The 140,835-nt window shown below is 52.7% G+C and overlaps 3 protein-coding genes and 1 long non-coding RNA gene across 42 annotated transcripts; 2 read left to right on the top strand and 2 right to left on the bottom strand.

The window, feature by feature from the left end:
• Positions 1-40,792: 40,792 nt before the first annotated feature.
• On the bottom strand, positions 40,793-54,439 carry LOC145505713 (uncharacterized). Its single transcript, XR_014053228.1, has 3 exons — positions 54,249-54,439; positions 51,337-51,577; positions 40,793-42,752 (listed from the first exon to the last, which is right to left on the bottom strand). It is a non-coding gene; the product is annotated as an uncharacterized LOC145505713 (long non-coding RNA).
• A 59-nt stretch (positions 54,440-54,498) lies between these two features.
• Positions 54,499-76,941, top strand: TTC34 (tetratricopeptide repeat domain 34). Its single transcript, XM_081488461.1, has 9 exons — positions 54,499-54,607; positions 55,507-56,327; positions 63,248-64,082; positions 65,476-65,701; positions 66,809-67,013; positions 67,674-67,840; positions 72,405-72,675; positions 73,474-73,688; positions 75,703-76,941. The coding sequence occupies exons 2-9, from the start codon at positions 55,547-55,549 to the stop codon at positions 76,228-76,230; spliced, it is 3,228 nt and encodes a 1,075-aa protein (XP_081344587.1). The 5' UTR covers positions 54,499-54,607; positions 55,507-55,546; the 3' UTR covers positions 76,231-76,941.
• A 5,610-nt stretch (positions 76,942-82,551) lies between these two features.
• On the top strand, positions 82,552-134,250 carry MMEL1 (membrane metalloendopeptidase like 1). Of its 39 annotated transcripts, XM_081488421.1 has the most exons (35): positions 82,552-82,625; positions 84,910-85,072; positions 101,493-101,570; positions 102,277-102,336; positions 103,599-103,760; positions 103,934-104,014; positions 105,808-105,903; positions 106,284-106,402; positions 106,898-106,963; positions 108,251-108,385; positions 108,466-108,555; positions 114,030-114,166; positions 114,521-114,614; positions 115,897-116,025; positions 116,466-116,564; positions 117,005-117,088; positions 117,498-117,601; positions 117,886-117,944; positions 118,171-118,290; positions 118,730-118,863; positions 118,963-119,028; positions 119,615-119,710; positions 120,178-120,258; positions 120,326-120,597; positions 121,546-122,881; positions 124,024-124,080; positions 124,344-124,525; positions 125,567-125,642; positions 126,197-126,335; positions 127,520-127,656; positions 129,032-129,118; positions 129,591-129,799; positions 130,964-131,122; positions 132,245-132,359; positions 132,625-134,250. In XM_081488421.1, the coding sequence occupies exons 2-25, from the start codon at positions 84,919-84,921 to the stop codon at positions 121,685-121,687; spliced, it is 2,658 nt and encodes an 885-aa protein (XP_081344547.1). In that variant the 5' UTR covers positions 82,552-82,625; positions 84,910-84,918; the 3' UTR covers positions 121,688-122,881; positions 124,024-124,080; positions 124,344-124,525; positions 125,567-125,642; positions 126,197-126,335; positions 127,520-127,656; positions 129,032-129,118; positions 129,591-129,799; positions 130,964-131,122; positions 132,245-132,359; positions 132,625-134,250. The 39 variants fall into 39 exon arrangements, with proteins under 39 accessions (XP_081344547.1, XP_081344561.1, XP_081344565.1 ...); XM_081488435.1 differs by lacking the exons at positions 121,546-122,881; positions 124,024-124,080; positions 124,344-124,525; ... (6 more) ...; positions 132,245-132,359; positions 132,625-134,250 and adding an exon at positions 82,856-83,002 and having other exon boundaries at positions 120,178-120,254; positions 120,326-120,764; XM_081488439.1 differs by lacking the exons at positions 121,546-122,881; positions 124,024-124,080; positions 124,344-124,525; ... (6 more) ...; positions 132,245-132,359; positions 132,625-134,250 and adding an exon at positions 82,815-83,002 and having other exon boundaries at positions 108,251-108,355; positions 120,178-120,254; positions 120,326-120,764.
• Positions 121,749-124,842, bottom strand: PRXL2B (peroxiredoxin like 2B). The gene is made up of 7 exons (XM_081488460.1): positions 124,702-124,842; positions 124,307-124,511; positions 123,558-123,609; positions 122,939-123,002; positions 122,784-122,859; positions 122,372-122,490; positions 121,749-121,895 (listed from the first exon to the last, which is right to left on the bottom strand). Exons 1-7 carry the CDS (start codon positions 124,762-124,764, stop codon positions 121,869-121,871), a joined length of 606 nt encoding a protein of 201 aa, XP_081344586.1. The 5' UTR covers positions 124,765-124,842; the 3' UTR covers positions 121,749-121,868.
• Positions 134,251-140,835: the final 6,585 nt, after the last annotated feature.

Raw genomic sequence — 140,835 nt, 5'->3', positions numbered from 1 at the left:
ACTGAAATAATCATTACTTAATGAAGGCAAGTCCCCAAACCCAGAGTCTAGGAAAGAGAAATGATGAAATGGGCCTCACTGTTGGGGACCAGGTGGGGAGGGGGCAGGCAGGAGAGACAGGCCCCCCTTGTTATAGACCAGCCGGGGCCCCAGCTAAGCCACAGACACCAGAGCTCCAAGCAGAGGCCCAAGCTTCTGCCTGCCACATTGCAGGGTCGTGAGTGAGGGTCTGCTGCCTTTGACCTTGCTTTGTGGCCGGCTTCTAGCTTGGTCATAAAGCAAAAGGTATATGTATCTCTCGCCCACCTTCACACACACACATACACACACACATGCTGGCCAGCACCCACAGCTTTCCTAGAATAGTCCATGGAGCAGGAAGCATCTCCCTGCAGGAAAATCCCAACCAAGATGCCTCTAGGTGGGACCCGCCCCCTACAACATGCTCCCCTGGAAAGCTCTGTGCTCCTCTGTCCTTCAGGATAGGATGCAGTGCCTCAAATCACAGGCTACTCTGAGCCAGTTCCTCAAAGCCCCAACTGCCTTGGCCTAATGAGAATGCCACCCAGGTGAGCCCTGAGGGACTCGCTGCCTGGCCTCACTCTGTCTCCAGCATCCACCATGTCATCCTATTAGGTCCTGGACCCAGACCTGGAAAGCTGGCTCCTCCTCGTGCATTTCTATTCCCCTCCCCACAGCTGCCCCTTCACAGAAGCCTGCAGACTAATGCAGGTATCTGCTCCAAGCCTGGCTCTCTCACCTGTCCCTGCAGCTCTACCTCCCAGTGCAGGAAAGGTGAGGAATGGCTCAGAGAATGTCCAACATGGCACTGCCTTGCCCTGGACCTGAGCAGAATACACCTGGTCCCCTACCAAAGTCATTCCCCTCCTCCTATTCTCTATTGGAGCCTTTTGTGGCCTTTGGGCTCAGAGCCTTACCTGCCTCCTCCAGGCAGGAGATAGTACAGACCAGGCATCCCAGGACTCATCTCCTGAAAGCAAGTCTCAGCTCCCAGTAGGGGTGAGCCCCCAACAGGAGGACCAGACCCCTCCTTGAGCTGTGCCTTAGCATCCCAGCCCTAGCACTGAGCTGATGTCACCTCCACGAGGAGACCAAAGAGAAGGATAAGAAAACTCAGATCCTGCTCAAAAGCAGAAGAGAAAAATAATGATCATAAAAATAAAATAAAATGTCAGAACAGCAAAAATCGAAGAGACTGAGCATGCCAAGTGCTGACAAGGATGTAGAGCAACTGGAACTCAGCTGATGTGGTGTAGCTTTTCTGGAACAATCTGACAGTTTCCTTTCAAGTTAAGCCTAAATTTCCATGAAATTGAAAGGGTCGTCACTCAGGCATGTCTGATTCTCTGTGACACCATGGACTATAACCTGCCAAGCTCCTCCGTCAATGGGATTCTCCAGGCAAACATACTGCAGTGGGTTGCCATTGCCTTCTCCAGGGGATCTTCCTGACCCAAGAATTGATGCTGGGTTTCCTGTATTGCAGGCAGATTCTTTACCATCCCAGCCACCAGGGAAGCACCATCAGTTCAGTCGCTCAGTCGTGTCCGACTCTTTGCGACTCCATGCGCTTCAGCACGCCAGGCTTCCCTGTCCATCACCAACTCCCGGAGCTTACTCAAGCTCATCTCCATCGAGTCAGTGATCCCATCCAACCATCTCATCCTCTGTCATCCCCTTCTCCTCCTGCCTTCAATCTTTCCCAGCATCAGGGTCTTTTTCAATGATTCAGTTCTTTGCATGAGGTGGCCAAAGTATTGGAGTTTCAGCTCCAACATCAGTCTTTCCAATGAATATTCAGGACTGATTTCTTTCAGGATTGACTGGTTTGATCTCCTTGCAGTCCAAGGGACTCTCAAGAGTCTTCTCCAACACGCACAATTCACAAGCATCAATTCTTTGGCACTTGGTTTTCTTTATAGTCCAACTCTCACATCCATACATGACTATTGGAAAAACCATAGTTTTAACTAGATGTACCTTTGTTGGCAAAGTAATGTTTCTGCTTTTTAATATGCTGTCTCGGTTGGTCATAGCTTTTCTTCCAAGGAGAAAGCATCTTTTAATTTCATGGCTGCAGTCACCAACTGCAGTGATTTTGCAGCCCAAGAAAATAAAGTCTGTCACAGTTTCCATTGTTTGCCCATCTATTTGCCATGAAGTGATGGGACTGGATGCCATGATCTTAGTTTTCTGAATGTTGAGTTTTAAGCCAACTTTTTCACTCTCCTCTTTCACTTTCATCAAGAGGCTCTTTAGTTCTTCTTCACTTTCTGCCATAAGAGTGGTGTCATCTGTGTATCTGAGGTTATTGATATTTCTTCCAGCAGTCTTGATTCTAGCTTGTGCTTTATCCAGCCTGGCATTTCGCATGATGTACTTTGCATATAAGTTAAATAAGCAAGATGACAATATACAGCCTTTACATACTCCTTTCCCGATTTGGAACCAGTCTGTTTTTCCATGTCTGGTGTGACTTCTTGACCTGCAAACAGATTTCTCAGGAGGCAGGTAAGATAGTATGATATTCCCATCACTTAAAGAATTTTCCACAGTCTGTTGTGATCCACAGAGTCAAAGGCTTTGGTGTAGTCAATAAAGCAGAAGTAGATGTTTTTCTGGAACTCTCTTGCTTTTCCAATGATCCAATGGATGTTGGCAATTTGATTTCTGCCATTGATGTTGGCAATGTGCTTCCCTGGTGGCTCAGATGGTAAAGAATCTGCCTGCAATACAGGAGACCCGGCATCAATCCCTGAGTTGGGAAGATCCCCTGGAGAAGGCAATGGCAACCCATTGCAGTATGCTTGCCTGGAGAATCCCATTGACGGAGGAGCCTGGCAGGTTACAGTCCATGATGTCACAGAGAATCAGACATGACTGAGTGACCACTGCCTTTTCTAAATCCAGCTTGAACATCTGGAACTTCATGGTTCACGTACTGTTGAAGCCCAGCTTAGAGAATTTTGGGCATTTACTTTGCTAGCGTGTGAGATGAGTGCAATTTGCAACAGTTTGAACATTCTTTGGCATTGTCTTTCTTTGGGATTTGAATGAAAACTGACCTTTTCCAGTCCTGTGGCCATTGTTGAGTTGTGCAAATTTGCTGGCATATTGAGTGCAGCACTTTCACAACATCATCTTTAAGGATTTGAAATAGCTCAACTGGAATTTCATCAGTTCCACTAGCTTTGTTCATAGTGATGCTTCCTAAGGCCCACTTGATTTTGCATTTCAGAATGTCTGGCTCTAGATGACTGATCACACCATCGTGGTTATCTGGGTCATGAAGATCTTCTTTGTATAGTTCATCTGTGTATTCTTACCACCTCTTCTTAATACCTTCTGCTTCTGTTAGGTCCATACCATTTTTGTCCTTTATTGTGCCCATCTTTGCATGAAATGTTCCCTTGGTATCTCTAATTTTCTTGAAGAGAACTCTAGTCTTTCCCATTCTATTGTTTTCCTCTATTTCTTTGCAACATAGGACCCAGCTATTCCACGCCTAGGTATTTACCCAAGAAATGAAAACATGTGTCTTCCCAGGGATGTGTAAGTGAACATTCAAGCTAACTATATGCATAGTAGCCCCACAATGGAAATTACCCAGAAGTCCATCAAAAAGGGAATGAGAGACAGCCTGAGTTCCATCCATATAATGGATACATGCAATGGACATGAGTATATGAGTATATGGTGAGTGATTTAGTCGCTAAGTTGTGTCCAACTCTTGAAACCCCATGGACTGTAGCCTGCCAGACTCCTCTGCCATGGGATTCTCCAGGCAAGAATACTGGAGTGGGTTGCCATTTCCTTCTCCAGGGGATCTTCCCAACCCAGGGATCAAACCCAGGTCTCCTGCATTGCAGGCAGATTCTTTACCAGGTCTCCTGCATTGCAGGCAGATTTTTTACCAACTGAGCTACGAAGGAAGCCTTGAGTATATGGTAGATGCATGCAATAGATGCAATGAGTGGGCTACCCAATAGATAACATACAATGCAAACAATGCAAACAATGCATCGGTATAGACAATGGGTATATACAATAGATAGGATGGATGGTTACATAAAATGAATACAATGTATCTATATATAATAGAAGGGCTTCCCAGGTGGTTCAGCAGTAAAGAATCTGCCTGCAATGCAGGAGACACAGGAGATGCAAGTTTGATCCCTGGGTGAGGAAGATCCATTGGAGGCGGGCATGGCAATGCACTCCAGTATTCTTGCCTGGAGGATCCCATGGACAGAGGGGCCTGCCAGGCTATAGTTCATGGGGTCACAAAGAGTCAGACATGACTGACATGACTAAACGACACAGTGGATAGATATGTACAACAGATACTTACAGTGAACACGTGGGTGTGTGCTAAGTTGCTTCAGTCACGTCCGACTCTGTGACCCTGGAGACTGCACCCTGCCAGTCCCTCTGTCCATGGGATTCTCCAGGCAAGAATACTGGAGCAAGTTGCTGTGCCCTCCTCCAGGGGATCTCCCTGACCCGGGGATGGGACCGACATCCCTTATGTCTCCTGCATTGTTAGGCAGATTCTTTACCACTAGCAGGTTCGGTGCCACCTAGGAAGCCCCCACAGTGAACACAGTGTATCTATATATAACTAATGGTTGTATGGTGGACACATACAATGGATACATTGGGGGGATACATGGATCTGGTAGAACTATGTATGGACACATACAACTACCATTCAGCACTGGAAAGGGTGATGAACTACCCACATAGCAACATACATGAACAACAAAATAATTACACTGAGAGAAGGAAGTCAGACTAAAAACACACACAGAATTATTCTCCACTTAGGGCTTCCCAGGTGACAATGGTAGTAAAAAACTTGCCTGCCAGTAGAGGAGATGTAGGAGACACAGGTTCCAAACCTGGGTTGGGAAGGTCCCCTGGGGAAGGAAATGGCAACCCACTCTAGTATTCTTGCCTGGAGAATCCCATGGACAGAGAAGACTGACGGGCTATGGCCCATAGGGTCACAGAGAGTTGGACATGACTGAAGCAACTTAGCACGCAAGCATATGTAAAACTCTAGAAGAATCAAAATGAATCTATAGTGATAGGAATCAGACCCAGGGTGGCCTAAGGTGGAGGGTGAGGGAGGATTGTCTGCAAAAGGTGGAGAGAAGTTTCTGGGGAGATGGGAATGACTACAGCTTAATTGGGGGGCAGGGCTTGTTCTGAGATACCACGACTTGCCCAAGGTGGATCAGGGTTCATGCCGCCACCCCTCAAGTACTGGCCAGATGCCTCAGAGCACCAGCCCCGTGCTTCGTGCTGGTGACAAGGATGGAAAAACAGACCCGTGATGCCCACAGTCACGGAACAGGACTGAAGCTGAGGAAATAGTGAGAACAGGTGTATTTTGCATGTGTTGTGGTGAGTCCAAGAGGAAAGGGGGCAGTTTGGTGAGAGAATCACAGGATAATATCTTCAGGGAGCAGAAAGCCATTCTGAGGAGGTGACATCAAAATGGACCCAAAGGATGGGAAGCAGTCAGGAGGGCAAGCGTTCTTTCCCTCTGCAGAGCCCAGGACAGGTCTGGGCCCTCCAGTGCCTGGGGCAGCTCTAGGCTCCAGAACATGTCCAGAGACAAGAGGACAGGAGGGGCAGGGGCCCAGACCACAGTCTGTGTGGTGATGAACCAGAGAAGCTGACTCGGGGGAAACAGCAACCCAATTCATCCAGGACCGAGGGGTCTCCAGCAGGCAGGACTTTGTTTTAAAACTGAGACAGTTCTGGTAACCCTCGGTGGGGTACATGCTGGTTTCTTCAATTCTCAAAGGACCACTGGGTACAAGAGAAAAAACTAGATTCTCTGCAGCTGGGGTGGGGGCAGCAGAGTAGGAACCAGGCTCCAGGGAGGCCATGCCTGTATCCTATGGAGGGTCAGCCCCTCCTGCTGAGTTGGCCCCAAGCCTCTGCCCTGAACACTTATCTCCATGGGCAGAGATTCTGCTGGTCCCAGTCAGCCTGCCACATGGCTAGATAATGGGATCATTCAGATATACAGATGATACCATGCTAATGGCAGAAAACAAAGAAGATCTAAACAGCCTCTTGATGAGGGTGAAAGAAGAGAGTGAAAAAGCTGGCTTAAAACTTAACTTTTAAAAAACTAAGATCATGGCATCCTGTCCCATCACTTCATGGCAAATAGATGGGGGAAACATGGAAACAGTGACATATTTTATTTTATTTTCCTGGGCTCCAAGATCACCGTCGACAGTGACTGCAGCCATGAAATTAAGGGATGCTTGCTCCTTGGAAGAAAACTATAACAAACATAGACAGTGTATTAAAATCAGAGACATCACTTTGCTGACAAAGGTCTGCACAGTCAGAACTATAGTTTTTCCAGTAGCCACACATGGATATGAGAGTTGGACCACAGAGAAAGCTGAGAGCCAAAGAATTGATGCTTTTGAATTGTGGTGCCCAAGAAGACTCTTGAGAGTCCCTTGGACTGCAAGGAGATCAAATCAGTCAATCCTAAAGGAAATCAAGCCTCAAATATTCTTTGGGAGGACTGATGCTGAAGCTGAAGCTCCAATTCTTTGGCCACCTGATGGGAAGAGCTGACTCACTGGAAAAGACCCTGATGCTGGGAAAGACTGAGGGCAGGAGAAGGGGGTGACAGAGGATGAGATGGTTGGATGGCATCACTGACTCATTGGACATGAGTTTGAGTAAACTCCGGGAGATCAGGAAGGACAAGGAATCCTGGCATGCTGCAGTCCATGGGGTCACAGAGTCAGACATGACTGAGCAACTGAACAAACAAACAGGGATGGGGTGGAGTTAGATAAGCTTGGAGTCCAGAACACTGTGGCTCTTTCATTCAGGGAGCAAATATTATAGGGACCTGACTCAGAACAGGCCCCATCCTAAGCACCAAGACAGAGCTGAGCTGGGCGCTGGGCTGGCTGGATGCCAAGGCTGGGTCCGGCTCGGCTCAGGACACTGCATGGCCAGGAGAGCTGAGGCACAATGGCAAAGTCTGGGTGATGATTCTTTCCCTGATCGACATGAAGATGCCCATGAGTACCTGTTTCCTGTTCTTAAGAATAACAACCAGTCACAAGGTAAGAGGAACCAGATCTGGAGAGCACCCATTTTTGCACCAGCTAAGAGCATTCTCTCCAGGAGATGGTGCCATGGAGGCATCACAGCCGTGGGCTCATGGTTCTTCTTTTTAAAAATATCTTTCCTGATGAACAACGGCTTTTTTCAGCAGATATGAACAGGATGTACATTTCACAATTGATGTAGTTGACATCTGCTCAGGCTTCCATAAGAAAAGTACAACAGATAAGGTGGCTTAAACAACAGAAATTCATTCTCTCGTTAATTCCTGAGTCCAGTATCAATGTGTCAGCACACTGGTTTCTCCTGAGTCCTCTCTCCCTGATGTGTAGACGGCTGTCTTCTCCCTGTGTCCTCATATGGTTTTCCCTCCATGTGGGTCTGTGTCCTGACCTCTTCTTCCCATTAGGACACCAGTCACATTAGATCAGTGTTCACCCTAATGACCTCATTTAACTTAATCACCTCTGTAAAGACCCCAGCTCCAAATATGGTCATGTCGTGAGACACTACTTCCCTTGTAGCTCAGCTGGTAAAGAATCCACCTGCAATGTGGGATACCTGGGTTCGATCCCTGGGTTGGGAAGATTCCCTGGGGAAGGCAAAGGCTACCCACTCCAGTTAGTTAAACTTATGGGCTTTCCTAGTAACTCAGATGGTAAAGCATCTGCCTCAATGCAGGAGACCTGGTTTCGATCCCTGGGTCAGGAAGATCCCCTGGAGAAGGAAATGGCAACTCACTCCAGTGTCCTTGCCTGGAGAATTCCATGGACAGAGGAGCCTGGTGGACTACAGTCCATTGGGTCACAATGAGTCGGACACAACTGAGCGACTAACGCACACCTGAGATATAGAGAGTTCAGGGCTTCAACATAAGAATCTGGCGGGGGAAGGGAGGACACAGTTCAGCCCATTTCTTTTTTTTTAAAATAAGCGTGTGTTTTTATGGATGCACTGGGTCTTTGTTGCTGTAGGGGTTTTCTCCAGTTGCAGTGAGCAGGGGCTCTCCCCAGTTGCAGTGCTTGGGTTTCTCATAGTGGTGGCTTCTCTTGTTGCTGGGCATGGCCTCTAGAGCACAGGCTTTGTTGCTCCATAGCATGTGGAATCTTCCCAGACTGGGGCTCAAACCCATGTCCCCTGCATTGGCAGGTGGATTCTTAACCACTGGACCCCAGGGAAGCCAAGCCCATTTCTTGCTTGTGTTGATCTTTCTCCTCCTTCTTTGGGAATCTGGAAACATGCCAGCTCCTCTCCTTGAGCCACAAGCTTATGTCACCATAGCTGGCAGAGCACACTTTCTGGTTAAAAAACACAAAGCAAAGAGTGGCAGGAACTACTGTTTATCACTGAGCCCCAGCCCAGACTGGTCATGTAACAGGGTCCAGCCAATAGCAATCCAGGTAAGAGCAGGGATGGGGGGAGGTGCAGGAAGGGAGGGCAGCCAGCAGAGCCCTGACTCCTCTGGTCTCTACCCTGATACACAGGGCAGAAGCAAGGGTCCACAAGACGTGCTGTAGGAGGAAGCAGCCTGGGTCCCTGAGACCACCTGGGACTCCTACCAAGGAGACCCTCCTAGATCTCATGGGATTGTGATATGAGGAAGAAACAAACCCAGGCTGTGTTGTCAGGGGAATTTACAGCTTACTTTTAAAGCCTCCAATAGCCCAGTGATCCTGGGTGATACACAGACTTAAACTTCACATTTCCAGTGATTACCCCCACCATCCCTGAGATGAGAGCCTGGGTGCCTCCTGGTCTTACCCTAGTCCTGGGCGCCTCTGAGGCAAGCATCCTGTTGGAGGATCTGGGCTCAGGTGGAAAAGAAAGAAGTTCGCTCAAGTGAACTGAAAACCAAGCCCCCCACCTGGGACGCTCTGGGGTCCTGTTTCAACTTTGTGCTCCACAACACAGATTCCTGATGGACCTTGATTAAGTCCCTGTCTACACCGTAAAGATTTCATGTGGTCGAAACCACCACTAAGATAGACCGATGAGGGAGGGGTGAAACTATTAGCAGTGGAGGCAGAGACCCAAGAAGGCCTGGTGGCTTGGATTGCAGCCAGGTGTGTCAGGGGAGCGGCGGGTGTTTTCCTGAGACAGCAACCTGGGCTGGAGGCAGCAGGCAGGCGCTTACATGCTTTTTGTCTTTTCTAACTCTTTCTTTCCATTAAATTAGAGGTTTGTTTTCACTATAGGTCCCCAAGAATGGTAGATGGGTTTGGCAGTTCTGAAGGGAGACTTTTTCCTTTTCATACTGTTCGTGGGGTTCTCAAGGCAAGAATACTGAAGTGGTTTGCCATTGCCTTTTCCAGTATGGATAGCATCACCAACTCAATAGACATGAGTCTGAGCAAGCTCCGGGAGTTGTTGATGGACAGGGAAGCCTGGCGTGCCGCAGTCCATGAGGTCGCAAAGAGTCGGACACGACTGAGCAAGTGAACTGAACCGAAGGAAGATTTTGTATATTCATATAAAAAGAAGACCTAGAATTATGCAGAAACAACTTTCTAACTTTTGCTGAGCATTTACCCTATGTTGAGCCTGTTCTCCTAATGCTCTGCCCACATTTAATCCCTACAACAAGCCCATCAGCAGCTTGGTTAGCATTCCCCCAGTTTCGAGTTGAGGAAACCAAGGCACAGGTGAGTTATGGGTAGAGGGGTGGGAATGACTCGGAGACAGGCAGCCAGACCCTGGAACCCCTGCTAAGAGCACCATGTTGCGTATCTCACCACGTTGGATGTGATATTGGAAAGAGCAGGTAAAATGGACACAGAGGTCAAGGCCAAAGAATTCCCAGCCCCTCTTCAACACAGTTCTCCACAATCCATTGCAGAGTTGAGATGTCCTTCTAAAATATGCTCCATATTTCCTATCAACTTATTTCTCAATTAAAGAAAAAGGAAAAAAACCTACCTTTGGTAGTTGAATCACGTGCAACACAGTTCAGTTTTATAAAGAAATAACTGTTTCCTGTTCAGGATTAAAATAATTTTAATTTTATAATATATTTATTATATAGTATCATACATTTTGGTGGCCGAGTTGGTAAAAAATCTGCCTAAAATGCAGGAGACATGGGTTCGATCCCTGGGTCAGGAAGATTCCCTAGAGAAAGGCATGGCAACCCACTTCAGTATTCTTGCCTGGAGAATCCCATGGACAGAGGAGCCTGGTGGGCTACAGTCCATGGGGTCGCAAAGAGTTGGACATGACTGAAGCAGCTAAGCATGTATGTCAGTATCATACATTTTCCGTTTCACTATAACTTACCAGTGGCCAATTCTCCTCCCAACATAGCTTTAAACCCTGGAGCACATATATTCCAGACACACAAGAGGAAAAGGTGCATGCCATGTGGCCATAGAAACAGAGACTGGAGGGGAGCAGCCACCAGAAGCCTAAAGGGGCAAGAAACAAAATCGCCACTAAAGCTCCTACAGGGAATGCTGCCCTGTCACCACAGTGATTTTGAACCTCTGGCCCCCAGGACTGTGAAAGAGTAAGATACTATTGGTGTTTCGCACTTCCCCCACTGGTTTGTAGCAATTCATCACAGCAGCCCCAGGAAACTGATACCCTGGGCCTAATCAAGAGAGGAAAAATAAAAACAAGCAATAGAAACAGACCTGTAGGTGATTCAGATACCAGAGTTATCAGAAAAGGCTTAACAAATATATATTTAAGAAAATAGAAAAATTCCACCAGAAATTTGGAATCCATGAACAATCATATATAGAAATTCTAGAATTGAGGAAAAAATGCCTTCATAGGACTGACAGTAGACTTTTTAACAGAAATGACAGGAGACACTGTAACAGTTATGAAGTGCTGAGGTAAAATAACTACCAACTTAGAATGGTGATGTAAGAGAAAATAACTTTGAAATTAAAGGCCAACAATTCCTTAAAAATTTAAACACAGACTAACCCAGCAGCTCCACTCCTAGTTGTATTCCCGAGAGAAATGAAAACATACATCTGCCCAAAACCTGTACACAAGCATTCCGGCAGCTTTGTACACAAAATCCCTAAAAAAGGAGGCAATTCAAATGTCCATTGACTATCAAATGATAAACAAAATGTGGTCTATCATTACAATGGATATATGAAGCCATAAAAAGTACTAATTCACACTACAATATGGATGAACCTTAAAAACATTATGCTCATTAAGAGAAGCCAGATACAAAAGGGTACATATTGTGTGACTCCATTTACACAAAATGTCCCAAAAAGTCAAATGTTTAGAGGCACAAAGTAGCTTAGTGGCTGCCGAGAGCTGGAAGAGGCAACTAGGAGTGACTTCATTTGTTTTTTAAAGACAAGTTAGGTTTTTTGTTTGTTTATTTTTTGTATTTCATTCTCTCTCTCTCTTTCTTTCACTGTGCCATGTCTTAGTTGTGGCATGCAGTATATTTTAGTTGCAGCATACGGGAAGTAGTGCCCCCAACCAGGGATCAAATCTGGGCCCCCTGCATTGGGAGCTTGGAGTCTTAGCCACCGGATCACTGGGAAAATACTAGAGGAGTGATTTTAAACAGGCAGGAGGTTTCTGTCAAAGGTGATGGAAATGTTCTAATATTAGCTTGTGGTGATGGTTGTACAACTCTGCAAATATACTAAAATTCAGCGACTTGTGTATTTAAAACACAAATTTAGTGGTATATAAATAAAGCTCAATAAAGTTGTTTTTTTAAGGAAAGCCAAAAAAAATTTTGCAGACACAAACTGAAAAAACTGACATGGCAACGACACACATGCACACACATAAATATTAAAAAGTTCTCAGACAAAAGGAAAATTATCCCAACCTGGAGAAATGAATTCATGAGACAATTACATGCACAAAAAGGATAACTAAGTGAATAACTACAAATGAGTTTTTTCTATATAAAACAATAATGATATTCACTTACAGGGTTTTAAATATATGTAGAATTAACATATATCACAGCAATAACACAAGATACCAGAGAGGGTCAGAAGAGTTAAAGGTACCTACAGGGTACTCAGTTACAGTAGAGCTAAATAGATGAAGCAAGCATGTTTCCATCTTTAGGGTAACGACTAAAAGAAGAATAAAATAGATGATGTCTAACAAGTCAACAGAGATTTCTCAGGTGGTCCAGTGGTAAAGAATCTGCCTGTAATGAAGGAGATGCAGGAGACCCAGGTTCGATTCCTGGTCTGGGAAGATCCCCTGGAGAAGGAAATGGCAACCCACTCCAGTATTCTTGCTGGGGAATCCCACAGACAGAGGAGCAGGCTACAGTATTGGGGTCTCAAAAGAGTCATACATTACTTAGCGATTAAACAACAAGAAAAAAGTCAGCAGAGAGAGAAAGGAATAAAATGACAGTAAACAAAGGGACTGACTCATTGGAAAAGACCCTGATGCTGGGAAAGATTGAAGGCAGGAGAAGAAGGGGATGACAGAGGATGAGATGGTTGGAAGGCATCACCGACTCGATGGACGTGAGTTTGAGCAAGCTGCAGGAGTTGATGATGGACAGGGAGGCCTGGCATGCTGCAGTCCATGGGGTCACAAAGAGTCAGACACAACTGAGCGACTGAACTGAAACAAGGGGAAGGGGGTCAAAAATCATATATTCCCAAGAGAAAATCTGATAGATGGTAACTTTAAACCCCAAAAATATCATTGATTATATTGTACATAAAAGTACTAAATATTCCAATTAAAAGATAAAGATTATGGGACTTCCCTGGTGGTCCCATGTTTAAGACTTTGCCTTACAATGTAGGGGACCCAGGTTCAATCCCTGGTCAGGGAACTAGATCCCATATGCCACAAAATAAGAGTTTGCATGCCAAAACTAGAGATCCCACATACCACAAGGAAGGCTGAAGATTCTGTGTGCCACAACTAAGATACCAATGTAAAATAAATAAATAAATGAAAATACACGTTTTTTAAAAAGATAAAGATTGTCAAACTGTATGTAAAAAAACAACCAACTGTATACTGCTTGTGATATACTTTGATTATAAAGATGCAAAAACTCAAAATGAAAAGGATGTAAGAAATCTGTGCCCTATAAAAATAACCCAAAGAAAGCTGGTGCTTTTAGTGCACAAATACCAGACAAAGCAGACATCAAGGACAGAATCTGGACAAGAGATAAAGGGGGACAAGCAGTGAAGGCAAAGATAATCATCCCCTCAGGGAAGCACAGTCATTTTAAATGTATGTGACACCAATGATACAACTACTTTCAAAACATGTAAGGAAACAAGTGAGAGATGTAAAAGGAAAAATTGGCAAAATTATCACTGTAATGGGAAATTGTTCACCTGCCTAAGCCTATAATTGATAGAAAAAGCAGACATTCAGTAAGAACATAAACAGTTTGAAATGTGAATTTAGATGACACCCAATTACAAATACACAACATTTTACCCTCAAACTGCGGGATACACATTTTGTCTAAGTACCTAAGAAATATTAACCAAAGTTTATCATCTCCTGGGGCAGAACACAGACCTGACAAACTTCAAGGGCAGGGCCAGGATGATGGGGAGTCAGGTGAGGCTTCTAAAATATACAGATATTCATCACTGATCACAGTGAAATTAGGCTAGAAGTCAATTAAAGATAACTAGAATGCTGGGAAATGTTCACAATAAGAGGAGCTCTCATAAAACATTAAAAGGGAACTGCTTTAACCTGATAAAGAACATCTGCAAAAAGCCTAGAACATGTTTTACACTTTGCAGCAAAGGTATCCCCACTATTAGAAATGAAACAAGAGTGTCTGTTCCTGTTCCTTCTTCTTCTATTAAGCCTATACTGCCAATCTCAGCCAGTGCAATACACCAAGAAAAAGAAATTAAAGGCATCTGGTTGGAAGGGAAGAAGTAAAGCATTTATTATTTGCAGACAATGTGATTTTATATGCAAGCAATCTTAAAGGATCCACAGATAAACCATAATAAAGTAAATTCATTGTGGATCACTTCATGGGAAATAGACGGGGAAACAGTGGAAACAGTGTCAGACTTTATATTTTGGGGCTCCAAAATCACCACTGATGGTGATTGCAGCCATGAAATTAAAAGACGTTTACTCCTTGGAAGGAAGGTTATGGCCAACCTAGATAGCATATTTAAAAGCAGAGACATTACTTTGCCAACAAAAGTCCGTCTAGTCAAGGCTATGGTTTTTCCAGTGGTCATGTATGGATGTGAGAGTTGGAAGGTGAAGAAAGCTGAGCACTGCAGAATTGATGCTTTTGAACTGTGGTGTTGGAGAAGACTCTTGAGAGTCCCTTGGACTGCAAGGAGATCCAATCAATCCATCCTAAAGGAGATCAATCCTGGGTGTTCATTGGAAGGACTGATGTTGAAGCTGAAACTCCAATACTTTGGCCACCTCATGCAAAGAGTTGACTCATTGGAAAAGACCCTAATGCTGGGTAGGATTGGGGGCAGGAGGAGAAGGGGACGACAGAGGATGAGATGGTTAGTTGGCATCACTGACTCGATGGACATGGGTTTGGGTAGACTCCAGGAGTTGGTGATGGACAGAGAGGCCTGGTGTGCTGCAATTCATGGGGTTGCAAAGAGTCGGACACAACTGAGCGACTGAACTGAACTGAACTGATTGTGGTCACTGGGTCCAAGGTCAATATATAAAAATAAAATCTTCTATAAGCTAGTGAAGAAACAAGATGGACCACCTGAACCACATGTAAAATTTGGTCCAGGATATAGATACTGTTGATTATACACACACATCCCTAAAGAATATGAGAAGGTTTGTTGTAGTTCAGTTGCTAAGTTATGCCTGACTCTTTGTGACCCCATGGACTGAAGCACATCAGGCCCCCCTGTCCCTCACTATCTCCTGGAGTCTGCCCAAGTTCATGTCCATTGAATCAGTGATATCACCCAACCATCTCATCCTCTGTTGCCCTCTTCTCTTTTTGCCTTCAATCTTTCCCAGCATCTGGGTCTTTTTCAATGAGTCAGCTCTTCATATCAGGTGGCCAAAGCATTGGAGCTTCAACTTCAGCTTCATTCTTTCCAGTGAGTATTCAGGGCTGATTTCCTTTAGGACTGATTGGTTTGATCTCCTTGCTGTCCAAGGCACTCTCAATAGTCTTCTCCAGCACCCTATTTCGAAAGCATCAATTCTTGGGCACTCTGCCTTCCTTATGGTCCTACTCTCACATCCATATATGACTATTGGAAAGACCATAGCTTTGACTATACAGACCTTTGAGGGCAAAAGGATGTCTTTGCTTTTTAATACACTGTCTGGATGGGGAGGATCCCCTGGAGAAGTGAACCCACTCCAATATTCTGGCCTGGAGAATTCCAGGGACTGTATAGACCATGGGATCGCAAAGAGTTGGACGTGACTGAGCGAATTTCACTTTCACTTTTATTAGGTTTGTCATAGCTTTCCTTCCAAGAAGCAAGTGTCTTCTAATTTCATGGCTGCAGTCACCACCTGCAGTGATTTTAGAGCCCAACAAGAGAAAATCTATCACTGCTTCCACTCTCTCCCCATCTATTTGCCATGAAGTGATAGGACCGTATGCCATGATCTTATTTTTTTTTTAATATTGAGCTTTAAGCTTCTTTAATACTAAGTTTTTGTGACCCCCATGAACTGTAGCCTGCCAGGCTCCTCTATTCATGGGATTCTCCAGGCAAGAATACCAGAGTGGGTTGCCATTTCCTTCTCCAGGGGATCTTCCCAACCCAGGAATTGAACCTGGGTCTTCTGCACTGCAGTCAGATTCTTTACTGACTGAGCTACAAGGGAAGCCCTCAATACTAAGTTTTAATATGAGTTTTATTACTCATATTAATGAGGTTTTCTGAGGAGTGCAGGGCTGGATCCCAGGCTGATCTGAAAATGGCTTGAAAGAGCTTGAAAAGAAGACTGGCCTGGGAACATATGATAGTTAGGGAATGGGCAGGGTCGGGGTTCCCATGTATAGGCCAGGGCTTACAGGAACAATAAACAATTAGAAACTAAAACACCCAAAATTCAAGTAATTATCTTACATGTACAACACATCTCACAGAAGACTACAAAACATTGCTTTAAAAAGGCAATGATGAATGTGGAGAAAAGGGAACCCTCCTGCTCTGTTGATAGAAATGTAAATTGGTGCAGCCACTGTGGAAAACAGTATGGAGATTCCTCAATAAATTAAAAATAGAACTTCCACTGCTGTTCAGTTGCCCAGTCATGTCCAACTCTTTCTGACCCCATGGATGCAGCATCCCAGGCTTCCCTGTCCTTTAGTATCTCCTGGAGTTGGCTCAAACTCATGTCCATTGAGTCAACAATGCCATTCAACCATGTAGAACTACCATATGATCCAGCAATTCCATTCCTGGGTATTTGTGTGAAGAAAACAAAAATACTAAATAGAAAAGATACGTGCACCCTAGTGTTTATAGCAGCACTATTTACAATAGCTAAGATACGGAATCAACCTAGGTGTCCATCAACAGAGTAATGGATAAAGAAGATCTGGTACATACATACAATGGACTATTACTCGGTCATTAAAAAAGAATGAAATAATGCCATTTGGGAGAACATAGATGGACCTAGAGGGTATTATGATAAGTGAAATAAGTCAGATGAAGAAGGACAAATAGTGTATGATTTCACTTATATGTGGAATCTAAAAGACAAAAATGAACAAGCATAACTAAAGAGAAACATACTCATAGATATAGAAAACTAACAGGTGGTTGCCAGATGGAGCAGTGTAAGGAGAGGAGAGAAATAGGTGAGAGAGATTGAAATTTACAAACTTTCAGTTACAAGATAAATGAATCTCAAGTATGAAGAGTTAAGTATGAGGAATATAGACAATTAACTATGTAATATCTTTATATGGTCACAGATCATAACTAGACATATCTATGATCATTTTGAAATATAGAAATATTGAATACTAAGTTGTATAATAGGAACTAACTTAGAGTTGTAAGTCAATTACATTTTGAAAACAAACTCAGAAAAAGAGATCAGATTTGTGCTGGAGAGAGGAGGAATTGGATGAAAGGCACAAATTTATCTTATTTATTAGATAAATACAATGACAATTACTAAACATGTACTATATAACATGATATTAATGCTTCTATATATATTTATGAAAGTTGTTGAGAGTAAATATTTCTTCTATTTCTTTAATTTTGTATCTATATGAGATGATGAGTATTCACTAATTGTGATTATCACTTCATGATGTCTATAAATTATATCATCATCATGCTGTACATCTTAAATTTGTACAGTGCTGTATGTCAGTTCAGTTAGTCCACTCACCAGTCATGTCCAGCTCTTTGCAACCCCATGGACTGCAGCACACCAGGCTTCCCTGTCCATCACCAACTCCTAGAGCTTGCTTAAACTCGTGTCCATCCAGTCAGTGATCCCACCCAACCATCTCATCCTCTGTCATCCCCTTCTCCTCCACCCTTCAATCTTTCCCAGCATCAGGGTCTTTTCCAATGAGTCACTTCTTCCCATCAGGTGGCCAAAATATTGGAGTTTCTGCTTCAGCATGAGTCCAACACCACAGTTCAAAAGCATCAATTCTTTGGCACACAGCTTTCTTTCTAGTCCAACTCTCACATCCATACATGACTACTGGAAAAACCATAGCTTTGACTAGATGGACCTTTGTTGGCGAAGTAATGTCTCTGCTTTTTAATATGCTGTCTAGGTTTGTCACAGCTTTTCTTCCAAGGAGCAGTCACCATCCACAGTGATTTTGGAGCCCAAGAAAATGAAAATGAAGTTTCTCACTGTTTCCATTGTTTCCCCATCTATTTAGCATGAAGTGATGGGACCAGATGCCATGATCTTAGTTTTCTGAATGCTGAGCTTTAATCCAGTTTTTTCACTCTCCTCTTTATTTTCATCAAGAGGCTCTTTAGTTGCTCTTGACTTTCTACCATAAGGGTGATGTTATCTGCATATCTGACATTGATATTTCTCCCAGCAATCTTGATTCCAGCTTGTGATTCATCCAGCCCAACATTTCACATGATGTACTCTGCATATAAGTTAAATTAGCAGGGTGACAGTATACAGCCTTGACGTGTTCCTTTCCCAATTTGGAACCAGTCAGCTGTTCCATGTCCAGTTCTAACTGTTGCTTCTTGACCTGCATACAGATTTCTCAGGAGGCAGGAAAGGTAGTCTGGTATTCCCATCTCTTGAAGAATTTTCCACAGTTTGTTGTGATCCACACAGTCAAAGGCTTTGCTGTAGTCAATAAAGCAGAAGTAGATGTTTTTCTGGAACTCTCTTGCTTTTTCAATGATTCAACAGATATTGGCAATTTGATCTCTGGTTCTACTGCCTTTTCTAAATCCAGCTTGAACATCTGGAAATTCATGGTTCACATACTGTTGAAGCCTTGCTTAGAGAATTTTGAGCATTACTTTGCTAGCATGTGAGATGAGTGCAGTTGTGCAGTAGTTTGAACACTCTTTGGCATTGCCTTTCTTTGGGATTGGAATGAAAACTGACTTTTTCCAGTCCTGTGGCCACTGCTGAGCTTTCCAAATTTGCTGGTATATTGAGTGCAGAACTTTAACAGCAACTTTTCGGATTTGAAATAGCTCAACTGGAATTCCATCACCTCCACTAGCTTTGTAAGTAGTGATGATGCTTCCTAAGGCCCACTTGACTTCACATTCCAGAATGTCTGGCTCTAGGTGACTGATCACACCACGTGGTTATCTGGGTCATGAAGATCTTTTTTGTATAGTTCTTCTATGTATTCTTGCCACCTCTTCTTAATATCTTCTGCTTCTCTTAGGTCTATACCATTTTTGTCCTTTATTGTGCCCATCTTTGCATGAAATGTTCCCTTGGTATCTCTAATTTTCTTGAAAAGATCTCTAGTCTTTCCCATTCTATGGTTTTCCTCTATGTCAATTATATCTCAATAAAACTAGAAGAAAAAACTTCTTAAAAGATAAAGGTGAACCTAAATAAATGTAGGGTTTAGGTTTTGTGTCAAGATACAATCTTGTAAAGATGTCAATTATCTCCAAATTAACATGAATTCAATATTCATTTTGAAATTCCAACAAGTTGTTATTGGTAGAAGTTGACAAGCCAGCTTTAAAGTGTATATGGAAATGAAAAGGATCAGGAATAGCAAGAAAATCTTACAGAACAATGTAGAGGACTGCAGTACCCAATGTCAACATTTATCATGATGCTACAATAACTAAGGAATTGTGGTGTTGGTACAAAAATGAACACATAAACCCAGGAGACAGACCTGGTCACCTGGCATAGGATAAAAGTGACACTGCACTGTAGATGGGGGAAATGGCTTTTCAAGAAAAAGGGCTGAGTCTCCTGGGTAGCAATATACAAAGAAAATGAGTCTGGATCCCCACCTCACACCACTCTCATATACCAGTTCATGGGACAATGCGAATTCTACGTATGAAAGATTAAACAACAAATTCCCAGAAGACAGCTTGGGAGAAAATTCACATGGTTCTGGGGTAGGCAAAGATTTCTCTCGGAGAACACATAAACACAGACCATAAGTCAGGAAAGTAAGAAGGCAAACCACAGACTAAGCATATATCCAGAACAAATACTGACCTTCTGCAAATCAGCAAGGAAAAAAAAAAAAAAGACATCCAATAATCAAAAAACAGATAAAAGATTTGAACAGGCATTTCACAAAATTTATCCTAGAAGCCATTGAAAAGAAAAAAACACCCTGAAATATCATTGCTCATCAGGGAAACGCAAATTAAAAGCACCCCGGGACATCCCTAAATGCCTACCAGAATGGCTAAAATTCAAGACTGGCAACATCAATGTTGCTGAGGCTGTGGAGGCCCTGGAAATCGGTGTAGCCTTGGAAAACTGAGACACAGTATTTACTGAAGCTGAACCTACATGTACACTGTGATCCAGCTATTTTACTCCGTGGGGGTGCTCCATGGACACATCCACCAACCGACACATACACACTGTTCAAAGCCACACAACAAGCAGTAGCCCAAGGCAGGCACAATCCAAGTGTCCACTGGCGGTAGGAGGGCAGAGACCATAGCAACTCTAAGATGAGAGAAAGGTAGCAATGCGCCACGTGCATGGATTAATGTCAGATGGAAGAAACCGACACGAAAGAGACCATGAGTGTTACCCCACATACGTAAAGTTCAGAAGGAGGCAAAACCAGTGTGTGCCTTGGGAGGTCATGGCAGAAGTTGTACTGGGAAGGAAGATGCAACAGTGACGCTGGCGAGGTTCTCTGTGTATTCCCCATGCACACGCGGGGATCATGGGATTCAGATTCATCCGCATGATGGAGTCACTTCACAGAGCAGCATGGCACTGGCCCGAGCCGAGGAGCTGGGAGCCACGTTCCCTGGTCTCTGAGCAGCATGTAGAAGAGAGAACCACTCGTGACCACAGGGACTGCTCTCAGCCCTTTTGGATGTGACTTCAGCTCTGCAGTATGACCAGAATGGGATGGTTGCCAGCTCTGTCCTCTGGGCTGAAATCACCGTGGCCACTGCCTCTGTATGGGACACACGACTCTGGCAGACCCCCCAGCAGCATTCACAAATAGTGATGATGAGGTGATGTGTCCCTCCTGCCAGAGGAGCTCCCAGGGACACCAGAACAAAGGGTTAGAGGCACTCCCAGTCACCTGGGCCAGGCACCAGCTGCCCCCTACCCTGCAGCAGCCTCAAAGACCCCCGAGCATGACCCCTGTGTGCCTGGGAGGAAGCAGGGCCAGAACTTATGTCAGCTTTGTGGTTCTGCCTAAGACCTTCTCTGCAATGGGTCAGCCTGCTTCTTCTGTGCAGTTTTCAGTGGCATTTTCATCTCTTCTCAGCCTGTGGCAACACAATTCTTCCACTTAAACCTGAAAAGCATTTTGCAGTTGTTCTGAGGAAAGAAAAAAAAAAAATACACACACAATTGTATTTGCCCGGAGGTCCAAAAAAGAGGCCAAAGCTTCAAGAGCTCCCGGTCATAGTTGACAAAGTTCCATAACAGATAATGCCCTGGGGGGGAGGGAGACACATCTGGGGACACTGCGGCCCTGCGGCCCCATGCAGCCTTCAGAAGAAAATGATTATGATTTGCATAATGGGATTTCTGCGGAAATCATAATCTTAAACTTCACGTTAGTGAATGTATGGGAACCTTTCTGCTTCTTCACTTTTTCATCTGAAACCACCACGCAGCCTGAAGACCCCTGGAAGTGGCTGGGGACCACCCGTGGCCTAAGGAGCATCCTGCAGGAACCCAGGACCAAGGCCAAGAAAGAAGGGGACAGGCTGGCAGTGCTCGGGGGTGGAGGGCTGGGAGTGCCGCAGAGGGGAGAAGACAGGTTTTACAGGACTGTGTGGTTTTGACATTCGGGGCCCAGCGTGGCAGAATTGGGGGCCCAGGCTGGGAGGGGCAGCCCGGCCAGGTGTGGGGCCACTCTGGTTTGAAAATAGTCCAAAATGACCACCCACTTGATGTTTCACATCCTATGGTGAGCTTTAAGGGACTGGGGGCCAATGCCATGCTCAGTGAGTTCCCCTTAACTTTGATTTTTCTGCATGACCTCACAGGTCCTTGGAGCTTTGGCTTGATTCCAAATGGCCCCCTAGGTGCTGGACCGCCCTGGCCCACCAGCCCCACCACAGCCCAACTCCAGCCCCGTCCCCCGCCCTTCCCCACCCACCAGTCCCTCAGTGGCCCCAGGGCACAGCCGTGAAACCCAGTCTCCAAATCCACAATCTTGGAATTGGAGCCTCTAGTGTCCCCAGGGTCTCATGCCCCAACCACACAGCCCGGCTCTAGGCAGGAGGCCGAGCTTCTGGAAGGCTCCAGGTGGTGGAATGCAGGCGGAGAGCCACATGCTGCCGGGGGGGGGCTCCGGGAGGGAGCCGCGTACACAAAGCCCCCGTTCTCCTCCCCGCTGCCCTTCCTCCAGGGAACCGAGAGCCATGTCCAGATTTTCCGAGAGGGTTTCCTGTCCTTTGGCCGCTATTCCTGCCAAAGCCTCTTTGTCCCCTGCTTCCTGGCCACCTCTGCCTCCATAAACACCTTAAACCTCACAGCCTGGGGGTGATGAGGGCAGCGATACTCAACCCCTCAGCCCACAGTCAGCCTGCAGACTAAAGGGTCCTGCCTCCCTCCTCACGCCCTCTGGCCAGGACAGGCTGAGTGAGGGCGTTGACCCCTCTTGGCTCCACAGGAGGTGGAGGAGAGGCCTGAATCTCCATTCACCCAGGCCCAGGTCTCTAGGAGGGACTGGACCTGCCCGTCGAAGGTGGTTATAGGGTTACCCTCCGGGTACTGGGTGCTGTCACTGCCCGGCTGGCACACGGGTCACAGCTAGATCAGTGTCCCTCTCGTGTCTATGCACAGTCAGCCTGCACGAGGCCCCACACAGGCCGCACAGCACCCCAGCACCAAGAGGGGCCACTTTAAACAGCAGGAGTGGGTGCTTAGTCACGTCCGACTCTTTGCGACCCCGGGGACCGTAGCCCGCCAGGTTCCTCTGTCCATGGGATTCTCCAGGCAAGAATACTGGAGTGGGTTGCCATTTCCTCCTCCAGGAGATCGTTCCTGCCCAGGGATTAAACCCACATCTCTTTCATCTCCTGCACAGCAGGCAAATTCCTTAGCACTGCACCACCTGGGAAGCCCTTAAACAGTAACAGCACCAAAGGAAAGCACAGAAAGGTGGAGAACAGCACCAAATAATCAACCCATGGGAAGGACCCTTGTCCAGTGAGAGCTGAAGCTCAGCCAGGGACATGTGACCTATGACTCACAATTTTCACAGTTCTGCACGTGCCCATGGGGTGGATTTGGGGGCCATAAATACCCATCAGCAGGAGGTGAATGCAACTGTGTGCTCTGAAAGGGTGTGTGTGATACGTGATAACATCTTAAAAATAACATGAAATACACAAAACAAAGTCCGACGTGGAGAAACAGAACATCCCAAACGGTGAGAATGCTCTTGCCAGCTGCACACAGACCCACCATGACCCTAGGAGGCCACAGACCCCTACCCAATCACTCGGAGAACCCTGCCCCCACCCCATGCTTGTCCAGGAGACCTGGTACAGCCGGGGGTGGGGGGGCCAGGATGTCCCCCAGTGCTGCCCCCCAGCCTCTGGCCGCCAGGAGAGTGTTAGGGACGGTCACCCAGGGACCATCGTCACACCCGCTGGCTCTATTAGGGAGAATATGTTTTATTAATACTGGACATTAAAGTTTAATGCTGTGATTACAGGGGAAAAATGGGCCTTCACCTTCGAGGAGTATTAGAGTCCAAAGTGAGCCTGTGACAGAGAGGGACGTTCATCACGGCCCAGCAGGATGGCCGCCCCATCTGTCACGCCCCTGCAAGGCCCCATGAGCTCCCACACTGTGCTCCTGTGGGGTCAGCCTCACCCCAGGGCTCTGAGGCAACGAGGAGGGTATGCTGATGAGACTGGGGCACCAAGGCCCCTAAAGCCTTCCTCCCTGCTCATCCTGAGGGGAGCCCGTGGGTGAGCCAGGAGTCCCTGGTTTGCTGTCTGGGCCCCTCGGCCATCCTCACCCCCGTTAAGGCTGTGGTGGCAAGAGGCCCACATCCCAACCCTCAGAAGCCCGGGTCCAGCAGGATGGGGCGGGCTCTGGGGCTACTGGCAGAGGGCTCCAGAAAGGGGAGGGCACTGACCATCATGGCCCTTACCTCCCTAGCACCTCTGGGCAGAGGAACTGGGGTACAGAGCCCCCAAGTATGGCTTCAAGGCCAGGCCTAAGTTCACACTTCAGCTCAGGTAGAGGGACCTCTCCCACTTGCTAGCCGACTAGCAAAGCTGACGTCCCCCTCTTGCCTCCCTGCCCTCCCCCTACAACACCCCAACACACACAGCTACATTCTGCACAAGGTGCCCATGGATACGTGTTGCAGGGTCAGTGAAATCAATGAAGACTTTGGGGAAGATGCTGCTGTGATGAAAGGACCTGGTGACCCAGCCACAGAGTGGGCATCCCAGCAGCATCCAAGGTCAGCAGCTCAAAGACAGTGAAGGCCAAGAGCCGGGAGAGATTCCTAGGGCTCTGCTGGAGTTCCCTCTCCAGCCCATGCCCATGGCAGGCATCACTAATCGATCCCCACGTGCCTCTCTGCTGAGCTGGGATGGAGCCAGAACCCTTCCACCCACTGGGCCCTGAATCAGGATGTGATCACAGCGGGTGTGTAAGGAGAAACCTGGCCATTCGTCAGAATTTCTTGTGAGAAACAGAACTGAGGGTGGGGTGGCCTGGAGACCCTCCATGGTCCCCTTGGAAGGGAAGTGAGAACACAGACTCAGCAGCTGCTCAGCTCCTGGCCATGCTCATGCAGCCACCCCCCAGCCTCAGGATCCAGCCCAGAGCTGGATGCAGCAGATGCCTAATAATTCCGTGGTGGCCCCGGAAGCCCTGCATAAAGAACTTCTGTGAAGTGTCCGCCTCCTGCCAGGGGCTTGGGGAGAACTCAGGGGGGCCCCTGACTCAGGCAGGCTCAGCCTGGGTCCCGTGAGAGCAAGTGGCTGCTGTGAGGACCCCGTGCTGCCTTCCCCAGCCGCCTCTGAGGGACAGAAGCAGCGTGGTTAAGGGGCTCCGGGGTTCCGGTGGGTGCAGGCTAGAGAGGGAGGGCCTGCAGGGAAAGCAGCCTGGAAGCTCGCAGACAGACGGGAACCATTATCCATGGCCACTGGGTCCAGCCAGGGAAGCAGTTAGTGTAAAAAGTAGCAGAAGCCGTGAGTGGAAACAGAGCCTCCCAGCCAAGTGGGCCCAGGGGGTGACCTCCCCTAGAGGTGACCGTGTGGCCACAGCAGCACGGACAGGACTTCCTGCAGGGGCCCAGGCCTGCTGCCAGCCCCAGGACCCAGCTTCAAGGGTGGAGGGGAGCAGGATGGGGTGGGGGGAGCTCAGGGCCGAGGGGGTGGGAGGGAGTGGGAGGCAAGTGCCCAGGGCCTGCGGCAGCGGCTCCTCCCTCCCTAGCGCCCTTGACCTCGGGTCAGCCCTAGCTGGGGACTCTATGTCCCGGCAGCTCAGAGCCCAAACAGAACAGGGGCTCACAAACAGAAATGCCCAGAGAAACCCCAATGAGGCCCTTGGGTGGTGGCACCATCCATCTGTCCTTGGTGTCCAGGAACAGCCCTGATTTCAAAGGAGGCTGGAGCCCTACTTGACCCTGACCTAGGAGAGGCCCTCAAGGGCCGTCGATTTTAATTGTGATGTCTCTGGCCACTCAGCAGTGGGGATCCAGGAAGTGCCGGCCCTCCACAGCACCGCATGCAGTGGTTGTGACCCGAGGGATTCAGAGAGAAGCAGACAAGCAGACGGGGCGGGGTGGGGGGCGGGGGGACCTTGCTTCTCACTGGAGAGTGTTGTATATTCTGAACTTTGCATTGTGTTTTCGAAAATACAATTCAATTAAAAATAAATATTCTCACGCTTGTCTGACTGCATATACCTCTCACCCAGAAAATGCTGTTTGCCCCCAAAACTGAGCATGGAAGGGAGGTATGTGTGTCACAGAGACCGGGGACTGCCACCACATGTCAGAAGATTGTATTTAACACAGGACTACGGCGTAATATGGTAGCCACCAGCCACCATGGCAATTTCAATCTAAGCTAACTAAAATAAATACAATTTAAAACCTAGCTCCAGAGTCATGCCCGCTGCATCACAAATGCTCATCTGCTCTTCAGAATCGTGGCCACCCCGTGGACAGTGAGGACACAGGGTGCTCCTCGCATCCCAGGAAGCTCAGAAGCCCCACACTGGGTGCCCTCAGCCGCCGAGGCAAGCTATGCAGCAACCCCCACCCCAGACCCTGAAGGGCTTCCCTGCACAGAGTAGGAGCTTACTGCATCCTCTTTTGATTCCCATGGCAGGAATGGGGGCGGGGTGCACCCAGAGGTGGGCACAGCAGGATGAGCCGTGGGGAGGGGCTGGTCAGAGGGTGCTTCCTGGAGGAAGTAGAGCAGTGATGAGCGAGCGAGGAGATGGTCGAGGCACCTGGTCAGCACAGACCCTGGAGGCGGGAGGCCTTCAAGGAGACGGGGCAGAGATGATGCTGACCAAGGTGTGCCCATACGCAGAGGCAAGACCAATGAGTGGCCTCATGTTTCCAGGCCAGTCCACTTCTCCAGGGTTCTAATGGGCAGAATAGGTTTGGGAAGGAGGTCCAGACCCCAGGGAAGTTGGAGGGGAGGGGCCGCCTGGGACGGACAGCAGACAGTCTGTGCTTTGCAGGACAGCGTGTGCCAGGCTCCCAGGGAGGGGAGCCGGGACCCCACAGAGCCTGGTGGTCTTGGGGTCTCGATGCCATAAAGCCTCCTCCAACCTCAAGACCCTTGGGCAGAACCCCACAGCCGGAGTACCCCTGCCTCTCACCTGGGCCTGCTGACTGTTACACAAAACTGAGAGGACCTAATAATGCACCTAAACGGACCCCTTTCCTCGTGGTGTGTTTTTTATTTAATTTTCCAACGAACACACTCTTTTATCATCCAAAACCGTGAAAGTAAATTAAGAAGAAATGGGTTTCTTTCAATTAGGCTCCGCATTGCTTTGAGTAACTGCCTATAATTCTATTTAATGAAAAAATAAAATCATTATTCCACGTCTCCCCCGCCCTGTCACAAACCCACAGACGGCCTCCATTAGCGTGCACCGTAGATTTATTTAATTAGAAAAATATTTTGTTTTCTCTGATTCTTTGGGAGAAGAAAAAAAAAAACCCTCCAGGCACAAAATTAATCAAATCTGTTACCTGGTAGTTAATGGTCCCTCCAACCAGGCACCTCTCTGTCCACACTACCGTCCCCACCAGTGCATTTGCACCCAAATCTGGGTGCACCCAGCCCAAGGACCACCCCCTGCACTTCCCCAGCTGCGTTTGGCAAACTCAGATGCCAAGACGCTCGCTGCTGGGTGGGGACCCCTATGGCAGGCACATGGGGAAAGGGGCCAAGTTCTTCGTCGCCAGAAAGTATCCATGCTCTGGGCGCGGACATAATGCGCAGGAAGCCAGCCGGGCGCACACGTGCAGCTAGTTAAAGGAGCCCCTGTGACGGTGCCAGTCCTGGAGGGGACCCTGCCCAGACCCCCGTCCAGGGACCCCAGACCCCCACACAGAGACCCCTGCCCAGGGGCTTCCACTGCTCCCCAGGGACCTGAGTGGGCCTGGGTGGTGAGAGAGTGACCCAAGAACAGCACAGAAGTGCTCACTCCCCTCCTTAGAGAGGGAAGAAGCAGGGTCCAGTTCAGGCCATGATGGTCCCACTGGGTGACCTCGAGTGACTCTCCCACCCCTCAGGGCCTCAGAGTCCTCACTGCCCTGCAAGCATGTCCCTTATAGGGTCCCCACAGCCACTGTCCTAGCACTTTGGGCCACCTGAGCCCCTTCTCCAAGACACCAAGGAGAAATGTCCCTAGGATTCTTCGGGGGTTCCAAAGAAGGGCGGACAGAGCAGGGATGGCCTTTCCTTCAGGCCTGGGACAGCTGGGCAAATGTGGCGAGACTGGAGCAAGGACTTCCAGTCTAGTGTCCAGCTCATGGGAGGCTCAACACATGCTGCTGAGCAACAGATGAGGGGAGCAGGGAGGCTGAGGGACCCTCAGACCCATGGACTCCAACTCCTCCCTTCCCCCACCCTCCTCCTGCCCTTCCCCTCCCCTCTCCTTCCCTCCTCTTCCTTCTTCCTTCCCCTCCCTCCTCCCCTCCCTCCTCCCACTCCCTTTCCCCTTCTCCCCTGCCCCTCTGCACTCACACCCTTTCCTCCAGAGCCAGCAAGTCTTAGTGTCCCTTCATCCACCTGGAGACCTGGGGGCTATCCCAAGGGCATCCTTTGTACCTCATCCTGCCCAACCAGAGTGAACGTGGGTGCTCCCAGAGGGAACAAGAGGTGGGAGAGCAGTGTGTCCTTCTTGGGGACCCCGAGGTTGGCCCGCAGCCCTCTGACTCACCTGGAGGCCTGGGACCTGGCCCCTCCCGTCCAGCCCACACACACAGCACAGTCAGGAGTCTGGCTTCCCCAGGGGGGAAGTGCACTGGCCACTCCTGGCAGAGGTCAGGCATGCAGCTGAGACTCCCTGGGCAGAGAGGGGAGGGAGAGTCCCCAATCTGGGCCCCACACACACCACGTGTCGCCCAGGAGACAGGGTGAGGGTCACCAGCAGACAGACTTTCTTGGGGGCAGTGTATTCGCCTTAGTGGGGCTCCAGTTGGGGACCCCACCTCCACCACCCCAAAGCTCAGACCACCCTCTGCCCAGTTGGGGCCTGGCCTGTCAGGCCTCCACCACCTCACCCTCACCTCAGACATGTGTCCTCAACCCCAGGTACCCCAGCAGCTCCTCAAGGATGAGACCAAGGTCTCCCCAGCTGACCTGAGAGAGGAACATCCACAAGCCCAGTCTACACTGCCTAAACCACAGCTGACCATTTGACGGACCCCAGGCAGTGTAGACGGCCTGGGAGATTGGGGCTCAAAGAACCTTTCCTCAAAACCCTCATTAATCCCAGTGGGACAGGGTTTGGGGAGGCAGGGACACACTCTCAAATCCAGGCTCATTAGTGGACGTGAGGCAGCAGCTTTGGCTCAGGGAGCAGGGCTCCCCATAGGTGAGAAGAGGTAGGGGTGCACCCAAGAGAGAGAAAAGGCCACCCACCTGCTGCTGGAAGCCATCACCCCTCGTTCCCTGAGATGGTGCGGTCCTTATGCACCCCAGTTATGTGGGCTGTGTCGCCCTACTTTTCCTACTTATTTTACCACCTTTATGGCAGAAAGTGAAGAAGAACTGAAGAGCCTCTTGATGAAAGTGAAAGAGGAGAGTGAAAAAGCTGGCTTAAAACTCAACATTCAGAAAACTAAGATCATGGCATCCAGTCCCATCACTTCATGGCAAATAGATAGGGAAACAATGGAAACTGTGACAGACTTTATTTTCTTGGGCTCCAAAATCACTGCAGATGGTGATTGCAGCCATGAAATTAAAAGACGCTTGCTCCTTGGAAGAAAAGCTATGACAAACCTAGACAGCATATTAAAAAGCAGAGACATTACTTTGCTGACAAAGGTCTATCTAGTCAAAGCTATGGTTTTTCCAGTAATCAAGTATGCATGTGAGAGTTGGACCATAAAGAAAGCTGAGCCCTGAAGAATTGATGCTTTTGAACTGTGGTGTTGGAGAAGACTCTTGAGAGTCCCTTGGACAGCTAGGAGATCAAATCAGTCAATCCTAAAGGAAATCAGTCCTGAATATTCATTAGAAGGACTGATTCTGAAGCTGAAACTCCAACACTTTGGCCACCTCATGCAAAGAACTGACTCATTGGAAAAGATCCTGATGCTGGGAAAGATTGAGGGCAGGAGGAGAAGGGGACGACAGAGGATGAGATGGTTGGATGGTATCACTGACTGGATGGACATAAGTTTAAGCAGGCCCTGGGAATTGGTGATGGACAAAGAAGCCTGGCATGCTGCAGTCCAGGGGTTGCAAAGAGTCTACTGAACTGCCCCCTCCTTGTGACACCCTGATGTACCACTCACCACCTGAAGGGCTTGGAAGCAGCATCTGGCTGGCTTTCTACTCTGCTCCATAGAGTCAGGACTTCGTGAATTTCCTGGACACACAGGCACATGCTCAGCTCAGTGCAGCAAGCCTACGCACCTTGCTCCCCACAGATGCAGCCTTTGGAGTCACCGGTCAGAGAACCTCTCCACCCAAGGCCACAGGAAGGGGACTTTCAGAGGAAAAGCTGGCCCCAGAGGCGAGGATGCTCAGAAAACCTGAACACCACTCGAAGGTGAACGGAATCGTTCTGGCCCCAAAAGTGCTTTCACTTGACACCCCCTTGGCAAGTGCCCTTCTCTGCCCGCCCAGCCTCTGCCTGGTAGCAGGTGACCCCGAAGAAGAAGAAGTTCCAGTGACAGGCTGTGAGATCAAGGAAGAAACCAGCCCTGAGACACCGACCTTCGCCATACAGCCTCCAGGACACAGCTCCCCTGAAGCCGCCAGGTCCTCAGTGTTTGTTATGGCAGCACTGGGCCCCAGAGATGCCCCTCGCACAGTGGCTTGAGATCAAGAAGGCAGGTGACCACATGCATGTCCCCCACAGCTGGAGTCACCCTGTGGACCAGAGACGTCCTCCTCCCCAGGGGAAGCCCCACCACACACACTCCTGGCTCCTGGCCCGGGGCTCAGATGCAGTGGGAGCCCCTCACCCCAGGAGGCAAGTCCAAACTTCCTCTCCCAGCATCCCTAAGGGCAGCATCCTCATGGGTCTCCTGTTCCCTGGGCCTACAGGAACCCTCTGTAGGCAGAATGAACCACGGTGACTCCGGAGGGTCCTGACTTGAGACCTGAGCGAGGCTCAGCCGGGGCTCAGGGGAGGCAGGTGCTCCTGGGGGCAGCCCTACACGCAAGGCTATACCACCCACTGGGTCCCAGTATTTGCATCCCCCTTGGTCAGGATGATCCACCTGCATTTAGTTTTCCCATTAGGACAGTACTTTATACTTTGTTGAACTGATATGAAGAGCCGACTGATTGGAAAAGAGTCTGAAGCTGGGAAAGACTGAGGGCAGCAGGAGAAGGGGGTAACAGAGGATGAGATGGTTGGATGGCAACACTGACTCAATGGACATAAGTTTGAGCAAACTCCCAGAGATGGCGAAGGACAGGGAAGCCTGTGGAGCAGCAGTCCATGGAGTCGCAGAGTCAGACCCGACTGAGCGACTGAACAACAATTAGAACAGAAGGACCAAACACCCCAGAACATTGAAAGAAGGGGGACAGTCAGGTGCAGCCCCAGCACCCAGAGATGAGCCTGGTTCCAGCATTTTCTGACACAATCATGATGATGGCGTCCCATGCGGTCAGCTCAACAATGGCCCCCAAAGACACGCACATCCTCAGAACCTGTGGTATCAGCTCACCTGGAGTATGAGTCGGGGTTTTCTAGAAAAACTGGGCCAAAAGGATGTGCACAGGGAAAGAATTTATTACAAGGAATTTGCCCACTCAATGATGACAAGTCCCAAGGTCAGCAAGCTGGAGACCCAGGAGAGCAATACGTCAGTGCAGTCTCAGGTCAAAGGTCATCAAGAACAGGAGCTCCCTCCCCCCGGGGGAGGGTCAGCCTTTGGTTCTCTCCAGGCCTCAGCTGACTGGCCGGGGCTACCCATGTTATGGAGGGCAGCCTTCTGCACCCCGTCTGCCACCTGAAATACTAATCTCACCCAGACACACACTCACAGACACCCCAGATTCATGTTTGACCCAATGTCTGGGCACCGCAAACTTGATGGACATGAGTTTGAGCAAGCTCCAGGTGTTGATGATGGACCGGGAAGCCTGACGTGCTATAGTCCGTGGGGTCACAAAGAGTCAGACACGACTGAGTGACTGAACTGAACTGAATGTGGTCACTGGGGTCCTTATGGGAGGGGGACAGGAGGGTGAGAGTTGAGAGGGAGGGGGAAGGGTGGAAGCAGAGACTGGGAGATGCTGAGCTTCTGGCTTTCAAGGCGTAGGATGGGGCCACGAGCCAAGGAGTGCAGGTGCCTCTAGCAGCTGGACACGTGGGGAAGCAGACATCTCCCTGGAGTCCCAGGAGAGACCCAAGTTCATCCACACCTGTAGGATCTGACCACCAATATTCTAAGATAATAAGCATGTGCTGTTTTAAAACACTGGGTTCATGGTAATTTGTTACAGCAGCTACAGGCAAGTAATACACACATCCTGATTTTTTTTTTTTCCTCTTAATATGACTCATTTTGTTGTTGTTGTTTAATCACTAAGTTGTTTCTGACTCTTTGCAACCCCATGGACTGAAGCACACCAGGTTCCTCTGTCTTTCACTATCTCCTGGAGTTTGCTCAAACTCATGTCCATTGAGTCAGTAATCATATCTAACCATCTCATCCTCTGCTGCTCGCTTCTCCTTTTGCCTTCAATCTTTCTCAGCATCAGGGTCTTTTCCAATGAATCAGCTGTTCCCATCAGGTGGTCAAAGTATTGGAGCTTCAACTTCAGCATGTCCTTCCAATGAATATTCAGGACTGATTTCCTTTAAGATTGACTGATTTGATCTCCTTGCTGTCCAAGGGACTCTCAAGAGTCTTACCCAACACAATTCACAAGCATCAGTTATTCAGCACGTAGCCTTCTTTACGGTCCAACTCTCACATCCGTACATGACTACTGGAAAAACCATAGCTTTGACTATATGGACCTTTGTCAACAAAGTGATGTCTCTGCTTTTTAAAAAGAATTTCATGTTATGATTATGTAATGATTCTTTAGCCATTCCTTCAGTGTTGGACATTTTGGGGGGGCCTCACAAATAACCCTTAGAGGGACATCTGGGTTCTCAGTGACCCCCCCATACTTTCCCAAGTTATTACCTTTGCATGGATTCCCAGCAGTGGGGTCTCTGGGTCCAAATGTTCTTCTGTGATGATTTCCAAAAGTTCCAGCCCCACCCCATCAGCTCTGGACCGGGGAGGGATACTCATTTCTGCTCATTCCAGGGTGTCCCAGCCAACTTTGAAGGACAAGTTGCTCCCATCTCAGCTTACTTCAGTGGAGGCTGTCGCTGCCCTCGGCTGAAGGCAGGTCCCATGCCTGTGTCACCCAGGTCTCAGAGCCCGCCAGTCACCTGGGCTCTTCTGTGATAATGGTACCAGCCTCATAGCAGACAGGCTGCGTGCCCTCCCCCCAGTCTGAGGGGCACCCCTAGGCCTCTGTCTACCCAGTCTCAGCCAGGAGGGGTGGCTGCTCTCAGACCAGGTGGAGCAGGCCACAGTGAGTGAGCCCCCCTCCACCACACCCCAAGTATGTTGGACCAACGCTGGTTCTCATGGAACTGAGACCCTGAGATCAAAACAAGATGGAGCAGAAAAGCCATCTCTGTGGGTGTTAAAGGTCAGAACCCCTCTCCTATCCCTGAACCATCCCCATGGTTAGAACCTGGAAGGGGCTGCCAACTCGGTTTTTAGCCTGAGACCCCAGAAGAGCTGCAGGTTGTGTGGCCCTGAGCAAGCCCCTGGCCCACCTGCCTCAGTCTCCGCGCCCACGCTGTGGAGCAGCGTGGGGTGGCCCAGACGCCTCTCTGTGCACCATCCACCAGAATTAACTCCGCAGGGCCAAGTGTGGATGCTTGAAAGGCAGGCCAGCCAGGAGGGCATGGGGCCAGCAGCCCCTCACCCCTGCCCCTCCCACCCCATTCATGGTGACATCTCAGAGACCAGGTCCAAGGTCCCAAGCTCCCAGTCCCTGCAAGAAGGCAGTGCCCCACCCCACCCCTGCCTGCACCTTTGCGTGTCTATGTCTAAGGCGGGCTCCCCACCCAGCCTCCTGCACACCCCAGGCGGCCTCCACTGGGAGGACCAAGCTGTGTGTGGAGCGCGGGCGCACTCTGCTGGTGCTTGTGTGCAATGACCACTCGAGGGAATCCAGCCACTGCTTTGATGGGGTCAGGCTTTGTACCAAGGGGCCCAGAAGGCTGACCCCTTAGGCTGACCAGAGCTGCAGACACGGCCCCTTTAGGCTCAGCGCTGACCACAGTGGGCAGAGCCAGCATCTGCCAAGTGCTCACCATGTGCAGGGCAGCACTGAGCTGTCCTGGGGAGGGAATGTGTTCTCCCTGACCCCTACCCCTACAGCCTAGAGGGGGCGTCGTTAGACTGTTGTATTGGTAAGGAAACCGAGTACAGGGGGAGACGCAGCGATCCGAGATGGGGCTTGCTGGGGTGGGCGGGGGTCCTTCCTCCAGAGGCCACTGCCACCCACCCCCTGCAAAAGGGTGGGAGAACCTCACAGGCGTCAGGGTCGTCAATCATCCTCCACCCACTACCCAGGTGGAGACACAGGCATGAGGCCCCCAGTCACCTGCCAGCCGGATCGGTAACTCCTCTCTGCCATGTTGTGGCCAGGGGGCTGCTGGTCTGGGAGGGGAGTGGGGACAGACATTAGGGGCTGGGGTGGACCCTGGAGGGTGGGCCCCAGACGCCACCCTCCCACCCCTGAGATGCCATCTCCAGCAGCTGCGGGCAGGGCCAGAAGCCCAGGTGGGGCAGGACAGGCAAGGGAGAGGCACCTGCTGCAGGCCCATGAGTTGCCCCGCAGCCTCCTTTCTGCCTTTTGCTAGACTTCCCCCAGAACCCCCTCCCCAGGACCCCCTCCCCAGAACCCCCTCCCCAGAAGCCCCTCCCCGACCCCTCAACAGCTCAGTCGACCCCCGTTCTTCGTGCCTCCTCAAGCCCTCACCGATGTGGGCTCTGCATTCAAGGCCCTGACCCCACCAGCCAGTGTCCAGTGCCGCCCCCACCACCAGAGGCACCCGGAGGCCCAGTACCCCTTCCCTGGTGCCCCGGCCTGGCTGTGCTGCTCCCTGGAGCCAACGCTGAGCCAGGCTCAGAGGTTTCAGGTCCCAAGTCCCCACCACGTACCCACATCCCCCAGACATCAGGTCCAGCGGGCTGCCAGCAAGACCCACCGTCCCAGGCAGACGAAGAGCTTCTTTCATCACGTCCTAGGCAACTCCCTCAACTCTGGGGAGAGGAGCTGGTGGTCTCAGCAAAAATAAACAGCAGGCCTACTGTTTATTCATCCTGACAGGAAAAGCTGGGCCATTTCTGCCCACTGCACCATCGCTGCTGGCAGGGCCGCAGCAGAACACGGCCGCGGCTCCAGCCAGGCTGCACCTCCAAGGCTGACCCCACCCCACCCTCCCAGAGGCCCAGGTCCCTGGGGGTGTGAATTCACCACACCCACAGGCCTCCTGACACCCCGGCCCCCAGCCTCCTAGCCTTCTGACCTCCACCATAACCCCTTGTCCCCCGAACCCCACCCACCAGACCTCCAACCGTCAGACCCAAAGCCCCCTTGTTCCCAGGACCCACCTCCGGCTAGGCTCCCTGGTCCCCAGGCCCCAGACCCTGTCTTAGCACTCCAGCCTTGCCTGTGTGCATGGGTGGGGACCAGGACAGACACTCCACTTTCACCCCCAGGAGACCCTCCACACGATTTTCGTGAGCCTCTCGGCTCCTGTGAGTTCAGGGTCATGGCTACAAGCATAGATGTGAGCTCTTATTCAGCCTGAGGTATCTGCACGCACACATGTGTGCACTCTCACAGGTACAATGGGCACACACTTGGGAACACACGTACTCACACACAGCATGCACACATTCACACACACCTGGATCCATTTACCTCTGTGCACACTAGGTCTACACCCAAATGCATACCTCCACACGTGTGCACATGAGTGTACATACACGGGTGTACTGAATGCAGCACACACTCACACCTACACACTTGCACACACTCGCATGCACAGCCTATGCACACATACACAAATACAGCCCCACATACTCACCTGCAGACACACATATGCTGATTCACACACATGTACACACACACATACAGAGAGTCTGCATTGCCGGTGCTCTGAGAAGCTCAGGGCACCCAGGTGAGGAGGAAGAAGTGTAAGGAGGGGGGGGCCTGTGTCTCTGCAGTGCCCATTAAGGGGGTCTTGAGGACCCCCCTCACAGCAGCAAGGCCTCCAGTCAGCTCCCAAGGGCCTGTCAGAACAGAGGGCAGCACGTGCAGCCCCAGCTCTGAGTTAGGAAACGCCTAGAGGCTTATGCAACACTGCATGGTGGGGACCCCCAGAAGAGATGGGTGATGCACCCCACGTCTACCCAGACAAGCTCAAGAGAGGGTTTTGTTTGAGAACAAAAAGCATTCAGACACTCCGGTGCACCGCAGGGTTATGTAGTCAAGGTCAGAGCTGCCACAGTAGGCAAGAGTCTGTGGACTTAGAGGAGAGGCTGGGCCTCATCCCTGGGGATGTGGGAAGGCACTGATGGGGCTTCTCAGGGGAGCAACAGCCGCAGGCCGGGACTGCACTGACCAGCAGGCTTGGCCCAGGCAAGGCACCCCTGCTCTCCAAGACCCTGTATCTTGGCATCCCATACCATTCTACATTTAAGACCCAAGACGCTAGAAGATGTGCCAGTATACTGCTATGATTTCAGTCTTTCTGAAAATTCCACACCTCACCTTTCACATCATGAGATCAGAGTCAATGATTCAAATGCTGGGTTTATGAAATCTGCACAGAGCCTCTCAGAAGTCTAGATGGACTGCCCACGGGAGCTACAGTCCACAGCCACATGGCTGTGGAAAGCGTGTGCAGGAGGAATTCCAGCCCCAGGACCAGCAAGGTGAAGTTTGTACCGGGTGGCAAAGGGATCAATAAATTTATAGTCTCGTGAGGATCTCCATGCAGAACACAGAAGACCCAGGGAACAAACAGAAAACTCTAAATGACCATGACGGCTTGTTGCCAGCACACCAAGAGCAGTCCCTTAAAAACAGAAAATGTATGATGCAGGGAACTCAAAGCTGGTGCTCTGTGATGACCTAGAGGGGTGGGATGAGGATGAGATGGGAAGGCAGTTTAGGAGGAGGGAGAACGATGTATACCTGTGACTGATTCATGTTGGTGTATGGCAGAAAACATCACAATATTGTAACTATCCTCTAATTAAAAATAAAATAATTTTTTTAAAAAAACAGAGAGCATCTCAGAGTCCACAGAACTTGGCCCTTTCCTCTGCCCCCCAATGCCCTGTTTGCAAGCCCGTGTTGCAAGCTTCTCACAAGGGTAGAGTCCCGCCTCCACCCTTTGGATCCAGGCTGAGCGATGCAGCAGTATGCTAGTCCAAAGCAGCCTGGGAAATCTGTTCTTTCTCTCTGCCTCTCTCCTTACCCTACTTCTGCTCCAAGAACAGCTCAGACTGGCCTGTGGAGGAGGCTGAGGTGTCCAGCTTATAGCCAGTCAGCCCTTGAGCACGGGGTGGGGGGAGCCAGCCCAGCCTGAAGGGTCCTTACCTGACCCACTGCAGACCAGAGAGACATGAGTGATAGCCAGCACTGATTATTTTAAGCTCTGAGTATTGGGGTGGTTTGTTATGCAGCTGCAGCCAACTGATAACATATGGGTTCCCTTGGAGAAGAAGGATCAGAGACAGATATTTGGAGAAATAGGAGTCTCCTCATCATTTTCTAAAGTACTGGGACACAGAAAGAGCTTTTGTCCAGCTGTTCTTACACATTAACTTTTTTTATCAGATACTTTGTTTTAATCTCCACTCACCTCCACTCCATGCCACAGCCATCCAGCCTAGTGGTCTCATCCTTAGAAAGTTAGAATCCAGCTGTTTCTTAAGATCTTGAGTAACACACAGAAACCTTACTATTCTGTACCTTACTTTAAAATTGCAACCATCATTTTTAAAGATTTATTTATCATTTTTAGTCACACTGGGTCTTAATTGCTGCGTGCAGGCTTTCTGTAGCTGCGGCAAGCAGGGCTGCTCTTTGTCGTGGGGCTTGGGCTTCTCATTGTGTTGGCTTCTTTGGTTCTGGAGCACAGGCTCTAGGGCACGCAGACATTGGTAGTTGTGGCACATGGGTAAGTTGCTCTGACGCTGTGAGATCTTCCCAGATCAGAAATCAGACCCATGTCCTGTGTATTGGCAGTGGATTCTTAACCACTACACCACCAGGGAAGAGCCTCACTACCATAATTTTTAAAGAAGGGATAGTTACTAAATTCCTGTTAACATTTTAGACATTGATAAGGGAGTGTTCAGCAAGGAGATCAAACCAGTCAATCCGAAAGGAAATCAAGCCTAAATATTCATTGGAAGGACTGATACTGAAGCTGAAGCTTCAATACTTTGGCCTCTTGATGCGAAGAGCTGACTCATTGGAAAAGACCCTGATGCTAGGAAAGACTGAGGGCAGGAGAAAGGGCAACAGAGAATGAGATGGTTGGATGGCATCACTGACTCAATGGACATGAGTTTGAGCAAACTCCAGGAAATAGTGATGAATAGGGAAGCCTGGCATGCTGCAGTCCATGAGGTTGCAATGAGTCAGACACGACTTAGCGATTGAACAACGAACAATGAAGGGAGTAAATTGCATTTCCTCTTGAAATACTTCCACATTATGATGAAACAAACCTCCTCCAATTATTTGTTAAATAAGCCATATATGTTCAAGCTGGATTTAGAAAAGGAAGAGAAATCAGAGACCAAATTGTCAACATCCGTTGGATTATTGAAAAAGCAAGAGAGTTCCAGATAAACATCTACTTCTGCTTTATTGACTATGCCAAAGCCTTTGACTGTGGATCACAACAAACTGGAAAATTCTTCAAGAGATGGGAATATCAGACCACCTTACCTGCCTCCTGAGAAATCTGTATGCAGGTCAAGAAGCAACAGTTAGAACTGGACATGGAACAGCTGACTGGTTCCAAATCGGGAAAGGACTACATAAAGGCTGTATATTGTCACCCTGCTTATTTAACTTATGTGCAGAGTACATCATGTGAACTCTGGATGAATATTTGGGCTGGATGAATCACAAGCTGGAATCAAGATTGCTGGGAGAAATATCAATAACCTCAGATATGCAGATGACAGCATCCTTATGGTAGAAAACAAAGAAGAAAAACCCTCTTGATGAAAGTAAAAGAGGAGTAGAAAATGTCAGCTTAAAACTCAGCATTCAGAAAACTAAGATCATGGCATCTGGTCCCATCACTTCATGGCAAACAGATGGGGAAACAATGGAAACAGTGACAGACCTTATTTTCTTGGGCTCCAAAATCACTGCAGATGGTAACTGCAGCCATGAAATTAAAAGACTCTTGTTCCTTGGAAGAAAAACTATGACCAACCGAGACAGCATATTAAAAAGCGGAGACATACTTTGCCGACAAAAGTCCATCTAGTCAGAGCTATGGTTTTTCCAGTAGTCATGTATGGATGTGAGAAATGGACTATAAAGAAAGCTGAGAGCCAAAGAATTGATGTTTTTGACCTGTGGTGCTGGAGAAGACTCTTGAGAGTCCCTTGGACTGCAAGATCAAACCAGTCAATCCTAAAGCAAATCAGTCCTGAATATTCATTGGAAGAATGGATGCTGAAGCTGAAACTCCAATATTTTAGCCACCTGATGGGAAGAAGTGACTCATTGGAAAAGACCCTCATGCTGGGAAAGATTGAAGGCAGGAGGAGAAGGGGACGAAAGAGGATGAGGTGGTTGAACGGCATCACCTACTTGATGGACATGAGTTTGAGTAAGCTCCAGGAGTTGGTGACGGACAGGGAAGCCTGGTGTGCTGCAGTTCATGGGGTCGCAAAGAGTCAGACACAACTGAGCGACTGAACTGAACTGAACCCATATAAACCCAATAAATTAAACTGATAAATATAGAAAAATCTTCAAATTAAAATAGCCTCTTCAAATTAAAATACTGTTCACTCTTAGTGAAGTTGCCCTATGTCATTCAACTTAAAATCACAAACCTGAATCAATTATTTATAACTTTAAAGTAGAAGCACAAGGCTAGTCTGTTGGGTAATCAAATATCCCAGATTCTCTTAAATATTGCAAGTACTTAATATACCAAAAAGTAATTATTTCTAAATTTAACAACAAACAATAAACTACTGTGGGTAGTTTCTCTTTACTGTTGTCTCCTTGCTGGATTCCTGCTCTGCAAGGGGACAGGGATGGTTACTCACTAGAGAACCATGACTTGCCCACTCCCAAGTGACCTTTCTCATGATCCGAGTGGCCAAGCTTTTTATAGCCGCCCCATGGGAGGCTCCAGTCCTAAAAAGGGTTGGAATCACAGACCAGGCCCGTGGGTTTAAATCCAGTCATCACTCAGCATCCTTGGGGCAGACAGCCACTCCTGCTCAGCCCAGGACTGACTGTGCTCCTGGAATCCAGTAGGTCAAGACCAGTAGAGCCCAGCAGAGCCCAGCAGAGCTGGGGTCAACCAAGCCCTCGTGTGATGCAGCCGAGAAAGAAACAGCTATTGTGAGGCACTGAGATGCTGGGCTGGGCTGTTCCTGAAGACAGAGCGACCAGTGCACCTTCGCTGCCTCTCTGGGGACACAGAAGCACCTTCTGAGCTGGAGCAATGGATCCTGGACACTGTCATGTCATTCTTCACAGACCCTGGATGCTGTTGTCACGTCCCTCAGCCGTGTCACGGCCTCTCACTCAGCCCTTGCCCCGGGGGGCAGGACCCCAGCTCCCACAGGAAATAAAACCATTCTGGATTCTGCCACCTCCCTTGGCTTCAGACCCTGCTGACATAGCTACACCCAGTGTCTCTGTATAATCACGTCATCACTGGGCACAGGCACTCCTGGCTCCACTAAGCTTTGCAGGCACCGTGGGTTTTCTTACAAACTGAAGGTTGGTGGCTTTCCTGTGCCAAGCAAGTCTATCAACACCTTTTTGCCAACAGCGTTTGCTCACTTTGCGTCTCTGGGTCACATTTTGGGAATTCTTGAAACACTTCAAACTTTTCACTATTATTATATTTGTTGCGTGATATTTGATGCTACTGTTGCAATCATTTAGTGTTTTTCAGCGATAAAATATTTTTTGGTTAAGGTACATGTGTTGTTTTTTTAGACATAACGTTATTGCACATTTAGTAGGTGACAGTGTGATATAAACATAAATTTTATACATACTAGGAAACCAAAAACTTTGCATGACTTGCTTTATTGCAATAGTTACTTTATTGCCATGGTCGGGAACCAAACCCACAATATCCCAAGGTGCCTGTTGTTTGATCTCTAAGTTGTGTTTGAGTCTTTGTGACCCCATGGACTGTAGCACGCCAAGCTTCTCTGTCTTACACCATCTCCCAGAGTTTGCTCAAACTCATGTCCATTGAGTCAGTGATGCCATTCAACCATCTCATCCTCTGCCACCACTTTTTCTTTTGCCTTCAGTCTTTCCCAGCATCAGGGTCTTTTCCCATGAGTCGGTGCTTCTCATCAAGTATTGGAGCTTCAGCCTCAGCATCAGTCCTTCCAATGAATATTCAGAGTTGATTTCCTTTAGGATTGACTGGTTTGACCTCCTTGTAGTCCAAGGGACTCTCAAGAGTCTTCTCTAGCACCACAGTTCAAAAGCGGCAATTCTTCTGTTGGCTGAAGTCAGTGCCAAACTCAACCTTTGCAGCATCTCCCAGGTGGGCTTGGCAGTATGTCAGTAAATCCTGTGGGTCGGGGGATGGTTCTGATTAAAGATACCTGTAAGAGGCTTTGTTCCAGAGTGCCCTTCGGGAATATACCAAACAGTTGGCCTATTAGAGGTTTGGAGAATTCTTGCAGCGAGAAAGCACGTTTAATTGTATTTACGCCTGTATTCACCATGTTACGCTGTTTTCATGTAACCCCTGTTGATGACTGATCATTTGTTCACAATTATCTGTTCCCCCTCCTTTCCCAAATCCCTCATGGGCAGAGCTTGTCCATCCTCCTGACTTGGGTACTTCACTGAGGGAGGAGGAGCACATGTGCAGTCAGCCTGCAGTCCCCACGGAATGTGACCAAGAAATAAGCAGCTGTTGTGAGTGTCTGAGATGCTGGGAGTGTCTGTGCTACAGCCTGAGCTGACAGATGCAGAAAGTGACATCTGAACGATGACCATGACAGCCTCTCAACATTGGCTTTGGCGGAGAGAAAACTTGTAGGAGGCTGCAAGAGCTATGACCATGCCATGACGTAGACAAACAATGTCTGAAACATATGCCAGAGACAACCGGGAGGGTAGGTCTGCACCCAGTGAGCATGTGGCCCCTGGGGGAGAGGCTCAGAGGCTGATCTTTGGCACTGAGTTGTCCTTGACCAGCTACATCTGATCAGAAGTACCACAAGAAGGTCTGTTCACAGGAGGGGGAAAGGGGCATCCAGAAATTCTGGGGTCAAAGATGCAACTCCTCTCGGATAAAAGCAAAGGATTTCAGATGAAGACCCAGCCTGGGGACAAAGACCAGGTCAGGGAACAGGGTTCCCACTGTCTGTAAAGACCAGTGATGGGATGGAGGTACTCTTAGCAGAAACCATGGTGAAGAGGACACATCTGGAGAAGACTGTTGTTATTGTTGTTCAGTCCCTAAGTCGTGTCCGACTCTTTGTGACTCCATGGATGGCAGCATGCCAGACTTCCCTAGAGGAGACTGAGCTGGGCTCAACTCTGCTCAACCTGACCTTCTCTTTCCAGATCCCAGGCTGAGGTGTAGCCTCCATCTGGGCCATGATGATCTCATGTGCGGTGCAGTGCACAGGATAACGACCTCCCAAACATACCCACCTCCTGATGCCTGGAATCTATGCATGATGACCTTACAGGAACTTTGCACATGGGATTAGGTGAAGGGTCCAAGGATGGGGGTTGTCCTGGATTATACAAGTGAGTCCAAGGTCATCACGAGGGTCTCCAGGGACCAGGAGGGTCCAAGTCAAAGCGACAAATGACAGTGGAGCAGTGTCCAGGGAGGAGAAGATGCTGGGCTGCTGATGGTGAGGATAGAGGTAGGGCCATGAGCTGAGGGATGTGGGTGCCTCTAGAAGCTGGAAGAGGCGAGAAACAGATGCTCCTCAGTGATTCCAGGAGAGCTGCCTTGCCTACACCTTGATTTTGGCCCATTTTGGACATCTGACCTCCAGAATTTTAAGAGAAGAAATTTTGATTGGGTTGTTGTTTCCCTGGAGAAGGAAATGGCAACCCACTCCAGTATCCCTGCCTGGAGAATCCATGGACAGAGGAGCCTGGAGGGCTACTGTCCAAGAGTTCGCAGAGTCAGACATGACTGAAGCAACTTAGCACAGTCGTTAAGTCGTGTCCTGCTCTTTGCAATCCCACAGTCTGTAGCCTGCTAGGCTCCTTTGTCCATGGGGTTCTCCAACAAGAATACTGGAATGGGGTGCCATTTCCTTCTCCAGGGGATCTTCCTAACCCAGAGCTCAAACCCGCATCTCCTGCATTGGCAGGTGGATTCTTTACCACTGAGTTGGGTAATGTGCTTCCCAGATGGTGCTAGTGATAAAGAACCCGCCTGCCAGTGCAATAAAAGACGAGTTTGATCCCTGGGTCAGGAAGAACCCCTGAAGGAGGGCATGGCAACTCACTCCAGTATTCTTGTCTGGAGAATCCAATGGGCAGCGGAACCTGGCAGGCTACAGTCCATGGGGTCGCAAAGAGTCAGACACGACTGAAGTGACTTAGCACTTAGCCCAGCTGAATCATGCCACCATATTTGTGACGATGTTTTTGCAGGAAGCTGATAGAAGGGGAAAGGGATTGATCGCTTACGGGTGAATGGTGTTGGATTCGTGATGTCAGAAGGAGAAAATTTCACTTCAGAACCAAAGACGCTGCTTCAGTCACTCAGAGCTTCATGTGGCAAAAGTTTTATTTAAGTGGAAACGGATAGAGAAAATTTCTGACATAGACACCAGAAGCGGGCAGAGAGTGCCCCACTCACCAGTCTTATCAAGGCCTTATATACTTTTTCAGCTGGTTACTAACAATAGAAAGGTCTTACCAGACCCACTCCCCCAACATACATTTTAAGATAACAGAATCAGTCAGAAGACTCTTAAGGAGAAACAGGTCCTCGAGCAAGATACATTGCTGTTATGTAATCATTAGTACAGAGCTTAAGGAAAAACATATCCTTGAGCGAGATGTATTGCTTTGTTGTGTAATCGGTTAGCTCTGGGCTCAAAGGAAGTTAGCCTTAGAAGAAATAGATTGTTGCCATAAAAACTCAGAGCTTAGAAAAAAACGTTCTTATGTGACTAAGATGAAGAATGTAGGGAAAAAATGTTTGTCCCTTTCTCCTCCTTGAGGGCCCTTGGCTCCTTATCAACCTACCTAAGAATTAACTCTCTCAGGATGAGGGGCAAAGCACATCCTGTTTCAGCTCCTCCTGATGGAACCACAAGGCATGTGTGCTCACATCCCATTTTCCAAAGCTTGTCATGTGGCCACACCTGAGGTCCCTGGGGAAGAAAGCCACTCCCTCACTGGGAAGCAGGTGTGGTGGGAGGGAGCCAATTGTAGTGGGGAAAGACCACCACCTATCCCAACACCTAGTCACAAACATCTGCTTCCCTGATACCTGCAAATGCCCCCCAAGGTCCCTTCAATCCTGGCCTCCTGCTTCAAATCCAGGACCTCGTGGAGGGACTGTGTCTGGACCAGGGCTTCCCTGACCTGAGGACCTCCTATTAAACAGATCAGTGATCAGCAGACCTGACCCAGTGCAGCTGCCAAGCCTGATCCCCATGGTCCAGGCTCCTGCTTCCACCCCCAGAGACCCTCCTGTTTTTATTGTCCTCCCAGGTCCATCTAGTCAAAGCTATGGTTTTTCCACTAGGCATGCATGGATATAAGAGCTGGACCATAAAGAAGCCTGAGTGCTGAAGAATTCATGCTTTTGAGCTGTGGTGCAGAGAAGACTCTTGAGGGTCCCTTGGACTGCAAGGAGACCAAACCAGTCAATCAGTCAAAGCAATTCAGTCCTGAATATTCATTGGAAGGACTGATGCTGAAGCTGAAGCTCCAATCCTTTGGCCACCTGATGCAAAGAGCTGGCTCACTGGAAAAGACCTTGATGCTGGGAAAGATTGAGGGCAGGAGGAGAAGGGGCTGATAGAGGATGAGATGGTTGGATGGCATCACCGACTCAATGGACATGAGTTTGAGCAAGCTCCGGGAGATGGTGAAGGACAGGGAAGCCTGGTCTGCTGCAGTCCACAGGGTCCCAAAGAGTCGGACACGACTGAGCAACTGAACAACAACAGATCACATCTGCAAGACCTCAGGGAAGGCCACCTCTATGGTGGCCAAGGCGCCCTCTGTACTGGTTCCCTGCCTGGAGAGCGGGGCCCCTTGACACCCTGCAGACCAGGAGGCTTATCAGGGGCAACAAACGGAGGCCCCAAGTGCTGGAGGCAACAGTGTCCCCATGCCCCACCCTACCAACGGCTGAGTGCCTTATATGTACTAGGAGTGATGCCAGGGGTCCTCTCTCCAGAGGACCAGCCCCCTTCAGTGAAGCTGGGGGAGCCCACAGGGCACCAAGAGGGGAGCTGATGCTTCTCATTCTGGGAGCCGATGTGGCCCTGCTTCCCAATTCTGGAGTTTCCACTAGCATTGAGGCCCAGAGCTAGGACAGCGGCAGCAGCAGCAGAGCCCCAGCCACACCTACAGGGATGGTCCAGAGCCTTCCCCATCACTGGTTCCCTGAGGGAAGAAGCTTCTTGTCAACCCTGGCCCCCATTCCCACTCAGAGCTTCAGTACGTCTATTCCCTGGTGGCTTAAACAGGACTTGACTTTCTCACAGTCTGGAGGCTGGGAGTCTGAACGAGACCCAGGTGTTTGCACAGCTGGTTCCCCTTGGAGGCTGTGAGGAAGAATCTTGTCCAAGCCTCTCCCCAGCTTCCAAGGCGTCTGGCAACCCTCAGCGTTCTGTTCTGTGGCTTGTAGATACATCACCCTGATTCCTCTCTTCTGTGTTCACATGATGCCCCTCTGTGTGTGTCTAGGTCCAAATTTACCCCTTTTTACAAGGACAGTCCTATGGGATTGGGGCCCACCCTAACAACCTCCTTTTCACTCAGTTACCTCCATTAAGATCTTATCTACAAATACAGTCACATACTGAGGTGGGGGGGGAGGGTGAGTATGACTCCAGCACATCTTTTGGGAAGACGTGACTCCACCATTACACTCAGTGAACAGTTCTCCTTAACGACTCTCTCACCAACCCCACCCACTACTTTGTCCTGGTTGCTGTAGAGAACAGCACTTCCTGGGGGGCTTCCTAACATCCCCGCCCCCCAGAGCCTCCCCATCAGAACCACACGAGTGAGTCCCAGCATCTTCACCTCACACGCTCCAAGGAAATGCCCAACAGCCTCTGACAGCATGGACTCTGAAGCTGCAGAACACCCACATGGGCAGCCTGCCCCATCCACACACCCAGCCCAGCACCTGCAGGGTCCATGCCCACATGGTCCACCATCCTGTACATTGGCCAGCCCTGCAATTCCTTCCACATCCCTCTGGGGCAGTGCTGAGCTCACCCCAGACAATAGGGAGAAGCCCCAGGAGAGAGGCGTTTCCAGCAGGCACGGCCTCAGCTGAGATCTTCTGACATCTCCTGTGGCAGAGGAGGGGCCTGTGCTCCTCTGCAGAGTGGGGGACCACCTCTGCTGCCAGGAGGACCAGGGGCCCTCGGGTCAAGAGCCTTCGGCATACCCATGGCACATCCCCAGCCCAGTTCTGTGGGCTATCTGGACCTACCTGTTCCTCTGCTATCAGGACCTTCCCTGTCACAGGAGACCCTCGGAGGCCAAGCACCCAGCCACCGTTGCAGCCCTGTTGTCCATCATTAGGCTGCTTTCAGCGAAGTCTGCCCACAGCTTCCAGAGGACCGGGCAAGACGGCGTCCCTCCCTTCCCACAGCCCTGCCGTCCGTCAGCCCCACAAGCCCACTGTCTTCTCTCCCTGAGGCTTTCAGCACAGGACAGGGAGGCAGTCAGCCACATCCTTCACCGACACTGTTATCCTTGCTCAGGTCGTGGCCACGGTTACTGCACGCCCAGCATCTCGCCTTCCACTGCTCCTGGACCCCAGGTAAGAGCCTTAGCCACAGGAAGAGGCTGCAGTCTGGTGGTATCACCGCCCCACTCCCCAGCGAGCCCCAGATCAATGAAGGGTCAGTTCTAATACCCCCTCCTGAGGGTCTACAGTCCAGTACCGCCTTGGTCTGGGCCCCAGAGAAAAAGCAGCCTAATAGTGAGGCTCTGCAGCTGTTACCTCACCTGGGAGCAGTGGTGATGGCAGTAGGGTAGGTGGTCACCAGGCCAGGCCCCCGTGTACTTCACCCATGGGACCCCATGGACTGCAGCAGGCCAAGCTTCCCTGTCCTTCACCATCTCCTGAAGCTTGCTCAAACTCATGTCCATTGAGTTGGTGAGAGGGCCATCTCAGCTCCCCTGGCCCTGGGAGTGTCCACTTCTGCAGACTCTGGGCACCGCCCTGCAGGAGACCCTCCAGTGCCGGGGGGGTCAGAGCCCACACCTCTGTGGTTGGGAAAAGAGCAGGTGTGGCTGGAGGGTCTGCACAGAGCATGGGGGTATCTGAAGCAGCAGGTGCAGAACCCAGAGGCTGGGGCCAGAGTGACCCTCCAACAGGGTCATCGCTGATAGGGCCAGACGGGAAAGCTGCATCACCAGTAGTCAGCCCCAGACAGCACTCAAGTGATGCCCGGGCAGGAGCCGTTAGGTGGCTCGGCAGTAAAGAATTCGCTGGCCAATACAGGAGACGTGGGTTCAGTCTCTGGGTCAGGAAGATCCTCTGTAGAAGGGCATGACAACCCACTCCAGTATTCTTGCCTGGAGAATCCCCATGGACAGAGGCAACCGGAGGGCTACAGTCCATGGGGTCTCAAAGTATAGAACATGACTGAGCAACTAAACAAGAAGAAGAAGAAGAGGAAGGAAAGCCAGTCACTTCCAGAGTCTCAATCTGGCACCGGGAAAATCCTCTGAATCAGTGAAAGGTGGTTCTAAGCCAACAGGAAACATCAGCCATGTGACCAGAGTCAGAATTAACGCAAAGAAACTCGTGGTTCTCTTACAGGCAAACAACCACCTGAAGCTACAGCGGAAGAGAACGTCTGTAAAATAGCAACAGGAAAAGATTAAGTCGCTGAGGGTGATTCAGAAGCATGTAAGAGCTAAATGAAATTGGCCAGGTTTCCTGAACTAATCAATGCAATTAATAAAAATCCCCTAACTCAGCTGGTAAAGAATCTGCCTGCAATGCGGGAGACCTGGGTTCAGTCCCTGGGTTGGGAAGATCCCCTGGAGAAAGGAAAGACTACCCACTCCAGTATTCTAGCCTGGACAATTACTTGGACTGTATAGTCCATGGGGTCACAAAGAACCAGACACAACTGAGCAACTTTCACTCACTGTATAGCACAGGGAACTATATTTAATATCTTGTAATAACCTACAATGGAAAAGAATCTGGAAAAGAACAGATACATATATGTGTATAACTGAATCATTTTGCTGTACACCTGAAACTAACACAACATTGTAAATCAGCTCTACTCCAATAAAAAAAAATTTCAATCCCCCTAAAATGCCATGCAAGTTTTTACTGGAACAAATCTTTAAAGATTTTTTAATATGGACCATTTTTAAAGTCCTTACCGAATTTGTTAAATATTGCTTCTGTTTTATGCTTTGACTTTTTGGCTGCAAGGCATGGGGGACCTTAGCTTCCTGACCAGGAATCAAACCTGCACCCCCTGCCCTGGACCACTGGACCAAAAGGGAAGTCCCAGAACCAATCAGATTTTAAAGTCCACTTGGAAAGGAAAACATGGAAGAATGCCCAAATCTCACCTACTCTCTGGTCTTTTGAACTAACGATGGTTTATACAGTTTTTAATGGTTGGAAAATATTAAAAAAAAAAAAAAATAAGAGTAATAATTTGTGACTCAGGGAATTAAGGAGATTTGGTGTCAGTGTTCAGTTTTATCCACACAGCCCTTCCACCAAGTGCTGACTGCCACAGACAGTCACGTTGGCCACCTCTGTGCCCCAACGGCAGAGTTAAGTTGTTGGACAGAGACTTGACCTGTGAAGCGTAAACTCCTTACTATTGAGGCCATACCTGCTGACTAACATTCAGTCATTTTTGACCCCAGCTCCCCAGAACTCCCTGAGTCCTGCCACGTGCCAGGCTGTACCAGGGGCTAGGAAGACAGGGGTCCAAGGGAACCTCCCTGGTCTGGTGAGCTGACCTTTCAGCTAGTGAGATGGACAGTAAAATGCATGACCAGGTAGGTTTTGGATGGGGCAGTGGGGCAGTCTCTCTTAGGATGAAAATCTTAACAGATTCCTAACAGAATGGCATAAGCGAGCCAAACCAGCATCTGGAGGATGAGGACTTCGGGAGACAAGAGAGGCAGGTGCAAAGGTCCTGAGGCAGGTACCCCCCTTGGAGAGTGGTGCAGTCAGAGAGGTGACCCAGGGCTCTCTGGACACCACAGCCACCTGCTCAGAGGGCTGTTCTGTAGGGGAGGGGCATAAGGCACCAGAAGCAGAGCAGTACAGAGCAGGACCCACAACCAGACCCGCTGCTGGCCGAGGAGCTGCAGGTCCCCTCAGGAGCTGGTGCAAACCTGGAGAACACGGACTCTCCTCTTGACCAGATCCCAGACAGGCAGCTTCCTGGATCCCCACCCTCCACTGGGCCTCCTCCTTGGGCCCTGCCTTCAGCCTGCCACACCCAGGGGGAGCAGGAAACCTGCTGAGTCAGTTAGGGGAGAACGCCCCCAGCCTCAGGAGCATATCACCATCCCTACCTGATCAATCCCCTGTCCCCACCCCAAACACCCTGGTCCGCCTTCAGCAAGAGCCTTGATGGCTGCTCTTCTAATTTCCATCCACTCACACCCGAGTCCTGCTCCTGGGCTATAACCCCCTCGTCCTGTTACAGGAGCCCGACTCCTCTCCCTGGCTGCAGCAGTAAGGAATGAAGGTTTCCTTACTGTTTGTCAGAGGGATATTTTCTCTAATGGTGACCCCCACCCTGGTCACACCTGGCCCCACCAGATCCCTGGCTCTTTCTGTCCATCCTGAGAGCACAGCCAAGAAGGAGGGGGCTGTGCCCTGGACAGGGCTGGTGGCCAGCCTGAGACTCTGGGCACCCCCATCCAATGAGCTGCAATGCATCCGATGTGGTACCGTGGTGCCGACTCCGAGAGGGCACTCCCTCCCCCTAGGAAGCCAGCTCAGCCCGACTCCATTAATCTAAGGCTCGCTCGCGTGTCAAAGTGCACGGCAATTTCTTGTAAAAATGATCCGGCTGCTAATTAGGCTGTTTATAACTTGTTTCCCTGGTCGCTAATGATAATTAACATGCAAATTAGCTCGGGGAGGGGAGGCTCTGGGGCCCCTAGTTCATTACCACGTTAATTACTGTTTGCATACTTAAGCATCGCAGATATAAATGGCGGCATTTAGTGTAATGGGCAAGCTGATAATTATACCAACGACATTTTGAAAAGTCATTTCGCTGTGTTATTTTTCTGTGTGATTAATGATTCCATGCCTGGTTGATAAACTTGGTTAGTTAAAACCAATACAGGCTCTGTGCACAAACCAACCAACGGACTCGGCCCATCAATCTCCCCCATTTCCTGATGGCTAAAAGCTTTGGATGAAAGCAAAAGGCAAAGGATAAAGTTGGGTGGCTTTGGAGAACAGTGAACTTCCCAAATTTATTGCTTTTCAGGATCTGGTTCCTCAGAATCTGCTCTCACAGCCATGCCAACTGGTGTCTGCTTAAGGTTGCCAAATTTGGGGAGCTCTGTGACACAAGGCCAGCTGCCTCTCTGGGAGCCGGGCCTGGCCTTGCTCCTTCCTTCCTTCCTTCCCCCCTACCTGTCAGGTAGGTACCTGCTGAGCTGTGGCAACCCTGCCCTCCTGGAGCCAACATTCCAACAACAAAATCCAATAACAGACAAGTGACAGTGCCGGGCAGTGAAGTAGGCAAGGGAACAGAGGGGAACAGGGAATCACTTCAGATAAAGTAGGTCAGAGAAGAAAGTGAGGGGAGTGTAAAGGCCCTGGGGCAGGAACAGGCTTGTGGGGAGGGAGAGGGTACCTGGGCCGGGGCAATCACAACAAGGGGACCAATGGCTTGGCTGAATGACCAGGGTACTGGGCAGGTCCCACGGGCAGGAGGTGTGGGTTTAGGGGAGCCCCAGAAGTCTCCCAGATAAAAAAGGGGCCCATCCCCCAAAGCCTAGGACCTCAACATCGCACACCTGCTCCTTCCTAAACACAAGCTTCACCCACTCTAGTGCCCGCAAGGCAGAGGTGGCCTTGGCAAGTCGCAGCCACTGTAATTGAGATTAAGAGACAGGTGGGCAGTGGATGAGGGGAAGCGCCTCCCCTACTGCATTATTGATGAAGGATGATGCACGGGACAAGTGTGGCCCCTGTGCCAGTCTGAGGGCTGCCGGGCCTTCGGGACGCTCAGGGCAAGGCCAGCGGAGGGAGAGATCCAGGCCCATGGGTCTCCCCCTTCCCCAGGCTCCAGACTCTAGACTCCAGAGGAGTGTGCTGCTTACAGTTCCTGCCCACGGGCAGCAGGGATGAGAAGCTGAAATTTCATCTGGTGACAACCAGACTCTCACTTACCCTGGTCCCCGGGATCCTGCTGGTGTTCCCCACCGTGTTCCCCGCCGGTGCACTGGTGTACTTTGCCGCTGCTCCACAGGTGAGCCTCTTGGGGTTGACGGAGGGGCTAAGCAGAGGTGTGATGGTGCCCTGAGCCCTGGCAGTTAAGGGGCTCTGGGTGGCTCACACACCCTGGGAGACCACCCTGGGGAGTCCAGGATGCTGGGGACCACTGAGCCCAGAGAGATGACTAGAGCTGCTCCTAGGGAGAGAGGCAGTTACCCCGAGAACCCATGGTCACCTTTGGGGGCATTGGGAGTAGTCACAGGCTGTTGCTAAGAGCTGCACTTTCTAACTGAGGTTGGCAGAGCCTCCAGGAGCCTACCTTCCTAGCTGGTGCCTGGGGAGGAGGGGGCAGGTGTGAGGGAGTCAGTAGGCTAGGGGTCCCCAGGGTAGCTCCCAGGGAGACAAGTGGGTGATGCCTGGCCTCCCCTCCCTAATGGCCAGGGGAGCACAAAACCAGCTTGCCTCCCTGGTTGTGTCAAGGCCCCCACTTGGAGGCCCAGTGGTGGAGGCAGCCCACAGGCTTCAGGAGGCACAGTCATGGAGGCCCAGTCTCCCTGACGGCAGAGGAGGAGCGGCCTCCAACCCGCTGTCATCCGGGGGTCACAGCGGGGTCTGCAGGCAGGGCCACAGTAGGAGTGGGGCACACCCGGCACCGCCTCATGATTTCTGGGCCCAGCTCTGGGATCAGGCCTAACCTTGGAGAGGCAGGTGCACAGGCAGGGAATGGACCAGCACCTGCTTCAGTGGAGCCGATGGGTAAACCAATGCCCCCACAGTTCCTCTTAGAAGAACCCCGGGGGAGGGGCTCCTGAAAATTCAGATTGAGCTCTGGCTGGGCCCAGGGAGCTGGTCCCCGGGCAAGCAACTCCACTCTCTGCGTCTTCCTGCTAAAAGGGCCCGGAGCACTCATAACACCCCACCTCGCACAAGGTAAAAATCACACAAATACAAGGTCAGTTGCAAAGCCATCACCACCCGACCACTTTCACCAACTCCTTCTATTTCCAACTTCTCTGCCATGCCCCTGCTCACACCGAAGACGGTTCTGGAAACGGGGGCTAAGCGTTCTCTCCATCCAGTGGCCTTTGTCCTAGTCAGTGGTGTGACTAGGACGTTACCTAGAAAAGCAACCACATGCTAACACTGGGACCGAGACGACATCACCCGTGTCCTTCGGGGCAACTGTCTCACGGCCATCTTGGGGAGCATAGGGAGTTCTGCGGGGGACTGGGTGGCACCCCTAAACCTTCCCAGGTCTGACCACATCCCCTGAGGCAGCTGGTGGACAGAGCCTGCATCCTGTGGTGGGCAGTGATGATGCTGGGGGCTGCGGGCCCAGGGTTGACACCTGCTCCGTTCCTGGCTCCACGAGGCATCCGCCCAAGAGTGTTCAGTTGGAGCCTCAGCGCTTCCATCACAATGACACCCCACGCAACCCCTAAACCTGCGGAATAGCTGCACACTCCCCACTAAGATGTGGCCTGGCCTGTCAGGGTTTTGAGGGCCACAGCGGTGCAAAGGGCAAGTACCCAGAATCACCTCCAATTGGATGCCAGTCAGAAACAGTGAGAACCCGCTGATGCACACAAGAAATGCCTTCCTTTTGAATTCAGTGGTCACACTGGCACTTAAAGCAACACATTTCTGCATACAGGATAACTGCTCCTGGTTCTGCATCCCAAAGGTGCCCTGAGGTTACCTGTATCCAGATGTACTGCTCCCAGGTGGGGCCACCATCACAGCTTCCAGCCCACTGAGATCACTGGGCTCATCTGGCCAGCGCCCAAGGGCCTGCGGGCACCGTGCGCCAGGGCAGAGGCTCGGGGGACCCATCGGGCTAATGTGATGGGGGATGTCAGGCAGCACTGCGCCTCCATGCCCCAGGCCCTCCCCACAGCCCCACGACAGCCCTGCTCCATTACTGGCTCGCCTAATTAGGGTAATAAAATGAAAGTAATCAAAGTCACAGGAAATCTCTCCATAAGCTGTCACCGCTGGGTCCCCGCTCGCTCATTTGGGTGCCGTGCCTTTGTGAATGTCAAGGAGCTGAAGAGCAGGCCAGGAGCCGAACAAGGGGGCCAGGCCATACTGATCACAGCTGCCTGACCCTTGCAGACCTAAAGCCCAGACTCCGCCTCTTCCCTGGGAGCCCCCCTATCGGGCTGGAGGGGGCCTCTTCCCAGGGACCAGGACCCTGGGGAGGACATCCCTGCCCCACAGCACCCAGTGCCCAAGCGGTCACTCCACCTGGTCCCCTGAGCCCCACAAGGACAAGTGTGTGCCTGGCATCTGGGAACCTTGGCATGTTGAGTTAGGAGGGGACTTCACCCTAAACAGGACCACCCCTCCAGGGAGGTGCAACTCATCCACCTCCCTGGGGCCCCACCAGGGCAGGGTTCAGCGTCTCAGACCCCAGGGCAACAGCCTCAATCCAGCTCTGCCCTGCCCACCACTGCTGCCTCCTCCCACCCATCCCCCTCCCTCCTGGGAGGGAGCCGATTCCTAAAATATCAGCCGATGCTACCGGCCTTCCTCCACCACAGTCCAGGTGATCCTGGGCCAGCAGGGCATGTCACAGCCCCTTAGGGCCACCTTCCGGGCCTCATCTCAAGGAGGGGATAGGCCCTCTGCTGGGACGAGGTGTGGTGGGGAGGGGGGGGTCTGGTCTGTTTGCTGGACAGAGAGTAGACTATAGGGAGGGAGACCCACAGGAGCCCAGGTGGACAGGTGACCTGGGGGCCGGTTTCCTCGGAAGCACCCTGCAGGAGGGGCGTGGACGGTAGAAAGGGGCACTGAAGCAGCAAGGCAGAGTTCTGGGGGTGCAGGGGCCCCCAGGCCCACCCACCTCCGCGGAGCTCCTTCCCCACCTGTGAGGGGATGGGTGTGGGGGTGTGCCGTAGACTGCGGGCAGCTCCTCCCCAGCGTCCAGAGGCCACCTACCCTAGCCCAGCCTGGTCTAGCGGCGGGGGCTGGGGGGCACAGGGGGCGGGGTCCGGGGCGGGGTCGCGCCGGGCCGCTGGGGGCGCGGCTGAGCCGCCAGACCGCCGGCCTGTTGACAGTCTCCAGGGAAACGGACCCGCCCTCTCGGCCCCCGGGCGCCTCTGGGAGGCCAGATCCGCGGACCCACCGGCGGAGCCGCGTCTACCGCCCCTCCACCTGGCCGCCCCCAAGTCTGGGTGGCGAGCCTTTTCCTTCCCCGCGCACCCCGCACACCCTCGGAGGACAGGCGAGTGTGAGCACGTGTGCACGTTGAGAGCCACCTGCGTGTGTGCCCTGTGTGTGCATATGCATGTGAGTACGTACGTGTGTGCACACGGGTGTGTGTCTGTGTCTCAGTGTGTGTCAGAGAGCAAACATTAGGTAGAGGGGTTGTTTGCAGGCATTTGGAGAACCAGGAGAGAAAGCCCCAGCAAGTGAGCCTTTCTTCAGGTGGGAAGGTTTGGGGACAGAGAGAGGCCTGCAGCAGGGGTGGTCCTGGAACTGACCTCAAGAACTGCCCCCCTCACCAGCGTGGCTCCCCACCTCACCCAAGAGCTGGCCAAGTGCTCCTCACCACCCCAGCCCTACCTGCACCACCCCTCCCCCCTGCCTTGCCCAGGTGTGGGAGGTGGGCAGAGAGGTGGTCCTGAGGCTGAGCGGTCAGTGGAAACTCAGAGCCCTGAGAAGGCGTACGGGATGCCTGTGTGACCCAGATGGGCGGTGGGAGGGCCCACCTTCCTGAGTGTCTCTGTGCTAGTAGGGGCAGCAGTTGGAGTGAGGGCCAGGGGTCCCTGACCCCTCAGGTTGCCTGATTCTTCCCCATGTGGTTACTCAGAAGTCAGATGTCCATCGAGGGTTGACTGCTGAGCAGGGTCATGGACCCCTCTGCAGAGGAGGAAGCTGAGGCCTGGAGGCAAAAAGCTACTGGGGGCCTAGCCTGGGAGATGTGCCCCAGCCCGGTGGAGATGCCTGCGGGGCAGGCACCCCAGACACCCCTTGGTGGCTGAATTCACCCTGTGTTCACTCGGGGGCTCCACGCTGACCCTGGGGTCTCAGTAGGGAGGGGCAGGGGGCAGCCCTGAAGCAGGACTGGGGGGCCCGTAGGCCAGGTGGGCCAGCTATGCACTAACCATACTCCCCCTCCAGGTGCTGTGAGGACGGACATGGGCCTATCAGAGGTGCAGGCATGATGTCGGCCCAGGAGCTCGTGGCCTGCCTCTGCCGAGAAGGTGACCACCACCTGGCCCTGGGGGAGACCCCGCTGGCCACCGCCTTCTATCTGGCTGCCTTCAGCTGCCACGCTCCCTCGGCCCTGCGGAGGGTCCGAGCCGCCCTGCCCGAGACCCGGGGGTCATCTGTGGTGGCCACCCTAGAGGCCTGGTGCCGAGGTGACAGCCAGATCCCAGCCATCCACTGGGACGGCATGGCGGTAGTCTCCCTGACGGGGACCCTGGCCTGCGCCTTCCTGGCCACCCTCTGCCCCGACCACCCTGTTGCAGCCCTGCACTCCCTGGCCAGCCTGCTGGCACACGGGCACCATGGGGAAGTGGTGCGGCGCTGCGGGGTCCTGCTGGACGCCCACTCCCAGCAGAGCCTGGAGCTGCAGCTGACCCGCGCCCTGGCCTGGGTTCTGTCCGGAACACAGGTGCACACCGGGGTGGCCAACTACATCCAGGCCTTCGTGGAGAGTGCCGACCGGACTGTGGCCTTTGTTCACATGCATCAGCAGCCCTACCTCCCTGCTCTGGTCAGAGCCCTCCAGGACTACATCTCAGAGCATCAAGAGGCTGGGGACAGTGCCAGCCAACAGGTGACCAACTGCCAGGGACTCCTTGCAGCCTTGGACCCTGGGGGCATCTGGAGTATCACATCGCCTGAAGCCCTGCTCCAGCATGGCAGGTATGAGGACTGCCGGGCAGCCTGCAGTCGGGCCCTGGAGGCTGCCCCAACGGGTTGCAGACCCCAAGGTAGGCATACCCTTCACATCCGCCAAGGACCAGGTCGAAAGTTGCTCCTGCTGTCACTTCACTGCTTGGTTAAGTCCTGCTTATGGTGGGGGTGGGGGTTGTGCTAGGGTCGGGGACACCACAGTGACAAAACGGACAGGCCCCTGACCTTACAGAGCACCAAGAAAAGAAAACAAACTTTGTGCTTTGAGAAAGCACTGTGCAACTATGCGAGGTGCTCTTTTAGCCTGCTGGTCAGGGAAGGCTTCTTGGAGGAGGCATCATTTGAGCTGAGACTGAAGGATTGGCAGCAGAAACAGAATGTGAGAAAGAACTTGGGGTGTCTATGCCACTGAATGGATCCAGCATGGCTGGCAGGGAGCGGTGGATGGGGGCAGAGGGCAACAGAAGGCTCTAAAGACAGTAGCCGCGGCTAAGCCCTCTGGCTGAGGACTTTGGATTTTCTCCTCAGAGCAGCAAGAAGTCAGGGAGGTTTTAAACTGGAGTGAGGTGCTTTGAGTTGCATTTTTCAAGTCTCCTCTGTCTGTTGTGCACAGAACGTGTCCTGGGGGCCAGACTGAGAAGAGAAACTGCCAGAGGCTGGATGCTGTCCAGGTCTGAGTTATCACTGAGACAGAAATGATAAGACTGGCTGGATGTAGTGACGGGGGGAGGAGGAGGGCACAGGGAAGGATCGAGAATGACTCTAAGAGTTCACTTTCAGCAACTAGATGGCAGAGGATGGAGAGGAGCAGACAGGAAAGGGGGCCTCAGGGGCTGGAGACACCCCCAGTTTGAGATGCTGCTCCTGCCTGGCCCCTTTGCTGGGTCCTTCCCCTGGTGGGGGCGGAAGTAGTGGGGCCATGGTTAGGAGTACCCGGGAGCCACGCACCAGCCTGCCACTCCACTCCCAACTCCCTGCCACCCGCTGGCCTCCCTGTGCACATGTGGGGGTGATGGTCGCACCCGCTTCTGAAGGTTACTGGGTAGATTCAGTGAAATTGTGTCTCAAACCCTGAAAATGGTGTCACCACTAAGTGCTCTCCAATCACCCACTAAGTTCGTCCAAAATGTTCCTTGAGCCCATCAATTGGATGTGTCCTTAGGCAGCTGGACACGTGAACTGTGAGATCCCAGGGGCATGGTCTCAAGGTGTTTGGGGATCATCCACACAAGAAGAGGTTGATGGTCATGGTACAGATCGGGAGAGCCCCCAGGACAGAGTGGGGCAGCTGGACACCTAGAGGTGGGGGCTTGGGAGCTGCCACTCCGTGGGCAGACCCACTCTTTGGGTTTGAGAAGCATTTTCACATGGCACCACACAGCACAGCACCACTGGAAGCTGGGTGCAGGCATATCCACTCCACTGATGGGGCCACCAAGGGCACACGGAGTGTTCACAGAGGCTGGAATTTGGCCCTCATGCGCTCCTAACTGCCCACCACACTGCTCCCCACAAAAGAGGACCCAGCAAAGGAGATAGGAAGACAAGAAGAAGAAGGGAACTCGGAAGCCCGCAGGGTGATGACATCTGCGTTTATGAGATGAAGAGCTGCCTCTGCCAAATCCTTGCAGAGGGGGCAGGGCATGTCTGTCCAGTGTGACTGAGAGGCTCCTGGTGATGCCAAGGTGAGATGGGGACCAGACAGAACTGAAAAGTGAGCAGATTTCTTTCTAGGAATATGCCAGAGCAGACACCCTGCAGTCCTCCTACTATCAATGACCTAAAAATGCTCAACAGAGTCACAACAGAATCCTGAGTAGGAAGCCCTTGGTGCTCAAAGCACAAAAACACAGTGGCCTGTGAGCTGGGGTCATTCAGCAACTCCCAGGGTGAGGGGCAGGTCTTTCATTTTAATGGCCAGTAGAGCCCCTGCAGGTGCCTCAGTGGGCACCTGAGGCATTGCCTCTTCTGCAATGCAGAAGATTCAGGTTCTATCCCTGGGTCAGGAAGATCCCCTGGAGGAGGGCATGGCAACCCACTCCAGTATTCTTCTTGCCTGGAGAATTCTGTGGACAGAGGAGCCTGGTGGGCTATAGTCCATGGAGTCATAAAGAGTTGGACAGGAGTGAGCAACTAAACAAAGAGGGGTTCAGAGGAACCTCTGATTTATAGCCAGTTGGTCAGAAGAACCAGTGACAACCTGGATGTACTGGGGTTCCCTGGCAGCTCAATCAGTAAAGAATCCACCTGCAATGCAGAGATCTGGATTCAATCCCTGAGTTGGGAAGACCCCCTGAAGAAAGAAATGGCAACCCACTCCAGTATTCTTGCCTGGAGAATCCCATGGACAGAGGAGCCTGGCAGGCTACAGTCCACTGGGTTGCAAAGAGTCGGACACGACTGAAGCAACTTAGCACAAAAAAACAGAGCCCCTACAGAAATCCAGAACCTCCAATGGGCCGCAGCCTCGAGGAACATGTTCTAGAAAAACTCTGCTCCCCACCCTCTAGAGACAGCAGGAAGCTGTCTGTCCTGCCTGGGTTCTGACATGGACAGGAGAACCTTCCCTACAAATCACCACCTTAATTAGGCCAAAATCACTTATGTCACTGGGAGCCACCTTATCACACTCGCAAAAGCATGGCTTACTATGTGAATGAATACATTTTGCTATAACAGACTTTTTACAAATGCAGATTCCTATAACAAACGCATTCTATTCTCGATGCTGCTTATCCAAAGTCCCTGGAAACATTGAACAAAGTCTTCCATATTTGGGAATATCCTCAGTCCTTCTTAGTAGGTGGAGATACAGGGAATAGTAGTGCTGGAAAAGACTCTTGAGAGTCCCTTGGACTGCAAGGAGATCCAACCAGTCAATCCTAAAGGAAATCAATCCTGAATATTCGTTGGAAGGACTGATACTGAAGCTGAAGCTCCAATACTATGGCCACCTGATGTGAAGAGCCAACTCATCGGAAAAGACCTTGATGCTGGGAAAGATTGAGGGCAGGAGGAGACAGGGGCAACAGAGGATGAGATGGTTGGATGGCATCACCATTCAATGGACATGAATCTGAGCAAACTCTGGGAGATAGTGAAGGACAGGAGAGCCTGGTGTGCTACAGTCCATGGGGTCGCAAAGAGTTGGACATGGCTTAGCGACTGAACAACAACAACAATACAGGGACACTCATGAGGACACCTACGTGAGGACAAGATACAGAACAAGAGTCACATCTCCCAGGGGTTGAAGTTCCCTGACTGCTTATCTTTGGAAATTTCCTGGCAGCTGTCTCCTGTTTGTTCAAGATTCCTCATTAAGAACTACTGGGGTAGATGAGAGACATAGCCATGGTTCACCCAGCATGAAAACAGAGTTGGCTTGGCCTTGAGATTAGCTGGGACCAGCAGAAAACAGTGGAAGTGATGCTGTGTGGTTCTGGAAGCCAGGCTTCATCTCCATCCTCCTGGAACCTCCCCAGTGCCATGCACAGAAGGTAACTAGTGAATCACGAGGGCACACACCAGGAGGGAGGCTCAGCCCATGGCCGACACCAACACCCCAAACATGTGAGTGTGGCCACCTTACATCTGCCTGCCCAGTCGAGCCACCAGATGGCTTTATCCATAGGAGTGATGCCAGGTAAGACCAACAGAACTGCCAGTTCAGCCCAAATTGAAGAAGAATCATGGCAAATAGAAAACAGTTGTTTTGTGGCAATTTGTTACACAGCAACGGTAGCTGATACAACTGCATACTGAGTCAAAGCATTGGTTTTTGATGCATCCTTTAACCAAAACTGACTTAAATAATACGGGACTTATAGGCTTATGTTTCCATAATAATATAATTTACAACATTCATTAATGGAAGAAAAAAGAAATTAGGGAATAAATTAGGTGAAAGTATTTTATAATATTTAACATCTCCAAAATTTAAACAACCAGGAATAGAAGAAAACTTACTTAATTGGAAAAGATAAAATCTATCAAAACCTACCAAAATATCATACTTCATGGTGATATTTTAGAACCAAGAATGTGGTGGCTGCCCACTCACCCATTTATACATCACTGCACTAGAGATGCTAGCCAATGCAATAAGGGGAAATAATAAGTCTAGAAAGGAAGAGATAAAGCAACCATTATTTCAGACAATATGATTAGCTATGTAGAAACCCCAACAGAAACAACAAAAATGTATTAGATGTAGGAGTAGAATTTAACAGGAGATTTATTTATGTTTACAGACACCAACAATGAACAGGAGCTTAATGGTTTTAAAGTACACCTTTTACTGTAGCAAAAGAAAATAATTTATTTCAATGAGTCATATGACTTTATGGAGAACACTGTAAAACTTTATTACAAGAGAATAAATAATGCCTCTGTAAGCAGAGAGATAGCCAATGTCTATGGTAGAAATATTTGATATGATAGTAGAAGAGCAAAACACCAGTAATAGACAAGACAAAGAAGAAGGAGTAAGAGCAGAAAGAGAAGGGGAGTGGGGAGAGGAGAAGATGGAGAAGAAGACAGTGGTATAGGATTTTCTCTACCAGTTAATACAAAGCTATACTAATCAATACAGAAAGATATTGACTTAAGGAATAGATGAACTAAAGCAAATTAGAGAGGCCAGAAACAGACCTATAATTATCTGGAACTTAATATATGAGAGTGAGCATTGCAAAGTTACAGGGGAAAAAAGAGGACCATGATTCAATGCATAGTACTGATTCTCTACCTCAAACCATGCAAAAACAGTAAATTCCAGGTGAATTATGTTAACAGCTAAACTTTACATTTTCTAAAAGAAAATATGAGAGAATATCTTAAGGTTCTGTGTACAGCTAGGCCTCTTAAGATGCAAAAGTAATGGAAACAATAAAGAAAAATTTGATACATTTGATTGAATTGAAATTTTTAAAGTTCTATTTTTCCCATAATTGTAGAAAATGAGAGGACAATCCACAACAGAGAGAAAATATTTGCAAAATATTCAGTGGGTAAAAGATGAGTACCCAGAGTATTTGAAGAATTCCTACATATCCATAAGGGAGAAAAAATCCAGTACAAGAGCTGGCAAATGCATTTCCCAAAAGAGAAAACACAGATGGCTAATAAACATGTGGAAAATATTCAACATCATAGTAATGATACAAATGCAAATTAAAACAATGAGATACCGCTTTCTCTACCCACCAGATTGGCAAGAAACTATTTTTAAATAAATGAGCCTCACCAGCAATCAGGAAAATGAAAATTAAAACAACAGTGGTAATATTATATAGCATGTTATATTCCCTCACCACCAGATTGTCAAAATTTTTTAATCTAACAATAAAAGATTCTGGATTTCAATAATATTGAACTAGCTGAACTAAACTGTGTGCCCCACAGATAATTATAAAATTGGGGCAAAATACAAACTGCAAATATTTGGCAGTTGAACAGTGACCAAATGCAGGCAGAAACCAGAGACTGACCCTAAAAGATGAAGACTACACAAGGTGAGATTTGTAGTTTTGCAGCTTTTTGACTCCTCAATCCACATAGGACAGCAAGTTGCCATTTTACTCATTTGAGATGTCATATGAAAGAAACTAGAGATGAGAAAAGTAGTTGCAAAGTTAGAGGGGAAATCCTAAAAAGGAGAGAGCCACATTCAGGGAGGAAAAGAGGTAAGACCGCAAATCCATGTATTACTGTTCTTCATTGTTCAGTCACTAAGTCATGACCCCACGGACTACAGCACACCAGGCTTCCCTGTCCATCACCAACTCCCAGAGCCTACTCAAACTCATGTCCATCCAGTCAGTAATGCCATCTAACCACCTCATCCTCTGTCGTCCCCTTCTCCTCCTGCCTTGAATCTTTCCCAGCATCAGGGTCTTTTCCAGTGAGTCAGCTCTTCTCATCAGGTGACCAAAGTATTGGAGTTTCAGTTTCAGCATCAGTCCTTCCAATGAATATTCAGGGTTGATTTCCTTTAAGAATGACTAGTTTGGTCTCCTTGCAAGGAGATTAAATCTGTATATTAAATCCACTTAAATCCTTGGCTGTCCACTGACCTGCACACACAAGAAACTGGGTGGCCTGAAAAAGTAACAGCTGGAAGCTGCAAGAACTAAATGGGATTTTCAGCTGCTGCCCACTTGAGAAGACAGAATTTGGAGTTTGATCCTAGCCAGTTTCAATTCAGTTCAGTCGCTCAATCGTGTCCGATTCTTTGCAACCCCAATGGACCACAGCACGACAGGCCTCCCTGTCCATCACCAACTCCCAGAGTCTACTCAAACTCATCTCCCATTGAGTCAGTGATGCCATCCAACCACCTCATCCTCTGTCATCCCCTTCTCCTCCTGCCTTCAATCTTTCCCAGCATCAGGGTCTTTTCAAATGAGTCAGCTCTTTGCATCAGGTAGCCAAAGAATTGGAGTTTCAGCTTCAACATCAAGCTTCCAATGACCACTCATTGCCTGCTAAAACAAAATTCAACTCTCTTCAAAGAAACATAACTGAACCTAGAGTCTCTACAAAAAATCAACCAGATGTCTAGTGTACAATTTTTAAAATTACTAAACATGCAAAGAAACAAAAATAAAAGGTGAGCCACCGTCAGGAGATAAAGAAGTCAACAGAAATTGACCCCGGGGTTCCCTGGTGGTTCAGTGGTAAAGAACCCACCTGCCAATGCAGGAGACACAGGTTCAATCCCTGATCTGGGAAGATCCCATATGCCTCAGAGCAACTAAGCCTGTGTGCCACAACTATTGAGCCTGTGTTCTAGAGGCCAGGAACCCTCTGAGGGGCTCCTGGCCTCCTGTCAGCCCTCATCCTCTTCATGCCGTGTCCTTGGCCACTGAGAGATTCCAGGGGCTTGTCATGAGATGCTTCAGAGGGTCCTCCACTGGAGGGTTGGAGTCTACAGGTGGCGCCCCTGGAGGACATGGCCCAACAGACAGAACCAACGCCTCTGTTCTCTCCCCAGGTGAGCGTCTGGCCACCCTGTTGGTCACCCGCGCTGCAGCGACCTTTTTCCTAGACACCGGGGCCCAAGATCTGCTTCGGGACCTGCACCGGGCCTTCCGCGAGAGCCCCTCAGGGGCTCGGAGGCAGCTCGAGGCCGTGCTCTCCGTCGGGGACCGGGAGCGCTTGCACGCCCAAGTGCAGGAGGCTGCGGACCTGGGCTTCTCCCACTTCCAGGAGACCGTGCGGAGTCGTCTCGAGCTCCGCGAGGACTCTGGCCGTGAGCTGCTGGTCCCGGTCACCCGCGCGCTCCGGGTCCTGTGTCGAGTCGCCCCGCCCGGAGCGCGCCCGGCACTGGGCGCCCGACTGGCCGAGTGCCTGCTGCTGGCCGGGGACGCGGCGGGCGCCCGCGCGCTTTGCGAGCGCTTGCTGCGGCCCTCGCTCACCGGGGACCGCGCCGGGGACTGCGCGCCCCTGATGGCGCTGCGCGGCTTCTGCTCGCTACACTCTGGCGACTCAGGGAGCGCCCAGGAGGACTTCCAGGCGGTGGTGGAGCTGGGACCGCCGCATCTGAGCGGCTGCTTGCGCGCCCTGTGTGGCCGCGGGCTGCTGAGAGTGCTGGCGGGCAGCGCCTTCCTGGGCGCACTGGACTACGTTACCGCCTGCCGCCTAGGCCCCGAGGAAACTCTGCTCGTCACCAAGACCTACGTGCCCTGGAACCAACGGGGGCTGCTGCTGACCGTGCTGCGCGAGGAGGGCCGCAAGATGCTGCAGCGGAGGCCAGAGCCAGGACCCAAGAGCTGGCGGGGTCGCCGGACTAAGGCCGAGGAGACAGACAGCCCCGCTGTGCAGGAAGGGTAAACACTAGCCCCGCGCACCCACCTGGGGCTGCTGCTTCATTCTGGTCTGCTCCAAGGTAGTCGGGGTGTGTGCCCTACCACTTTATAGATGGGTAAACAGAGGCAGGGAGTTGCTAGGTGATTTCCCTAAGGCACTGGTGGGGGGTTTAGTCCTGGGGCCCAGATCTTGGACCCTTGGTCCCAAAGGGCAGATACATTGTGCACTTAGAAAATTAGAAACTCAAAAATGGAAATGAAAAAAACAGAACTTACCCATCATCCCAGTGTTTGCATTCCCTTGTTTCTCTTTGTGCATATAAAATAGAGTTCACAAAACTGAATTTGTGCTCAATATGCAAATATAACCCACGTTTTTACTCACTGGATCATGAGCATTTCTTCTGCTGCTATTTACCTTTCTCAGACAGCCTGGTATACCGCTCATCCTGTGAACATCCCATCAGGGCTTTGGGCATTTCCAGCTCCTCTGCTCTTAGTTATAATGCTACCCAGGTAACATCCAGTCTTGGACTATTCTGCCCTAAAGATTCGACAGAAGCTGAGTTCTGGGATCAGAGGGCAAGGCTCCCTGTGAGGCCCTTGACCTTAGAGCTGCCCACCTGCCCATCAGACCACATGCTCCAGCCCTGATGCTCCTTCTGCAAATTTCTTTGGCAGTCCAGTGGGTGAACCTGCAGATGTTTTGATTGGCATTTCTCTGGTTGCTGGGAGGTGGTGAGAAGGTGTTTTAGCGAAACTAACAACACTGAGCTGGGGGGCCCCTGGTGTGTTTGATGTCAGCATCCTCATCCCTACAACACACACACACACACACACACACACACACACACACACACACACACACACACACACACTGGCTTCCTGGGCCCCACACTGGTTCCTTCATTTGCATCACTTTGATTTGCTGGTGAGGAGGAATTTTCTTGTAGGAGATTTGGGGCCCTTTATATCTGTTCTCTTGGGAACCATCAAATTCCCGGCTCCAGCTGTGTCCCAGTAGGCGCTCATGCTCATTCCCAAGAGGGCCCCGGGGTCATTCCAAGTGCAGCTTTGCCAACCACACACCTGAGCCCTGCAAGGCCAACACTGTTAGCTGTTTTTGCAGAAAAGAAAACTAGGGCAGAGTGGGCTGGGGGTCAGCATACAGCCTCCCTTCCTCATCTGTGAAATGCCTGCCCCATAGGGCGGGAGAGGGTCAGAAAGGGCAGCTCTGGGCTCTGCAGCCAGCATGAGCCGGGACCCTCCTGCAGAAACCTGGTCTCTGAGATGCAGCAGGAAGGGAGCTGCATGGACAAGGTGCAGGAAGTAGGATTTGCCTGCAGCCCACCTCCTGGGCAGATGGAAGGGGTGTAGGGAAGGGTCAGCTCTCCCCTAGCTGCTCTCTCCACAGGGACGCCCACGGCGTGCACCACCTGGCCACGCTTCTGACGGAACTGGACACGGAGGATGAGGCTTCACGCCTCCTGGCAGCTGATGCCCTGTACCGCCTGGGCCGCCTGGACGATGCCCACAAGGCCCTGCTGGCAGCCCTCTCCCGGAGGCCTCAGGCGGCCCCTGTGCTGGCGCGGCTGGCCCTGCTGCAGCTCCGGAGGGGATTCTCCTATGATGCCAACCAGGTGACAGGGCCCCAGTGGGCCACGGCAGGGCAGCTTGACACAGGGCACACTGCTGTGGAGGGCACCAGGCCCCCACTGGCCCCTCGTTCAACACCCTGCACCCAGACTTGTCCCAGCCCCAGCTTGTCCCAGGCACAGCTTTTCTCAGCCCCAGTTCTGCCACCTCCAGCAGGTCCTCACCTCTCTGACCCTCAGTCTCCTCAACTGTACCCTGGCCTTTCATATTCTCATGAGAATTAGCTGCAGCAGGTACCCCAGGGTCCAGCCAACCTCCATCATGCAGTAGTGCTCTGTATTTGCTTTTGTTGTTATGAAGAAAAAGCCATGAGCTGAGTGTCAGCAGAGCTTAGTCCCAAATCTCCCAAGTAAACTAGGCTTGCTGGTGACCCTGTCCCAGGGTGGAGGAGCAGCAGAGGAGCCCCCAGGCCCTCCAGCCTGCTCTCCTCACTCGGATACCACTTGGCTCCCAGGAGCAGTGTGACTTCACCTCCCTCAGGTCCTGTGAGGGCAGATCATGTTCCCGGGGGGAAAATGTCAGGCTTTGGGGCAGGGCTGTGGAAGCTGTCAGCCTCCTTCTTCCCCTCTGGCCTGTTTTGGGCTCTGGTCGCCCTGAGTTGGTAAGGGTGGGAGGGAAGGATGCTCTGGGTCCTGCCGGTCCTGCTCTGGGACCGGCGTCCACACAAGTGCAGTGGGCAGGGGCAGCATCGGGTCGGTCTCTGTGAAGTTATGTTCCGCCCCCTCCCCACTCACTCCGCCCAGAGCAGGGACAGGTCCCAGGGTCCCTCCTGGTGCCTTCTGAAGGACTCTCCGGGCCTCTGTCACTTTATTAGTTTGAAAGCCCGCTTTCCCTGAACTCAGATCTGCCGTGCGCAGGTCCGTGAGGCCAGATCTCTGCCTGCAGGTAATGGAGGAGGAGGCGGCGCGGCTCAAGGAGGCTAAGACCACCACCACCCCGGCCCGAAGTCCCTCCCCCGAGAGCCACGCCCCCATGAGCCACGCCTTTTCCTGCCACGCCCCTGCAAGCCTCTTCCCTGAGCGGAGGATGGGGGTGGAGCTGTCTGGGCGGGCCTCAGAGAGGACCCAGTGGTGACACCAGTTCCCTTGCAGCTGGTGAAGAAGGTGGTCCAGTCCGGGGACACGGCCTGCCTCCAGTCCACCCTGGCTGTCTTCTGTCACGAGGACCGGCAGCTGCTCTGGGGCCATTGCCACGCGAGGGCCCTGGCCATCCTGCGGGCACGACCAGGAGGGGCCGAGGGCGGGGCCCACACCAGGGAGGCCATCGCCTACCTCTCTCTGGCCATCTTTGCCTCAGGTAAGAGCCTCCCGCCCCCCTCCTCCCACCCCCATTCTGCCAGGTACCTGGGGATAAGGGGAGCCTGTGCCATGTGGAGAAGGGGTGTTGTCAGGCACCAGGGGTCTGAGCACATGCTTGGTTTACGGTGTTTCATGACCCCTGGCCACCCTCATGCTAAGGCCTAGGAGAGGGACCAGTCAGCTGGGGCCTGAGCTGGGACCCTCCCCTGTATCCTGGGCTCCATCCCACACATCCAGGCCCTGAGGGCAGGGGGACCAGGCTGGCACTTTCATGCCTGCAGCCATTCCATAACCAGGTCCTCATATCCTTCCCGCCTTGTCCCTCCCTTCACCTCACCTCAGATGCAGCTGCAGTGCCCCCTCCTCTAGGAAGCCCTTCTGACTGTCCAGCAACTCTGCCAGACACCACCCATCCAGGTTGGGCTCCTGGAGCCAGGCTGTGTTGCACAGCCAGGGCCTCCAGGCCAATCCAGACTGCTCCCCAGTGTGTCTTGGTGCCCAGCAGTCTGTGAGCTCCCCAGGTGACCCCAGAGCTGGTGCACCCCTTCCCCCAACCCCTTGGGCACCAGGGCAAGTGCAGAAACTGCTGGGTGAGGGCAGACACACTGAACCTGGCCGTGCTCAGCTCACATCCTGACACCACGCCCTCTTCCTTCAGGAAATAAGGCCACTGAGTCCCTGCTCGCCCGTGCCCGCTGTTACGGCTTCCTGGGCCAGAAGAAGACGGCCATGTTCGACTTCACCTCCGTGCTGAGGGCTGAGCCGGGGAATGCACAGGCACTCTGCGGCCGGGCACTCCTGCACCTGTCCCTGGACGAACAGAAGGTACCGGCCCCACGCTCCCCACTTGGGACAGGGCAGGTGGTGGTGCTCAGGGGAGGCCTTGCCCTCCTTCTCAGCCTGCCAGGAAAGAGGACGCAGGGCCAGGCATCGAGTGTGACACATGCATCAAAACCCCGCCCACTCCGGGGCTCACGGAGCCTCACCGTCACATCCCTGGTTTCAGGTAGCCGTTCGCTCTCATCTGAAGAGTCCCGGTGCCCCCAGCTTCCATCAGTGTGAATGGATGTGCAAAGCCTCGGGCTTACTGGGGGGCCCCACCTTAGAGTAAAGAGGCCTTGGCTGCCTCTTGGGTGCCACCCTGAGCTATGGTGCCACCCAGGACCTATGGTTTCAGGTGGTTGGCATACAGGGGTGGGGGTGGGAGGTGACCCACTGCCAGGCCCAGGGCAGGTACTTTCCACAGAGAAGCTGTGTTCAGAGGCAGCCACAGCCAAACAGCCCTGGAATAGGGCATTTGCAGCCAAGAGCGATGTCATGGGTGAGAAACTGAAACCAGCTGTCTGCTCTGATGCTTCGCTGGGTCAACGTACAGCCCAGAGGTAACCAGCCTGCCAGGTTTCTGAATTCCTTGAGGACTGGAGTCCCAGAAGACAAGGAAAAGTGATCCATCCAAGATACCACTGGGATGAGAGCATCTGAAGATGGTGCTTCTGCCTGCCAGGGTATCGCGTTTCCCCCCGAGGGCGCTGGCACCTGGTATGTGTTCCAGCCTGGGCACGCACGTGTGGTTGGAAACCCAGCCCTCTGCAGGCCCCTTCCTGCACTGGGAAAGCACCTGGGTTCTCAGAGATGAGCCCACTAAACAGAGACAGGATTCAGCCAGGAGGCGGACCCCTGGAGCCCCGCCCCTGGCTGCTCTCACTATGCCAGCAGCTCCTCTGAGAGGTGCCTCAGAAACATCTCTAAGCAGAGGCTACTCCACCTTGTGCCCCCCACCCCAAACTTCCTTCTCCTGGAGATGGGCTGAGGCCAAGTGCCCACAAGCCCTCCAGCCTTTCACTAAGAGAGAAGCTCTGCGTCAGCCTGCGAGGGTCCGGAATCCAGAACCCTTCTCCCCCACCTCTAACTTTCTGAGCAAATCCTGAAACATCTCTGAGCTTTGTTTCAACATCAGTAAAATGGGGGGATGGGTGCTTGTTCAAGGTTATCAGATCCTCAGCTTTGAGGTGGAAGTGCTTATTCAAGGCTGTCAGATACTCAGCCTGTTGTGTGCGAGTGTGCTCAGCCATGTCTGACTCTTTGAGACCCCATGGACTGTAGTCTTCCAGGTTCCTCCGTTCGTGGAATTTTCCAAGCAAGAATACTGGAGTGGATTGCCATATCCTACTCCAGGGGACCTTCCTGACCCAGGGGTCAAATCCATGTCTCTTGCCTCTCCTGCATTGGCAGGTAGATTCCTTACAACTGCACCCCCTGGGAAGCCCCATTCAGCCTGGTGCCTGGCCCTCAGTGAGGGCTCCATGGGTGGCAGCTGGGATTCCCATGAGCCAGCACAGAATTGGACTTCTTTCTTGCAAAGGTAACCAGCCAATAGGTTTACCACTGGCCAGCACCAGGGTCAGGTAGGATCCAGGTCATGGTCTAGGGAGGATTAGAGAGGACCGTACTTCCATCCAGCCATCTAAGGACTCTATCTCTCTAAGACCTTGTTCCCCACACACTTGCTCCTGGAGAACCCCATTCCTGGACTTTAAAAGTGTGTGGCTAGAAGAGGTAATAGATATTGGGCTTCTGAAAACAAAATACCTAGATGAAATACATGACAACTGTCTTCACGCCCTGAACAACAGACAGTGGAGACCTGCCATCCCTGAGAGAAGGGAAACCACAAAAGGGGAGCCCCAGGGGAGCCCCACAATAACCTGACTTTCTGCCTGGGGAGCCTTTCCTGTTACTCACCAGGAGGTGGGGCAGTCGGCTTGCTGAGCTGAGGAGGCAGAGACTGGGATTTCTGGCTGGTGCAATAGCTGAAATTTGCAACGAAGGGCAAAGGAGAAAATGGGGCTATGCAGAGGGGAGAAGTCTTCGTGGGATTCCAGGTGAGTTCTTGTCTGAGCTGATCTGCACATGCAGGGGCCCCACAGAGCTCACGGGTGGCAGGAGATCTTGGAATCCTGACCCCACCAGAGCAGAGACTTTTCTGAATACCTTAGGCACTCAGCTGAGACCATGTCCTAAGTAAAGATCATGTTTTTAGTCACTTCAGTCATGTCTGACTTTTGTGACCCAGTGAACTGTAGCCCGCCAGACTCCTCTGTCCATGGGATTTCCCAGGCGAGAATACTGGAGTGGGTAGCCATTTCCTTCTTCAGGGGACCTTCCCAACCCAGGGATCAAATCAACGTTTCCTGCTTGACAGGCAGATTTTTTACCACTGAGCCACTAGGGAGGCCAAGTCAAGGTCATATTTTAGAACTAAATTTAAAACTGAAATGGATCTGCCCTCACAAGGAACAAAACCAAATCTAACAGAACCAAAATGAGCCACCAGAATAAAACACAACCTCCTTTATGAGATGGTGACATAGTCCAGACTCTACAATGTACCATCTATAACTTCCAGCCCAAAATCAAAAAACTGCTGAACACACAGAGAACCAGGAAATGTGACCAATAATCAGAAAACTAAGTACTCAATAGAAACAGAACTTGAGATGGTGCAAATGTTGAAATTAACAGATAAAGGTGTTAAAACAGGGATTATAAACATGTAAAGAACATCAAGGAAAATTTTTCATAATGAGTGAACAGATGGAAAATCATAGCAGAGAAACAGAAACTATAGAGAAGAATCAAGTGGAAATTCTGGAGCTGAAAGGTGTATCTAAAATTTTAAATTTACCAGATGGGCTTAACAGCTGGCTGGAAACTGCCAAGAAAAGGTTAGTAAAATTAAGGATGGACCAGTAGAAATTATCCAGTCTGAAGAACAGAGTGGGGGAAACGATTTTCTTCTTAATGAAGGGAGCTTCAGCGACCTCTGGGATGATACCAAGCAGTCTGGCATGTGTATAACTATAGTCCCAGAGGAGAAACAATGGGGCAAATATATGTGCATGTATTTATATTAATACATGTATTTGTTGTTGTAAAACTATTTGAAGAAATAATACCCCAAAATTTTACAAGAAGCTCAACAAATCCCAAGATGATAAACACAAAGAGAACCACACTTGGGCACACCTTGATCAAATTTCTGAAAACAAAGGATAAAGAGAACACATTCAATGCAGCCAGAGGGAAAAAGAAATATTATATATAGTAGAACAACAGTAACAGTCCAACTCAATGGACATGAGTTTGAACAAACTCCAGGAGATAGTGAAGGACAGGGAAGCCTGGCATGCTGCAGTCCATGGGGTTGCAGAGTCAGAGATGACTGAACAACAGAAGAGCAGTATGAGCAATGACTGACTTTTCAGAGAAACAGTGGAAGCCAGAAGGCAATGGGATGGCATTTCTAGAGACACATTTTGTACCTATGGGCTTCCCATGGGCCCATGTACCTATGGGCTCAGTGGTAAAGAATCCACCTGCCAATGCAGGAAATGCAGGAAACCCAGGTTCAATCCCTGGGTTGAGAAGATCCCCTGGAGGAAGAAATGGCAAGCTACTCCAGTATTCTTGCCTGAAAAACCCCATGGACAGAGCAGCCTGGCTAGCTACACAGTCCATAGCGTCAAAAGAGTCAGACATGACTGAGCAACTGAGCGAGCAACTTTGTAATCTATAGGACAACAACTAGAAAATGTTAAAGAGAGGCAGAGTTTCTTGATTTGTTATGTTGTGTTTTTGTTTTGGCCACAGTGCAGCTTGCAGGATCTTAGTTCCCTGACCAGAGATCAAACCTGTGCCCCCTGAAGTGGAATGTAGAGTCCTAAGCACTGGGCAGTCAGGAAATTCCCAAAAAGAGGCAGAGTTAAGAGGCTAAAGGAGGAACTAAAATAAAATACTAAACCTATTCAATTAACCCAAAAGAAGGTAGAAAAGGAGGGGAAAAGACATCAAAGAACAAAGAAAAGGACAACTAGAAAACCAACAAGATGATGGACCTGAGGGTGGTTTCACGGCTCCTGACTGTTGGCCAGGTCAGAGGTCAGATGCAAATGACTCACCAGGGTCAAGGCTCTCCTAAAGGGCCCAGCCTCCCTGGGCCTCATGTGCTTCCACAGCACCATCAGGGCCTCCAGACTCCTCTTCCCCTCCTCACCTCCGAGCTGCAGACTCAGCCCCTGGCCTCTGGCCCTTCTGCTGCCAGCCCAAGCCCCACTCTGTGCCATAGCAGGTTCTTGATCAGCGTGGCCCTTCTGGGGCTCCAGACCATCATCCCTGTACAGAACTCTGATACCATTGCTGTTAACTTCACCACACGCTGCCTTGACAGCTCACCCTACAGGCCCTCCTGTTGACTGACTCTCACCCTATGGTGAAAGGGCAGGGACTGGGCCATCTGCCCGTTCTGGTATCCCCAACACTAAGGCACTGAGAGGAACACAACAAATATGGGACAATTTCTGCCACCCACCCTGCCCTCCTCCCCTTGCAGGAGGCTGTGGACGACATCCTCTCCGCTCTGAGGCTCAGCCCGAGAACCACAGTTCCCGAGATCCTCTCCCTGAAGCCGGAGGCCCAGGCCCTCATCACCCAGAGCCTCTCCTCCCACTGCCGGGCCCTCCTGAGTCAGCTGCCGGACACAGGGGCCCGCCTTGGTGACGAGGATGCCCAGAACCTCCTGGCTGCAGGGAAGGCACTGATCAAAATTGATGCCAGGCAGCCCCTCTGGCACATGCTCCTGGCAGATGCGCTCGCTGCGGTGGGTATGTGTCTGCCCAGACACGGGACGTGAGCATCGTCCCTACTCCTTCCACCTTGGACTCTTTTCTGTAAAATGCGAGAAAGAGACCCTGGACTCAGTGGCATCTAAGGTACCTCCCACACTGAGTCCCAGGACTCGTGACCTGTTCCCATGTGGGTCCCCTGTGCAACTTTGTCCACTGGGAGATGAGATGAAGCCGTGATTTGGGGTTTTGTGAAAGGCTCAGATGCTCAGGCCTCCTCTTTAACTCATGCATTTATTCAAATGTTTACTGACTGCCCTGTTCTGGTTGAGACTGTCTTAGGCCCACATGTGCCAAAACGTCAGTCTTTACTGCAAAATCCTGAGAATATTTCAGCACTAAATTGAACGGGGAGCTCTCTCTGCAACCTGCATTTCCTGGGCATGTCGTCTTCACTTCCAAGCTTGTGAGGTGCCCCCATCAAGGCCTTTGGGGCCCCTGGGGGCTGCTCTGATCCCATGCAGCCCTACTCAGGAGAGAAAGCAGGTCCGTGCAGTGACCATGGTGAGGGGGCTCTGAGTCCTGCTGCTCCACCTGGGGGTCATGGAGTTTAATGACACCCCCTAGGTGGGGGGTTTAGTCATCAGGTGAATCCATGTGACCAACAAGGTGCCACTATGCCCCTCTGTTCCCTGCTCCTTCCTTCTGGGACTAAGGCCCTCCATTAACAGGCCACTCTCAGAGCCAGCGCTGAACAAAAGATGCTGTACTGAGCTTCCCAGTGTCCCCCCCACTGCCCAAGCCCCACCATGACTGTCCTTCCCCAATCCCTGACAGGCAGCTTTGAGGAGGCCAGTGCCCATCTGCAAAAAGTCCTGCACCCCACCCCTCCATCAGAGGCAGCCCGGGCCCGGCGTGGGCTGCTCCGGCTCAAGAAGGGGGATGTGGTGGCCGCTGCACAGGACCTGCAGTGCCTTGCAGAGATGGATGCCCAGGACCTTGGCTTCCTGCTGTGTCTCCTGGAGGCTTCGGAGCGGCAGAGCCTCACTCAGGTGGGCACAGCACCCCTCGGAGTCCCAAGCCCAGCCCCTCTCCAGCACCTGGGGTGTGAGACCCCCAGGTGGTAGAAGCCAAGAGCATCAGCAGGCCAGTCAAGAACCCCTGCACAGCCTGGGGCAAGAATTTCATCTCTTTTTGCTTCCACAGGCTCTGTCACTCCAGGTCCATCAGGAAAACAGAACCACACTAGGGGTTTCAATGAGGGGTCAATATGGAAGTTGGCTTGATGGGCATTAGGGACAGAAAGAGCTAAGGGAGCCATGAGCAATGTAGGGGAGCGGCCCTTGTAGGGCTGAGCAGGCCAAAACTGATAGTGAAAGTCGGTCAGTCGTGTCTTTGCTACCCCATGGACTGAATTCTCCAGGCCAGAATACTAGAGTGGGTAGCCTTTCCCTTCTCCAGAGGATCTTCCCAACCCAGGGATGGAACCCAGATCTCCCGCATTGCAGGCAGATTCTTTACCAGTTGAGCTACAAGGGAAGTCCAAGAACATATCAAGGAAGCCCTGAGCGGACCAAGGAGCGTGTTATCAGGACCGAGAACCAGAGGGGCAGCTGCGAAGCCCAGAGATCTCAGAGTCCTGGGCTAAAGTCTCAGAGCCCAGAGGAAGGGGAGGAGGGCTGTGAGCTAGGAGAAGGGAGCTAGGTTGAGGTCTTGGAGTTCACAAGACAGGGCTGGGCAAAGGTGTGTCTCTGAGTTCGTAGAAGGGCTGGGCAGGGAGACGAGCGCTGGGCCGGGCCGCCTGGAGACGGGTTTCGCTGCTGCGAGAATTCCTGAGACGCTGGGCCGTTGCTGGGCGACGCGGGCCAACCCGGAAATAAGACGGAAGTAGTGGCGCCCCGTTTCCGGCGGTACTACGCCTGCGCGGCTGGTGGCATCTTGTCACTTTCCACTCCTATTTCGTAGAACCCACAGGTGAAGCAAGAAGAGGTGGAATACTTGCCATGGGCCACGCGGGGGGTTGACTCTCTTGCTGATGCTCTTAACCTCTCCCGTAGAGAGGGCGCTGCACCTAGAGATAGAGTCACCGATCCTCTGTGGCGGGGCCGGGAAGACAAGACCACGCGCTCATCTCCTGAGTGCCCTGTGCTTTCCTGGGGACAGGCGGGGGCCGGGGGCGTTGGTATCACCTGGCTGCATGGGAGAGGGAGGGACAGCGGGAGAGGCAGCATCTGGTTTGTTCCCCATCAGGCCTTGGGGAGCCACTGTGGGTTCTTGAGAGCAGGAGGAGCCAAGGGAGGCAAGCGGATTTATCCGGGGCAGTTGGGGAAAGGAGGCAAGGCATTTTGGCAGGTTTGAAGAGTGGACTTCCGCCACGCTCAGAAAAAGAAAGTGAGCCTGGGGGGCAGAGGGGTGGCATTGGCCCTTGGAGCTGCTCCACCCAGATGGGGGCAGCCAGGGCCTCAGTCCAGCAGTCCCCAGGGAAAGAGTGCTAGGATGGACATCACCCTCTGACCTCTGGCCCTGCCCTGCTGCATCCATGGGGCAGAGGGTGAGTCCACCACAGCCTTCCTGGACACACCGGGGGCACCTGGAGAGTGTCTCCCTGGCCTTGACTCTGGCTCTGCTGGGCCTGCGGGAGCAGCTGGTTGGTTAGTGAAGTGAGAAGAGCGCTAGCACAGAGCAGACCCTGATCTGGGGTCCAGGAGGGGGCTCCGGGAACAGGCTGGGCAGAGGGGCATTCGCTGCTGTCTTGGGGCTGGGCAGCCTTGCGGGGAGGGAGAAGGCTGGCCAAGGCCCCATCAGAGGGGGAGGGGCAGAGGGAAGAGAGGAGGTCACCCAGGTAAGAGGAGCTGGGACCGCAAGTGAGACAGTAGGGCTGTGAGAAGCAGAAAGACACCCAAGCAGGATGAAGGGATTGCAAGGGGGTGGTCACTTCCCTGTGTGCCTCCATACACTACCCCCAGAAGAAGCAGACAGCATCTGCACGGGGGAGTGGGCAGCAGCTGACTATGCAGGGCTCGGAGGGGATGGCCTGACCTCCCTCCCTCTGTCCCTTCTGTGCAGGCCGCAGCCCAGGAAGCTGACACCCTCCTGAACTCAGGACAGCCCCGCCAGGCGCTCGGCTACTGCTCGCTGGCCGTCCTGGCGGGCGGCAGCAGCACCTGTCACCTGCGCCGTCGGGCCACCTGCCTGGCTGAGCTACGGGAGTTTAGCCGAGCACTTGGGGACCTAGACCATGTGCTCCGAGAGGGCTCGAGGGACAGTGACCTCCAGACGCAGGTGGAGGACTTCTGCTCCCGGGGCCGCCTGCTGCTGGGTCTGGGGGATGAGGCTGGGGCTGCGGGGGCCTTCACCAAGGCCCTCCACCTGGCACCCACCCAGGCCCAGAGCAGCCTGTGGGAGCGGCCAGGCCGGGCTCCAGCCACCCACATACTCTTGTGCCAGGCACGGTGTTGCCTGGTTGAGCAACGCTACAGTGAGGCCTGGACAGTGGCCAAGGCTGGCCTCCTGTTGGACCCAGAGCACAGCGGCCTGAAGAGGCTGAAGGCGAGAATCCGGAGGGAGGCGTCCTCTGGCTGCCGGCTCCACTGACCAGCACTCCCCAGGCCCAGCTGTGGGGCCACCCTGTCGTCATCATTCTTCATTCAGCCTCTGGGGAGGTTGCTCGAGGAGGTGCTCCCCCACCCTCTCCCTCTTCCTAGTCCTGGGTGGGTTGGCAGATGGCCAGCCTTGGGCAGCAGAGTAAAGAGCTCCCCACCTGCCTGGAACAACCATCCTAGGAAGCTCAGAGCCTCTTCCCTCAACAGCGACCTAGTCCTCAAAGCTGGGGCCCTCTTGGCCCACACGTAGGGCTTGGGCCTTAGAGAGAAGTCCTGTTCCTTGTCCCTGGCTTGGGACCTGCAGGTTGAGTGGAGTTCAGGCTGGCCCCTCATAGCCCTGGGGAGATGGTGACAGCCCAGGAACCCCTTCTCCAGATGTGGAGCAGCCCTTGACCCTGGCCTGACCTCTGGCCAGACGCTCTGCAGGGCCTGCAGCCCCTCAAGGGCAAAAAACTCTCAAGCTGGGCCCCAAACCTATACTTTCATCAAGGTTGTTCTGGGCCCCAAACCTATACTTTCATCAAGGTTGTTCTCCAGTGAAGCCAGCGCCTTGGGAAGATGATATGGCTTCCCTCCCCTGCCAAGCAGAGACACCTGCCCCAAGGGGCCCCCAATGAGCAGAGCAGCCAGCCATCTACTTGGCATCCGATCTCCTGTCAAATGTAAAGGTGCTTCCTACGTGATTAAACTTACCCACCCCTACCACAGTCGGCTTGGAAAACCTTCTCTCCTGGAGGGAGTAGAGAAGTGCAGCCCTGGTCCCATTGCTGTAGGTTTCAAAGAAGCCAGGTCCAAGTTGTGCAGTTTTTCTCTCCTGTTCATGAACACAACTGCTAGACAGGCCATCGAGTAAAGCAAGGGACAGATGGTGCATTTGCTCTTCTCCCCGCAAGACGTCCTGCCCTCATCTGTCCACTCAAGGCCAGAGCTCATCACAGTGAGTTCGCAGATGCCTGACTTAACACAGCTTCCCAGGAGCTGATGGTCTTCGAAGAGCCCCCAGCCAGTCTCCCACCACCAGCTCCTCACTGCTGAGCTGGCAGAGACCCCCGCCCCGAGTCCTCCCCATCCACTTCCACGTGGGCCGGGGGTTGTTACCACATCTGCAGGTCCGTGTGAGGCCATATCCCAGCCTCCCGCCACAGCGCTCAAGTGGACAAGAACTCACAGGCCCTGGATGGCCTCCATCATAGCAGAATGATCTGGTGGTTTCGATATGAATCAGATTGTCCCCCTGAGAACACAGGCAGCACCTTGTTTTCTCAAAATCCGAGGTTACCAAGAAAATGTTTATAATGTGGTACAGAGAGCATTACCTACTCTCAAGACAATAAAGCTGTAAATTGATGTTTTAAAATTCCCTGCAGGTAAAACACCTCTTGGATCCAAAAAGAAATCAAAACTTGAATTGCAGAATATTGGAAAAATAGTAAAAAACAAACAAACAAACAACAAAAAAAAAACAGTCCAGGGGAGCCCCTATGGGTTGCAGTGCCCAGAGGAAAGTTCACACCCTGAGTGCATCACTAGCCAATCAAAATGAAGTGCATCCTAAACTTGAGAAGTTTAAAAAGGACAGTGAAATAGAGGAAATTAACAGGCAGGGATGAATAACAGGAAGCAGAAGTTAATGAATTAGGAATAGAAAAGGGAAAGAACTCAAAAATCCAAAATACAGTTCTTCAAAAATCAAACAGATGAACCAGTAGCTGACTTAATCTGGAAAGACAGGAAAGGCACAAAGCCACAAAATTTTTAGAAGTAAAAACAACACACAGGAAGTTTAACGAGTCATAAGACATCACTTTTCTCAACTCTATGCAAATAAATTTGAAGACATGGATAAAATGTGTTGGTTCCTAGGAAAATATTATTTAACTGAACTGACTCCAGAGTAGATGTAACAATTGCACAGGACAATTATCGTGGAGGGAAAGAGAAGGTGGTTAGGGAGCTTCCCCCAAAACAGCTCCGGTTCCAGATGGTGTCGGGGAGATCTGCCAGCCTTTAAAGAACAGTCAGCTTGTAATTGCTTTAAACTCCTTCGCAGCCAGGAAAAAGAAGAAAAGCTTCCAAGTTATTTTATTCTGTTGAAGGATAGTTGATTTACAATACTGTGTTAGTTTCTGGGGCTCAGCAGAGAGATTCCATTACACGTATATATGTATATATCTATATTCTTTTTTTCAATCCTTTTCCATTATAGATTATTACAAAATACCAAATATAATTCCCTTCCAAGTTTTTTTTTTTTAGAAAGCATAATCTCAACCAAATGAAAGCCACAAACCCATTTCATTTACAAATTATCAGTTCAGAAGCCCTAAATGAAGTGCCAACAAACCTGAATTCAACAAAACATTTGACAGCAACGTACATGGGAATGCAAGGGTTTTTCAAACTCAAGAAATGTGTTTGTATAGTTAACCACAGAAATACTTAAAGAAAGTAAGTCCTGTGGCCCTACCGCGGGCTGTATCAGAGGCATGGGTCACGCATGATAAGTCCTCTCCAATGTGTCACCTCCCTGCACCTCTGGGTTCTTTCCTCTACATTACGCAGGAGAGGTTCTGGCATCTCAGCTTCATTGGCCCACCAGGCTCCTCTGTCCCTGGGATGTCGCAGGCAAGAATACTGGAATTATTGCCTTTTCCTCCTCCAGACAATCATCCCGACCCAGGGATCAAACCCGCGTCTCTTGCATCTCCTGCTTTGGCAGGCGGATTCTTCACTGCTGAAGCCCAGGGAAGCCCGTAGCCAACACACAAATTCAGAATCTCTGGCTGGTGCATCCATGTTAATAGAGCCAACCCAGCTCAGTGCTGTGCTCCCTCCACTGTGGTCTGGCACCCCTGACCCATCACCACATAATCCCCAGGATTCTCGGTGTTGATTAATTATGTCTTGAAATTGTTTGGATCTATTACTGTAAGCTTTTTTCTCCTGTACTCACCCCCAGCCTGAGCATGCAGAGATTGGATCCTACTTGTGGGTCTGGGGGCTAACTATGGACGTCGAGTAGAATGAGCAGCTTCTTTCTAGGCACCTGGTCCACAGGAGGTTCTCACAGAGTTTATAGTGAAAGGGGCTTGTCTCCTTGGACATGGGAGGAGCTCAGAGGCCCCAGGGGTTCAAGGTTCTCAGCCCCATCTGAGGCCAACCAGACATCCCATTCCTAGTTTCAGGGTCCCATTCCTTCCCAATCAGTGCCTGAACTTTCTCCTAAGAAACTGGAGGAGGCCATGAAAGTCCCAGCACTGACGGTACTATTCACAGGAGCAGATGTTGTGTCTGTCTTTCAGCCTTGTCAGCTCTCTGCCTATGAGACAGGAGGGCCTCTCAGGGCTGTGGTGGAACTGAGCCCAGACCTGAGCTCCTGTCATCTCCACATGAGTGTGCAGGACACCAGGGGCCTCAGGGCCACTCATCCATAGCAGCATGCAGCCCTCGCTCCCTGGGCCCAGATTCAGCTCTCACTTCACAGCCGAGCATGGTGGTGGCTCGGTCACTCCTAAAGCCATTGCCACAAGTCACGTGCCCAGGCACTCAGTCCCAGGCTCAGGCCCACGGATACAACCAGGCTGGTTCCCAAACTCCATGTTTGGGGGTACCTCCTGGGGCCATTCCTAGTGGCCAATTCGTGTCGTCAGGGTCCACTTAGGAGACAGAAACCACACCAGTGATTTAAATAGCGAGAATTTAAAGAACAGTTAGTTATCAGGGTCTTAATTATGTTGTTAATTTGGTCGCTAACTTGTGTCCGGCTCTTTGCAACCCCATATACTGCAGCACACCAGGCTTCCCTGTCCTACCCTATTCCCAGAGTTTGCTCAAACTCATGTCCATTGAGTCAGTAATGCTATCTAACTATCTCATCCTCTGCCACCCCTTTCTCCTTTAGCCTTCAGTCTCCTAGCATCAGGGATACGGAAGTAAAATAACTAGGGATCACAAAAGTAGCACCCTGAGTTCCAAGACAGATGACTGGCCCCTCCACATGGGCTGTCAGCCACCACATGCACCCTTCAGCTCCGCTGCACCTGCCCCTCACCCCTCCCCACCCCAGCCAGCTGTTTCCCAACCACACAGTTGTGCCAGGCACCATACAACTGTCCTCTTGTCTGACTCCAAGACAAATCTTTTTTTTTTTTTTTATAAATTTATTTATTTTAGTTGGGGGCTAATTACTTTACAATATTGTAATAGTTTTTGCCATACATTGACATGAATCAGCCATGGGTTTACATGTGTTCCCCTTCCTGGACCCCCCACCCACCTCCCTCCCCATCCCATCCCTCTGGGTCATCCCATTGCCCCAGCCCTGCGCCCTTGTCTCATGCATCGAACATGGAATGGTGTTCTGTTTCACATATGATAATATACATGTTTCAATGCTATTCTCCCAGAACGTCCCACCCTCACCTTCTCCCTCAGAGTCCATAAAATTGCTCTATGCATCTGTGTCTCTTATCAAGACAAATCTTATAGAGGAGGGATCTGATGTTCCAGCTGTTGGGACGGGGGGCGGGGCTCAGTGATGGGAGACCTGGGGCAGAGTCAGACCGCCCAGCCCCCTCCTCCTGTGTAGGATGCCTGCCACCTGACTCCAGGAGGCAGTGAGCAGGACAGTGTGCAGGGCTCTCCCAGAGGCCCAGCTCAGCTCTCCGACTGCCTCGAAATACTTAACCTCTTCCAGCCTGCCTGTCTTCTCCAAGCAGGGCACTTCCTGCCTGCCTGGAGCGTGGGTGGGCAGACCCGGGGAAGGTCTATTTCCCACCGGGCTGAGGCCCAGAGACATGCCTGCCGGGGGACGCTGGGCTTCGGAAAGAGGATAGGACCTGCCCCAAACCACCCGGCCCAAGGGCGTGGGGCAGGGAAGGACTGGACCCAGCAGTAAAGGGCAGGTGTCTGTAGGGTCCGAGGGCAGCCCCAGGGCCAGAGACTACTCCCTCTAGACCTGCTCTGGTCCCAGGACTGGGGAGGGTCGGGGTGCCCACTCCCTGCTCTCATGAGGGTGCTGCCTCCTTGGACCCCAGAGCTGAGGTTGGGCTCAGACCTCCACCTTCCACATCTACTGCCCAAGAGATGGGGTGGACAGGGAGCCCACACTGGCCCTTGAGCTCATCTAGGAGAAAGGACTAAAGTCCACCTTGGGGGGGTTGTGTTCCAGGCAGCTAGGTCACTGCCCATCCAGAGACTTGGCTGGAGGTCTGTAGCTCCTTGGCCTGTGGGCCCCCCTTTTCCACATTCTCTTGGAGGGCACCCAGTACCATTATGCTGGGTTCCCCCATAACCTGCTGGCCTCAGTGCAGTGCCCACCAGGAGGCAAGACCAGGCCCCAGGCCCCTTGCTCATGCAGGTTCTTTCATTGATAGAGCTACAGACAGGGAGGACCCTGAATGGGGCAGTGTGAGTGGGAAAATGCAGCTGAGCTCCAGAGACCAGCCAGTCCCTGCATCCAGGTGGCCTTGGGTCGGGGAGGGGGCTGCTCTGGCTGGACGGCACAGAGCCTGGGTCCCCAGAGCCAGCATACTCTGGGAAGGGATCTCTAGCTGGCAGGCTGGACCCAGACCCAGCCCGGGCTCCCAGGAAAGGCAGTTCCAGTTTCTCAGTCCCCTGACCTTGGCCTTGTCCCCATTCAGACCAGGAGCCTGGGTAGCTCCTTGCTCAGGCTGGGTCTCTGGGCCTTTGGTTGGGGGTCTGCCAGGACAACTAGGGGTCTGAGGCGAGCCCTGCCTGGGGGCTAAGGCTGGTTTCTGGAATCTGAGCCCCTGAAGTATGGCCCTCCCCCCAGCTCAGGGGCCAACCTAAGAGACCACTGGAAAGTCAACTGGAACATTCCAACAGGACCCAGGGTAGGTCTTCTGGTGAGGGGATGGAGCAAGCAGTTGTTTACCCCAGATCCCTGGCTCTGTGGCCTGGCCCCAGCCTTGGACACTCTTACAGAGTTCCAGGAGCCCAAGGGGATCCCTCCATCTGTGAGATTCTGAAATGGAAGCAGAACCATGCTGGTGACCAACTCAGGCCTGGAGAAGGGACATCTGGGTTCTGACTGGGGCCTCCTTTACCCAGAGCCCCCAACTCTGGCCCCATCATGGGCCAGGGGTGCCTAACTAACACTGAAGCACTGGGGTGCCCCTGCTACCCCCAGAGGCCCTCTCCTGTTCCCCCAGTCAGGGCCACCTGCCTTCTAGGGGTCAGTGTCTCTGAGTGGGGACCCTCCCTGGCAGCCCCACCCCCACCCCATTATGATGAGCAGGATGCCTACTCCCCTCACAGCCCGGCAAGGCCCCCAGAACCCACCACCCTCACTGGACCCTCCCTGGAGACAAAAGAGAAAGGAACCCCGTGACCAAGCTGGTTCTTGGTTCCGACCTCTCCACCAAGGTGAGCAGGGTAAGGAGAAGGGCCTGGCCTTCCTTCCCAGGAGCCTTGTGGCCCCTTTGAACCCAGGGGACAGGAAGGATGGAGGAAAGGCAGGAAGCGGGACCCTCAGCCTCGAGGGACTTTGCTCGCTCAGCAGGGAGCCTAGAGCCCTCAGAGCAGCTCTTGGCCCCTCCCCCAAACCAAACCCAGTGGAACTTGCCAACTGTGAGCAGGAGGGGGTCTGCCTCCAGGGAACCCATGCTCGCATCACAAAGGAGCCCAGAAGCTGCACCAGCCTCTCCTGGCCCCGCCTGGGGCCACTGTCTCCCACCCCTGGGAGCCCTCCTGACTCAGCCTTCTGAGACACGTCTGTGGTGGCTGCACTGAGTGACCCAAAGGTGAGCCAAGCGAGGGGCCTGCCTGCCGAGCCAGCTTTCCTGGGCAGTGCAGCCAGGAGAACACCCTCCAAGCACCGGCCTATTGCCCAGGCCCCAGACAAGCAGCCCAGCACAGTTCCCCAACTCCTGTAAGGACCCCGGTCTGCCCAGCTGGCCACAGAGGCCTGAAGATGCCATGACCATGTCTCCAGGGAGGTGGGGTCCCCAGCTTCTCCCCCTGTCAGCACCTGGCTTTGTCCTCAGTCCTCAGTGAGAGTTTTTACTGTGTGCCTACCTTTGTCATGCGGAGTCCGCTGGAGTCAGCAGGACACAGTGAAGTGGACTAACTGAGTGATGAGTAGACTTATTAGATGTGATCAGAGAAAGAAGACACTGGCGAAACCAAGGCCACAAGTGCTAAGTTGGGTTCAGATCAGTCAGCGTGACTCATCCATTCATTCATTCATTCAAGTCAATGGATGCCTCCAGGGTCATGGGCACCCACCTAGGTCCTGGGGACCAGGTAGAAGGAGCCCTCTGACCCCCATACTGACATCCCCAATGGGGAGGTGGGCAACGGGAGTAGAAATAAGGACTGTAGAGGGTGAACCACAGGTGAGGTGGTGAAGCCCACAGGTCTGGGGGTGGGCCAGACCAAGGGAGGACTAGCTAAGGGGACCTCAAGCAGGGACTTCCAGGAGGAGAGGGGAGCAGAGAGAAGTGATGGAGGCCTGGCTGCTCCTCCCTGGATGGGTTGTGTGGCAGTGATGTCAGAGGGCTGAGAGACCCACCGCCCCCACCCCTCACCCCTCGGTGAGTCTGGACACGTACTGGTGTTGAGAACAGCTAACCCAGTCATGGGCAACCTCGGGCCACGCTTACCTTCCAGCAGGCAGGACTGGGTCTGTCCTCTGTGCTGGTGTAGACTGGGCCCCAGTCCCGACACCAGGAGTGTAAGCTCATGCGCAGACTGAAGCTGGGAGGGCAGCCCACTCTCCCCGGGGACCCAGGCACCTTTCGGGTCAGGACCCTGAGTGCCAGCAGCAGAGGTGTACACATGAGCACACACACACATACACCCAGGAGCATGTGCACACGTGTACATGCACACGTTCATGTTCACACACTCATCCCATGCACTCACACACACACACACGTACACTCACATGCACAGGGGACTCTTGCAGCCCTCTGTGAAGTGTCCTCACTGACCCGGGCAGTGCACCCTCTCCTGCCCACAGCTGCAGCTCCGGGTGTCCTCCACGCTGCTCGGGGCCTGGCTGTCACCACCTGGCCGGCTGGAGAAGGCGTCCCCTCTGTAGTGACAGGGTGGGGGGACAACTGCTGAAGCTGCCCTGCCGTGTCCTGTCTTGGCTTGTGTGGTCACCACAATCACTCTCGCCTCCCTCTAGACCCCTGGGGCTCCAGGCAGGAACAGTGAGCAGGGAGCCCAGTGGTCCAAGCCACCTCCCAGAGGGTGTCCCTGATGCAGGGGGCCCACAGCTCCAGGACATCCCCCCAAATCGGGACAAGAGCCCCAGGCAGGACCCGCTGCAGAAGCCCCTCGACAACTTGGGGGCTGGGTCTCCTAGGACCTGCGTGCCCACCCCAAGCTGTGAGCAGAGCGACCCCAGACCAATCTCTGCCCGAAAGCAGACTTGGAGAGGTCAACCTCCAAAAAGGACTGCCAAAGAGCCAGGGCCGGGCCTGCCCCACCCCCGGGGTCCGGCACTCAGACTCCCTGGGAGAGGGAGGAGAGCCCTCAGGAGCAGGACCTGGGATGGAGAAAAGGGCCGAGCACCCTCCAGCCTCGGGCAGGGCCTCCCTAGCGCCACACCGTGCCCCCGCTGCCCTGACGCCCCACCCCGGGTGGACACCGCCCCTGCCTTGGCCTTGGGGCTCCTCCGCTGTGCGCTTTCCCCGTCTAGAGACTTGCGATGGGCAAGCCCGAGAGCCCAGTGGGGATGGTGGAGATCGCGGGCCGCTCGGGGCAGAAGCACCGAGGCTTCCTGGAGGCAGGGCTGCTGCTGCTGCTGCTCCTGGTGACCGGCGCCCTGGTCACCCTGGGCCTCCTCTACGCCGACAGCAGAGGTGAGTTGGGGCGCCCCCTTCCCCTGGACGGGCCACTGGCAACCTGCTCACCGCGCTTGTCTGCACCAGACCTCCGGAAGGTCTGCGCGCCCGCCCACTCGGATGAGCCCGCCTGACTAGCAGGGCAGGCGGGGTCTGCGCGGGGCACCGGGGGCGGCCCGGCTGTGCTGCAGCCTGGAGATGAGGGCACTGACCTGCGGGGACCGAGGACCCTTCTGGAAGGCTCTGCCCAGTCGCGGGCTAGCACCATGCTGGTTCTGACCCTGGGGGCCTCTGCCGGACTCCCGAGAAGCGGTACACCGTGTCCCCCGCCCCATCCGCGCGCCCCCTCCCCTCCGCCGCACAGAGCGCTGCAGTTCCCGGCCGGCCCAGCAGCAGGAGCCCGCGCTCCAGCACTGCGACTCGCGTCGCAGCGTCCTCCCGCCGCCGCGCTCACCTGCCGCCTCCCTGGCTGCTGCCCGCAGGGACCCCGCTGGGATCCTCCTCCCCGGCCGCTGACGGCTGGGGTTCCCCGGCCTCATGGTGTCTCAGGTTTTGCTTTTCGAACCTTGTAGGGAGGGTGGGAGCAGGCTGGGGTCCTAGGGAGGTGGAAGAGCGGGGCGCCCTGCTGGAACACCCCAACTCACAGAGCCCAGACTGTCCCCTCCTGGGGTCACGAGGCATGGGAAACAAGGGGAGGCGCTCACGTGTCTGCACCTGGGCACCAGGTACCCAGGTCAAACCCTGGGCTGTGAACTGTCCTCATTGGAGCACCTTGCTGACCCCAGGGGCATGTGTAATGGGTGGACACCAGCTGGGAGGTGCTCTAGGTTCCTCCTGCAGGCGGGTGGGTGGGCAGCGGGCTCAGGACTCAGGAGGATCTGCAGGAAAAGACACCATCTCCACCCCACCCCAGCACCCTCAACAATAGGGCAGTGGCAGTCTTTGTACTAGAATGTTCCTTCACTGACCGGAGCCACCTGCACTACTGTGGGACCATCCAGACATTGCTGGGAGCGCTGTTTCTCTGAACCAGAAGTGAGCGCCACCCCCAGATGCAGAGGGCATCCCCCCCACCAAGGCTGCTCCTGCCTGACCAGGTGCCTGGCTGGACCCTGCCAGCTGCTTCGGTCTCTGGCCACCCTAGGTCTTCTGTCAGGGTAGATGGGCACTGCATCACAGAGCTCTCAGAGAGACCCCAGGGAACCTCTGTTCACAGCTACTGGGCTGCAGAAACCTGGCTGAGCGGCTTCCTGGGGACTGGCCTGACCCCCCAGCCCACCCCAGTCCTCATCTAGGCAGTACTGAGAAGTGTGAGCCCACCCTGACTGCAAGGGCCTTCCCTCCTCCTCCTGGTTCCCTAAATACAAGTGCGGTCTCTGCCAGGGCTCCTATGTCCTCCCCTACCCCCACAAATGACCTGTAGCCAGTCTCTGCCTCAGGTCCTGGTAGAGCCCGTGGAAGGGTTTATATGCTGTGTTATTGTTTATTCTTAAGTATTTTCTCATCCACTGTTTCTTTTTTTCTTTTCATTGATTCATGAATTACTTAGAAATCTCTTAAATTTCTAGATGCGTGGAGATTTTTTTCTTAGTTGTCTTTTGTAATTGTTCACTAACTTAATTGAATTGTCATGGTTTATGTGACACTGATTCAGTGGTATTTGCTGAGACTTGCTTTAAGGCCAATACAAGGTCAATTTTATAAATAATCCACGTGTGCATGTGGAATACACCCAATCACCATTAGCTGAAAGTGGAGACACGGATGAGGCTTAGTACATCTATTAGGTCAATCAAATCTATATATTTGTTTCTTTCCATTTTCTTGATCTTTTAATTATTGAAAGATGTGTGTACTAAAACTTAGCCCTAGAGAACTTTCAGTTTTCCTTGTAGTTATGTCAAGTGTAAATTGCCTGTTTTAAGACCCTCTGTGCTGTGTGCTATGTCACTTCAGCCGTGTCCAACTCTGTGCAACCCCATGGACTTTAGCCTGCCAGGCTCCTCTGTCCATGGGCTTCTCCAGGCAAGAACACCAGAGTGGATTGCCATTCCCTTCTTCAGGGGATCTTCCCAACCCAGGGATTGAACACAAGTCTGTTCAGTCTCCTGCACTGGCAGGCTATATTAAGGGAATTCCCTGACAGTCCTGTGGTTAGGACTCCGTGCTTTCAGTACCAAGGGCATGGCCAAAAAAAAAAAAAAAAAAAAAAAGCTACATCATTATATGGATGCAAATTTAGAATCAGTGTATCTTCACTCAGTGTAATGGTGTGAAAGTGAAAGTCACTCAGTCATGTCAGACTCTTTGCCACCCCATGGACTATACAGTTCATGGAATTCTCTAGGCCAGAATACTGGAGTGGGAAGTCTTTTCCTTCTCCAGGAGATCTTCCCAACCCAGGGATCGAACCCAGGTCTCCCGCATTGCAGGCAGATTCTTTAACAGCTGAGCCACAAGGAAAGTCTGTGTAATGGTGTAGTGCCCCTTTATGGCTTAATGTGCCTATTGCCTTAATATGTTTTGTTTTAAATTCTGTTTCATCTGATATGAGTTAGCATTTGCTCTCTATTTCCTCAGTTTTTTCTCTTTGAAACTTTGTCTCTTTAGCTTTACGTGTGTATCTTTTGGAACCGTGTATAGGTGGATTTTGGTCTCTGTCTTCTACCTGGAGGATTTAGTCTATGTCTATTCACGCAAAAATGTATGTTTTTTTCTGTCGTGTTCTTTTGTGCTTCGATGGCTTTTTTCTTTTTTCTCAACTTCTTTTGGATTGGGCTGTTATTTTTCACTCCATTTTACCTCAACTAACTTGAAAGTTTTATATTTCTAATCCTTTTAAAGGTTATCTCAGATTTTTTCATTTTAATATGTTTTTCAAAAGTTATAGATAAGCCTTTTTCATAAAAGCAACTTTTTAAAATAAAATTTACAGTAGAAAATACAGTCCCAGGCCTACTCTCCTGCCCATCCTGAAATTATGCTCCTCAGAAGCTGTCATATTCATTGTCTAGCGCAGAGGTTGGATACCTCTAGCCCATTGCTTGTTTTTTCTAAATAAAGTTTTATTGGAACACAGCTGTGTCCATTCACTTGGACATTGCCTGTGGATGTTTTCATGCTACAAGAGCTAAATTGGGTAGTGAGACAGAGTCTGTATGTCACTCACAAAGGCTAAAATATTTATCTGGCCTTTTACAGAAAAATACTGCCAACCCCTGGACTGGAATGTCTAAACTTCATCTCTGGACTCTTCTCTCTTTACTGTCATTGCTAGATCACAGGGAGGCACTATAAGGGTGTGGTTAATACCCAGGCTCCAAAGTCTGACAGCCTGGTGGGCTTGCCAGCCTCCCCAAATCCCAGCTATGTGACCTTGGAAAGTTTTCGTCACACCTTTGTGCTTCAGTTTCCTTATCTGTAAAATGGAACATAACATAGTTAGAGGCTTACTTCAGAGTTCAATGATTTCATACATCAAAAACACTTAGAAAAATGTCTATCATGATATTATGATCAGATTTTGTAATAGAATGTTAGATTTGTCAGTGATCCTCTATCAGTACTATTATTGACATCCCAAATGGGAGGCAGATTCGGCTCCTTAAGCCACCCAGGCTTCTACAGTCCCAGTATAGCTACATCATTGCCTTTGATAAATCCATATTCATCACTACAATAGTTCTACTGAGTATTTTTCATAGCTGAGTTATGAAGAGCAGCTGGATTATATTTCCTTTCCTTGTTATTTTTGGTTTTCTTATTAATAGCAATCTTGTTTAAGGACTCTCATTTTTCTCTTGCTTCTTCCACCCTCCTCAGACTCTGCATACATGTCTGTAGGATGGTGTGATATTATACCACAGTATTTAGATGCCCAGTTCAGATTTTGTTCATTCTTTTACTCTCTGTGATACAATTTGAAGAGTTTGACCCTAATTAATCTTCAGGTTCACCAGCTCTTTCCTCAGCTGTATCTACTGGACTGGTCAGCCAGTTAAAGAAATTCTAAATTCATCTCTAATAACATGCTTTTTATTTCTGATGTTTCCCATTTTCCACTTTTTTATAGCTTCCATCTCTTTGCTGAAATTTCTTATCTGTTCATGCATATTATCCACCTTTTCCATTAGAACATTTAATATATTAATCATAATTATTCTGAAGTCCTTTTCTGATAATGCCAGTATCTGAGCTATCTCTGAGTCTAGTTTTATTGATTAATTTATCTCATAGCAGTGGATTGCTTTTCTTCCCTGTGTGTATGTGTGTGTCTCTGTGTCACACATTTTTACTGAATGCTGAACATCTAAAGAAAGAGCAGAGACTGGAGTAAATAGTACTTGTACCCAGAAATAAGCACACCTGTTCTGTCAGTCTTAGTGTGAGTGGTTGAATCCATCTAGTCAGGAGTCAGCTGATTTGGGGTTTTGTTTTCACCCTTGTCACCCTCTGTGCCCTGCAGACTTCACCTTTCCCCAGCTGTGAGTGATGATTGCCTGTGCTTAGAAAAGGAACCTCTGGCCCCACTTTGCTCCTGCTCCAGCCTCAGCAATCAGCAGTCCCTAGATGTGTGTGACACAGAGGGGTGCTCTCCATGCCTCTGTCCCTCCACAGGTGGTAGGTTGCCCTTGCTCTTTAATGCTTGGCTTATGCTGGCAGGGGGTGGGGGGGAAGCTCTGGTGTCCTGGCCCATGCTCAGTCTTGGAGTGGAGCTGTCACAGCATCCCTGCCCTGATCCCCATGTCCATCAAACTTTGCTGTATCCCTGAGTCCCCTCCCCCTTACCTAGTAGCAGTAGACCTCAGCTAAGATCCTGGGCCCACAGGGCTCTCCTTTGCCTCTTCCATGAGCAGAGGATTTTTACATCAGACTCTCCTCCAGACCAGTAGATTTTCACCTGGTCCTTGGGAGGTGAGAAGGTTTACTGCCCTTCCCCCCAGTGGTGTAAAGGTCTTGCTTCCCACAAGAGGAGAGTCCAGGCAAGCATGAGACAACAAGTGCAGGCACCGCGGCAGAAGCAGATAATCTCCTGCATGCCTGTGCCACTGAGGGGGACTCTCTCTGGCCTTCTGAGAACTGCCCCGATCTTTCTCATCAGCACCTGGTAAGGGTCCATGGAAATAGCTGGTGAATAAGTGCAAAATCCCCATGTGTTGAAGCTCCAGCTGTTCCACACTGGCTAACTCACACTTGGCCTTCAAGAACTCATTAAGGGGCTTCCATGGTGGATCAGTGGTAAAGAATCCACCTGCCAGTGCAGGAGATACAGGTTCAGTCCCCGATCCAGGAAGATCCCACATGCCACAGAGCAACTAAGCTCGTGGGCCACAACTATTGAGCCTGTGCTCTAGAGCCTGGGAAACGCAACTACCGAGCCCACGTGCCTCAACTACTGAAGCCTAGAGCCAGGGCTCTGCCACAAGAGAAGCCACTGCCATGAGAAGCTTGTGTACCTCAACGAAGAGTAGCTCCCACTCCCCACAACTAGAGAAAGCCCGTGCACAGCAACGAAGACCCAGCACAGCCAAAAATAAATAGTTTTAAAGAGAACATTACGGACCTTTAAAAAAAGAATTCATTAAAACATTAGCTGATTTCTTCTTACTTTGTCACTTGTATGGTGACCGTCTCTTACTCCTCCTGGGTACTGTCAAAGGTGTAACAGTCCCATCTTTGCTTGGTGGGGCTTGTGACTCTGTTTTCTGGGTCCTCTTCTGACCTCAGGTCCTAGAAGTTCTCCAGAAAAGTACTGATTTCTGTAGACTATCTGAATTTTTCCTGTTGTTACAAAGGGAATGATGTTCTATTGTGGCATTTGATGTCATAAGCAGAAAACTAAACTAATATACTTTAAATCTTATGTGCATATTTGACTTACTCAGTTAGTCAATAGCTTCATGTTTCTCCTAAACAACACAAGCATTTAGAACAGTTTTACTCTTCTTGTCCTCCACCCTGATCACATATTGTTGTGGATAAGTCCGTGGTTTCCACCTTATTTTTTATTTACTGCACACAGGCAACATTCTCTAATATCATCAATTTAACTTAGATTTTCCATGTCCTTACCAGTTTCTTTGCTCATCACTCTTCCTACTTCTCCGGCAGCCCTTATGAAGTAGTTTTCCTTCTTTCTGAAGTACATGCTTTTGGAGTTTCCTGTTCACAGTATGTCCACAGACAGTGTGTCAGCTGGGGATTTGTTAGAAATTCAGAAACTCAGGGCCCACCCTAGGCCTGCTCAATGAGGACCTGTACGTAATCCCCAGGGGATCCTCTGCATTTAAATTTGGGGACTGCTGATTAGGACAGCGTTTGCTGAACTTGCTTGATAATCAGAGGAACCTGGGGCAGTTGCCTGCCCAGGAACCTCCGGCCCCATCTCAATCTGCTTGTTGTTGTTCAGTCGCTAAGTTGTGTCCAACTCTTTGTGACCCCTGGGCTGCAGCACACCAGACTTCCCTGTCCTTCACCTTCTTCCAGAGCTTGCTCAAACTCATGTCCATTGAGTCAGCGATGCCATCCAACCATCTTGTCCTCTTGCCTTCTTGTCATCCCCGTTTCCTCTTGCCTTCACTCTTTCCCAGCATCAGCGTTTTTTTTTTTCCAACGAGTCAGCTCTTCACATCAGGTGGCCAGAGTATTGGAGCTTCAGCTTCAGCATCAGTCCTTCCAATGAATATTCAGGACTGATTTCCTTTAAGATTGACTGGTTTTATCTCCTTGCAGTCCAATAGACTCTCGAGAGTCTTCTCCAACACCACAATTCAAAAGCATCAATTCTTTGGCACTCAGCCTTCTTTATGGTCCAACTCTCATGTCCATACATAACTACTGGAAAAAATCATAGCTTTGACTAAATAGACCTTTGTCGGCAAAATAATGTCTCTGCTTTTTAATACATTGTCTAGGTTTCTTATAGCTTTCCTTCTAAGGAGCAAGCATCTTTTAATTTCATGGCTATAGTCACTGTCCACAGTGATTTTGGAGCCCAAGAAAATAAAATCTGCCACCGTTTCCACTTTTTCCCCTTCTATTTGCCATGAAGTAATGGGATGGGTTGCCATGATCTTAGTTTTTTGAATGCTGAGTTTTAAGCCAGCTTTTTCACTTCCTCTTTCACCTTCGTCAAGAGGCTCTTTAGTTCTTCATATTCTACCATTAGGGTGGTATCATCTGCATATCTGAGGTTATTGATATTTCTCCCAGAAATCTTGATTCCAGCTTGTGATTCATCCAGCCCTGCATTTTGCATGATGTACTCTGCATTGAAGATAAATAAGCAGGGTGACAATATACTGCCTTGTCATACTCCTTTCTCAATTTTGAACCACTCAGTTGTTCCATGTCCGGTTCTAACTATTACTGCTTGGGCCACCATAACAAAATACCATAGTTGGGATGACTTCAACAACAGAAATCTATTTCCCTAAGTTCTGGAGTCTAGAAGTCCAAGGTTGGGGTACCAACCAATTCAGTTCCTGGTGAGGGCTCTTCTTGGCTTGTGGACAGCCACCTTCTCACTATGCCCTCATGCGGCAGAGAGGGTCAGTTCTGAGGTGTCTTCCTCCTCTTATAAGGCACTGGCCCCACTGGATCAGGACCCCACCACATGGCTTCATTTAACCTTCATCACCTCCTGACCGCCATCACCAAATGCAGTCACATTGGGGGTTAAGGCTTCAACACATTAATAGGGAGTAGGGAGGGGGAGACAAACATTTAGTCCATAACAGGCCTCCATCTGGGCAAAACCAAGAAATCTTATAAGGTAAGACCTCTGAAACTGTACTATATATAACCAGCATGTTAGGCCTTTCCTGTGATCAAGCAGGTTTGGGAAGCACAGCTTTGAAATACTCTTTTCCATTGCAAACCTTAGTTTTATTTATTTGAATATGACTTTATTTGGTACTCATCCTTCAGTAATAGTTTAACTGGTTAAAAAATCTGGACTTAGTTATAGACTCAGTATCCTGAAGATTTAGCTTTACTGTCTCTGACTTCCACTGCTGCTGTTATGAGTTGTCCTTCTTGTCAGATGAGCTTTTTCCCCACTGAACTGTTTTCCCCTTGGTATCCTGCATTTTTACCATGAGGCACCTAACCATGGGACTCTCTTTATTTATTCTGCTTTGGGTCTGTTGTGATTCTTGAATCTGAACATTAATAACATTTATTAATTTTGGAAACTTGTCACCACTGTCTTTTTAATATTGTGGCTTCCCAGGTGGCACGAGAGGTAAACAACCCACCTGCCAATGCAAGAGACATAGAGATGTGTGTTCAATCCCTGAGTAGCGAGGATCCCCTGGAGAAGGGCGTGGCAACCCACTCCAGTATTCTTGCCTGGAGAATTGCATGGACAGAGGAGCCTGGTGGGCCACAGTCCATGGGGTCACAAAGAGTCAGACATGACTGAAATGACTTAGCACAAGTGCACACACATGCGCCCACATAATCTTTTTTTCTCCTTCTTAAATTCTGATTATGTATGCACTCAATTTTGCTCACTCTACCTTCCATATATCTTTTAGAGAAAAATTTCCATCTCTTTGATTTTGCGCCCCACATTGTGGGTTCTTTAGAACTACATTCAAATTCACTAAATCTCTCTTCAGTTCTGTTGTATCTTCCACTTAACGCATCCATTGTGGATTTTTTAACATTTAATTTCAGCAATTATATTTTTTTATTTCTATAATTTCCAAGTGATTCTTTTCCAGATTGATTTTTTCTATTTTTTTCTTTTAATATTTCAAACATACTTGAGTTATTTCTACATCAGCTAGCTACTGCTGCCTAACAAATTGCCCCCATACTCAGGGGCTTAAAACAACAATTATTTATCATGACATACATTCATCAGTGGGCTAGGGGCAGCTCACCTAATGTGGGTCAGGCTCAGCTGGAGCAGCTCTGTACCATGAACTTCATCTTCCTATAAGGACAAGCAAGCACGTCCTTCTCCATGTAGAAATTCATGGAGACAAGTAGGAGCACACTTAGGCCTAGCCTCAGTACTGGAACACATCATTACCAAAGCTACAGGGGCAAACCCACACTGAAGAGAGGGAGGACATATTTTCTGCCTCCTCAGGAGTAGCAACTACAAAGGCATAGAGGCAGAGAGATGTCAAGGTTTGGGGCCTGTGATGCCAGCCTCCACACATTCTGGATCAGATAATCCCAAAATATGAATCCTTGGGGTTCTAGTCCTGCTGTTAGCTGTTTCCCACTCATGGAAGCTGGTCTTTTCATAAACCTAAGTCCATGTTCAGTTTGGCTTTGTCTATGAGAATCCTTTATTACTTGAGCTAAGTTTTCCTCCAGAGAATATGTGTGTTTATCTCCATCAGATACCTGGAGACACTACCAGCCTAAAATTAATTTCTCAGCTTGAGGTTTCCTTGACCACAGGATCATGTAGACTCATGCTCCATACCTGCATGACAATCAGCCTGGGATTATACATTCTCCAGGGAGGACAGTTGTTTTCCACCCAATAAAGTTCTTCTTTGCCCTCTTTTGTTAGATATAGAGACAGAAGCAGGAAGAGCAGAGAGACAGAAAGAGGTAACAAATTATTCACATCAAGGCCAATCTTTAGGAGAACAGGTCATTCAAAGGAAAAGTTAGTAATTTTTTAATGTAGAGAGTCTGTATGAAAATAATTGGTATATTACAGAAGTTATTCAAGCATATATAAAAAGAACAAAGAATGGACACATGCCAATTCAGTATAAGGAAGGCTACTTCTTTCTGGAATCAATGGGGAAATATCCCTTTTGAGGGTCTGTTTGCTTGGGTCCATTGATCCTATTTTAGATTTAGAGGAAGACTTCATTCCTCTTCAGCTTTTGTGTCAAACCCTTGCTGATTTGCTTTTTCTCTTGCTCAGAAGAACAAATTTTGAATGAGAATATGGAGTGGAAGGCCAAACTTGCCCACTCACTAGTGACTGGTCATAGATGCATGACATCACATGCCAGCTGGTTTTCTCCTCAGGAAAGTGGAGGTGGTGACACAAATGAGGTGGTGTAAGTTAAAGGTGATGTGCACAAACACAGTGGTCTTGCCTTATTCCATTTCAAAAATGTTTTATCAATATCCCACTGCATCCTCGGGCAATTCTTGAGCTGTAGCATCAAATAAACTTACCCCAGGAATGTTCCCCACTCAGAAAGTTACAGCAGCCTGTGCTGGGAATGCAGTGGAGGAAATGAGAGGGGGACACAGCATGGAGAAGAAGTGAACTTATCTCCACAGTGCTGGTCATAGGTTCTGGTTCTGTCTGACTAGACAGGCAGCAGGTCAGACAGACGCACTGTTTGAGTCCCCAAGATGCTTCATTCACCCCGTTTACTCTGTGCTTTCCTTTCTGGTCATGGTCATTCCTTCCCACAAACCTGTGCTTCCAACTGGTTATCTGTTCTTCCTATGGGAATCCTTTCTTTAGTATTCAGTCAGTTCAGTTCAGTCTCTCAGTTGTGTCCAACTCTTTGCGACCCCATGAATTGCAGCACACCAGGCCTCCCTGTCCATCATCAACTCCTGGAGTTTACCCAAACTCATGTCCACCGACTCGAGTCAGTGATGCCATCCAGCCGTCTCATCCTCTGTTGTCCCCTTCTCCTCCTGCCCCCAATCCTTCCCAGAATCAGGGTCTTTTCCAATGAGTCAACTCTTCGCATGAGGTGGCCAAAGTATTGGAGTTTCAGCTTCAACATCAGTCCTTCCAATGAACACCCAGGACTGATCTTCTTTAGGATGGAGTGGTTAGATCTCCTCGCAGTCCAAGGGACTCTCAAGAGTCTTCTTCAACACCACAGTTCAAAAGCATCAATTCTTCAGCACTCAGCTTTCTTCACAGTCCAACTCTCACATCCATACATGACTACTGGAAAAACCATAGCCTTGACTAGATGGACCCTTGTTGGCAAAGTAATGTCTCTGCTTTTTAATATGCTATCTTGGTTGGTCATAACTTTCCTTCCAAGGAGTAAGCGTCTTTTAATTTCACGGCTGCAATCACCATCTGCAGTGATTTTGGAGCCCAAAAAAATAAAATCTGACACTGTTTCCACTGTTTCCCCATCTATTTCCCATAAAGTGATGGGACCAGATGCCATGATCTTAGTTTTCTGAATGTTGAGCTTTAAGCCAACTTTTTCACTCTCCTCTTTCACTTTCATCAAGAGGCTTTTTAGTTCCTCTTCACTTTCTGCCATAAGTGTAGTGTCATCTGCATATCTGAGATTATTGATATTTCTCCCGGCAATTTTGATTCCAGCTTGTGCTTCTTCCAGTCCAGCGTTTCTCATGATGTACTCTGCATAGTATTGGGTAGGCCAAAAAATTCATTTGTGAGATGCTACAGAATGCCCAAATGAACTTTTTGGCCAACCCAATGTTTGTTGTAGTGAGTGCATCTGTAATGGAGACAAATTCTCTCAATTTTTACCTGAGATATCTTTATTTTACTTTCACTTGTTAATTAAATTTTTGCTGAATATAGAATTCTAAGTTGATAGTTTGTTTTCTTCATGCATCCATTCAAGGGTTCATTCCATCATCTCCTGACCAACATTATTTGTGATGAGAAGCCAGGCATTAATCTTATTGTTGCTGTCATTTAGTTGCTAAGTTGTGCCCAACTCTTTGCGACGCTATGGACTGTAGCCCACCAAGCTCCTCTGTTCACGGGATTTCCCAGACAAGAATACTGGAGCAGGTTGCCATTTCCTTCTCCCAGGAATCTACCCACCCCAGGGATTGAACCCACATCTCCAGGCAGAGTCTTTACCACTGAGCCAGCAGGGAAGCCCCAGTCTTTTTGTAGCTCCCGTGAATTGAAGTCTTTTTCTCCTCTGGCTGCTTTTACAAATATCTCTCTCTCTCTCTCTCTGTAGTTCTCAGTAGTCTGATTTTAATGCTGCTACATGCAGGTTTCTTTATATTTGTCCTACTTGAGATATATTGCAGTTTTGGGATCTGTAGGCTAATGCCTTTCATTTTCTCTTTAAACATTTGGATATGTATCTGTCTGTGATGTAAACTAAACATGAATTTATTTTGATGTCCCCACCTCTAATCCATGACCACATGATCATTCTGCCCCCTCTCCTTGTTTATCTGTAACTCCTCTTGCAGCATTAATGCACCTGGCCTTCTGTTATTTACTTGCCTACTTATTCAATTCTAACATAGTCGTATCATGGTTTCAGAATTGTTAACATGTATTCCCATGGGGGAGAACTTTATCAATTAGAGCGCAGTGCTGCATACAGCTCTTTTGCCTTCAGTCTTGTGGAATCTACTCATTTCCAAGGTGAGTGAGCTCAGCATGTTGTGCCCCCACCCCTTTCAGTGAGGTTACTGCACGCACTGTGATATATTTAAATTCTCATGCTGTGCTTCATCCTGGGGTCTCCTGCCCTTCTAAATGATCTTTTTAAAATTTATATACACCAGTGTTTACACTCTCTGGTATAAAGTTCTGTGGGTTTTTTCAAGTGTTTAATATGTCACATCCACCATTACAGTATTAGAAAGAATAGTTTCACTGCCCTAAATTTTCCTGTGCTTCACCTCTCCTGAGTCCACCAGCACCACCTCTGCTTCATACCTTCCACCAGATCCCTGGAAATCATTGTTTACTTTCTCTATAGCTTTGTTTTCCTGGAATGTCATATAATTGGAATCAATGTATGTAGCTTTTTCAACATGGCTTCTTTCACTTAGCAATATACAACTTAAGATTCATTCACATCTTTTTGTGACTTGATAGCTTTTTCCTTTTTATTGCTGAATGATAATTCCATTCAATAAATGTAATGCAGTTTATTCATTATCCTATTGAAGGACATCAGGGTTGCTTCTAGTTTTTTTGAAGTTATAGATAAAGCTGCTGTAACTATTCACATTTAGGTTTTTGCACAGACATAAGTTTTGAAGTCAGTTGTGTAGCCACCTAGGAGTGGAGTTGCTGGTCATGTTGTAAGACTGTGGTTTTGTAAGAAACTGGCAAACTGTCTTCTAAGACAACAGTTCCAACTGTAGCATTTTTCATCCCCACCAGCAATAAGTGAGAGTTCCCAGTGCTCTGTACCCTCATTAGCAGTCGATATCATCAGTTGCTTATTTTGTCCATTCAAATAGGTCTGTTATGCTACCTCACTGTTGTTTTAATGTACATTCTCTAATGAAAAATGATGTTAAGCATCTTTTCATATGTTTACTTTTCAACTGTATATTTTCTTTGGTTAGGTGTCTTCATATCTTTTATGTTCTCTTACTTTTGAGTTTTAAGAGTTCTTTGTAACTTTTGGATACCAGTGTTCCATCAAATATGTGTTTGCAAATATTTTCTCTCAGTTTGTGGCTCATATTTTCATTCTTAGCAAGACTTTCACAGAGCAGAAGTTTTTTACTTTAATTTTCAAGTCTCAGTTTAATTCATTAAGTCTCACTTGTCAAATATTTTCTTTCCTGGATGATGCTGTTTGTGTCCTATTTTAAAGATCATCACCAAACCAAGGTCATGTAGATTTTCTCCCATCTACTTCAAGAAATGTTAAACCTGTGTATATTATATTTATCTGTATGGTTCATTTTGAGTTAATTTTTGTGTGAGGCATAAGGCCTGTGTCTAATATTTTGGTTTGTTTTTGTGTTTGAATGTCCAGTTGTTCATTTTGAAACATTTATTGAATGGCTATACTTTCTCCATTGAGTTGCCTTTGTGCCTCTGTCAAATGTCAGTTGACTATATTTGTGTGGGTTCATTTTTGGATCCTCTATTTTGCTGCATTGATCTTTATACTAGAGAGTGTATACTATTCAGGGTCTTTCCCAATGAGTCTGCTGTTCACATCAGGTGGCCAAAGTATTGGAGCTTCAGCGTCAGCATCAGTCCTTACAGTGAATGTTCAAGTTGGATTTCCTTTAGAATTGACTGGTTGGATCTCCTTGCAATCCACGGGACTCCCAAGAGTCTTCTCCAACACCACAGTTCAAAAGCATCAATTCTTTGACACTCAGCCTTCTTTATGGTTCAACTCTCACATCCATGCATGACTACTGGAAAAACCATAGCTTTGACTATATGAACCTTTGTCAGCAAAGAAATGTCTCTGCTTTCTAGTACAGTGTCTAGGTTTGTCAGAGCTTTTCTTCTAAGGAGCAAACATCTTTTAATTTCGTGGCTGTAGTCACCATCCACAGTGATTTTGAAGCCCAAGAAAATAAAATCTGTCACTGTTTCCAATTTTTCCCCATCTATTTGCCATGAAGTGATGGGACTGGATGCCATGATCTTCGTTTTTTGAATGTTGAGTTTTAAGCCAGCTTTTTCACTCTCCTCTTTCACCCTCATCAAGAGGCTCTTTAGTTCCTCTTCGCTCTCTGCCATTAGAGTGATATCATCTGCATATCTGAGGTCGTTGATATTTCTCCCAGCAATCTTTATTCCAGTTTGTGATTCATCCAGCCTGGCATTTTGCATGATGTACTCTGCATAGAAGTTAAATAAGTTAAATAACTCTGATATCTGTTCACCAACAAATCCACTTTGGGCTTTTGTTTATTTTCTTGGTTATGGGTCACATTTGCCTGCTTCCTCATGGGGCAGGATTTCTCCCAGCTTTCCTGCCCTGGCCCTGCCTTCATCTGCATCACTGCAGTGCATCAGGGGAGGCCCCAGAGAAAGAAATAGAGCCTTGTATGATGGGGGCTCCTTGGAACCCAGCGTCCCTCCCACCAGCCCAAAGGCAGGTGCAATGCAGGCGTGCATGCTTAGTCACTCAGTTGTGTCCAACTCTCTGGGACCCCATGGACTGTAGCCCGCCAGGCTCCTCTGTTCATGAGATTTTTGAGGTAAGAATACTGGAGTGGGTTGCCATTTCCTTCTCCAGGAGATCTTCCTGACCCAGGGATCAAAACTGCATCTCTTGTGTTTCCTGCTTTGCAGGTGGATTCTCTACCCAGCAGGTACAAAGGGCTTGTCACAAATCCTTCCACTCTGTAGGAGGCATGCTCCTCCTCCTGCCCCTCCTCCTGCCCCAGGCACAGATGAAACAGCCACAGGTCCCTCTGGTCCTGGGAGGGCTTGGCTCTTTGTGGAATTCATTTGGGTTTCTTTATGTCTTCAGCTGTCTGCTGCTTTCTAAAATTCTCATGTCGCTTCTCCAGCTTGCTGTTCTTATTCAGTTGGGAGCCACAATCCGCGCCCTAATCAGAAGCAAAGGCCTCTTCCTCCCTGTCTTCCATGCCACCCCCAACTCACCGCTGTCTCTTTGGCCAGAGCTCAGACAGCTAGTCCACTCTTCCACAAAGGCATAGCCATTGTCTGGAAGCCCTGTGGGTTTTTGTAACTGGCACCTGCCCATGGGGCAGACAGATGTCACACCCACTCAGCACTGCGTTTCTCTTTCTGATCTGTGCGACTGTTGTCCTCATCTCCAAAGCTCAGATTTGCTTTTAAACAGTTTGCCTCAATCTACGTATCACTTTTCTCCTGTTTCCACTGAACCAGGGGCCCCTTAAGGGCAGGGCCCGTGTAGGCCTTAGATCTGATTCTCCAGGGTCCAGCACCAGGGCTGGTTGATAATATTAACACAAGTTGGACTCACGGATGAAGAAACAGATGGCGGGGAAACTCCTGTCCCCACCCCTACCCCACATCACAGACCCCGGGGGACACCAGCATGTCCAGGGCCTCCTGCACCCCCCACAGTTGTAGTGCTCACAGCCTTGACCTGGACAAGACCCTCCGTGTGTCTCCCTGGTGGGGAAGGTGGCCAGGGCTGGTGGGCACTCTCCCTGAACGTGATCAGCCCCCTCCTGCCACTGGCCCGTCCTTCTCACAACCCCTTCAGGCCAATGCTGACCAAGCAGTGGCCCCTCCCACACAGTAGACAAATGATGGAGGGCAGCTTTGCACTCTCAGCTGCCAGTAAAAGTGGTGGGGCTGGAGCTGAGGGTGTGGAGAGTGGGTCAGGAAGTTACCCTGCCCCCCAGAGGACATCCTTTCACCCTAAAGGAGTGCGTTGTCCCTGCCTTAGCAGACCCCAGAAGCTGCCCACCCTGATCTGGGTGAGGCCCGTGATCCTCCAGTCAAGGAGGATGTCAGAAGGCACTTCATTAGGGGAAGAGGTCCTGCCTCAGGACCCCTATGAGTCCAGCAGCGGGAGGGGGGTGCCAGGCAGGTGGGCCCGGAGAGAGAGGCTGGCAAGCCAGGGGAGCCCCACCCCCTCCACTCAGATTTGAGTTCTGCTGGGGCTCCTGTCTTGGTTGACTGGTGACCTGCCCTCATTACAGTAGGCAGGGCCCACCACCCCATGCACGATTCTGCCCCCCATTGCCGCAGGAGAATGCCTGTGCTGCCCCAGACAGGCCATACCACCCCAGAGCTGAGTGCTGTGTTTCTCTCCAGGGAAGTGGCTGCCACTCTTTTCTAGCCGGCTTTGCTTCTCCAAGGAAGAGAAGAACACTGTAAAACGAGCACCCCGAGGTAGCCCCGCCTCCCCTCTCAACACGGGGAGGGGGCTAGGAATCTGCACCCCCATGGGCCAGGCCACCAGCAAGGGCTGGGGAGCCTATAGCCAGGCCGGGTTCCACTGCAAGCTAGAGTGTGCAGCAGGAGGATGGTCCTGCCCAGGACACAGTGTCCAGGAGGTGGGGGGAGGCAGTGGTAGGGATGCAGTCGTGAGTGCCTGCTAGATGCAGGATGTTTCCCCAAGCCTGGGGACCGGTAGGAGTCACACTGCAGCCCTACCGGGAGCTGCTCCATGGACATGGCCAGATGGTGGGGGTTGAGAGTAGGGAGAGAGTAGGGGGGTGCAACGACAGGCAGCACGAGTAGACTGCCTGGAGGAGATGACAGCTCATAGGTGAGAGATGGCTGGGCCCACAGGGTGGAGGGCATCATGGCCAGCTTCAGCCCTCAGAGGGGGCTCAGAGGGTGTAAAGGGGATCCAGGGTCACTGCAGGGGTCAAGCCAGAGTGAGCTTACCCTCACTTAAGGCCCCAGGCCTGGGCAACCTGGGGAGGATGCCCTCAGGGCCCAGGCTGGGCCACAGGAGGTGGGATAACTTTGAAGCTTGACCCTGCCCACTCCAGCCGTCCCTACCCCATGGGTGCCCTGCCCACCCCTGCCTGCGCCACTGGCACCTGACCATCCTTGTCCTGCATTCACGTTCATCGCTCCTTACCTGCAGAGATCAAAACCCCTAAGGACAAGGTCGAGACCTGCACCACCCCTGGCTGCGTGATGGCAGGTAAGCCCGCCTCCCTGCTGAGCGTTCCCCCGGGTAGGGGGGTGGCGGTGATGGTGGTGTAGGCACTGCCCGAGGCCAGGAGGAGCCACACACACATATACACACACACATACATACACACATATACACATATGCACATACCTACACATGTACACATACACCCATATATACACATACACACACACACACACACACATACACACACACACACATACACACACGGTGCTGGGCTGGTGGGCAGACCTGGCTGTGAACACAGGCAGGGACTCCTCTGCGGGTGTCTCACCCCCTGTGCTGCCCAGGAAGCCTCTCCCTGCCCACTGAAGCCCACAGGGACCCCACATGCTCTTTTTCGCATTTACAGAAAGAAGATCACACAAACACACACTCTCAAGTTTTCTCCCAGGAATTCATCTTAAAATTGGGTGCCACGTGTAGCTATTTGCAGATAAAACACAGTGAAAATGGTACAAAGAAACACTAGTGTAAAAACTCAGAAATGTGATTCTTCTGCCCACACTGGGGCCATGGAGAGACCCCTGTAGTGCTGCCTCCTGTGAGGTCCCAGCCATGTAAAGCAGGTGAGGGAGGGTCCTGGGTGGGGGTCCAGCCTGGCCAGCCTGGCTGAAAGCATCCCACCACTGTCCCTGCCACTCGGGGTTCTGGGGGCAAAGACAGCCCTCCAACCGGACATGAAGCCCCGTGGTGGATGACAGCCACCCATCCCCCACGGACACAGTGACCTGATACAGGGCTCTGGGGCAGGGCCAGCGTCGAGCACTTGCTGCAAGCCAGGTGGGCTCGGACCACCAGCATCGCAGATTTGCAGATGTGGAAGGGGAGGATCAGAGCGGTCACAGGGGTCCAAGGTTGTGTGGCTGATAACTGGGGTCCCTAGAGCTGGGGGCTTCCCTGGTGGCTCAGATGGTAAAGAATCCGCCTGCAATGCAGGAGACCTGGATTCAGTTCCTGGGTTGGGAAGATTCCTTGGAGAAGGAAATGGCAACTCACTCCAGTGTTCTTGTCTGGAGAATCCCATGGACAGAGGAGCCTGGGGGCTACAGTCCATGGACTTGCAAAGAGTCAGACGTTACTGAGCGACTAACACACACTAGAGCTGGAGCCCCTGCTTACAACCGCCCTGAGGTCCCACGGTGACTAACACTCCCAAGGGCACTTGGCTGTGACTGAATATCTGACCGCCCATTGGGCTGTCCACACCCGGTCCCCCCTCTCCCTCCGCACCCCCTGGGGACGGACAGCTGCCAGGATCCTCCAGAACATGGACCCGTCCATGGAGCCGTGTGACGACTTCTACCAGTACGCATGCGGAGGCTGGCTGCGGCGCCACGTGATCCCTGAGACCAACTCGCGCTACAGCATCTTTGACATCCTTCGGGACGAGCTGGAGATCATCCTCAAAGGTGAGCACAGCCTCCACCACGGGGAGCAGGGGGATAGCCAGCGGAGCCCTCCTCACCCAGCGGGCTGGGGAGAGGGAGTCCCTTGGGATGAAGCCTCACTCTGGGCTGGGACTGTGACCCTTCCGCCCTACCAGCAGTCACCTGAGGCCTCTGTTCGGCTTCTCTGCCCACAGCGGTGCTGGAGAACTCCACCACCAAGGACCGGCCAGCCGTGCAGAAGGCCAAGGTGCTCTACCGCTCCTGCATGAACGAGAGTGAGTGGCCAGTGGGTCCGCCCTGCCAGGACCCTGTTCTAGGACCCCACGGCCCTCGGCAGAGCAGGGGACAGGGCACCACTCCAAACTCACCTGGGGGGACCGTGTGCCCCCGCTGCCTGACCATAGGGTCCAGGCTTCCTGTGAGCATGGGCTGACTGCCAGCTACCCAGGACCAGCTCACACCCTGACCCTTGGGGGCGACATGTGTTCAGGCAGGAGAGAGATAGTGAGGGATGCATGTGTGTGCATAGATGCGAATGTATGTCTATTGTGTGTGTGCTTGTGTATATATATGTGTGTGTATACATTTGAATGTGTACTGGTGTATGTATGTCTGTGTATTTATGCGTTTGTGTGATTTGTGTATACATATATATGTGGATATGTGTATTAAGTTTGTGTGTGTGTCTGTGTATATGTGTGCGTGTCTATATACATATGCATATGTATGTCTTTGTGTGTATAGGCATATGTGTTTGTGTGTACGTCTTTGTATGCTTGTGTGTATATGTGTATGTGTCTTTGTGTGTGTGTGTGTATGTATATGTGTCTGTGTGATTTGTGTGTATATGTGTACGCCTGTGTGTATGTTGGGGGGGGGGTGTTAGGGGATTTCTCGGGGCACTGGTCTCTATTAAGAAGATTCACACACTGGGCCCCTGCAGCCATCTCCCCTTGGCCACCTGCCTTGGGGTTTTCAAGCCTAGCCCATGCTTTTGGCTGCTCTGGGGACAGCTCCTCGGTGCCAGGGTTCAAGGCTGGCTGTTTCCCCAAGGTCTCTGGAAGGAGGGGCTTGTTCTTGGTGTACCTGAAAGCGGGACTTGTGGGGGCCCCAGCATTCTCTGGGTGTCTCTGTGAAATCTCTGGCTGGTGCACTCCCTCCTCCCCATGGAAACAAGAGGTCACCTGATCTGGTCTGGCCAGCATCTGCCAGTGAAGGAGGTGTCCTGGGTTCCCACACATATAGAGTTTCTGACCTGAGAGACCAAATATTCAAAAGGACAATGGCAGACTGAGTGTAAAAGTACAGCTGTGACCCACGGCCTGCAGCCTGGTGGCCAGTCCATCACCTATGGGAACCAGCCCAGGAAGCCAGTGACTCTTGTCACAACCGGCCCAAGACTGCCAGGACTCCCTAAGTTTTACCCTGCTCTCAGCTTGGGACCCAAGAAAGCAAGCCCAGTGTGCCCTCACCAGCCACGTAGGATACCATACTTCTTACTCCCCCAGATCCTGGCCCCCCTCCCCCTGGACTGCTCCCCCGACAGCTGGCTCTCAAGCCTGTCGAGATCAAGTGACTGGCCAGTCCCTCCCCACCCCGAAGCCTCTGCTTACTCCACAGGCCTCTCTGTTCCCACATACACTGATTCTTGACCCAGGTTCTCCCAAGCTTCCTGAACTACCACACTGGGAGGTTGTGTGTCAAGCTCTGTCAGCAGTTCAGCCACCCGATTCTGGGATTGGAGGGCTCGAGGGCTTCTCCACCGTCAAGTTGGTCCCCCACCCCTGCCCAGAGTGCTGCCTGGGCCTCTTGAGTCCTGCCTGCTCTGGGTCACAGCCCCCAATACCCTCGTCCTGGTGGCACCTGGGCTTTCATCAACCCTGGGCCCCTCCCCGCCTGTGTCCCGTCTCTGCTCTTTCCAGGGCCCCACATGTCCCACTCTGCAGAGTCTGTGTAGGGAGGGTCAGACTTAGTGCTGGGCGTCAGCATACCTGGATGTGCAGCAGGTGTCACATACATACACACACCCCTTGGGCATCAGGTGAGTGACCCCTCCCTCCCCTTTCAGGTGAGATAGAGAAGCGAGACTCACAGCCCCTGCTGAATATCCTGGAGGTGGTGGGAGGCTGGCCAGTGGCCATGGACAAGTGGAACAAGAGCGTAGGTAAGGCAGGGCAGGTGGCCCTGGGCCTGGGGCTCTTTGGAGCCGAGGCCTTCTAGGCCCGAGCTGGGGAGGGTGCAGCAGCTGCTAGTGGGCTCTGGGTGGCTGGTCCCTTCCAGCTCTACAGAGTGGCATCCCTTCCAGAGCCCTAAGGAGAGACCCAGGGCTCCAGCTCTCAGGGCAGGCTCTGCTTCCCGCACTGTTGTTCCCTGTGGACAGTGTGGGGAAAGGCGACCCCAAGCCCCCCTCCAAGGCCCATTGGTGTGCTTGCTGCCACAAACTGGGGTCCCCTACACCCCCGAGTTCTGGGATTCCCCATCAGACGAGGGGCTGAGTTAGACCCCAAAGCCAGCGGGTCTCCAGCATGGGGCGCTGACCCTCAGGCCCCCAGTGGGAGCTGGAACAGCAGCTGGCCGTGATGAACGCACAGTTCAACCGGCGGGTGCTCATCGACCTCTTCATCTGGAACGACGACCAGAACTCAAGCCGGCACATCATCTACGTACGAGCCAGGGGGCCGGGGAGGCTGGGCTCCGCAGGGCCGGGTGGGCCGGGTGTGCTCCAGGGCCCTGCTCTCATCCACAGCTGCAGTACAGAGGACCGGTGCCAACCATTTGGGTTTCTGGGACCCAGGTCCTGACCAGGAGTAAGCCCATGTGCTGAGCTGGTCTTCGGGACACTCTGTCCAGGCCTTTGGCACCAGCTCAGAAAGTCTGACCTCAGAGAGCTACCACTGGCCACAGCTAGAAGGCCACAGAGGACCCGTGTGGAATGTGTCCTCACTTTGGGGGGCGGGAGAGGGTGCCCAAGGCCCTGCAGGTCGGCAAGTGCCCCCTGGCCTCCCCTCAGCCCACCCACAGTCCAGCCCAGGGCAAAAGTTGGGGCTGGTGCCTGCATGCACTCCACATGGAGTTCAGGTTCCTGCCAGGCACAGTCTGGGGGAGGGGCGAGGCTGGGGACCTGGCTCCATGCCCAGGTTCCCACGCTCTGTCTGCAGATAGACCAACCCACTCTGGGCATGCCATCCCGAGAGTACTACTTCAAGGAGAGCAACAACCAGAAGGTGAGTCAGGGGCTGCCGGATGGCACTTTCCCACCTGCCCCCTCTGCTCCAGTGCTCCCTGCCTGTCATTTGAGGGCCCCCTGAGGCCCAGCTCCCTGTGTGTCTGCCCTACCTTTGTCCCACAGCTAGCCTTTGTGGGCACCTGCATTGCTCAAGCCCGGTGCTGAGGGCTGGACATGCAGATGTGGACCCCTGCCTTTGTCACTGTTGCAGGGGTGCCCCTGGACCCCTGGAGCTAGGCTTGTCAATCAGCTTAGCCCTGCAGCCCCGAGGGGCACACCCTGCCTGCCCCCTCACCAGGGCAGGACTAGAGTCCATGCAGCCAGCTCAGGGCCTGTAGAGATCTGAACAGACACCAATTGGGCCCTAAGTCTGCTCCCTGAACCATTCTGCTTGTGCACGCAGGAGGAGAGAAATGGGGAACCAAATAGTGGCGAGGACAGGGCCAGCGAGGGGAAGAGGGGAAGAGAGGAAAAACTGGGAGTTGGCTGGAAAGGCAGGAAGTGACATGACACACGACCTGGAAGCAATATGGTGGGCCTCCTGCAAGTGGCAGGCTGTGAGCTAGGCTGTGAAGGATGGGACCAGCCAAGAGAAAGGACAAGGGTGACCAAAAGCAGGACCTGTGGAGGGGCCGTGGGGTGGGAGATAAGACCGAGGAACCCAGCTCAGAGCAGCAAGGTCTGGAGCATGTGGATGGGCTCACACGTGGCAGCCAGGGAGCAGAGCCCACCAACACTAGCCTGTGAGCACTAGCCCAGCCTGACACCAAGCAACTGGGAGGAGGAGGCCTCTGTGGTTCCCACCCACAAATGATGGGCCACAAAGAAGGCGAATCCAAGACGGGCACATGTCCTCAGGACTGATTCCCGGTGCCCAGCTGAGGCCAGTCTGGCTGGGACAGCCCCCCTGAACCCTGGGCCTTTTCCAGCACCTACTGTGTGCCCCACACTTTGCATGTGGCTGTGCAGTCCTCTGGATTAGGTCTCAGGCCCTGGTCACACACAGGAGGGATAGAGCGGGAAGCCCAGCCCTGAGTGCCTAGTGTGGGTCAGAAGCAGGCGCTGTCCACACAGAACTCGAAGCCCCCCACCCAGGCTTGGTGGGGAGCGTGAGCCTCAGCACTGAGGGCCCCTGCTCTGGAAGGCACAAGCCGTCTGGAACACCTGTCCGGGTGAGCACCTGAGGGCTGCTCTCTGTCATATGCCCACCCCACCCCCACAGAGAGCACCGTGGGGGCCAAGGCGGCCGAGGCCACCAGACTTTGTCCTGCGTCCTTTGATCCAGGTACGGGAAGCCTACCTGCAGTTCATGGTGTCGGTGGCCACGATGCTGCGGGCGGACTTGAACCTCCCCGAGAACAGCGACCTGGTGCAGGAAGACATGGCCCAGGTGCTGGAGCTGGAGACACAGCTGGCCAACGTGAGGCCATGCCCTGGGTGGGGGAGCGCAGGGGAACCAGCCAGCCATGCTGGCCCCTGTGACCACCCACCCTGCTGCAGGCCACGGCCCCCCAGGAGGAGCGCCACGACGTCACCGCCCTGTACCACAGGATGGACCTGGAGGAGCTCCAGAACAGGTTCGGTCTGAAGGTGAGCCCCACCCCCACCCACCTGCCTCTCCTCTTAGCCTCAATAAACCCCCCCCAAGAGGGGCCGTGGGACTCCCCCCACATATGCCCCCCAAGAGGGGCCATCAGACCCCACAGATACACCCCTTGAGAGGGACCATGGGACCCCTAGATACACCCCCACTCCCTGAGAGGGGCTGTAGGACCGGTCACTCAACAGGGACACCTTCACACCAGGACAACAGACGTCAGCCGGCTATCTGCGGATGGGGGGCTACCCTCCCATGAGGTGGCTGCTGCAACATCCCCAGTTTTCTGAGCAGGAAACAGCCTGGTAGGGGTTGTAGACTCACCTGGCTGAGTCAGGCAGACCCCCACCTGGGGCTTTCTGTCCCCAGGCCCAGCTCAGGATCCCCCACCGTGGCCAAACCCCCCCCAATCCTACCCTCCCCACTGACCAAGCTTCATGCTCAGGGCCAGGGGCTGGGGAGAGGCAGCCCAGCCTAGGAAGGGGGGAGATCGGCTTTGGGCCCTTCCCCACCCACCACCCTCCCACAGCCTGCTCTGAGCAGTCAGAGGGGCCTCCCCCAGTGGGAGGAGGGACAGGAAGGTGGTTCTAGCCACTGCCAACTGAAGGCAGCAACTGAGGCCCAAGTCAGAGGGAGGAGGGTGCAGCTGGGGACAGAACCAAGTCAGCAGGAGGAAGGCCAGAGGCAGAAGGCTCCTTCCTCTGACCAGAAAACCTGAGTGTCTGGAGCCACGGAACATGACAGGACTCAGGGAACAAGACAGCACTCAGGGGAGGCCCAGCCCGGGGCTCTGAACTTGGTGCTCTGGAAGGCCCCATGGCGCCCAATCCTATTCTTCCTTCCCGGCTCTCAGCCATGGCCCGCTGTGACACCCCTTACCCACAGCCCACTCCCCAGTGGGCACTTTCGGGGCCAGCCCTGCTCCGGCACTAGCTTCATCCATGAACAAAGAAGGCAGCCCCTGCCTGGAGCTCAGGTCAGAAAAAAGAGAGGTGGCCTGCAGAGTATGTCAGAGGGCCAGCAAGATGGGAACAGAGGTACAGTGTGTGCTGAGGTCCTGAGGCCAGGGCTGTGGGATGTCTGGGGGTGAGCGGAGGCTGGAGGGAAGGATGGACCATGTCGGGCCTCTGGGGCCGTTCTGAAGGCTCCGGCTGTGATGGGACAGGACTTGGCTCGCAGAGAAGAGGACCTGGCTGCTGAGGGCACAGGGAGGGGACCAAGGGCCAGAAGCAGAGAGACAGGTCAGGAGGCTGATGCACAACCCAGACAGGTGGCAGCCTGGAACCAGTGGCAGAGGAAGTGCCAAGAAACCTGGCTTGTGGGTTAATTTGGAAGGGAGATGGGGCAGGACTTGCAAATGGACTCAACATGGGAAATGAGAGGAAGGGAACTCAAGATGGCCAGAAGTTGCCCAGGAGACGGCCCCGGAACAGCAGGGGGCATGTCCAGGAACCCAGAGCTCGGAATGTCTGGATGATAATGGGTTTATAAAGCTTAGAACCGTCACGTGTGAGCATAGCCCCTGTCCTGCCCTCCCACTGAAGCAGCGCCACCCACTTCTCCCACCACACACTCGCACCGGCTGCCTTGTTCCACATTCCCTGGGTGAGTTGACATCTCACCTCACCGGGGCAGCAGCGACCTCCCATTCATCCTGATTGCTGTACAATCGATCCTAAGAACACACAACAGTTTGTGCATCTTTTCTACTCTTGCTGCACCTCTGGGTCAGTTCCAGTTCTGGGCTTTTCTGAGCAATGTTGCTGCACTCATTCTCTTGCACGTCTTTTAGCACAGACACGCAAGCATCTCTGTCAGGCAACCACCCAGGGATGCAGTGGCCAGGTTGTAGGACACAGGTCATTCCAAAGCCATCATATCCATTTACACTCCCCAACAGGAGTGAAACGCTCCCTCTGGTGTTGGGGTGTGCCCATTCCTTCCATCTTAGCCCATCCAGAGATGTGCTGTGGAATTCTGTCTGGGTTGGATTTGATGTTCCCTGAACTACTTACTCCACACTGTCTGGCCAGCGACAACCCCCTTTTCCTAAGTGTCTGTTCAAGTCTCTTCCCACCTCTGCCTTCTTCTTGTTGGTTTTTAGTTGTTTATAGACACTGGATGTGATTCCCGGGTCAGTTTCTGTGTATCGAATGTCGTCTCCAACAGGCAGCCTGATATTTTACTCTCATACTGGTTCTTTTTTATTAAGGAGGTTTAAAACAGTCTAGTTTATCAACTTATCAAAGTTGGATGGATACTGTCTCTGTCTAGCGTTCTTTGCATTCTGCTTAAGAAATCTTTGCCTGTGCAGGTCATTTAGGTCAAAGTCTACCTTGAGGTGATTTATTTTACTTATTTCTTTTTGGTTGCTCTGGGCCTTCGTTGCTTTGGCAGGCTTTCTCCAGTTGCAGGGAGTGGGAGCTGCTCTTCATTGCAGTGCATGGGCTTCTCATTGCAGTGGCTTCTCTTGCTGCGAAGCACAGGCTCTAGGCTCACAGGCTTCAGTAGTTGCAGCACATGAGCTTAGTAGTTGTGGTGCACGGACTTAGTTGCTCCACAGTGTGTGAAATCTTCCCAGACCAGGGATCGAACCCATGTCCCCTGCACTGGCAGGATTCTTATCCACTGAACCACCACGGAAGTCCTGATTTTTTTATATAGAGTGAGAAGGAATAGTTTCATTTCCTCCCTGTGGCCATCCAGATGATCTAGCACCATTCACTGAAAAGACTCCATCATCAGCCATTGCTCTGTGTGCCACCTTTGTTAAAGACTGAGTGTCTTTGTGTCTCTGCATGCATGTGTGTCTGTGTGTTTGCACCTGCGTGTGTATCTCTGAACTCTCTTCTGTTCCATTGGTCTCTGTCTATTCACATGCCAGCACCCACCACCTTTGTTGCTATAGCTTTGTGATAAGTTTTGATGTCTACCAACTCTGTTCTTCAAGATCAAATTGATTATTCCACGAACTTTTACATTTCTTACAAGACTCAGAGTCAGCTAGCCAAGTACACAGACACACACACACACACACACACACACACACACACACACACTCACAAAGCTGCTGAGATTTTGATAGGAATTGCTTCAAATCTAAGTGTCAATCTGGGGGAAGATCAACATCTTTACAAAGTTGAATCTTCTGATCCATGAACTGTTCATATATTTACTTCTATATGTTTATGTTTTATCTTGTTTCTCTCAGTAAGTTTTATAGTTTTCTATTTCAAGGTCTTAAATATCTTTCAATAGATTTATTCCTAGGTTTTTAAAATATCATTGCAAATGGTATAATTTTATAATATATCTTGCTTGTTCCTAGTATATAGTAATAAAAATACTTTGTATATAGAAATTTTACTCAAAGCATGTAGTAGTGCCAATAGTTTATCCTTTCATATTTTATATATACAGAATCATGTCCTTTATGAAAAATATGTTTTTTCCTTTTCAGTGCTTACTGATTTTATTTTTTCTTGTCTTATTGAACTGGCTAGGACTTCTAGCGTAATGCTAAAGTCATGAGAGTAGATATCTTGTTTCCTTCCTGATTTCAGAAGAAAAGCTTACAATGTTTTGCAAGCTTTCTCTTAATTTTGTTTGCTGTAGAGTGGGGTTTTATTTGTTGTCACTGTTCCTATTGTATTTGTTGTTTAGTCACTTAGTCGGGACTGACTCTTTGCAACCCCATGGACTGTAGCATGCCAGACTTCCTGTCCTTCACCATCTTCCAGAGCTTGCAAATGGACATCCAAACTCATGTCCATTGAGTCAGTGATGCCATCCAACCACCTCATCCTGTCCTCCCCTTCTCCTCCTGCCTTTAACCTTTCCCGGCATCAGGGTCTTTTCTAATGAGTTAGTTCTTCACATTAGATGGCCAAAGTATTGGAGCTTCAGCTTCAGCATCAGTCCTTCCAATGAATATTCAGGACTGATTTCCTTTAGGATTGACTGCTTTGAGCTCCTTACAGTCCAAGGGACTCTCAAGAGTCTTCTCCAACACCACAGTTCAAAAGCATCAATTCTTTAGCACTCAGCATTCTTTAGCCTGTTGTATAGATCATTTTATTAGATTATGAAACTTATCTTCTGTTCTTAATTTGCTCAGAGTCTTTATCATGAATAGATAGTTCATTTTTAAACAACTTTTCTGCCTCTACTGAAATTACCATGTGATCTTTCTTCTGTATTCAGTTATCACAGAGAATAACATTGATTTGATTTTCAAATATTACACCACACTTGTATTCCTTGAGTAAATCTAATTTGGCTCTGTTGCATTATCCATTTTATACAGGTATGGATGAATTCTAATTGCATTTTTAAGATTTTTTTGATGTTTTGATGTGAACCATTTTTTAAAGTCTTTATTGAACAGGCTACAATATTGCTTCTATTATATGCTTTGATTCCTTGGCCGGGAAGCATGTGGGATCTTAGCTCCCCAACCAGGGATTGAATCCACACCCCCTGCGTTGAAAGGCAAAGTCTCAACCCCTGGACTGCCTGGCAGGTTCCTGGCCTATTGTTTTCTTTTCTTGTAATATCTTTATTTGATATTAAGATTATTCTTGGTCTCATAAATCAGTTGAAACAGTTTTTTCTTTTTCCCTTCTCTGGAAAGTTTGAGTAAAATTGACAGTATGTCTTCTTTAAATGTCAGTATCCACCAGAAAAGCCATATAAGTCTGGAAAATTCTATGTGAAAATATTTTAATTAAATATCCAGTTTACTACCTCTGTATGTCTTTGGGCTTCCCAGGTGGCTCAATGGTAAAGAATCTGTCTGCCAGTGTAGGACACACCAGAGACATGGGTTCAATCCCTGGGTTGGGAATATCCCCTGGGATAGGAAATGGCAACCCACTCCAGTATTCTTGCATGGAAAATTTCATGGACAGAGGAGCCTGGCAGGCTATAGTCCATGGACTACAAAGAGTCGGGTGCAACTGAGCATGCACACATTCAAATTATTACATGCAAAACTTTCTTCTGATTTCTTCTTTTGTCTTTGCTGAGTGCGTTTTTCCGGGAATTCTTCCATTGTACTTGAGTTTTCAAATATATGGCATAATCTCTTCTCACCATTTTTAGGCTTGCAGTAATGTCATCCACCTTTTTCCTGATTCTGATTACCTGCACCTTCTCCCTGAAAAAGTGAACATGTTAGTCAGTCGTGTCCAACTCTTTGCAACCCCAAGGACTGTAGCTCTCTGTCCATGGAATTCTCCAGGCAAGAATACTGGAGTGGGTTTCAATTCCCTTCTTCAGGGGATCTTCCTGACCCAGGGATCAAACCCAGGTCTCCCTCATTGCAGGCAGATTCTTTACCATCTGAGCCACCAGGAAACATACCTTCTCCTCCAGAATACTCTCTGGTAGGGGTGGGTTTCTTGGATGCCTAAGAACTGTCTACCTTTCCACCTCCCCTTTTTTCTCCCCATCCCTCTATCCCCAGGGATTTAACTGGACTCTCTTCATACAATCTGTGCTATCCTCTGTCAAAATCGATCTGCTGCCTGATGAAGAAGTGGTGGTCTATGGCATCCCCTACCTCCAGAATCTTGAGGGCATCATCGATGTCTACTCACCCAGGTAGGGCCAAGGAAGGCCCCAAGAGGCCTCAGCATCTTTTCCCCGCTCTCTCCTCCTCCCTAACAGCTCCTCCTCTCAGGAAAGGACCCCATAAAGCATCACTCTGAGGCATGAGGGACATGATGGGGGTAAATGCTCATGGCCAATGGAACCTTATATTAGAGACGTGAACCCCTCCTTGAGGCATCCAGGGGCAGGCAGGATGTATGTGGTGGTTGTCTTGGATGTTTCCTCCACCACCCTGAACTCCCTGCTTGGTGTGAAGCCTGCTGTCCAAGGGCCAGAAACCTTATCCTCTCCCTGGGCAAGCACCACCCACCTGTTCCATCTGCTTCCCTGTGCCTCCTGCCCTAGGACCATGCAGAACTACCTGATCTGGCGCCTGGTGCTGGACCGCATCAGCAGCCTGAGCCAGCGGTTCAAGGATGCGCGTGCAAGCTACCGCAAGGTGAATGACACCCCGCCCCAGTGGCTCTCCCCGTATGCTGAACCTGGCCTGCCACTTGTCCCTTTATGACACTGACCACCTGCTGTGGGCCAAGCACCGAAGTCTACCCTGGGGTCAGAGCCATGATTGAGGCTGACGAGGCACTGGTCCTCTTGGGCCAGTTGAAGAAACCTTAATCTGCTCTTTAAAACCAGCAAGTAAGATGCGAAGGGAGGGGATGAGGGCAGGGAGAGCCTCTCTGTGTAGACAGTAGAGACCTTCAGGCAAGATGACCCAGGCATGAAAACACCGCAGCTAGATTCCTCAGGAGCAGAAATAGCCAGTGCAGAGGTCTTGGGGCAGCAACCCCAGGGTCACATGGGGGAAGGAAGGAGATGAGGTGGGGGACTGGCAATCGTGGGCCAGAGCAGCTCTTGGGTTCCACAGGCACTGAGAGCCCCGGGGGTGTTAAGAGTGGGAGCCAGGTTGGGGCAGTCAGGCTGGAGACACTAGCAGCCAAGCTGGGGAAGAGGGTGGAGCCCGGAGCTCAGTGGAGAGAGGCTGAGCCACAGAGTACTTTGCGCTCAGGAGACCCCACAGCCCTGAAGCATGGGGCCAGATGCTGGGCCAGAGCTCCAGGCTGGCCAAGACTCGGTGCCGGAAATCTGATGGGGGAAACGTTTCCATCTTGTGCCCTGTGTCCCCAAGGACAGCAAACATTCTCACCACCACTTTGGAGACAGGAAAAGTGTAGTCAGGTGGTTCCCTGGTGGCTTAGATGGTAAAGAATTTGCCCACAATGCAGGATACCCGGGTTCAATCCCTGGGTCGGGAAGATTCCCCTGGAGAAGAGAATGGCAACCCACTCCAATATTCTTGCCAGGAGAATCCCGTGGACAGAGGAGCCTGGTGGGCTGTGCCCTGTGTCCCCGAGAACCACAAGCATTCTCATCGTCACTTTGAAGATGGGAAAACAGAGCCCCAGGCAGCTGGTGGCTCACGGTTGAGCTAGACAAGGCTCCTAAGGTCAATGCCAGCCTGTGCTTTGGGTGGGGCTGGACTCCTGCAGAGCAGATAGTCAGGCCAGGGACAGGGGACAAGGAGGGCCCCCGGCCTCCATGGGCCAGCCTGGGCCGGGAGCCCCACCCTCCAAGCCACACACCCTGTCTTCCCACCTCTGGGGGTCAGGGTTGAAAGGGAGTGTCTGAGTTCCCCCATGTACCCCACTGGTCCCCGGGCACCCTGGGGCTGAGGCCAGGGGAGTAGGAGTTGGCAAACATGATGACGACGTGAACCATGCCAGGCACTCTACGGCACGACGGTGGAGGAGGTTCGCTGGCGGGAGTGCGTCAGCTACGTTAACAGCAACATGGAGAGCGCTGTGGGCTCACTCTATGTCAAGGAAGCCTTCCCCGGTGACAGCAAGGACGTGGTGGGTGCTCCACAAGCCGCCCTGGGCCCGGTGCAGCCTCCCTGCAGGGACCTCCTGGCCCCTGGTCAGGGGGTCCTGCTTGTCCAGCAGCGCCTGTGCATACTGGGGAGCACGTGTTTGCTCTAGTGCCCTGTCACAGACAGGGATTCGGGGAAGTTGTGCCCTCCACAGGACCATCAGCCCCACCCCCAGCCCTGCTGGCCTGCCTGGGAGGGGGACAAGTTGTGTGAGGCATGAGTCCAGGGCCCGGCAGGCCGTAGGCCCACCCCAGACAAAGTGCAGCCATGAGGACCCTGCCCAGGAGGTCAGAAGGCCCACCCTGGACAAAGTGCCCAGGGGGTCGGATCCCACCCCAAACTCCCTCCACATTCAGAGGTACCAGCCCCCTGCAGAGACCCAGTGCTGGCCCCCCCACGCACCAGGGCCATGCACTCCTGCAGGTCAGAGAGCTCATTGACAAGGTTCGGGCAGTGTTCGTGGACACTCTGGATGAGCTGAGCTGGATGGACGAGTCATCCAAGAAGAAGGCCCAGGAGAAGGTGGGAAGGAGGCCAGGGAGGGCGGTCCCAGTGCGAGGGCCATGGGGTGACCATCACCACACCCACTTCAGAGAGAGGGCAATGAGCAGGGGGTGGGGCTTGCTCAGGAAGGGGCTTTGGACAGAGATAAGCACCCCCTGCACCCCCAGCAAGGGGTGGGGGCGGCCACAGCTGCAAGGAGCAAGGGTCCCTCTGGGCCCGTGTGACAGAGGGCAGCGTGGCAGCTCGGCTCTACCCCCACCCCAGATCCCGGCTGGCGGCTGGATGAAGGTCGGTGGTGAAGGTCGGTCTCCAGTCAAGCCCTTCTACATTCTGTCCCCATTAGCTTCCCCCCAGCCTGCAAGGAAAGCCAAGTCCCTTAGCCCCTGACCCACATGGTGGGGACAGAACCAGGATGCCCATGGCTGGGTGGGCATGAATTGGTCCCCTCTCCTCCCCAGGCCATGAACATCCGGGAGCAGATCGGGTACCCTGACTACATCCTGGAGGAGGGGAACAAACACCTGGATGAGGAGTATTTCAATGTGCGTATTCCAATGGCGCCCCCCTGTCCACCCCCAGGCCAGGGGCCCTCGAGAGCCGCACATGTCCCCTCGCCCTAGCCCAACCTACCCATGAACCAGCCCAGGGGACCTTGGGCCCTCAACTACCAGGCGTGGACCCCTCCTAACTTAGTCATCTGGCCATGTGCCGGGGCTCCAGTATCACCTTCCATTACCAGTGGGGAAACTGAGGCCAGGAGGGTCTTGGATCTTGCCCAGTAAACACACAGCCAGGGTCGGCCCTTAGTCCACCTGCACCCAGATCCTGTGGGCCACGTGCAGGACTGCCTGGCGAGTCCTGAGGCCCTGCAGCCATCCTTGACCTCCCTTCCCCGCCAGCCCCTGGAGGACCCCGCACGCATGTCCAGAAATGACCACCTCTCTCCTATAGGTGAACTTCTCGGAGCATCTGTACTTTGAGAACGGACTGCAGAATCTAAAGGCTGGGGCCCAGCGGAGCCTCAAGAAGCTTAGGGAGAAGGTGGACCAGAACCTGTGAGTGGGGATGGGGTGGGGTGGGGGATGGCCCAGGCGCCAGGCCAGCTGGGGAGGGCAGTGGTCTGACCCCGAGCCCCCTGTGCCTGCCCTCTGTCTGTGGGGCCCCAGGGAGAAACCAAGTCTTCAGACTGGCCCAGACCCACCCCTGGCCGTTGGCAGTGCTGGCCCAGTGACATGACCGCTGGGCATGCATCAGAGTGGGCTCTGGTCAGCCAAGTAGAGGGTCCTGGAGGGAAGGCCCAGGAGAGCTGGGCTCTGAACGACGCACCTGTCTTCCACAGCTGGATCATCGGGGCCGCCGTGGTAAACGCCTTCTACTCTCCAAACCGAAACCAGATTGGTACGTTCCCTCCCCACCCCACTCCTCTAGTCCTGCCCTCCCGCCTTCTGAGCCTTGGTTTTTCTCCTCTGTAAAATGAGGGGGGGTGTCATAACCTCTACCTCCCTGGCCGTGGGGTTAAATGGCAGGACCCCTTGATGTGCCTGCCCAGAGCCCGGCTCTGAGCATGGGTGAGCCTGTGCTCACCTACAGCTTACTCTATCTCTCCCCACCCCGACCCCCACAGTGTTCCCCGCCGGAATCCTCCAGCCCCCTTTTTTCAGCAAGGAGCAGCCGCAGGCCTTGAACTTCGGGGGCATCGGGATGGTGATCGGGCACGAGATCACCCACGGCTTTGACGACAATGGTGGGGGGCTGCTCAGGGCTCTGAGCCACACCTCCAGTCACACACTCACTCCTCCCACTGCTGCCTGGGGGACCCCCCCTACCTGCTTCCAGGGGCCTCAAGCTGCCACCCAGGGAGGCTGGCCTTCCCCTAGGGCTGGCCCACCCAGACCTTCTGAGGGCAGCCCCGGGCCCCCAGGGTTTGGAGAGTTTGGACATCACAGCAAGGGTCACTAGTCCACAGTGACCTAAGAGAGACCCCAGGCCCTGACCTTGGGGGTGGCGTGGACACCACTGAAGCCTTCTGTCCCCCAGGGCCTGAACGGCCCCGACCCGGGGGCCCATTCTCTGCTCATGTGAGCTCCAGACACGGGGGTTCCAGGAGAATGTGGGGGAGAGGCTGGCACTGGGCAGGCTGGGGATCGTGGGTAGCCTACCCCTCCCCTAACCTCCCCGTTCAGGCCGGAACTTCGACAAGAACGGGAACATGCTGGACTGGTGGAGCAACTTCTCCGCCCAGCACTTCAGGGAGCAGTCAGAGTGCATGGTCTACCAGTATGGCAATTACTCCTGGGACCTGGCTGATGACCAGAATGTGAGCGGCCACCCCCGGACCACGCTGCAGCCCTGGCCTGGGGGAGGGCGGAGGAGGGCAGCCCAGGCGCTCCCCCCCGATCCTGTCTCCCGCCTGTAGGTGAATGGCTTCAGCACACTCGGGGAAAACATCGCTGACAATGGAGGGGTGCGGCAGGCATACAAGGTGGGTCCAAGTAGGGCCCCCCGGAGGAGGTGGGAGAAGGGAGTGGTCAGGCCCAGGTGGGGACAGGCCCCTCAGTGTGGCAGGGACTGTCCCCTGCCGAAGCCCAGGTGTATCCTGGGACCCTTCTTCATCTGACGGGGGGGCAACAGAGCCTTGGGGGAGCCTGCTGGCCACAGGTGGGCAAGTACCTTAGTCACTTGGCCCTCACTTCACTCCAACCTTAGCTGAGGCCTCTGCACTCTGGGGAGACCACTGTCCATTGCCAAATAAGACAGTGACAGTCACTGCACACCTTCCAGCCTCAGCAACACCCCTGCACTGACGGCCTTGGGCACTGGGTGTCAGGAGCTCATTTGTGGGGCAGGCTGCCCGGGCAGTGAGCCCCCACAGAGCCCAGCCAGGCTCTGTGCTCAGATGGTCCCTGGGGTGCTCAGAAGCTCCACGCTGCAGAGGCAGGACCCCCACCAGGGGAGGCCTGGGAGCCAGACCTCCATCCTGCCCCAAGCCAAGGATCAGGAGTCCTGACCAGGCTGGTGCTGCCCCTGGGAGGGCAGGCCCTGGCCCAGCACCCGTTTGGTGCCTGCAGGCTTACCTGAAGTGGGTGGCAGAAGGCGGCAAGGACCAGCAGCTGCCAGGCCTGGAACTGACCTACCAGCAACTGTTCTTCATCAACTACGCACAGGTGGGAGTCAGTTCCCCACCCCCATCCTCCCCACTTGCCCCCACACTCACCGCTGGGAACTGGCTCCCACCTCCTATCCTTGGTGAGCCCTCACTACAGGGTGCCTCCAGGGACACTATGGGCTGGCAAGCCAGGCAGAACCAGAACTAATGGGCCAAGAGGGCTTCATGGAGGGAAAGGATGGCAGGGGAGCTGGGGCTGGGGAAGATTCAGATGTAGCTGTGGAAGGAGGGGGCAACCGGCTGCCTTCCCTCTCCCCACCCAAGGAGCAAGGGGTCCTGGCGGAACTCCTCTGTGCCTAGAGGAAGGAGACCACACTCCCGCACCGCCACAGCCCTAAGGGAGCCCCGCCTCCACAGGCCCTTGTTGGGGCGTGGGGGGGGGCATCCCCTCTGGTCCTCCTTACCCCTGCATCCCACCCCCGCCCCTTCCCCAGTTCCGCAGCCACGCCCCTCATGCGCCCACAGGTGTGGTGCGGATCCTACCGGCCAGAGTTCGCCATCCAGTCCATCAAGACTGACGTCCACAGTCCCCTGAAGTACAGGCAAGTGGCCCTGGCGTCCCCGCCCCCGCGCCCAGGCCGGCACTGTCTCAGGCCCCTCCGTCCACCCGCAGGGTGCTGGGCTCGCTGCAGAACCTGGGCGCCTTCGCAGACGCGTTCCACTGCAGGAAGGGCTCCCCCATGCACCCAAAGGTGCGATGCCGCGTCTGGTAGCCAAGGCCGAGCCGCGCTGCGCGGCCCACGCCCACCCGCCGCCCCGAGGCGTCCCATCCCCGCGGAGACAGTGCCGCCGACGGGGACCCCGCAGCCAGCAGCCGACCCACCCGCGCCGCGCCCGGCCTCCGCACCGGGCCTGGACGGCGGCTGTCGCCTCAGACAACCGGAGGTGAGCGCCGCCCGGCCCGGCGCCGCCCCGGGGCCCGCCCACGAGGGTCTACGCCGCCCACCGCAGCCCTGTAGACGCGGTCATTCGTCTTCCGCCCGCTCTCCAAAGCGCGTCCTCCTCAGATGTCCACGAGCTTCAGACTTCAGCTAAGTAAACGCTTTAAAGAAGCGGCTGCCTTGTCTGTGTAGCAGGGCCCAGGGCGAGCCGTCAGGGTGACAGTACCTGAGAAAGTACCCCCTCTCCCGCTGCAGCTGCCACTGACAGCTGGAGGCCGAGTGGGAACATGGCAGGGCACTCCTGACAGACCCCCAGGGTCCTTGTGCTGGACACAGAGCAGTGACCACGATGCCCCCAAACGCCCACCCCATGCCGAGGCTTCAGACAGGCGAAGGGCTCCTGACTCAGGAAGGAACTAAAGTGGGGGATGGGGCAGAGGGGATGCAAGCTGCACCCCACTATCTGGATGTGGGGTTTTGTGTAACTGGAAGCCGGTGAGAGGTTAAAGCTTGTCATGTGCCCTGAGTTTTAAATGACCACAGAGAGGCTGGGTGAGGGGGTTGGGTGGGCAGGGAGAACAGCTAGAAGGCCAGGCTCAGAACAGGGGACACGGGGCGAGGGGCACTGCTGAGAAACTCATCTGGACTCAGATGAGAGCCCCTGAAGCCAGGCAGGACAGGAATTCTGCTCTGTACCTGTCAACTTTGAGGTGCTGGTCACCCCCACATGACAGGGCCTCAGGGAGCTGGACCTTCCCTAGGCAAGCCCCTCCCCCAGGAGGGCTTCCCTGCAAGTCCCCAGCTGTCTAGCAGTGCTCCCTAGAACCCAACTAGCTCCCACCAGACATGAACTCTGACCCCGAGCCCCCCAGGCTGGGCTCCCACCTGGGGTGTTTCCTATCAGATGGAGCCCACCCCACGCTTATCTCCCACACCCTGGGCCTGTTTGCAGACCCCTGCAGGCACCAAAGGCCCAGGGTCTCCAGAGAAACTGCCAGGGGCGTGTCCACCACCACCAACCCACCAGGGAAAATGACTCTCCTAGCGGGGAAAGTGAAGCCTCGGGACGCACTACCACCCTCCGGCCCAGATGAAACCAACAGTGATCAAGGCCCTGGCTGCTGAGCGCAAGATTCAGAGGCAATGAAGAAACGCTGCCTGGAAACCACAGTTTAATGCTCATCGCTGCTCACAGACCAGGCCACCCAGAGATTCTGGAGTCTGCTCACATCCAGCTCCCAGTGTGCCGGGGGCAGGCGACACTTCCTGGGACCTTCACCTCGAGCATGCCTCTTCATCGCACTGTGGAGGCAGCAGGGGCCCTATCAGGCCGGCCATGCCCCTGGGGCCAAGAGCCGCTCATCCCACCCTCCAGGGGGATCTAAGGCCCAAGTAGGAGGAGGAGCGTGCTGGACAGTCCCCTCCACGTGGGGCAAGAAGGTCGGCCACCAGAACCATGCTAAGATGGGCTACAGTCACCTGGGACAACCCCGGCCCTGCTAGGCTGAGAGGACAGGCCACTCCTCTTCTCTGCAGGCCCTGAGTGACCCCCTGTCCTACAGAGAGGCCCTGCTGTGCCCGCCTGTATGGCCACCCTGCCCCTAGCCTGTCACCACAAAGTGGGGCAGGCGACAGTATCATCCTGGAGCTGCCGTGGGCACAGAATCACCTAAAGCCATCCAGGTCCAGCTCAAAGTCTGGACACATCAAGCATGCAACCCTGGGGAGTTTGGGGGGAGGCATTTTTAGTGCAGTGCCCACCCTAGGCCTGGGCTCACCTGGGGTGGCTCGCTGGGGCCAACCTCTGCAGAGATGCCCAGGGCCTGCAGGATACTCTCCGGGGGGGCGTAGTCACCTGGGGACTTCTGGACAAAGTGCAGCAGCACTTTATCACCACCTGCAGCAGGTGGGGGCGGGGGTGGAGTGGTCAGGGTGCCCCTGTGCAGCCACACCCCACCTGGTTATGGAGATGCATGAGCTGCTCTGGCCACACCCTGCCCAGCTAAGAGGACACTTAGAGTTGGGCCACACTGCAAAGAGGGAAACTGTGATTAACAAGCCAGAGGGAGGGAGGGAGGAAGGGTTAGGGCAGAGTCAAGTTCAGCAAGACCTTCCCACCTAAGCAGGTGGCCCCCCCGACCCCCACCCCGTGACCAAACATTGACCCCTGACACCCGTGCCCTAGCCCACCTTTGGCAACCACCAGCAGCCCTCCGCTCTGCAGCAGATCCCCGGACAAATTCCCCTGGATGCCAACAGCCTTGGCCTGGAGGAGGGGAGCAGCCCAAGTAAGCCCTGACAGAAACCCTGCACCCCAGCCCCATACAACCCTGGCCCTCACAAACCTTGGCGGCCACATCGCGAACAGGCTTCCCCAGGGCAGCCGGCAGGATGCTCAAGCTGTTGTACCTGCCAAGACACAGCTGGCTCGTGCGGGCTCCAACTCTGCACCAAAGACTGGGCCCCAGAGCCTGCCCCCGACCCCAACTCCACAAGACACACCCACCAGTTCCCACAAGCAAGCCCCACCACAACTCGCCAGGGGCTCAGGGGACACGGGGCAGTCAGGCCAGCAACTGGCCCAACCCCAGGGGCAGCTGCCAGAGCCATGGGCTGGCAGGCCTGGGGCCCTACAGAGGGTGTGGGGAGTGTGGACAGGGTGAGTCCGGGGATCTGGCTCAGCTGGCACCGCCAATCAGACAAGGCAGCCAGCCTGTGGCAAGGCACCCAAGGTGGTTGAGGGGCCCCTGACTGGTGCCCTAGGCCCAGGCCCCCACTGCAGCCAGCAAGGGAGAAGTCCTGGGTGAAAAGCCTAACCTATAGCCCATAACAGTCACAGGCACCCAAGAGAGAGCCTGGTAGGGCTGACTGGAGCAGTGGATGCCCCCAGAGTCCACTTAGCCAAGGAGAAGGGGGGAAGGCAGAAGAAGAGGGGAGCAGTGAAGCCCGGAGCTCCCAGCTCACCGCTTGAAGCCCAGCTCCTTGTAAAACTGCTTGCTCTCGTCCAGGTAGAGCTCTGGAAAGCAGACACCACAGTTGTGTGCCCCTGGCCTGTCTTCCCTCCCCCCAACCCCTCACCCCAGGGCTCATCCTCCTGCATCCGGCCCTCTGTCCACCCTTGGTGCCCAGCTCAGCCACCCATGACCAGGAGAGGCAGAACAGGGCTGAGTGCCCCCACTGTTAAGAGGAAGGGCAGAGGCCCAGAAGGGGACAGGGGGAAAAGGGAGGAGCAGGACTCTGTGAGGGCACATCACAGGTTGGAGAGAGAGGTAGGCTAGTGGGGTGGGGTGGGAGCCGGTGCAGTCTGGGCTCTAGGCTCAGCCACTCCTGCTGGTCGTGTGGGGAAACATCGGAGAAGTTCAGGATCAGGCTCCTGGGGAGGTGGGAGGCTGGCAGAGGACACAGTAAAGACTTTTGGTCTTGATTCCAGGCCAGAGTCACCACTGAGCCCTCCACAGTGGGAGGAACATCACGGCTGGGCAGGCAGGTAGGGGCCACAGCTGGAGGAGGCAAGGGAGGGGAAAGGGAGGAAGTAGGAGGGGAAGGGAGAGGACACAGGAGCATGTCAAAGACGCTCCTGCAGAGAGGAGGGTCAGGGCTGGAGGAGGAGGCAGGCGAATGCCCTGAGTCTAAGGAGGAGAAGGGTCTCAGAGGGGTTGGGCAGTTGAGCCTCAGGGAGGGTGCTGGGGGAGGAGAGTGGGGAGCACAGGCACCTCCCGCGAAGTAGCCACCATCCAGGAACTCCTGCAGGCCCAGGGCCTCCGGCCCCACGCCTACTAGGCGCACGCCGTGCTGGTCCAGGAGCCCCTTGAGGTTGCTGAGGTCCCGGGCGATCCAGCGACACACCATGCAGCCGAAGCGCCGCAAGCCGGCCACCACGCACGCCTGCTCCTGCCACAGGCTCCGCAGCTCTACGGCCTGCGTGTGGGCGGGTAAGGAGCGCCGCTAGACCACGGCCCGCAAGCACGTCCACACCCCGAACCCCGCTCCGGGGCCGCTCACGTCCAGCCAGCTCCCCACCCCCACCGTCCCCCGCCCAGACGCGGGACTCGGATGCCGCTGCCAGGTGCCGGGGCGCAGCCACCGCCCCGAGCCCGCCCGGCCTCACCTCCCCGGTGACCGCGTGCTTCAGGACACACGCGCCAACGCGGGCAAGGTCCACGGTGCTCATGGCGCCGGCCGCCCCAGATCTCAGCCGCGAGCCCGTGTCCCCTACAGCCTTCTCAGCCTGCAGTCGAGCGCTCAACTCGCCTCCGCCTCGGGCACGCCCCAGACGTCGCCCCGCCCCACTTTGGGCGTGCGCGAGCCCTGCTCCGCCATGGGCACGCCCCCAGGCGTCGCCCCGCCCCACTTTGGGAGTGCAGTGGCCCGGCTCCGCCCTGGCCCCGCCTACTGGAGCGGCTCGTATGCAAAATAGCCTCTGTATTTTGTGTCTACGGCCTTACCACCCTGAACGCGCCCGATCTTGTCTGATCTCGGATGCTAAGCAGGGTCGGGCCTGCTCAGTATTTGTTAGTGCTTAGATTTTGTATATGCGTGAGCCCGCCAGCCAAAGGTGCCGCTGGTAGCGGGCGGAGCTTGGCAACCCGGCCGCAGACACGCGGCGCGCCGGGGCAGAGTGAAGCGCCCTGCCGGGAGCAGCGGTCTCGATTATGGTATGCGGGAAGATAAGGGGCGGAGCGGCCAGGGTCCTAGGATCCCGGTGGGGTCCCATCTGGTGGAGGAGGCCGAAGAAGCCCGAAGGCCTAGATTTTCCGTGGTCTAACAAGACCAAGATAAAACGTATCTTGAAAGTCCATGACAGTGCAGCGTTTTCTGAGTTACACGTCCGTGCTGGCTTTCATCATAAAGTACTGTCCATTATCATGCCAGCTAAACATCTGCTTTAACTCCCAAACTTTGGGTGAAATAGACCTGAAAGAAACAACAGCAGTTTGCCAGGTGCCTTTTGAATTTGTCTTTCCTCGCGACAGCCTTGCGACGCCTTCCAGTACCGCTCAGTTTTACCAGCGAGGGCCCTTAGCACGGAGGCTGAGAGGTGGAGCCAAGGCAAGCCGGACAGCGGAGTCCCACCTGGGTGTCCCCTGACCCCCGGCGGAGAGTCTGCGGTTTCTGGCGGCTCCAGGCCCCAGACTCTCGGCTGGAGAAGGAAGCGACAGCCAGCAGCCCACCTGGGATTTGGGAAGAGGGGCGCCCCCTCTTGCTACCTCACTGTATTCCACAAGCCACCCCACCCCACCCCGCCGATAGAGAGGGGGAACACCGAGGCCCAAGATGGCTGCTGCTGCCTCCAACCTGCCCCTGGGCCTCAGGAGGATGAGGGTGCTGGGGTGGCTGGAAGTCCAGGCCCAAAAATTGAGTTACTATGTCAAAAAGAGGAGGATTTAATTTCCTGGGTATTGAAGGCGGGAAGGAAAGGCCATGCAGAGACTAACAGCGGCAAGGAGCCCCTTGTCCACCAAGGAAGGAGGAACAACAGGAAATGTCACAGTTCCCAAACCCAGGAATGCAGCCCGGGAGGCCATGGTACCTCGGGGGTCTCTGGGCGTCGGGCACCCAGGTGCCACGTGTATTGCTCCACACCCCACCTCTCGTCTCTCCAGGGTGCAGCAGCCCTTCTGAGATGGAAGTAAGCCCTGGGACCAACAGCACAAAGGCACAGGACACGTTCCTCCTGGAGCGTTTATCATCTGGGACTTGGCATGATACACTGGCCAGGCCTGAAAACCAGAAAGCCACCTGGTGAGCAAAGCTGTGGGCCATCCAGGCTCAGGTCCCCAGGAGTTACAGCCCAGAGACCCTCCAAGCTCCATCCCTCAGACCCAGAGGAGGCAGACTCCAAAGAGTCTCCCCAGCCTTCCTTGCCCCTTGGGAATGTGGACCTCCCGAGGAGCCAGAGCCACTGTGTCGTGGAATCTCTCGATGGCAGGGGGACAGGATGCGGAGGCCTCTGCCAAGGGAGCTCTCTGCCTCCCTAATGCCCACTCACTGCCATGGACTTCAAGCTCCTGTCCACCCTGAGGGGGTAGTGGGGGCAGAGGGCAGGCTGCAAGCAGCTGGGAGAGGTACTGGGATAAAAGTGTAGCAGTCCTGTGAGCAGGGCTGTGTCCCCACCGAGAGCCCAGGTGTGCTTCACTTTATCGATTTGTTCATTTATTCCTTTCTCCTCTTTTCTGCCCTGCCCTGGGCTCCTGGTCTGTGCCAGGTCCCAGATGGACACCAGGATCTGGGCTGCGTAGATGCAGCTCTGGCCTTTAGGAAGCCCCATGCACACCCAAAGAGGAGCAGATTCTCAGCAATGATAGCCATATTAGAGAGGTCGGCAGTCATCTCAGGGTGTGTCAGCACATCCTTGCTACGTCCTCACCCTGGGTCGCCTGGGTTCCAGGCTCCAAGTAGGCCGGCCAGGCAGCACCCAATGTCCTCCTTGAAAGGTGGGGGGACCCTCCTCGCTGAAGTGCTGACCCGCTACTCTATGCCTGATGGTCAGATTGGGGCAAGCTAGGCACCAGGGTTTGGCAGTGAGGAAGTGGGCAGGGTTGCCCCTGTATCTCTTCATGTGCCCTGGGCCACTGGGGGTCAGGATGGCAAGCAGCCCTGTCCTCCTGGCCTCACCTGTCTCTGAAAGGGTCAGTTTCTTGGGGAGAGGCCCCCATCTTTGTTTAGCCCCTCCTGACAGGTGTATCTGTTTCACAGGAGACCCATCAGAGGGAGAGTCTCTCTCCAGGTGATAATGCCTGTCCCCCCAACTCAGGTGATGCTGCTGGGATGGGCAGAAGCTCCCAGGCCTCTGGTACTCCTGGGCCCTTCGGCTACAGCCCTGCCTGCAAACCTGTAAAGAGAGAACCAACTCCTCCCTTAGAAACAGGAGCCCTGAGACACCTGGGAGCTGGAGCTGGGCTGAGCCTAATGAATGTATCCTGCAGGATAAAAAGTGGACACGGCTCCCCAGGAGCTGCAAGCCCTGCTGGATATCACTGCAGGGGCTGTGGAGGACACAGCAACCGAGGTCACTGGGAGGGGCCAACCTGCTGACAGACGGGCCAGGATGCGGACGCCTGAGGTATATCGGATCGTGCCTGCTGGGGGCTTCCGGTCACCCACGCCCAAGTGTGGAGGCAAGGGGAGCTGGTGGGACCCCTCCTGAGCTCGCTTCAGACTCCACCCTGCAGAGAAAGGGGCTGCTACTCAAAGGGCTTGATCCCACCACCACCCACCTCCCCATCAGCCAAGGCGGCCTGAGCCCTCCCCTCACCCCTGAGCAGCGCAGGCACTGAGCCAGCCCTGTGAGGCGGCAGCCACCAGCCCCTCGTGGCATCACACTCCCCTGTTCCACCGCCCCCTGAGCCCCAGTTCATCCAGAGGACAGGCCTGTGGGCTCCTCCTTTTTGGGGCTGGACTGGACAGGATGGGCCTGAATGCACCTCATAGGGATATCACATTTGGAAGGGATTTCTAAACTAGAGTCATGTTCAGCTCCATTTCTTCCTTTGTTATGTTTGTTTCTTTGTTTTGTTGGTTGGTTGGGTTTTGGTCACCAAGTTTGCAGGATCTTAGTTCCCCAGAAAAAGTGAAAGCGTTAGTCACTCAGTCATGTCCAACTCTTTAGGACCCCATGGACAGTAGCCCACCAGGTTCCTCTGGTGGTTTAGTCGCTAAGTTGTGTCTGACTCTTGTGACCCCATGGACTCTAGCCTGCCAGGCTCCTCTGTCCATGGGGTTTTTCAGGCAAGAATACTCGAGTGGGTTGCCATTTCTTCCTCCAGGAGATCTTCCCGACCCAAGGATCGAACCCAGGTCTCCTGCATTTCAGGCAGATTCTTTACTGTCGGAGCCACCAGGGAAGCCCCCTTAAGTTTCCAACCAGGGCCCACAGCAGTGAAAGCCCTGAGTTCTAACCACTGGACCACCAGGGAATTCCCTTCATTTGCTATTGAAAATATATTTGGGACTTCCCTAGGGGTTCAGTGGTAAAGAATCTGCCTGCCAATGCAGGAGACACAGGTTCAATCCCTTGTCCAGGAAGATTCCACGTGCTGTGGAGCAGCTAAGCCTGTGCGCCACTGCTACTGAGCCCACCCTCTAGGGCCCGGGAGCCACAGCCATGGAAGCTCACACCTAGAGCCCACGCTCCACCACTGCGATGAGAAGTCTGAGCTCTGCAACAAAAACTAGCCCCCCGCTCACCACAACCCAAGAAAGCCTGCACGGCAACAAAGACCTAGCACGGCCAAAACTTAATTTCAAAAAAGATATATTTGGGGGGAGATGATTTCAGATTCTATAAATCTGTTTCTCCTCAAACTTTCTGGGAAGTCATGAGAAGCAAGGACACTTCCCAGCAATGAGCCTGCTCCAGGAGACATGTTGAGACTGTGTAAATATCCTATTTCTCATCAAGCTCTTTACCCATTGATTTTCTTCCCTGAATAAAGCAGCTGGACGGCCTGAGGCTCATGTGCCCATAAGGGTCCCCGCCCCACAGCTGGGCTCAGAGAGGCAGAGGCAGTGGCCTGGACGACATGGTTAGTGGGCTGCTCTGGGTGTGAACGCAGGTCTATCTGACTTTCCGGCCCCCATTCTGGGGTGGAGGGTGGCAGGTGGGGGTGGGGACAAGAGGAGGGAGAACAGGATGGGGTGAGGAAGGAGAGACGGGAAAGGGGAGGGCAAGGAAGAAAGGAGAGCGAGGCCTCAAGACCCAGAGCGGGAGAGAGACAGGCCCAGAGGAGGAGGAGTATGGAGAGAGCCGTGTCAGGGATGGAAACTGTTGGAGCTGATGCCGCAGACAGAGGGACAGACCTGGGAAGAGGAAGGGGGTGCAGAGTGGGGAGAGAGGACCCTCAGACTCCCTCATTGTGGCAGTCCCCCACCCTGTCTGGTGACCTCAGGCTCCCTCCAGAGTCTCTGAGCACCCAGGTCAGCTTGGGGGCCAGGGGATCAGCCTGTGGTGGTCCCACTGCAAGAGAGGGGTCCTCACTTCCAGAACCTCCCTTACAGGACCCCTGGAGCCCTCCCCTAGCCCTAAGCTCAGAACCACAGGAGGGGCAGCAGCACCCCTCTGCATCCGCTCCACGGAAGAGCCATCATCCACCTGCAGGAAACCGGTACCAGCTGGCTCTGGCTCTCTCTGCTGGGGTGATGTGTGTGTGAGCCCAGGATGCAGGGGACGTCTTCTGGATGCCGGCACACGACGGGGAGCAGCCAGGGTGAGGCCTGCGGGCTTTCTGTTGAGGGAGGGCCCTTACCTCCCAGGAACATGGGGCTAAGACCACCAGGACCACTTACTGGGTCTGGGGCTGGCACTCCTCCAGGATCCTCTCGGGAGAGAAGATCCCAGGAGGGCAGTTTTCACAGCTGGTCCTACCACTCAGTGCCTGAGCAACGAGAGTGCCTTGGGCAGAGGGGCCCAAGGACCCAGGCCAGGAGGGGGAGCTGGGCTTGCCTCCTCAGGCTTGGGTCTGGGGTCTGTGTCTTCAGAGGGTTTCAGGGGACTAGGCTGCTCTTGCACTGGCCCAAGACCTGGGGATCAGGGTGCCCAGCCCCTCCGGCTCACCTCTCTCCTGAGACCTCTGGCCTGCTCTGCAGATGGCGTGGGGCCAGCCCCAGGACAGTCATCCCCATTCCTGCTATCACAGAAGAGGTTTTGGTGGCAGCCACATGTGGTACCCTCTGTGCTGAAGCACGTCTGCCTGCAGGATTTCGGGGTTGGGGTCAGCTTCCTACGTGGGTCACAGACTTGGCACTGCAGACCCTCAATCAGGCATTAAGGGGGATGGCGGAGTTCCCCAGGGTGCAGGGAGCACACAGTATACCAGCCAACTCCCCCCAGAGCTGCTTCACCTGGTACCCTGCCACCCAGGGGTCCAGGGCACTCAGGGCTGGGAGGGCCAAAGGGAACCTGCCCACCACTGCCACCTGGACACTTTTGGCAGGTGCGGCCCACCCACAGGGACCTAAAGGCACCTGAGCTCTTCATGGCCCCACAGTGAGCCTTCCGGGGTATATCAGATCATTCTGCGAGAATGTCAGGCCCTCTTGGGGCCTGGTTCTCTCACAGGGGCCACTCTGAGCCCCAGGCTCTGGCCAAAAATGAACTGGCAGGTACCAAGGCCAGATCCCCTGTGCAGTGTGGCTGTGAGAATCTCGGGGGAAAGAATGGGAGCCACAGGGGGTGCCCCTATCTGTGCCCCTGTCAGGAACTTCATGCCGCTGCTGGTGGGCGCTGTGAGTGGAAGGGCTCCTGGACCGGGAGGGGTGGGGTGTCTGCCCTCAGCCCATAGTGCTGACCCCCAGAAACAGCCCCTCAGAGGAGGTCCCTCCAGGGCTGCTCTCGGGCAGCACTCAGCCCCCACATCCTCTTCTTTGCCCAGGGTCATTGCCAGGGCACAGCAATGCAGGAGGAGGAAGTACAGTGCCTAAGAGAGATGGCACTGGCCTCAGTCTCTCTCTCTGTGAAATGGGGCATCAGCCCTGCTGCTGAATGCGCTCTGCAGAAATGCCACAGTGGACCCAGACCAGCTCCGTGAATGGTTGAGTATGACTGCCCTGCTCAGGCCATGGCCCCCTGCAGCAGAGTGGGAACCCCATCCCCAGGAATCCCAAGGCCCTCCAGGCTGAACAGCCCATCAGCCTCCCTATGGGCCTGCGCTGGGCCTGCTGAGCCCTGGGGCTCACAGGCCCGGCCAGCAAGGGAGACAGACTGCTCTGGGCCAGGGGCTGGGAGAGGCCCCGCCCAGGGTCCTGGTTCCAGGGCAGGCTCTGCTTGGCTGTCAGGGGCCTCCCTGAGGAGTGAGGACTGGACTGGCAGGGGAGCCACACTGGCCAGGAGAAGGTGGTCTCCACCCAGCTGCAGGAGTATCTGCGCTTATCACCAAGGACTGGCTGCCAGCTGGGGGTGGAAATGGGCGCCAGCCCCAGGGTCCCACCCCAAGGCACATTCCAGCCAAGTGCAGCCAGGCCAGGGAGCGCCCTCACCTGCAGTGGGGTCACCTGAGACCCCTGAGTGGAGCTGTGGGTGGGGGGGCCCACAGAGGGGTCTTCTGCTGAGCGTGGGTCTGGCTCTCCTGAGGTCAGGGGGACTGGGCACCAGCAACATGGGTCAGTCCAGGAGATCTGGATATTGCGGGACAGAGGCCCAAGTGAGGTCAGGACAGGGACATGGTCCAGGCAGGGACTGGGGAGGGAGGGGGTCACTAGGGCACACTCAAGGAGCAGGAGTGGGGATGGGGCTGGCTGGTGGGACAGGCAGAGGCTCAGGGGTCTGGCCAGGCTCCCGGTGTCAGCCTTGGGCCCCGGGCACCAGAATGGTGGATCCCATCTCGCAGAGGCTCCATGTCCACCCTCAGGACCCTTCAGACCCTGGCTGCAGCGTCCTGGAAAGCCACAGAGGGGTCACCTGAGGCAGGAAGGGTTTGCTCCCCAGGCCTCAGTGTCCCCTGGGCCCACAGCTGCCGCGGAAGCAGGCCCCTCGGTGACAGCTCAGAGTCAGGTTATGCTCAGGGGAGGGGTGGGGAGACCAGCGTCAGGCTGGGAGGGGTGCAGCCTGTGTGGGCGGCAGGAGCTGACCAGGCCAAAGGATGGGGAGTAAAAGTGAATGTTAGTCGCTCAGTCGTGTCTGACTGTCTGTGACCCCATGTACTGTATCCCACCAGGCTCCTCTGTCCATGGGATTCTCCAGGCAAGAATATTGAGTAGATTGCCATTCCCTTCTCCAGGAGATCTTCCTGACCCAGGGATTGAACCCCAGATCCTCCTGCATTGCATAAGGTCTCTTTACTGGCTGAGCCACAAGGGGAGGGGCATGTAAGTGGGGAGTTGAGGCCCCCACAAGCACAGATCCTCCCCTTGCCTCACCCAGTGAACCAGCTTCCCGGCCCCTCCCTCATGCATTAGAGTTCTGATAGAAGCAGGTGACCCCCAAAGGTCATCTGCGCCTCCCCTTCCTCTGACCCCCAGAGAGCCCACCTGCTCCTCCCCACAACACTGAGCCTACCAAAGGAGCTCAGCTCGGCTTCCCCCTTACCTGTCTCAGACTCTGCAGAAACGGTAACCAGTCCTCCAGAGAAGCACCGGCGGCTCCCATGCAGTGTGCTCAGTGCGTGTCCCCACCTCTGCCAGGCTGTGGTTCTGGCTGTTTACCCCGTTTCCCTCAGCTCTGCAGAGGGTGGCTCCTCCCCGACCACCAGAGGACCTGTGAGGTGCAGCAGAGTGTACTGAGCCATCTCTGATGACCACAGGGGCTCCCCACTGTGTCCATCCCCACCTGTCTCTGGAAAAGGGCTGGGCTGGACAGTTTTACTCCACTTCGCTGAAGGGGAGATGGGGCTCAGAAAGGGACAGGCCTTGCCCAGAGTCTCCCCCGCAACCCCGGCCAACTGTGCTCAGACACGAACCCCAATCTTCCCGTCCAGTGGGTCTTGGGGCTGTCCCCACCCAGGTTTCTCAGCTCCTCGGCAGTCCTCAGATGGACAGGGAGCAGGTAGGGGCAGGGACCTCTGGGCTGCAAAAGGAGGGTGTGAGGAGCCCCGCCTTCCACAGAGCAGGACGCTGGGAGGGCAGGACTCCAAGAGGTCACATCCCCAGGCTGCAGGCACATGGGTCAGCCAGTTTTGCCCAGCTCTCCCCAGGCAGGAGTTCTGCTGGTAGAACTGGCTAGCAGCCATCACATGCTCATGGTCACCACCTACTTCCATTTCCAGGGGAGCCTGAGGAGGAGAACCTGCGATACGGCAGGGGTTCAGTCATGGGGGTGGGGCGGGGATTGACCACCTTCCTGTTCTGCAAAGCTTCCCAGAGCTCAGAGGTAGAGCTGGCCCCCAGCCCGGCCTCCAGCCCCACAGACTCCAAGGGTTGGAGGCAGCATGGAGGGCATTCAACAAAGCGGCTTGGGAGCCCCTGTGAGACACCCACCAGCACAGCTCTCATCCCCCTGGGAGGGTACATCAGATTGGGCTCCTGTCCCACTATTTACACAGACACTGTCTCCCCGCTGCCTGCAGGCACCTGGGGGTTTCCAGTGAATGCTGCACCCCCCTGCATCCTTGGCTTGGCCATGATGGACTCTGAGTAGCGCTTTAGAACATTCTGGACCCCAATAGTACGGCAGGGGCCTAGGGCCTGGTCTGGGGCACTAGCACCTCCTCTGCTCCCTCCCACGCCCTCACTGTCCTCCCATCTCCTGGGGTGCTCCTCCAGGTGGGGGCCCCAACATCTTGAATCCTCCCCACATCTGATACATCCTCAGAGATTGTTTCATTCACCCTGCCCATGCTGGGCAGGTAGGGAAACTAAGGCACAGCAAGGAGCAGGACTTACCTGTTGAGGCCTCCCCCCAAGGCCACAGAAGCAGAGCCCAGAACCATGGTCACCTCTGAAACTGACTGAGCCCCTTTGTAACTGTTACCAAAAGCCCCTGATGATCACTAAGGAGCTTCCTGACTCCCCATTAGGCAAAGATGCCCACTCCAGTAAGCATTCTATAGCTCCCCAACCAATCACCTAACGCCAACCATCCAGCAGGATTTTTGCTATAACAATTGGCTATTAACCCACAAAAACTGTCCATTTTCCCTGGTTTGTCAGGAGGTTGGCCCGCTGCGCTCGCAGTGCCCACGTTACCTCTGCTCTTTGTTCTTAATAAACTCATTCCCTTCTGAAATGTTCTGTGTCTGGAAATTCTTTTCCAACTTGTTCTTGGACTGCTCCAACATTACCCACACTCATCAGCGAGTCGAAGCCTGAATGGGGAGCTGCACTGCTGGCTGGACCATCCTCCCCCTGCCCCGTCCCCTCCCCACCACATCCCAGCATTGGGTTGCAATGCCTTGGATGGCCTCCTGGGGCTCATGGTCTAGTGAGGAAGCCAAGTCTAAAGTCAAAGTAGGGCTTCTGTGGTGGTCTAGTGGTTAAAAGTCCACTGCCAATGCAGGGGACACAGGTTCAATCCTTGGTCAGGAAAGATCCCACGTGCCATGGAGCAACTAAGCCCAGGTGCCACAACTATTGAGCCTAAGCTCTAGAGCCCACGAGCTACAACTACTGAATCTGAGCACCTAGAGCTCATGCTCCAAAACAAGAGAAACCACTTCAATGGAAAGCTCTCACACAGCAAGTAGAGTAGCCCCCACTCACTGCAACTAGACAAACACGGTGCACAGCAACAAAGACCCAGAACAGCCAAAAATATAAGTAAATCTTTTTTAAAAAATAAATTTCTTTTAAAAAGCCAAAGTAGCTTCATGTGGTAAAGGCTCACTTCTGGGCAGCAGATGCCAGGCAGGGCTCTGAAGTATGACTAGGAGCCCGAGGAGTCCAGGAGACAAGGTGACAAAGGTGTACAATGAGGAAGAATTTGTGCGAGCAGTGTGGCCGGGTCCTGTCTTGGTGAGATCTGGAGGGGGTGGCGACACTGCTGGCCATGGCCCAACCTGTAGAGGGGCTGGAGCAAAGGCAAACCACCTGCAGGGAAAAAATACTCACATCACATACATTAACATCTTGGAGCCAAAAGATATAACTGTTACAGGGTCTGCGCTTAGTCCTTCAGTCATGTCTGACTCTTTGCGACCCCATTGACTGTAGCCCTTCAGGCTCCTCTGTCTATGGGGATTCTCCAGGTAAGAATACTGGAGTGGGTTGTCATGCCCTCCTCCAGGGGATCTTCCCAACTCAGAGATCAAACCCAGGGCTCCCAAATTGCAGGCAGATTCTTTACCATCTGAGCCACCAGGGAACTGTTACAGTAAGACAATCCAATTTTGCAGAGATTCGAACAAATCCTTCAAACCCAAGAAGATGCATAGAGAGCACCGGCAAAGCAGTGCACATCATGAGTCAACAGGGAAACCCAAACTGAAACCGACGGAACAGCCAAGATTAGCATCTGACCAAATGCTGACGAGTACACAGAGCCATTGGGAATCTCAACACTCCCAGAGACGAATGGAACATGAAATGGCCGCTTTGGACCACGGATTGGCAAGTTATTACGAACTTACAGACACACCTAACACAGGACCAGGCAATTCCCCTCCTGGGTAAATAAGGAAGAGAAATGAGAAGACGTGTCCACACCAGAGGGCTCCCCAGGTGGTCCTAGTGGTAAAGAACCCGCCAGCCAATGCAGGAGACCTGAGACGCTTGTTTGATCCCTGGGTCAGGAAGATCCCTTGGAGGAGGGCATGGCAACCCACTCCAGTATTCTTGCCTGGAGGATCCCATGGACAGAGGAGGCTGGAGGGCAACATACAGTCCATAGGGTGGCAGAGTCAGACATGACTGAAGCGACCTAGCCCGCACGCACGTCCACATCAGAACTTGTTTACAGAAGTTCAGAGCAGCTTTCCCAGTAATAACCAAGAGCAGGAAACCACCCAGATAGGTAAGTAAACACATAAAGCATGGCATATTCGTACAATGGGACCCTACTCAGCAATAAGACAACGAGTCTTAGTGCACACAGCATCAGAAGAACCCTGCAGTCACTATGCTGAGTGAAGAGCCAGGCTGCATGACTGCACTGATGTGAAATCTGGGAGCAGGCAGACGTCACCACGAGTGACGGAGATCAGGGATGCTTGGATGGGGCTGGGGCCTGCCTGGAAGGGGGTGGGGCTAATGGTGAGGGCTGCCATGGCAAGGTACCTGAGTCTGGAGGGTTTAAACAGAAAAAATCATTTCTCACAGGTCTGGAGGCTGGAAGTCTGAGATCAAGGTGTCCAGGGTTGGCCTGAACCCTCCCTCCTTGGCTCGCAGATGGCTGCCTTCTTGCTGTGTCCTCACCCACATCCCCCATGTCTCTCTTCTTAGGAGCACACCAGTCCCTTGGGACCAGCGCCCATCCCTTCCATCCACCTCCTGACAGCCCATCTCCAGATGCAGCCATGCTGGGGGTCAGCACTTCAACACATGAATCCAGAGTAGATGGGACTCAGGGCAAACAGTCTCGTAGCAGAATGCAATTCCCGAGGGCCGCAAACTTTCTCCCTCATTCAGTGCTGTCTGTGTCCCCAGCACCTGGCACCAAGCAGAGACTCAGAACAAACCCAATGGGCAACAGTGAGGTCAAGGAGAGCCGCTTGCCCACTCGCTGCTTTCCCAGTGAACAGAACAACAGCACAGCACAGCCAATGCCCACAAAGACATGCCAACCAGGTCTGACTGCAGACTGAATACAATCGCAGTCAGGCCACAGAAGTGACTGCTGATGCGGTGACTGCTCCTTCCTCCCTCAGCCTCAGCTCCAGCCTCGCTCCACCCGCTCAGCGAGATGTACTGAGATGCTCCATCATTGACTTACCCTGTCCCTGACAGTGAAACCTATCAGAACCTCTGGGGCTCCCTGGCACAGAAGCCTTTCTGTGTCCACCATTTCTTGTTTGTAAGGAGTAGACTCCAGCCTCCATGACCTTCCCCGAGTTCCAAAGAGCAGATTCAGATAGTTGCTAACCAGGGAAGGGAGGGGACAAGGGAGGAGAACAATTGAGGCCAGATTAAAGGAGTGCAGGCCCTGCCCACACCCTGATCCTTATTAGCAATCCCACCATTGCTGACCCATTGCTGTAAAACTCCTCACCAAATCCCCCTGGGTGGGGACACCATTTTTCAGGGAAGGTGCTCGCCATGGGCCCCTTTGCCTGGTAAAGCTTCTGGATTTGGGGATGGGGGATGGAGGGATGGGAGTTTGGGGCAGAGGGGGAAGGGCTGCCACAGACAATCTCCACTTTCTCCTCTATCCTTTTCTTCAGGCTGTGAGTTTTGGGAACTGCATGTTTCACTTTTACAAGAAAAAGGCTGATGAGGACATGGATTAACATTCACTGCTGGTCAACGCCAGGTGACAAGGACAGCCCTGGGGGCCCCATACTGCCCCCAGAAGGAAGCCTTGCCAGGTATTCCTTGCCTGCTGCACTCCCCACTCCCCACCCTGCACAATGGGCCCCCACTCTTCAGCCCTGGACTGGGGGATTCAGAAATGAATCAGGTCTAGTCCTGCCCCCCGGGGCCATGTCCAGCACTCTGTACACTCACGTGGCACAGCAGAGTTAGTCACCTTTGTCACCAAAAGGTGGAAGACACCAGAGAGTCCAGCCACAGAGGAATGGCACCCCCATACAAGGGAGGGTTATTCATCCAGAAGAACGGATAAAGCTCTGGCACCTGCCACAGTGTGGATGAACCTTGAGGACATAATGCTACGTGACAAGCTGATGTCAAGAGACAAGCACCAAGTGACTCCAGTCATGTGAGCATCTAGAGCAGCCAAGTCCACAGAAGTAGCAGGTGAAGGGGGAGGGGGAGTGAGTGCTTAATGGGGACAGAGTTTCTATGGAGATGATAAAAAAGTTCTGGAGACAGATAGTGCTGATGGCTGCACAACAATATTTATATCCTTAAGGTCGCAGAATTACACACTTAGAAATGGCTAAGGTGGTAACTTATAGTATGTATGTTTTATCACAATCTGAAATCAATGATTCAATAACGTTTTGTTTGCAAAGAAAACAGGAGTGATCCTCGTGGTTTTGGAATGTTCTATATCTGGACCCAATCAGTACCCCCAATCTGACCCCTGTACTATAGATGGTCCCCATCCCCCTGACCGTGCCATGCAGCATGTGAGACCAGGGATCAAACCCATGCTCCCTCACCTCTGCAATGAAAGCATGGATTCTTAGCCACTGGCTGGCCAGGGAAGTCCCCCTACACTATAGTTTTGTGAGGTGTTACTGATGGTGAAGGGCGCATGAGCTCCTTCTGTGTTGTTTCGTACAATTCCCGGTGAATTATCTCCAAACAAAACGTTCAACTAAAAGAATATAAATAAAAGGGAAGCATGTGCACTAAAGGTCTGCACACTACGTGCAGGAAGAGTTGGCCAGTTGGCCAGGCTCCTGGGCAGTGGACCCTGCATCTTTGAGGTGCCACCCCGGGGTGTTGCTCCAGCTTCCTTCCTTGACCAGAAAAGGAACCACTGCCTCCAGGAGGTGATGCTGGAGGGTGGGGCCCTGGGGCCTGGGAGCTGGTGCTGTCCACCTTCAAGAGCTATGGTTTCCTTTTTAAATGTGAACCATGATCGTGTCCTTCCCCTGAACTGTTATCAGGACATTTAAAAGATGCTCACCCCAGCCTGTCTCCTTTGTTTCAACGTGGTCACAGGCTTCATTTCACAGAGAAAACCTGGGACACGAGGGGAATGTTGTTGCGTGGCCACAGCCTGGTGAGAGGCTCTCCACCCCCAACTCATGTGTTCTTGACCCGTTGAACAGCACTTCTGGGTCAGCCCTGAGTCCCCACCGCCTGTGACATGGACATGGTCAACCTGTCCCCCACATTCTGCTGCTGAGATATCTGACACATGACAGATTGGCTCCCTGGATTCGCCAGCCAGCTATGCTGACCAGCTGCCCAATTGATCCAGAAGCAGAGGACCGAGTCCACGACCCCAGCCCCGCCCCTGGGCCAAGGTCCCCAGATAGGCTGGCGGGGAGGGGGGCCTTCCATGGCCCAGGGACCAGGTGGTCACCCGTTGCACAGCTGAGGGTCTTTGCTCGCCTCTGATAGGGAAACTGGAGGGCTCTGAGCCAGCGGGCCTTACCCTGAGTCCAGGCTCCTCAGGCCTCCCAGAAGTCAAGTTCTGTGTGCTGCTGCTGCTGCTAAGCTGCTTCAGTCGTGTCCGACTCTGTGCGACCCCCATAGAAGGCAGCCTACCGGCTCCTCCGTCCCTGGGATTCTCCAGGCAAGAACACTGGAGTGGGTTGTCATTTCCTTCTCCAGTGCATGAAGTGAAAAGTGAAAGTGAAGTCGCTCAGTCGTGTCTGACTCTTCGCGACCCTAGTCCACATTTATTAAACATCTGCTGGATGCTGGGGAATGGGGCAGAGGGATGGCCCATTGGTGGCTACCTCCTCCCCCAGAGGAGTGACTTGCCTGGTAGGGGGAGTAACTGGAGCCTTGAGTGTGGAGCAGGGGACTCGGAGGTGGAAACCTTCATTGGGGTGGGGGACGGCTCACAACCCCATCATCTGGAGCCACTCCAGGCACAGAGGCAGCAGCGTCATCCACAAGGCTGCTGCCAGCTGCTGTGGTCACCACCCCTGCCTGCTGACCACCTTCTCAAAACCCCCCACCCCCTCCCCCGGCTTGCTCTCCGCATAGCCCCACCCCTTTCCCAGAGCTTGACTGAAGCCCCGCCCAGGCGGGGGGCGGCCCCTAGCTGGCTGTCTGCACCGGGGGTGGGGCAGGCTTGGGCCCAGGGACCCTCCACCTCCACCTCTGCTGGGAAGCGAAGGAACTCGGAGCCCCTTCCCTTCCGGGAGCCGCCAGGCGGCAGGACCAGGCCATGAGACGCCAGGGGGCAGCAAACCCTAGACCTGTGCCCCGGTCTCTCCTGGATGGGCTTTAGTCCAGGAGCAGGGTAGGGGCGGGCGAGGGGAAGGAGTCTGCGCCACACTCCCTTTAAGATTGTGACCCCGCGTCCCCTCCCATCCCGGTTCAGTGCGAGACAGGGCTGGACCCAGGACCCGTGACTTCTCAGCCTTGCCGCCAAGGGCGGAGGGGGCTCTAATCGTGGGGAACAGATGGGGGCAAGATTGAAGGGTCCGAGAAGAGGTACCTGGGGGAGCCCCAGTCCTTGCTCTGCTCATTCATGCTGGGCGGCCACCGCAGGGGCAGAAAGGGAGCGAGGGAGGTTAGGGCCAGCCCCCACCGCTGAGAGGCGCCAGCCCACCCCCACCCAATTCCCGGTGTGTCCTTGGCAGGGTCCCTAGGTCAGCAGGGTCGCACTAGGAACGCTCTGCCGTGAACTGGGGACATTGTCGCTCTGGCTCAGAACCCACATCGTGGGCACCATAGGGAGCTCACAGAGACGGGAGGCTCCCCCAGGAGGCCTGGCTCAGAGCGGCCCCAGAAGACAGAGGGTCTTCTTTGTCCTTAGAGGCTGAGGGAGTGGACTGGGCAATGACCACGGTTCCAGGGAAGAGGTCAGCAGGGCAGGGATCCAGCCCAGGTCACCCTGGCACAATGCTCCACCCATGAAGGCCCAGACCCTCCCCCCCACGCCCTGGGCAGGGACCCTGAATCTCAGGGGTGGTGGTCCGCTTGAGGGTGGGGCAGAGACCCGGGTGGACTCTGCAGACCAGGACCTTTATTCAGGCTCCACGTGGTCCAGTTCTGAGACACATGGTATGAACCCTGCGCCTCTGCAATGCATACCCCTGTATCCCACGGGGATGGCACGTGCCCC

The sequence above is a fragment of the Giraffa tippelskirchi genome, chromosome 5, assembly GCF_054371585.1.
Source record: "Giraffa tippelskirchi isolate mGirTip1 chromosome 5, T2T-mGirTip1v1.2.pri, whole genome shotgun sequence".
NCBI classification, from domain to species: Eukaryota; Metazoa; Chordata; class Mammalia; order Artiodactyla; family Giraffidae; genus Giraffa; species Giraffa tippelskirchi.
The sequence above is the reverse complement of the archived record's forward strand: the minus strand, read 5'-3'. Positions and strand labels throughout refer to the sequence as shown.

Bases quoted from the DNA above. Each gene is read 5' to 3' on its own strand.
- TTC34 (XM_081488461.1), top strand. From the start codon at position 55,547: ATGATGTCGGCCCAGGAGCTCGTGGCCTGCCTCTGCCGAGAAGGTGAC. The intron at 56,328-63,247 runs GTAGGCATACCC...TTCTCTCCCCAG, and splicing joins AACGGGTTGCAGACCCCAAG to GTGAGCGTCTGGCCACCCTG. The intron at 67,014-67,673 runs GTAAGAGCCTCC...CTCTTCCTTCAG, and splicing joins TCTGGCCATCTTTGCCTCAG to GAAATAAGGCCACTGAGTCC.
- MMEL1 (XM_081488421.1), top strand. From the start codon at position 84,919: ATGGGCAAGCCCGAGAGCCCAGTGGGGATGGTGGAGATCGCGGGCCGC. The intron at 116,026-116,465 runs GTGGGTGCTCCA...GCACTCCTGCAG, and splicing joins CCGGTGACAGCAAGGACGTG to GTCAGAGAGCTCATTGACAA. The intron at 117,089-117,497 runs GTGCGTATTCCA...TCTCTCCTATAG, and splicing joins TGGATGAGGAGTATTTCAAT to GTGAACTTCTCGGAGCATCT.
- PRXL2B (XM_081488460.1), bottom strand. From the start codon at position 124,764: ATGAGCACCGTGGACCTTGCCCGCGTTGGCGCGTGTGTCCTGAAGCAC. The intron at 124,512-124,701 runs GTGAGGCCGGGC...GCCCACACGCAG, and splicing joins AGCACGCGGTCACCGGGGAG to GCCGTAGAGCTGCGGAGCCT. The intron at 121,896-122,371 runs GTGAGCCCAGGC...CTGCCTCCACAG, and splicing joins GCCCCAGCGAGCCACCCCAG to TGCGATGAAGAGGCATGCTC.